This window comes from Camelus bactrianus, chromosome 13 (genome assembly GCF_048773025.1).
Source record: "Camelus bactrianus isolate YW-2024 breed Bactrian camel chromosome 13, ASM4877302v1, whole genome shotgun sequence".
NCBI classification, from domain to species: domain Eukaryota; kingdom Metazoa; phylum Chordata; class Mammalia; order Artiodactyla; family Camelidae; genus Camelus; species Camelus bactrianus.
The window spans coordinates 13,408,515-13,552,693 of record NC_133551.1 but is presented as its reverse complement, the minus strand read 5'-3'; the positions used below and the strand labels follow the sequence as shown (position 1 = coordinate 13,552,693).

At 40.3% G+C, this 144,179-nt stretch overlaps 3 long non-coding RNA genes across 4 annotated transcripts; all 3 read right to left on the bottom strand.

Moving 5' to 3' along the window:
* Window positions 1–51,980: 51,980 nt before the first annotated feature.
* On the bottom strand, window positions 51,981–95,504 carry LOC123619263 (uncharacterized). 2 transcript variants are annotated; one of them, XR_012511135.1, is made up of 8 exons: window positions 95,415–95,504; window positions 79,590–79,632; window positions 72,185–72,351; window positions 70,821–71,024; window positions 70,668–70,712; window positions 69,888–70,006; window positions 55,208–55,413; window positions 51,981–54,878 (listed from the first exon to the last, which is right to left on the bottom strand). It is a non-coding gene; the product is annotated as an uncharacterized LOC123619263 (long non-coding RNA). The 2 variants fall into 2 exon arrangements; XR_006727816.2 differs by having other exon boundaries at window positions 51,981–55,413.
* A 7,577-nt stretch (window positions 95,505–103,081) lies between these two features.
* On the bottom strand, window positions 103,082–119,760 carry LOC123619260 (uncharacterized). The gene is made up of 3 exons (XR_006727810.2): window positions 107,767–119,760; window positions 105,669–105,717; window positions 103,082–105,547 (listed from the first exon to the last, which is right to left on the bottom strand). It is a non-coding gene; the product is annotated as an uncharacterized LOC123619260 (long non-coding RNA).
* Window positions 119,761–119,846: 86 nt separating this feature from the next.
* LOC123619253 (uncharacterized) lies at window positions 119,847–131,482 on the bottom strand. Its single transcript, XR_012511548.1, has 3 exons — window positions 131,232–131,482; window positions 127,012–127,134; window positions 119,847–124,970 (listed from the first exon to the last, which is right to left on the bottom strand). It is a non-coding gene; the product is annotated as an uncharacterized LOC123619253 (long non-coding RNA).
* Between the last annotated feature and the right edge of the window lie 12,697 nt (window positions 131,483–144,179).

Below are 144,179 nucleotides of genomic sequence, written 5' to 3'. Positions count from 1 at the left end.
TGTTTCCACTCCCTGGTGCTGCAGCACAAGTCCCAGTAAAACCTTGTCTGAATTTCTCATCTGGCCTCTTATCAATGTCTATGATTAAAGGGCCCCAGAACCCGGGTCGGTAACACAACAGCTCTCAGTAGTCACCCCTCTTACATACTGTATAGGAATCGAATTGCTTACTTTTCTGAATCTCCTCTAGTGTCTTAAGTTTCACATGGGCAGGGCTATACTTTCCCCTTTACCACGATAGCCTTAACATTTGGTGAAAAAATAGTTCCTGGAAAAAAAGTAGATACAGAGTCAACGTTTTGCTGAATTAGGGATTCTTTTTTTTTTTTTTTTTTTTTTTTTCAGTGGTGTAGCTGCTCTTCGGCTTGGTGTCTTTGCCATTCCCAGTGCAGCTCTGTCCCACAGGACTGGCTGTGATGATGGACATGCTCTGTATCTGTGCTTGGTTAACACAGTAGCCTCTGGGCACGTGGGGCTGTGGAACACCGGGAATGCGGCTGGTGACACTGAAGAACAAAATCTTTACTTATTTTTAATTATGGACATTTAAATTTAAATAGCTTCACGTGGATAGCTGTATTGGACAGCACAGTTCTGGAAGAACTTTAATACACTCATATGCAGTCAAAATTTTTTCAGGGAACGGGTCAAAGCCTATCTTTCCCCATAGTAGCCACTGGCCACATGGGCCTATTTAAATTTAAGTTTGAGCTAGTTAAAATTAAATCAAAGTTAAATATTTAGTTTCTTAATCAGGCTGGCCACATTTCAAGTGCTCAAAAGCAAGTTACAGCTGATGGCTGCCCCACTGAATGTCACAGAAAATTTATGTTTTCACAGACAGTTCTAATGGACTGCACTGATTTGGAGAACGGCTCCCCTGACCAGAAGCAAAGATGCACATTCTCCCCAGTGGGGTGGCTTGTTACCACCATCCTCCTGTTTGGTCCTGATTGTTAGGAAGACTCAGCTGGGGAACTGGGGTCATAGTGCCGCTAGACGGCTTGCTCACCTATGTGAATAGGATACTGACTTCTAGATCCCAGGGTAACCACACATTAGGGACAGTGATGAGAACAAGGTAGCTGACCGCTACCAGGAAAGACCAAGTGGACTCCGGCCGGCGTTCCCGGGTGAGAGAGAGTCCGGGCCAATTTCAATGCCCCTGACTCAGGCTCCGTATTTATTCCCAGACACATGAGCCAACAGGGTTGTAGTGACCTCTTGGCCCGTAGCTGCTACCTGATCCCAGAAGGTCAGCTCTTCCCAGAGCATCTCTCTTTTTGCCGTATTTGCTTTCAGCTCTGAGACTGGCCGCCTCTCCCCGCCCACGATACAGTCATTGGCAGCTCCTCCCGGCTTTGTTGCCTCCAGAATGGAAAGCCACAGAGCGTCCCTGGAAGGACACCCAGAAGCTTCAGCTGGCTCAGCGTGGTGCTGTCCATCTGCCGAAGGGCACTGGGCATGCCGCGCCGGGAACACCTGTGCTCCCAGTTTGCCCTGGCTACCGCGTCACTTTGCGGTGACGTTCAAGGTGCAGCCCTGAATCCCCGCGTGTAAGAGTGTTCCTTTGGAGACTGCATCCTCCCCCTCCACACCACCACAACAGGGCGAGGCTGATCAGCCAAGAATGGTCCCATGCAGGGGGTTAAAGTCAGGGAATTTTCTGAGGAATTTGCTTCCCCTCCTGGCTTGACAAAGCCAACTTTTCTGTGTTCAGGGACACAGTGGAAAAGCCATCTGTTTAGTTAGGCTTCCGCCATGAAGGGTGGTCTTGGGGAATGGATATTTAAATAGTGATTTTCTGCTTTCCTTATGTACATTTGGAACTTTAAAAAACACATTAATAAGAAAGGATTAACTACCAGCCTTCAGTTTCTACCAGGAGTCCTTTTATTTTATTATTATTATTTTTTGAAGCTGATTTCTCATCAGCTTTGTGACTCTTTCCCCCCGGAAAAGTCGACCGTTCCTTCGCTCAGCATGTCTCCCCATCACAATCCTAATTCCTCAGCCTTCGACCACAAGAAGGACTTTGCTTTGGTTGTTTTACTTCTCCCGTGTACTTCCTCTCATGCCCACGCCATCCCAGTGTTTTAAAAACCACAACCATTAAAAAGTTCTCTTAGAAAACACTTAAATATTACCCACTCCTGCCCCACCCACTGCTAAAAATGTCTTGTCAGATTTCTTCCTCTTGTTTGCTTCAGAAAGTGGCGCTTTGATTGTCCATTAGAGAGTTGTTTACATTTCTCCAAAAGCTCCATTTAGTTTCCGTGACAAGGTGGAATGAGTGACTGGCTGTGATGGATAGAGGCACCTGTCCTAATGGCTGCTCACACTGTGCCCACCAGTGCAGGTTACATTGATAAATTGACAACAGTTGGGACATGCTCTGCTAGCAGCAAGAATGAGGCTACGAGGACAAACACAGGCGGTGAGACAGTCTGCTTTAATATTCCAGGGAAAGGTGTACAGCCTCCTAATCTAACACCCCAACAGCTGCGGCGAGAAATTAGTGCACCGGCAGAATTTCTTTGTTGCCTTGACACCACTTCTGCTAGTTAGTCTAGAATTATATGTGGTGTAAAAGAGTCCGCCCTTTGCCAGTTTATACACCTGCAATCTTTGACTTGGGGGCCCCCGGGAAAGCTGTCTTGTAAGATTTTGATTTTATGTGATTATCTATGTATTGGTTTTTGAATGCCTTCACTGAAGAAGTTTTCCTCCAATAGGAAAACTGACGTGGACAAAAAAATGCTGCCTATTAGCTCTGGGTTGATGATCAGAGACATAAAGCAGCCTGCTAAGGCAAAGGTGTTAATTATCTGGAGTAAGGGGCTCGGGAGGTTCCAAACTTTGAGTGATGAAGAGGTGAGTGTCTGTCACGGCACCCCACTCGCTGAGCGGTCTTGGGAGGCGTTCGGTTCCCCAGCCAGCTTACCCTTTCATTTCCTTCTTTCTGCGCTGTAGGTTTTGTGTTACCTTGAATGGGACGGGGCTCCAGCAGCGAGGTCCAGCCAAGGACTCTCCCCAGGCTGCCAAAGGGCCGATGCAGATGTGTGGCTCTGGGGGCAGATCCAGGACTTTGCAGCCTCCCTTTAGGACATCCTTCCCCTCTGATAAGTTGGGAGCATCGGGGCAAAGCGGTGGGTGGGTAGGTCTGCCGACACAGCTGGGTTCAGAGCAGCACTGGCAGTGGCAATCCCCACACAGCCCCTCGCTTCATCCATTACATGCGTATCTTAACTGAAGATTAACCTAAAGGAACAAATGACCACAGAGAAAATGCTCCAATTTAACACAAAGTCATAGAGAGAGAGAGAGGGAGGGGGAATCCGGGAGCAAAAGAAGCATGGACATCAGAATGCTTTCCTGAGTTTTGCTTTTAAATGACCTAGTTACCAATTTTATAAGACACAGTTTGCCTTTATGATTTGCATGGGTAATGAAGCAATTAGCAGCCACTAGTTCTTCATTAGACACCAAACAAAATGGCACAGCACAAGACGTATGGTGCGAAAGGCTCAAGTGACTTACTCTTTCGGTTTACTTTGCACGGAGTTTTGTTGGCAGCCTGGTCCCTGCACGCATCACATTAGAAGGCTAGACTGTGGTTAGTTTGATGTGAAATTGTGACTGGCTGGCAGTTGCCTCCACTCCCCACCCCCTAACTGCTACTAAATTTCATTTCAAGTTATAATTATTGACATTGGAAACAGCTACTCGGATCACAACAACAAAGCAACAATTATACAGGATCTGGTGTTTCTCATGCAAATTACAGCAGTAAAATACAGGAAAATGCGGCCCACTTACAGACCAGTCTTTGTCTTTGGAGAACACAGTCTGAACTATTTGGTTAACTAAATTAAAATGTAAATCTTGGCTGGCTTTTCTTCTTAGATAGTGATATGAAACAGTTTCTAAAAGACAGAAAAAGCTTAAGGGACCACATTTCAAACAACTTGTCACGAATATTTTTTTTAATGAATTAGGGCTGAAAAGCTTAACTGTCTATAACAATCAAGGAGTCGAAAACGCTGTTCACATAGGAAAAGTGTAAGGGGAGAGAGAGTCCTGTATCTTTACCCCTTATATGTTTGTTTATAAAGAACTCGGGAGCTTTGAAAGATGCAAAGTAAGAGAGTCCCTTGCATTTTCACAAGTAAAGCCGTACCTCTTTTATTCCCGGTTGGTGTAACATGTATAATGAAACATCCAACCCAGAGAAGACTAGTGAGCATTAAAACTGAGTTCTTCTACTTTATTAGAGTTGCTTTCCTTCCTTCCTTTTGTCTCTTCGTCCGTACAGAACCTGAGCCCTGTGACAGTGTCACAGCAAGGGAGGGCGGAATTAAAAAGTCCTCCAGTGGCATGAGCACCAGGGGCTGTGAATGCGGCCACTCCGGGCGACGTGGAGTCCTGCAAAGATTTCCAGAAACGGTGATTTGAATCTATGGGGAAATGGTATGGCTTCGGATCCACTATCATTACAGATTAAAAAAGAAAAAAACTAAACTAAACAAAGCACCCCTCAACCAGTGGGAGAAAAAAAAAAAGATTGGCTCCACAGGGTCACAATCAAAGAACAGAAGAAAAGCCACTGCTTGTGCCCCTGGCCAGGATTCAGCTAACAACACAGCTGCTCTGAAAGCCACACCCCTGAGTTTGACCACAAGGAAACTGACCCTTGTGAAGCCATGGCAGTAGAGGATACTGATATGTAATTTATGTATTTAATTTTTTTTATACAGAGAAAAGCAATTGTGTGATCACATCTCATTTATAACAAATCCGATCTTTAAAGGGCAATAATTTTACAAATGCACTTTTGCATTAAGAATACTGTTATCATAAGCATGGAGCAAACGCTGTGTGGGCAGTCACTCTGACTTATAGCAGCTCGGGACAGCCGCTACAAGATAACCAAGAGTAATGGGTTTTGATAATCAGGCCACACCATTAATATAACATGAACCACAAGTGCTTTTGTACTGCAGCCCTGGTTAAACTAGCAAATCTCATTGGAATATAAAGAAGGGGTGGGGAGTCGTGTTCTGTTTTCTGCTGCTTCTGCACTGAAAAATGTGCCTCGCGGTGCTGTCTTAGGTGTTTCATGTCTTTGGGAATGTGGAGCAGTGCTGAAGAATGTTTCCCTTTGAATCTTGGGTCCTTTCTGCCTCAGTTCGAGCTCAACGACTACCCGCTAGGTCAGAATTTAGGTCCATGAAATGTAGCAGATGGCTTTCAAATGGCAGTCCTGTTGGCTGGGTTAAAGCTGGTGGAACGTGCTGAGGTCCAGAGCATGCTGGGTTTATGCTGGGCTCTCGCTGGTCTGTGACTGTTGAAATATTGCTGGGTGTAATGGGGCTCATTTTGGCTGATGTGAGTAAAAGGGAATGCTGCCCCTTCATCGTAAATGTTAATGTGAAGGAAAATATGAGGGAAGCACTTCTGTTGGTAAGAGTTAGACAACATAATCATAACAAGTAAAACCAGGCTTAAGCATGTCACTCCAATGTTTATTCATATGGTGACATTTACTGTAACTTTCCTCTAAAAGGCAATGGTTTCCTCCAACTTTAACAAGCCAGAAACCATTATGAAGTTATCTTTGGATGCATGATGTGTGTCTCTGTCCTATGCCTCTCCATTTCCCAGGGCATGTGCACTGGGGGTGAATTTCATCTTCAAAATCAATGCTTGGATTATTTCTGTAAATTGGAGGAGGCATGTACTCAGTAAAGAGATGCATATTTCCTGAATCTCACGATGAGGAGACAGGGTTAAAGGAGGCTGATTAAAGAAGCTGAGACTCAGTGAGATTGAGCACCTCATTCAATGGTTTAAGAATCTCCTCCAGTGCCATGCTTTTCCTAAAATTTTCCCTAATAATGCAAATCAGGAGAGGTACTTCCGGACTTCATCAAACATTTAGTGAGCACCTACTATGTGCCAGCCAATGCACCAGGAACCGAGGGGAAGGATGAAATATGTCAGCTTCATGGAGATCAAGATCTGGAGGAAAGAATAGGTAGGTATATAATTAATTATAAAACTTGGTAGAATGTGATAAGGAGAAGTCCATTTAAGTTGCAGTGGGGAAGATTGCATTAAACAAGATGGAATTAATGAGGACTTTAATACATTTAATATGAGCCTTGAAGAATTTTCAGGCATTGCATACATGTTTTATCTTCACTACTATGTTGTAAAGTAGTTGAGATTAGTCACTATGTCTAATTTGTATTTATACATTTTACTATGTTGAGCAGAATGCTGGGTCTGTAAATGTATTACATAAATCAGTACCCAACTATAGGGCACTTACTATGTTTCAGGCATTGTTTTTTTCTATTTTTTTAATTTTTAATTTTTTGTATGTATACATTTTTATTGATGTATAGTCAGTTTACCATGGTGTGTCAATTTCTGGTATATAGCATAATGCTTCAGTCATACATGAATACAGACACACATATATTGATTTTCACACTATTTTCCACTGTAAGTTACTACAAGATATTGAATATAGTTCCCAGGCATTGTTATAAGCACACATTACCTTTTAAAATCCTTGTAACACCTTCTGAGGTAGGACCCAAATTGTCTCCATTTTAATGAAGAAACTGAGATACTGAGAGGTTAGCTAAACTGTCCAAAGTCACAACTATTCAGTGGAGAAGCTGGATGGGAGCTGGGCAGTCTGGTCTGACTGCAGAGACTCCATTCCCCACCTACACACTGTAACTGCTTGTGGTCCATAAACACTGTTTGAATGTTGAATAAGCTAGCAGGAGTTTGTCAGTAGTTATAATGCGATTTCATTTACCACTGCAGGATTTCTTTGGAACACTTAGCTCAGGAAATGAAACAAAAAATCATTAGGATGCATAAAAATCAGTTTATGATTAAATTATTAACCTCTGCAAGAAGTCAAGTGCTTGCCCACAATATATGTATTCTCTGGAAAGCTTTGAGGTTGTGGATCATCTAAGAAAGTGTTGACTTACACTGATATTTTTTGAAAACAGTTTATACTGTTTGATGAATCTATAACATCATTGCTCTTGGCATCAGGTCCAGCATTTATATGTTCATTGTCATCACACAACGTGCTGGTACTCGTAAACACAGGTTCCATGGACCTGAGTCTCAACACCCCTTGGTGTTCTATATCAAGTGCAGAACAAACTTTCCCTATCAGAGAAATATCATTGACATCTAGTTCAGAAGATGATTAATAGCTTGACCTTATCTGCACAGTGGCATAGATTGTAGGGTGCTGGTGGGCCAACTGGGCAGAGAGAAACAATGACACTGTTACCGAGTCCAAGCTGGTACTGCTCACTGAGCAACAGGCCACTAAATTGTTGGGGCAAGGAATAGTGACTTTATTTGGAAAGCCAATAGACTGAGAAGATGGTGAACTAGTGTTCCAAAGAAGCATCTTATCTGAGTTAGCATGCAGGCTTCTTTTATATTAAAAGAGGAAGGGCTGTGTTTGGTTGTTGCAAATCTGGTGCTGGAATCCTTTGTTCTTGCAGATGTCCACATAGGTCTGGTCCCAACTTTCCTGTAAAATCTCTAACAAGGCAAATGTTATGCTCTGTTCTGCAACTTTTTACCTCTCTATGATTGAAAAATGTATCTTTAAAGGTCAGAGCCTTGAGAATGGGCTATCCTGTATATTTCTTTTCATGATTAACTTGTAGCAAAACCAATGGAAGACAAAGGTTAAAGTAAAAGAAGCAGACCTAATATGGAGTCAGATTTGTTCTTCCCTGTTACAGCACCACATACGGAAGCAAGGGAGCCACAGACAGACACCCGTTCAGTTGGAGACATGAGGAATCCGGATGTGCCCAGATGGAGCAACTATCTGCATTTCACCAAGTTCAGTCCTTTCTTTACAATACAGCTAAACGTCTTTGTTTCAAAGAAGAAGTTGTGAAACACACTGCATATGAAACTAACAGATACATTTATTCTTCTAAAAATTGGCAAAGAGCAAAGAAAGCTATCATACCCAGTTTGTTGAGATTGCTAAAAAAATGGCTATTCTTGTACATCCCTGCCTGGAGTACAAAAAAAAATTGTCTTATTGGTAATTTGGAAACTTTTAGAGCTATAAAATGCTATGCCAAAAGTACACCTAATTCCATGACTAGTAATTCATCATATGAAAGTAATTAGCTGTGAACATAAAGATTTGTGGACTATGAGGCACATCTAAAATTATTTAAAAATTTAAAAAGTAGAAAGAGCCTAAATGTTCACCAATAGGGAAATGAATAAATAAATTTTAGTACATCTATAAAATAAAATACAAAAAAATGCAGAATATAAAACTGTGCTTACAATATTATCTTGACTTAGGATGAAAAAATGCATCTTAGAATAAACAGATACAATATTTGTGTGGTAAAATTACTCATACTTTTAATTTTCTTCTTTATACACTTTATTTTTCCAAATTTTATATCATTAACATGAATTATTACTGTATTTATGAGTAAAAAGTAAGTATGAAGTATTACTTAGAAGGCTATGGATATTCTGGAGGCCCATCCAGAAGGACTGTGGATGTTCTCTGTGAAGACACATCTTGCCCCTTTTGTTCTCAGTGTCTGCTCTCAATTGCTGAAATCAGCGATGCTTTTCCTCACACTCCATAGTAAATTCTAGGAGAGGTAGAACTTTCTGATGAGATACGAGAGAGCAGCCATTAGAAGGCCATGGGGGAAAAAACAATGAGTATTTGGAATATATTTCTAAGAGAAAAAATAAGCAAGTTGATTTAGAGAACTTGTTAGAAGACTTTGAAAATTGCCTTCCTGTTTCAGTCAAATAAGCCTAATTTTTCTCTGGGTGACTGGGTTTTTGGACTGTGGACATAGGCTTACAATATAGATTGCTTTTTATTTGTAAAAACTTTGTAAATGATAATGCCTAACTTTAACAAGTCAAACATTACAAGTAGATTTCAGCACGAAGTTTTCAAGATAAGAGGAAATGAGAAGGAGCAGTATTTTAAGCAGCATGAACATTCCTTGCCTTGGATTTCCCTAGATAAGTATTAATTTCTACATAGTTACAATGGAATAGTGCTGGCAGATACTAATTACCATACCACTGATTTTGTGATGACAAAAATGCTGGTCCATTCCAGAAGTTTCTTTTTAGTTTAATCATATGAATCAAATAACTCTGATTGTCCCAGACATTGCCAAGATGCAGAGGCATTTACTCTCAATCACATCTTTATTCAGATGATTCTATAAAATTTAATTTTTTCTTTCACTCTTGACACTCATTCATTTATTCAATATTCACTGAATTTTGACTACATAACAAGAAATAAGAAATTCTATTTTTTTCTTTAAATTTTATTTCCAACCTCTAAGGGATTGTTTTAATCTAATACTAGTCATTTTTCTCTTATTCTTCCATCCAACACCCAAAATGGTATGTGGTATGTATATTTTTGAAATTAAAGTGAACTAAAATACATTTTTGAGAATTTTATTACATCTCTTGAGATAATTGGAAACATAAAATAACATAAATAATATAAAGCTTGCCTTTATATCTTTTAGTGTACATGTTTAGTATTGGAAGTAACCATTACAGATAATCAGGTAGATAATACGTAATCAGAAAAGCAACCACAATTGTAATAGTCATTAAAAATGTTAAATGTAACTGAAAACATAATTTTCATATAATAATTTGGAGAAAAAATGAAATATTTTAGTTTGCTCAAATTTTAGATTTGAGTAGCAATAACAAACAATCATGTTAATGATACTTGTGGCTCTAATTGCATTAAAAATAATTTAATGAAATTAAATTCATTATTTAATTTAATATAATTAAATGGTAATTTAATTAAATGAAAATAAATTAATAATTTAAAATAATAAGGGATAGTATGATATAATGGCACAGTCTATTAGAGTAGTCCTGGCAAAGAAAAATGTCTTAGACTAAAATTGGAATCAACTTTCTGTAATCTTATCCTCTTATTTTAAAGATAAAGGGATATTGATACAGACAAGTTGAGAGACTTGTTCAATATCCCACAGCCAGCCAGTGGTGAGCCCAGCATGAAACACAGGTTTTCAGACTTCTTTTTTGGTCACCTTGTCTCAGCCTGCATGAGGCAAATTGCTCTGCTGAAATGCTAATTTGCTGTGTGAATTGTCTTTTTGCTAGCTTTTCTAATAGCAGACCAACATAACTTTAAGAAAGCTCAATTAAAAAAAAAAAAAAGGGAAAAGAAAGAAAGAAATCATTCACCAGTATTAAATAATATAGGTAAATAAAAGTTTATATTTACTGTGAAAAATATTAATACTATTGTCTTGTGTGGTATAAAATATATGTAGAATTAAAATGAATGAAAAATAACGTAAATTGTAGAAAAGACAAGGACAGTAAACATGTATGTAATAACAATTATCTGCGAAAGGAAAAAAACATTAATTTATATCAGACTATAATAAAACAAGAATGCATACTTTATCTCTAAGATAAACATTAAAATAATTATAAAATACCAACTAACTAATATAAAATGAGATGTTTAAAAATAATTAATTGGTTTAAATGAAAGCAAAAAAAAGAGAGAAAAACATGTATAAAGCAGAAGGAACAAACAGAAAACAAACAGGAATATTATAGCTACCCAACTATAAATATCAGTAATTACATTTAATATAAATGGCTCAAAAACTCCAATTCAAAGATAAAGATTGTTGGATTAGATGAAAAGCAAAAGCCAACTATATGTTGCTTACATGAGACACAACTTAAATATAACTACATAGAAAATTTGAAAGTAGAAGGATGGACAAAGGAATAATACAAATCCTAACCAAAAGAAAACTGATATATTTATAACAATGTCAGAGGAAGGAGTATTTTTATAGCTAAACTGTAACATTTCAAAATGATAAAAGGATGAAACTGCCAGATTTACATAATAATCTAAATTTGTAAGCTCTTAATAGCATAGTTTCAAAATATACAAGTTGAAACTGACAGAAACAAAAGTATAAATAGACATATCTATAATCATAGTAAAAGCATATAACACATCTCATTAATTGATAACACAGACAAAATTCAATAAAGACATAACATATCTGAATCTAAAATATATATTTAAGTGCTTGTGGAATATTTACCAAAATTGACCATATCCTGGATAATCAAGAATGTCTCAAATTTTACAAGACTCAGATCAGTTAGAGTATGTTCTTTGACCTCAGTGGAATTAAGCTAGAAATCAATAAAAAGTAATATTTTAAAAAAAATCCAAATGGTTGGAAGTCAAGCAACATATTTATAAATCATCTAGTAGAAAATAAGAAATTACTAGTAAAACTGAAAATATTTTGATCTAAAAGGTAATGAAAATATAGCATATCAAAATTTTTAGGAATTTGCTAAAGCTCCAAGCAGAGGGAAATGTATAGCCTTACATGGATATACTAGAAAAGAAGAAAAGCTGAAAATCAATAATGTGAGAATTTATTTCAGGAAATGTGAGAGAAGAACCCACAACAAATGAACACCAAAAAAAGTACAATAAATGAACTATTAACGATAAAAGCAGAAAATTGTGAAATAAAAAAAACCCTAAATTTGTAAGAGAGAAAAATCAACAAAGCCAAAAGTTTGTTCTTTGAAAGATTTTTAAATTGATAGGCTAGTCAAAAATAAGAGAGAAGATGTAAATTACCAATAGTAGAACTGGAAAATAGAATATCACTACACTTCTAGAGACATTAAAGGGATACTAAGAGAAAAATATGAAAACCTTTATGCCAATATACTTGAAAATTTAGATGAAATAGAAAAATTTCCAGATAAACACAACTTTTCAAAACTAATACAAAAATAAATAGAAAATTTGAATAATTCTTATATCCATTAAATAAATTGAATCCTTAATAAAAACTATTCCACAAAAGTCTAACTGCAGGTGGCTTGACCAGTGAGTTCTTTCAAACATTTAAGGAAAATTACACCAATCTTATACAGATTTTCCCAGAGAACAGAACTGAAAACACTTTTCAATTTATTTTAAATGCCCAAGATCACCTTAATATTAAAACCTGTCAAGGAATTTTAAAGAAAGGATAAGTACAGGCCAATTTCTCATACAAAGATCACTGTAATAATCTTAAGCAATATATCAGAAAATTGAATCTAGTAATACATTAAAATGTTAAATACATTATGACCAAGTCAAGTTTATCCCAAGAATGCAAGGTTGGTTTAACATTCAACAATTAGTCAATGAGTCACCCATGTTAATAGAATAAAAGAGAAAAAATAATATGATCACTTCAATGGATATAAAAATGGATAAAATTTAACATCTATTCATGACTGTAGAGAAGTTCTTCATAAACTGAGAGTAGAAGAGAATTTACTTAATCTCATACAGACTATTTAAAAAAAAAATCACTGACTGGATGACTTCAATGACTTCCAAGATATTTGTCTTCCTTTAAAAATACTGAACACACAGAAAATTTTCTGGGAAGTTAGAGATCATCAAGAATTATCAGATACGAGTTTTGAAACCGTGTAACAGTAGTCGAAGTAAGTTATTAATTCCTGGGAATTACTGTCGTCCTTCCCACATTAAAGTCTGTACTTCTCTACATTTTGCCTAGGAAACCTTTTGAATTACTTTAACGAATCTGCCTCTCTTCCTTCTTGTTCTGTAAAAATATCTGAACATTTATTTTGATCTAAATGATAATAAAAATATAATATATTAAAACTTCTAAGAATTTGCTAAACTTTTTCATCACTGATTAAAAAAATAAAACAAAACCACAAGCCCTCATGTAGAAAATAAAATTCAAAGTATGAAGGAAAGAAAAGACATGGTGACCTTCATGAAGGAATGAGTTCAGAGTACATAAATCACTTAAAAGCTTACAGTTTCTATTTTGAGAGGCAGAAATACACTTGAAGAAACTTACTGCTGAAAGAAATATTAAGAATGAGGAAAGTGTTAGAACAACAGAACTGTCCTTGGAAATCTGAAAGCTAAGTTCTAATCATAATTAGATAATAAAGAATTAGAATAAGGAAAGCAATGCTACAATACCCACCCAGGCTAATGTTTAACTTCACAGTGGGATATAGGACTTTTATTTTTATTAACTCCCTTGAAACCAAACCAAACCCTAAGTACGAAGTGGGCCATTCTCTGGAAGTATGGGCGTATTTTTTTCTTTGTAGTAAGTTACCAAACTTGACATGCGATAAGGAGGAACATTTTTTTTAGTTCAGGAGTGGATTGAACAATATGGTGTAATGTGGGAGTCAAATTAGTGAAACCAGATGTTAGTTTCTGTACTGCATGCAGGAAGGCTGGAGACACTTAGAAAAAGGCACATGAGGAGATTTCGCATGGAGCAGTTTTTAAAATAACGGTCAAATCTTGTTGAACATTTGCAAGTATGCAGAGCTTTCGTTTGGTGTTTGCTCTGTGTGAATGAGTTAATGCCAGTAGAGAGGATTGAACAAAATGATCTAGAACGATTATTTTAGGTCCCAGTTTCTGCCTGAGACAAAGGTAATGACAGGAACTATTAGCAGTTGGCTTCCCACAAGAGGTATGTCTGTCATATACGTGACCTACTCTAAGACTTACCCTGAAGGCTGTTTATGCTGCAGGATGGTCTGATGCTCCAGGGTAGAGGTGTCTGTCTCATGCAGTACTGTATTCCCAAAGCCCAGTACAGTGCCTGGCACATTGTGAGGGCTCAGTAACTATACTTGGAATAAATGACACCTGAGATCAGCAAATAGTGGGAATAATAGATCTCTTGACAGTTTTATCAATTAAAAATAAAACTTTCTGTAAAAGTATTGTTTTTTCCTCTGACAAACTTTTACCTTCATAGTTAATAAACTTCTGATAGTCTGATGCTAATTTATGCATGTATATGTTATATATATAATCTGTGAATAAATTTTACAGTGGTTTCTAGGAAAGCAACCAGCCACCATGTTCTGAAAACAGAGTTAATGAGGACCACAAGGGTCTTTATTGCCTATGTGTCCCCACTATGTTAAAGAAAATTAAGAGTGCTTCACTCTCTGAACTTTGTGGCATGGCCACAGTGGCCTTGTGGTCTCAAAAGGACCCGATCTCTCTGGGGAAAAGTCCATCTTCTTTAGCCTACAGGGTAAACTATGTCCATTTTTTTTAACACGTGTCAAAAAGGCTGATTTCCCTAATGGCTTAGAATTTGTCTGGAGGAGCAAGGAAAATAGTGTGTTACAAACACAGATTGCCCATTCATTCTTATGGCAGAGGAAAGTATAGGAAAAATAATGTCAATTTAGTATCCATATGGAAATCCACATTTACTTACACTATAATGACCGTAAAGGAGCTATTATATTCTGGGGGATAAAATTCACTCTCAGCAAATTGTTTCAAACAAAGATAATATACTACCTCAAGCTGGTCTTGAAAATTTTATTTTCTTCCTTAGAAGTCAATGACACCAAGGTCTTGAAAAATGTTAACACGCAAAGTGTATCTACAAAGATGTAAATAATCATGCGGGAGACTTACTGTCCACCAGTGAAAGGTAATTTTAACACATCCACGATGTCCTCTTGGGCTATTTTAAAAGGGAAATGAGACATAATTCAGACATGATTTCTCTACTCAAGGAACTTAGAGTCTGGTGGAGAAAGTATGAAGGAGAAACTCATGAAAAATCACTGAGCTATATCATTGATGTGTCTGGACTGTTGTAGCCTATCAACTTGCCAGAAGTCAAGAAAGCATTTCTGTCTTTGTTTTTCTTACCCTTCAAACATTTAGGCCACCATTAAGATGGCTTCCCTTGGGTTTTATGACTTTTCAGTTTGCCCATTTTGTGTCTTTATGTAGCTAATTCTTGTCTAGTTGGGTCCAACTGTGGTAACACTCTCAAGTAGGGGTAAGCCAACATTTACTAGCATGCCTTTTCCCACTGCTTTTCCACATAGTGTCTGCAGAGAACCTTTTGAATACATCTGTTTTCCGCCTGGGGACCTCTGCATGTTCTCTTTCCTCTCCTTGGAAATCTCCTTCCACGGTCTTTGCTTGAACAATTACTATTCATTTTTTAGGTCTCAGTTTAGATATAATTTCCTCCATTTGGCATGAATCTATAAGAGTCATTGGGTTCTTCTATTAGATTCTTTAATAGCTCCTTTTTCTTGGGCATGTTACAATTCAACACTGTATTTTACTTAGCTATTTACTTGAGCATCACTCCAACTAGACTGTAAGCTCACTGAGGGCAGAGGATAGGGTCTATATTTTGTTCCAGCTAATGTGCCATCTTTGTATTGATGTACCTTCTGCTGTATGTGTATGTATTCCAATATATCCATATAAAATATTATATTAAAAGACCATAGAGTAGAGTGTTTAAGGAGAGCCTGGACTTTATACCTACTATGTCTACGTTAGAATCTCAGCTCTGTCACCTGCTAACAATGTGATCTTTAATTTTTCCATGCCTCAGCTGCATCATGCATAAATCAGAGATGACAATAACATGATAGGATTGTTTTGTTAAATAATTTAGTAAATATTAAGGGCTTAGTATCTAGTAGATGCTATATAACTACTTGCTATTATTATAATAAATATTCAGTAAATAAATGAATTAATCATTAACCAAACAAACTATCATATTCACCCAATTTAAGTGCTAGCCATCCCTCCCACTAGTGGTACTATCTTTCCTTCCCAGCCTCATGTCCTTCCCCCGTTTAATCACTTTATAAAACCTCACACAAGAATTTTGCTGGATGTAATCACCTCTCCACTTCAATCCTGAATTAATCAGAGGTCAAGGGGAAATCCTGGCTGTAGGAGGATTTCAATCTCTCAGTGCTGGTGCAACTCTATTTGGATGTGGCAAGTGCCCTTGCCCGTACTCATCAGTCTGAAAAACCATGTTGTTGAAACAAGATAACTACTACTGGAGGCTGAGGTGTGTTTGTATTGGGTAGGGGGGATTAGTGCCATTGCCCTGTCACCCCTCCTCAAAGAAAAGGAGCTCTGAAGCTTGTCACAGACAAGAACAAAGTCCTTATCCATGCAAAGTGTCTCTGTTTTACTGGAGTGTGGTGCTTTTTATTGAGGAATGAATAAATTACAAAATGACTAAACACATTCCTGTCTTGGGTTCCTTCCCTTGTGTTCTCTTGTCACTGACTTTCCTCCCATGAGACTGTTACAGATCTAGCTCCAAAGATTTCTCTTGATCAAGGAACACTTCCATCTTTGGAAGACATAAGAGGTAGCAGGGTAGGTCCCAAGGGAAGTGAACACTGAGAGTTGCTTAGGTATCCTCCACTTCTGGGCTTACTAAGTGGGCAATGGCAGCCCTTGGCTCTCACACATGGGTTAAGAGAGATCAGTAGACAAGATGACCAGATGGGTTATAGGCTGCAGCCTTACATTGTCTCTGCCTACAGTATTTTTCATGATTATATTCCTCAGGAATCTGGTGGAAAGGTAGGGTAAGCAAGATTTAATCCTTAAAATATTCTGTTCCAGCGCATTACTTTTAGAACTAACCACTAAAATTCCATCAAACTAAGATACATTTAAAAATACGTATATAAAAGAATGAGAAATTTTCAAGAGCCAACAATTTATTTAGGGTTTAACGTGAATATTGCATATTATAGAACTTCTTTTGTGTTTACTGTAAAATTGACAAAACCCAAAATATCTTCTGCTACTGGTGATGTAGATAGATTTTAAAATTCAATTATTAAAGAGTCACTTAGGCAATTAAAAATTTATAGTTCAAGTTAAACATGTGGTGAACAGCGGAATTAATTTAGCAATCAAAATAAAACAAACTTTTAAAATTCCTTAGGTTGAACTTTTAAAATTTCTATTTTTAAGTAATGTGTCAAAAAGAAGTTATAATAGATGTTGGAAAATATTTAAAATTTAATAAAAATAAAAATACTGCATAAAATTTGTAGAGTGGTGTGAAAGTGATATATACAATACAAACTATAGTCTTAAATTCTTATAAGAAAGACTGAATGTTAGTGAATTATTACTTAATTCAAGAAGTTAGAAAAACACAAGAGTAAAGGGAGACAAAGAAGAAGAAAGGAAATATTAAAAATCAGAGCAAAAATTAATAAAATAAAAAAAGATGCAAGAGAAAGAACTTAAAAATTCTGATGACTAAATTATAGTCAAACCTGTGGCAAATTAGTTGAAAAGACATAAGATATAAGAGAAAAGAGGTAAATAAAAACATTAAGGACAAAAACTAAAGAATAACTATAAAAATTTAATAAGAAAATGGTGTGAGACATTATGTGAGTATATTTGAAAAGTTGGTTGGGATAGACAAATTTCTAGAAAACTGTAATTTACCACAATTGACTAAAAAAGTAATAGAAAATCTGAACAAGCCTGGGAACAATAAATACATGGTATAAATAGTTAAAATTCTACCACAATAAAAACATCAGATCCAAATGATTTTAAAGATCATCTCTACTAAACATTTGGGGAACAGAAAATCCTAATAAAAAATAAGCTGTTCTAGAAAGAAAAAATAGTGAAGAGTTCTTGCTTAATTTTATTAGGTATTGAAACCTTAAAACCTAAACCAGATAAGGTCATTGTGAGAAGAAAATATTATGAAACAATCTCATTTGTGAAATATAAATTAAAAATCATAAAACAAAAGAGATATGTGTACACCAAGCTCATAAGTGGCATTATTCACAATAACCAAAAAATGGAGGCAACCCATATCCACTGATAGATGAATGGATAAATAAGGTGTGGTACATATACAAATATAAAGGAATATTGTTCAGCCTTAAAATGTAAAGACATTTTGACACATGCTACAAAATGGATGAACCTTGAGGACATTATGCTAAATGAAAAAACACAGTCACAGAAAGACACATCTCAGTGACTCTACTTGTATGAGGTACATAGAGTAGTCAACTTCATAGAGACAGAAAGGAGAATAGTAATTGCTGAGGGCTAGCAGAGCAGGAAATGGAAATTTATTGTTTAACGGGTATAGCGTTTCCGTTTTGGAGGATGAAAAGTTCTGGAGATTGGTTGCACAACAATGTGAATATACTTAGTGATACTAAACTGTACACTTTAAAACTGTTAAGAGAGTAAATTTTATGTTATGTGTATTTTACTACTATTAAAATAAAACAAAATAAATTATAAATAAAATACCCAACAACGTATTAACATATTAAAATAAATACATCATGACAAATTAAATATATCTCAGGAATGCAAGATTGGATTAATATTAAGAAGTCTATGGAGGCAAGTCACTACATTAATAAATTAAAGGAGAAAAATCATATGAGATCACTTAAAAGATGCAGAAAAACTATTCGAAGAAATTTAACACTTCTTTGTGATATAAACTCATAACAACCTATAAATAGAAAATTCTTTAAAATGAAAAAAGAAAACCATTAAATCTACAGCAAACATCAAACTCAATGGTGAAATATGTTAAAAATTTCAGAGACAAGAAAGGTAGGACACCAACACCACTTGCGATTATTTTTGCGTAGGAGATTATGTATCTATTATACAAGATAAAGGAATTAAAAAATAAAAACTAGAAAGTAAAAGATTTATAATTTATTAATGGCTTTTTTTAAAGAAAATAAAGAGCATGTACCAACAAATGTTAATATTCCAAAGAGGCTTCCACAGGTTTTTGGATAAAAGATCAATATAAATGGCCAATATGAAAAATGCAGTGCATTCCTGTAAATTAGTGAACAACTTGATAACTATTTAGAAGAGAGATTCCAACAAAAATTTTGAGAAGTGGAAGCCTTCAAGGAGAAAGATTTAAACGTTTAAGGGATCTAAATATGTGAAGAGACCATATTCATGGATAGGAAGACATCATTTTAATGATACAATTTCTCCCCAAATTAATCTGTGAATGCTAATTAAAATTTAAATAGAACTTTTAAAATGTTATCTGCCAAATTATAAAAATAATATGGAAATTCAAAGGAATAAGATTTAGAAGGATGAGAATAAGATGGGGCATGTTTTATAGAGAGGGATAGGTAAAGAGCATTATCATTATAATTGTACTTACAGGAATTAATACTGTGTGATTAGGTCAGAAATGGACCCACTGGACCCGTGGAATGAAAGTAATTGGACCAGCTGTCTAGAAGAGATCCATGAACATACAGAACTACAATGTGTGACTGAGGTGATACTACAAATTCATATTCTGTCAGGTTAACATTCTTTAACCATATGGGGGAAAAACTGAACTCCTACTGTATACAAAACACACAAATCCATTCCTGGTGAACTAATGACCTAATGGTGAAAGCAAAACTTAAAAACATTTTGAAGAAATTAGAGAATATCTTTATGATATGAATGTAGGACAAGCCAATTCAATAATAAAGTTATGAGGAAAAAGTGGAAACATTTGGCACCACTAGAAACTTATGTCCAGTAAATGATACTATAAAGGACAAAGAAAAGCACATACTGGGTGAAGCTATTTGCAGTACATAACTGACAAGCATTATTAACCTGAACACATAAAAACTTCCAACAACAACAACAAAAAAAGAGAGAGAGAGAGAGAGAGAGACAAACATCCCAATTTAAAAGAGAACAAGTGGAAAAAGAATTGGGCAGGTGAAATAAACAGGCAAAATGGGAAACAGAGTGCCCAAGAGCCAACAACAAACTGCGCGAGTGAACAGCAAAGACGCTCAACGTCCTTAGTAACCATGAAACACCAGGTTTAATTTATACTAGTATAAAACTGCTCACCCTTCAGATGTGCAAAATCTGAAGTATGAAAATACCAAGTGCTGGTGAGGTGACGCTTAGCTCTCATGCATGTAATTGACGCAACGTGTTGGAGACCAGCCTGGTAACATCAGTGAAGCAGAAGACAAGCATATCCCGTGACCCAGCGCCTACGTCCTTGCGCACATCCTGGACCAGTTCTAGCCCAAGTATGTAGTAACGGGCACGTGCAAGGTTGCTCAGGTGTCTCTCCTGCAGGATGGAAGCTGATCAGGACAGGAGTTTGGTTTTGCTCATTGCTATAGCCCAGAGCCTAGAAGAGGGTCTGGCACTAGTAAAGAAATAACTGTTGCTTTAAAATGCTCGTAAAGCAAGCACAATTAAAGATGAGACAGGGATGGAAGTCAGATCTATGAACTTGAAGGCCAATTTGAGCATTTGGTTTAAGCACTCCGCTTTTCCGTCCCTTTCCGGCAGGCCAGCCTAGAGTCTTTTCCCCCCATGTGCTAACTACTCTCACATTTGTTCTCCTTTCTCACCCCAAGGGCTGTAGTTCTTACTGTCACAGGATGGCTTGGGGATAACCTATTACTTCAACCGCTCAGTCTAATGACTCATGGTTATTTATTTATTTTTACATTAATTTTTTATTAACTTTCATCTGAAAAAAAAAAGCCCTGAAAATGTCACATCTTTGAAATATGCCAGTGGCACCATGTAAGTAAGGTCCTTCTGCGTTCAGCCAAAGAGCTCTGATGCCTTAGAAGATAGGCCTGTCTCCAGTTTCTTCTGTCAGCAAAGAGCAGAGGGCACTTCTAGACACAAGGGCCAGAGGTTGACTGGAGGCATCAGAATAAGAAGTATTATGTAGATTAAATTGTATTATTTTCTTTACCATGAGATAAAAATGGGCCTGTGGACAAAAAATGTTTTCACTAATCATTTTGGAGATCAAAGATTTCATTTCCTAAGAGCTCAAACTTCACATCTTTCAGCAAGGACTTACTTTGAACCCTGTTTAATGATGCCGTGGAAGACTTCTTTTCTCTTGAACTACAGCTAAAAGACTTGTTAAAAAAAAATGTTGTTTCAACACTAAAGCACTTTAAATGACTGACCCTAACCACAATGTATAAAAAGTATAATTCAGGCTTGGCAGAGCGAACTAAATAAATAGTGCTGATAAGCGACCCACCTAACAATGTAGCCGGCGTGTCTTGTCATTAACACAATGATGTCGGCGCAGTCAATCAGCACATTGCCTTGACTTTAAAGCTGGGGAATGAATGCATGCTTTTAAAGTTGGAGGGGGCAGAGAGAGAGAAGAGCTATCACACTTAAGCCAGCAATGTGACTTCCCGATTATTCAGGGCTTTTTAAGAAAAGCAAGGTTATACATTTACAAAATGCTTTGTTGTTGCAGTCATGCTAAAATTATTCTTATGAGTTCAATACCATCTGTAATAACCCTCTGGCGATTCCAGACAAAAAGAGGGACTCGAGTCGCAGCATTCTTTTCACAGATGAGAAACTGATTTACTACCTGAAGTGATAATTAATGGGATTCCGTTCAGTTTCAAGTGGAGATGAATCGCACAAGAGGTGACTATGGAATCTCAGAATGGCAATATTCTTCTGAGAGCTCTCCCCAGCATTCTGGGCAGAAAAACCTCCGTGATCGTACATGGCAGGTGACAGCACCTGCCAGCTGAATATCACCCGTGAAAACAGGCAGAGACACTGGGCCACAGAAGAGGGAAGGACATATCTAGGGGTCTCGTGTGCTGTTTCTTTCTGTTTGGCTCTATGACGCTCACCCAGGCTACAACAATCTGTTTGTATCATTTGCTGGAGTGACTTCAATTTCATTCACCAACACAACTGACATGCCACAAAAGACATTTGCATTCACTTGAGTTTAAAATAGTCACTGCATTCTGGTGAAGAGGGCAACTGATCTAGCATTTACTGAGGAAATCTGACTATCTGAGTTTGAACAGTAAATACTACTTTGACAGTTAAAGGGGCGGGGCAGAACCTTGTGCTAGATCAGACTGACTGTTACCACACTGGATCTAGAAGGTGGGCTATTTCTACAAGAAAGAGCCATTTCGGAAAGCTATGTCAGAAAGCATTGCATAACAATCCCTAGAGGCCAGTCTTTGAAGGAGATATTGTATTAGCCCCATTTGACAGAAGGGACAATTGAGGTGCAGAGGATGGAGTGACTTAAACAACTCCCATGACCCATGTCAGAAACAGGATTCCAATGCACTTGTCTCACATGGAAGCCTGACACTGTGTTCTCTCCCAGGGTGTGTGTTAATTTAATTTAAATATTTGTGTCATTGTCAGCTGTGTTTTCACGTTTACCACTTTTGCTTCTACCCTTCATAATCAACCAAAAGTTCGTAAGAACTCTTGTCCACGCTCCCTTAGGCAGCCTGTTTCCAAAACCGTTGTAGCAGGTAGCGGGTGCTGATTCTCTGGTGTCCTGGTATAGACAGCAGCCCACCCCATCCTCCCTGGCACTTTGTGCTGTCCTGAGGCTGCTTGATTTTTCTCGGTGTTGTTTTTCACCATCTGACATATTACGGATTATGTACTATTTGTGTGTTTACTTGTTAATGTCTGCCTCCTCATCTAGAATACAAGTTCTTGAAAGCAGGGTTTTTAGTGTTGGATTCATTGCGGTATCCTCAGTGCTTAGAGCAGTGCCTCACGTGTCACGATTGCTCATGAGAGGATAAATGAACACTCTGGTTTTATAGGTGAGGTGATTAAGACTCAGAAGATCTTGCCCAAAGTCACACAGGACGTTAAGTGGAGGAACTGCCCTTTGAACCCAAGTCCAAGGGTGGCCCGGTCCTCTTTGCACCGAACCACACTGCCTTCAAAACAGAGATTATCTGTGCATCTAAGAACTGACAAGTATCAGCTTTATCAGTTCGAGGGTAGGTCAAAATCAGGGAAGAGAAATTTGGTGATATTTACTGGCTTCAGGAAATTGGTTTGAATGTTCTAGATAAGAAAAATGTCATCAAACTTGGGTAGGAAGTTAAATCATTTGGTTACTTCCTAATTTCTGTTCTTTTTTTTTTTAATTTCAGAAGGAAGTTTTTTTGTGTGTGTTTTGTTTTTTGGTTTTTGGTTTTTTTAGTTAAATTATGGTCAATTTAAAAATGTGTCGATTTCCAGTGTATACTTCAGTCATACATATGCATATATATGCCTTTTCATATTCTTTTTTATTTTCATTATAGGTTACTACAAGACATTGAATATAGTTTTCTGTGTTTTACAGTATGAACTTGTTTATCTATTATATATATTAGTTGGTATCTGCAAATCTCGAACTCCCAATTTGTCCCTTCCCTCTCCCTTTCCCCCCTGGTAACCATAATTTTGTTTTCTATGTCAATGAGTTTATCTCTGTTTCACAGATAAGTGTGATTTTTTTTTTCAGATTCTGCATATGTGTAATATCATATTGTATTTTTCTTTCTCTTTCTGGCTTACTTCACTTAGAATGATGATCTCCAAATCCACCCATCTTGTTGTAAATAACATTATTTTATTCTTTTTATGGCTGAGTAGTATTCCATTGTAGAAATATACCACAGCTTGTTTATCCAGCCATCTGGCAATGGACATTTAGGTGGTTTCCATGTCTTAGCTATTGTATATAGTGCTGCTATGAAAATTGGGGTCCATGTATTTTTTCGAATTTGAGTTCCCTCCAGATATATACCCAGGAGTGGGACTGCAGGATCATATGGTAAGTCTATTTTTAGTTTTTTGAGGAATCTCCATACTGTTTTCCATAATGGTTGCACCAAACTACATTCCCACCAGCAGTGTAGGAGGGTTCCCTTTTCTCCACACCCTCTCCAGCATCTGTCACTTGTAGACATCTCAGTGATGGCCATTCTGGCCGGTGTGAGGTGATATCTCATTGTAGTTTTGATTTACATTTCTCTGATAATTAGTAATGTTGAGAAAGCTGGACAGCCTCAGCTACATCAATGAAGTTAGAACATTCCCTCATACCATACACAAAAATTAAGTCAGAATGGTTTAAAGACTTAAATATTAAATATAAGACAATACACTATAAACCTTCTAGAAGAAAACATAAGCAAAACATTCTCTGATATAAATCTTAAATGTTCTCCTGGGCAGCTACCCAGGCAATAGAAATAAAAGCAAAAATAAACAAATGGGACCTAATTAAACTTACAAGCTTTTGCACGACAAAGGGAACCATAAAAGACAAAAAGACAACCTATGGAATGGGAGAAAATATTCGCAAATGATGCGACTGACAAAAGCTTAATTTCCAGAATATATAAACAGCTCATACAACTTAATAACAACAAAACAAACAACCCAATCCAAAAATGGACAGAAGACCTAAACAAGCAATTCTCCAAGGAAGACATGTAAATGGCCAATAGGCACATGAAAAAATGCCCAAACAATTTCTGAAAAACAATTCTGAGGCTTCAGAAATAAATTAATGACTGGTGTGATGTCATTGAATACAAATTTTAAATACTATGGCAACCTTTGCTGCTGGGAGCAAGGGTGGGGTGAGGACTACTTTCTCTGATGTTTAAAATAAAAGTATTAATTCCCCACTGTATTATTTTTCTCTTCTTCCTGGATGCTGAAGGGCAGCTTGTTTAAGTAAGACAAGGTAGAACTATGCTTGTTTAAGTCATAAAGTATTTTGGGTAGAAATTAGTGGGACATATTCCAAGGTATTTGGATCCTTAGCCTAAAGCCAGGGTTTTGATCTTTACTTTGGTTGTGCCTGAAAATCATTGACAATTTCATGGACAAAGGAGGTTTGTCCAGGAAGAAAAGAGAGCTGAGAATGTTTGCCAAGGACCTGAAAGAGAAATAACAAAACAGGAAGGGATCTACCTTCTACCGGCTCATGCCACATATTAGGAAGCTTGCTCAGCTGTCCCATGAAATGATTATCCTACTCATTTAATGGATGGAGACGAGGCTTCTAACAGCTAAAAAACTTGCTCAGGTTTGCACAGTTCATTAGAGGTAGACCCAGGATTCAAATCTAAAAACATTAACTTCCAATTAAAGTTTCTGAGAGCAATATGGTGGCCAAAGAGGTCTTGAAAATCCATTTTCTTTAGAGTCTGTTGCCTGGAGAGTGGACTAAATCTGAGACATGGTAGGAAGAGCTCTAGATTTTGCAGATAATTAGCTCTAATGTACTTACAAACAATGAGCCCAGTTTTTTCTTGTGTAATTTGTGGATAGTAATAACTAGGTTATAGATTTGGTATGAAGACGAAAAAGAAGATGATGGATGTGTGAGAACCACATGGTCCGTCAGTGATCAAAGCACTTCTAGGCAATCAGAATTCTCCTCTCTGTTTTCATCTGTAACATGCTTTCAACATTTTTTGGTATGGGTTGGGGAGGAGAAGAACCCTTATCAAATGAACCCTTATCAAATATATTTAATCATGAATCTCCAGCCAGAGATGATGTCAGTCAACAAAGATTTTAACTGAAAGGTGACAAGATCATCCTAGAATTTTCATATCAGGCAATTTTCTGAAAAGTGGGAGAAAGGGCAGAGACACCTGCCCTTGCTGATACGGAGACAGAGAGCACAATGAATTGGGGGCAATAAAACTCCCAAAGCCTGGAAAACATGTTCTGTCAACTGTTACAGTCTCAGAGAATGTCAGCTTTGGTAACTATGAAAAACAAAACAAAACAAAAAGATGCCCTAATAAAGATCCTGGATCCCAAAGTTTTCCCATATGTGTAACAATGACTAGCTCATTTGCTGAGCAATTGCTAAGTGACATTGTACTAAGTGATCCCATATATTTTCTGATAACAAAGTTACATATCATATGCATTTTACAGATAGGAAAACTGAAGCCCCATAGACTTAAGGATCTTGCCCAAAATTGTGCAGCAAAGGTAGATCCCAAATCTGGACTGTCTGTCTTTACAGCTGCTGCAGGTGCCCACAAAGCCATAAATCAAATTGAATTCTTCAGGTATAGGTTGTGATTTGATTGCTTATTACCAGCTCAGACAAGGGAGATCATTATAATTTGCAAAAGGAAACTTAAAAGTTTTCCCCCCGAGGAACAGGCAAAGCCGGGCCTCCTGCAGAGGGAGGAGGGTGGGGAACCGGTTTGCCTGCTCAACAGTGCTGCTGTGTGCAACACTGAGCTGCCTCCTGAGTTTCCCCTTTGCATGAGTATTTCTGTGTCAGAAAGAAGCGGGCAAGGCTGAGCTAGGGAAATGTTTGTGTAACAAACGGCCTGGAATACAGAGAAAGGTTAAGGATGTAAACTGGAAAGAGGGCTGACTGAGCAGCAATGAACAGAGATGCGTGGATGGGTTACAAACACTGGCAGCCTTCAGATATCAAGGGGAGAGATTTTCTAAAGGAGAGTAAGGAAAAAATGTAACAAAAGTAAGGTATAATGCTATAATCATTGCTCTGCAAATTGCATTGACTAAAATGAAGGAAAAATTATGTTAAATGTCAAGAAAATTTGCCCCACCCCTGCCAGAACTGCTATCAGCTGGAGTGTGGGGGGTGTCAGGTCATGCCTGGTTCTGGCTGCACAGCCCCGCTGTTGTAGCAAGACTGCGGCCGTGCTGTCCCCGCTGGGCTCCAGCCCCACCCCACCTGTCCGCAGAGGTTCAGGCCCAGTGCGGAGGTCCGTCTGCACCACATCAGGTCACCCTCTGCTGCATGGGCTCTTTAATGTACATGCCTCCATTTCTTACAATTGACCCTTTACCTATTCCTAGACCTCGTTCCCTCTTTTTCAGCCCTGTCCTGGTTACCAATTATCCATCTTTTTTCCTGTGTCTGCAACTCCTTTTTATTAAGCTACCCAGCTACCGCTCAGCATAAGGACTGTGGTTCTCTCTCTAACAGAATCCCCACATGTCAAGTAACCATCTGTGGACTCAAGTTAATTGACTGCTCTTGGATTCTCTGTCAAGTTTCATCTCCCTGTTAGGAAACCCGTGACTTCCATCTGACTTTCTCCAGATCCAATCTGAACTATCATCTGTGGTGTACTGACCTGTCCCAGAGATGCCATGTGGAATATTCTGGGGTCAGACTTCCTCCCAGCATCTTCACTGGGTATGGCCCCATCCCCAAACTGTTCCCAGACCGTGACATGGATCTACTTGCAAACCGTGGACTTTCCTGGCCCCTTTCCTTCCATGGTGATACAATTTGGGTACGTCTAGCCATGACTATAGAGATCGAATGGATGCCTTCTCAACTGGGTGACACTGGAGCTGAGTCTTAAAGAATGAGTTTTTCACCAGGTTGACAGTGGGATGGGAAGGAGCTGAGGGAAAGGGTTTCAGATCTAGGGAATAGCAAAGGTGTGGAAACAGGACATGGCAGCAAGCTGCAAGGGATTCAGTGTGGCTGCAGGGGGACCTGTGAGATGAGTGGCAGACAGTGAAGCTGAAGAACTAAGGGGAATGGACTTAGAATGAATTTATACACCATATTAAAGGGCATGGAGAAGACACTGAAAGATCGTAACTTGGATTAATTAATTTGATGTATTTGTATTTAAGGACCATGATTTAGCTAAATATAGTGGGAGACGGGGATTGATAGTGCAGACAGGGAACCAGCAAAGGCTATTGCAATGTTCCAGGAGAAGGCTGACGAAACAGTGAATTCAAGTAAATGACAGTGGGGGAGAAAGGTAAGAGTGGTATAAAGGAATAGGAGAACCCTTTTTGAGGTAGAATTGTTAAAACCTGGTGGCTTATTAGACAGAGAAGGTTAAGCAGAGGGAGAATCTAGAAAGGTTCCAATTTCTGGAGGAGACAAAAGGCTACATTCCTTTTGTAGACAAGGAGAAAGGAGGACACTGGGTTTCTCTAGGGACTGTGGGTTTGATAAGACCCAGAGATGCCCTGAGGGACTGCAGAGCACAGAGCAAAGGTGAAGCTGAGGGCCAGGCAGGCACTGAAACTGAAGCATCAATCTAGAGTCGCTAAGCAGAGAGAGAAGTCAGGTGCAAGGGTACTAGCCCGAAGATTCTCAATGGAAGGTACGAGTCAGCGAGAGTCTCTGAGCTACTCTGACACCTAGGCTCCGGGCCCGGGATGGCAGGTGATGAACTCAGTCTGGGGCACGCTGAGTGTGAAGTGTCCGTTGGCCACCCCGGTGGAGCTGTTCAGCAGACAGCTGGATTTGTAGGCTGGCACCAGGGAGCGAGATACCAGCTGTAGGCTTGATCTGGTCCTTGGGGATAATGAGGTTGCCCAGGACCAACGTAGCATTCTGGGGCTAGTCAGCCCTACTTACAGCCCCCTTCCTGATGTCCCCTGTGACATTCTCATTCTCTCTCGTCATTCCTCTGCCATTAGGAGCTCCTTTGACTTCGGCTTGTTACGCTGATCCACTCAGAGCTCCTCTGGAGCCCTCCAGTCCTCCCTGAGCCTCCCTTTGCTGTTCTGATCCTTTCAATGCCTCCCCGGTGAGCCTTCAATTAACTCTCAGCTTTTCTGAGCCCCTCAAATCCCTTAAATCTCAGCTGTGAGACGCACACTATTCTTAGTAGGCATGCCCCTTTGGAAGTCAATGGGAATTTACAAACAACAACAATAAAAAATAAACATGATCCATCTGCCATAAAACACTGATGCAATTTGAGAAAAAAAAAAAAACAGCTAGAAGTGGCAGTTTTTAAGCTACAGTATGTAATCTTTCCTTCTTTTGAAAGAGTAATGTCTAGTAAAATTTTTAGGTAATATTTTTCTCCAACCATTTCTACATTTTGTTTTTGATCTAGATCATTCTCTGTTAAAAAAGGGTCTCAAGTCAACCACTCAATATAATCTCAATATAATGTCAAAAATTGCACACCTGCCCACACACCCCAAATCAAATGCCATAGCTGGTAACTGGGGGTAAAGAGAATCAATTTCGGCGTGACTTTTGAGCCACAGAATTTCAGTCAGTATTATTTCAAATGATTGTAAAAGGTCACACCAAGTTAGGTTTGGAGTCATGTGGTTGACTAGTCCTTTAATGTGCTTTTATTAAAGATACTTGTAAAGTCACACGTCACATTTGAACACTCAGGTATCTGTCAATCACAACGTAAACTTGCTTTGTGCGCTGTGAGACAAAGAATTACCTCTGCACATGTTTATAGAAGACAGAGTGGTCTATGGGACAGGCTCGAGCTTTGAGGGCAGGGTGCTTGTCTCACACTTTCACTCCTGCTAAATTCTTTGGAGGCATTGTGTGCATGCATGTGTGCGTGTGTGTGTGTGAGTACTCTGGTGGGGGGGGGAAGAACTACCATTTCATGTCTTTAAGTCATATCCCAACCTGCATTACAGATATGATTTTTCATCCTTAAGCACTATAAAGTATTAATAGCCTCATTTTATAGACAAGAAAACTGAGGCTGAAAGGAGCTAAGTGTCTCACAGAGCTGCAAAGTAAATAGTAGCTCACGAATTCAAACTCAAGTTTCATTGCTCAGAAGACTGCAGTTTTTGCTTTACACGCCACTGCTTTTCTTATAAGTGGCTTCTCTTTCTCATCTGCTGTGTGAAAGCCTTCACTCTGCTAAGGCTCAGTAACCTGATCCTTAAAACGAGGATGATTACTCATATAATGGGACTTGTACACAGAATTGTTATGGGGATACAATGAGGAAATGTATAGTTAAATGCCTGGTGCATAGTAAGTACTCAAAAAAAAGGTGTGTTTTTTTTTGGTGGCTGAGAATCTTGCAAGTGCGTTTTTGTCAGTGAGATGTAATATAAGCAGGTGAGTCACAGAGATCTCTCATATTTCTCCTTGTGAAAAGGGGATTCTGCTCCTCAAAATAGTCAGTCTTGGTCTGCCTAGAGTTTTCTAGCTGATTCTAGACAAATCCTATCAAGTGTTCCTTTGCTCTGTAGTAAATAATGTTACTAAAGTTCTTTTTGTGCTCTCGTTTTAACTAGGGGTTCAAGAATATGTTTAGTTAACATGCATCCCTGTTTATCACTCTGCTGCATCAGCGAAAAATCAGTGAGGAACATTAATTATCAAATGTGCCAGCTTTGTGCCCACTAAGTACCTCATTAGATTCTGTTTTGGAAACTGCATTTATGAGCATCTTTATAGAAAAGAGCACAACATGATTGGCACTGCTTAACTACAGCACAATCTAAAGCAAAATCACTTGTTTAAATGTACCTCTTTTATTATTATTATTATACTGCAAAACAACAAAATGATAATTTCTCTTTGCAAGCATAATGAAAAAAAAATTACAACCTCAAACTCCAAACACAAAACTTGTTTAAGAGGAAAACTACAATCTTCACATACATATTAAAAAAACCCCCACAACTTGGTAGATTAAAAAAAAAAGTGTATCTTGAAGATCAACCTGTAATTTCTGCTTTGTATTTAAGTTCCCTGTTTGAACGGTGAAGCTTGTCTACACCTATAATCATCCTTTCTCATTGTGCCAACTTGGAATGTGGGCAAAACTGGTCTCTGCTGACAGGTTTTATATCATATCTTCCTTATAGGTACTGATTTTTTTTTTTAGTAGTGGTTAGCATGAAAATCTGACATGCTTCAACTGTGAAGGAAAAAAATAGAAAAGAGAAAAAAATAAATTAAATGTTTAAAATATATGGTGTAGCCTCACCTTTTCTCCATTAGGGAAACTTGAGCTGCAAAAAAGATTAAATACAAATTTGCTTTGCTTTTAAACCTACTTAAGAAGCACCTATCCTATCTGTCCATATAAATTCCAATGGAAAACACGATGACATGCAATTACTAACCTCAACGTACACACCGATGCCTCGGGGACTTGGTGGTTCATATTTTACTGTTCTGTAATCAAATACAAAACTAATGAGTAAAAATATGCTTCCCCCAATAAATTTCCAGCACCTGGACAAGTGTCTGACAGGGAAATGGAGGATGCGCACACAAAATTCATTCTGCAAAGCTATTAAAGTGTTACACTTGCCAACAAGTGTTCATTAAACAAGAATGAAGGATCTTTATGCCAGTTTCTTACCAAAGGCTTTTTAATATTTTAATGGAGAGTAAAGACTATTTATCTGAACTCTGATCAGTTAACGTTCAGATCTGTTATGAAGAAACAAGGAGTCCTTTATAATACCTTTCATAAAAATCCACTTTGCAATGCTTCAAATAAAGACTAAGGACTGTAAAAGATTATGCTGCATATAAACAAAATCAGTATCATTTTGAAATTATATGGTTATCCTTGGAGCTCTTAGTACATTAGAATCATGCTGTATTTTTATTTAAAAAGTGGTTAACAAAATCCAGTATACAAATGGAAAGTGGAATGAGAGGTGGCATCTCAGCCATGTGACTTTATCCAGGCCCCAGAAAGCAAGCAGCACACTTAATGGGGCAGACGAGGGGCGAGGACGGCTCGTCTGAGACTTAGACAAGACAAAACAAGACAAGGCAGGAGAGAGGGGCAACCACAGCATTCACGTGGAGTGATCCGAACGGCCCTGGCAACCAGAATTCGCATAGGTAGCTCTCTACCTAGGAGTCAAAGCAAGGAACCTACACAAAACAAACAAATTGTGAGTTATAGTTGGTCTCACGGGGGTTCTAATACAGTACCGACGAAAGAAAATTTTAGTACCTGGTTCCCGCGCACAATCATTTTCATCACAATTTTACCATATGAAATAGATACGCATGTACATTTACGCATACATGGATACACACAGACACGTATGTGTGCACACAAGCACGCACACACAAGAGTATATTTAAATCTGTGTGCTGGGGTAGACCATCAGCACGGAGGCAGGGATCTAGACCAACCTGGGATATCAGATATGGTAGCAGTTTTCAGGACTTGACGCCCTGCACCGGTCATTTGCACATGCTAGGCTCTCCCTTGCGCGTGCCTAGAGGGCAACCAAGCAGAGAAGACAGAGCAGGAGTCAGGCCTGCTCCTGGTCTAGCGTGTTCTTTATTTCAAAGAGAGAGATGAATAAGAATAGTAATAACAATGATAATGCTTAAGCTAGCCCGTATCAGACCCTTCCTGCGTGCCAAGTGCTGTTTTAAGAATTTTACATTTATTTTCCTGTTCAACCTGCAAAATAACTCAATGAGGGAGATACTGTTATTAACCTGACTTTACGATGAGAAAAGCGAGCCTCAGGTGATCATACTGCCAGTTCGGGGAGGAGGCGGGGCACAAATCCAGGCAGTCTGCCCTTTATAATAGGACATTTGACCAAAAGCGTCAGGAACGTTAGGAAGGGGAGTCAGAACAGACGACGCCTCATTTGTATTCCTTGTACCTGGATGACCCAAGTGGCTGGGAGCCCACCAGGGAGGGGCCGTGTTTTGTAGAAATGAATCCTGTAAAAGGCAGAGGTTGGGATCTCCAGGACCTTGCTCACATTATTTAAAGGCTGGGTTTATGCTTGTATAAATTAAGATAATAATGTGTATCTAAAAAAGAGCTGGGAGAAATAATGCCTGCATTTTGGATATTTTGAGCTCCTCAGGTAAAATCTGAAAACATCGATGAAAGATACTAAAGTTCTGCTAGTAAATTCCTGCCTGGACCCAAAGTGTCCATAGGAACAGTCAGGGGAAACCAGAGACATGTGTCAGAGGTTCCCCCACAGCGTGCTGGAATCGGCTCGCTGTGTACCTCTGCTAATCACATGTACGCAATGGGAACATAGTTCTGCCAAGCGGGAGAACAGTTTCACGGGTACTGACTGTCTCCTTTTGTTGGACCTGTTTTTAGAAAGTTTAATGAAGATTCTAAGATGCCCTTTAAGATCTCTCATTTGGAGGTTTGAGTCTCAAGTCAAGTCTTGCTGTGAGTTAGCAGAAAGTCAGCGTTGGGTAGAGTTACCTTTGGTCCTGGAAGTGAGTTCAGGGAGTTTTTTTTTAATAAGAAAAAAAAAGAGATCAGGATTTAGATGAATGAATTTGACATTCACGCCAGTGACCTGTTTAGGTCATGAGGAAAACACACTGAGAGACCTCGGTTTTCATTTCTAAAGAATTGTTCCCCCAGTAACCAATCCAGGGGGGCTGCCAAGCTCTGTGCTCACAAAACACTCAGCTGTTAATAGTCAGGCGCAGTAAGGCCCCAAGCCCCACATCTTCACCCAGACCATCTCCCGTAAGTCACAGGCAGATCGCTTGCAGGATGAAAACCCAGCAGGAATGTTAGCGCGGATGTCCATGAATAAACAGAAGGCCCTGATTTTTTTCCTTGTAACAAGAGGTATCTGAATTTTAAAAACCACAGGGAGGAATAATGACTAATGGTTTGGAAAACTCCACCAGTAAGAAAATACTGGTCATGAGGCCAACGTGTGATTTCTTTTTAGAGGGGGGTAAATGTATAGACAGACACCACAGAATAAGAAAAATAGGTTTTAATTTTATTTTTAACTTACTTAACAAACACAGAGCATGCTTGCTATGTGCCGGGCACCATTCTAAGCGCTCAACAAATACTAACTCGCTGAACCTTCTTTCTTGATGCAGTACCGGGCCTAAGAGATTCTTCTGTTCTGAAACCGGGAAGAGAGATAAGATTGCCTCTGTGCATTAAAATGTCCTGCCTTATAAGGAAGCGTCAGACTGCACTAGATCAAACTCATAAAAGCTAATGACGAGTCCTCCTTAATACACATTTCTTTTTTCCTGTTTGGACTTGAAGTGACAACATTACAGAAACACCCTGCAGGTTTTTATCTAAATAGTATCCTATAAAACAATGTCCTCTTGTCAGTCACCACTAATTCAGCACAGCCGAGCTGTAAATCTGTCCAAAGGCCAGCAAAGTGCTTAACTTGGCACATCACTAATAAAATTAGGAATGCGGGTTTATTACGTGAACCTTAAGTAGGTTTGGCCAAGATATTAAGATTTTTGCTTATGGCAACCATGGCTAATGTGGATTGGTATTTTCATTATAACACACCCCACAGCACTTCCCCGTAACGTCTCCGGTTTCCAAATTAGAGAAAAATCGTCCAGGTTCTCACACTCCCTGGGAGGAGCTGCGGCCGGAGCCCCCCTCTCCACAGCCTCCTGCACTTTGGGGTGCTCCAGAACGGTAAAGGCTTTTCCACAATGCTCATTCTGCTGAATAAAATTAGAGCAAATTAATTAATACTTCTATTAACGTAACCTGATTTCACTTTGTTCAAGAACAGAAGCACTTACAGGCTTTTAACGTGCGCTCAGAACTATCATTTCAGCTCAGGGCAATTTGGAGAAGTGATTTATAAGCAGTTGCAAATGCTCCTCAAATGGTAAGATTTGAGAAAGCTGTGTGTGTGTTAACCAAGTTGTCCGGAGGTCTTGAGTGGCTTGTTTTATTTTATTATTTTAAATTATGGGAGAACAGTAAATATCTGTTGTCTCCGGAGCCAACATTTATTGTGATGGCTTACATTTGCATAGCAGTTTTCGTTCGCAGAGTCGGCTCACGTGACGCTGTGTGTCTGATCTCCAGACGCCCTTACGAGGTGGATGGTGCAGGTACCGTGATCCTCGTTTTCCAGGTGAGGATGCATAGCAAGGACCAGAGCTGGAACCGGATGGACATCCGCTCACTACTTCTTACAGAGATTACCCCCCAATACAGCACCTCAAATGTGTGGCTATTTACAGTCTTACAGAATGTTATCCTAGCCGTTTGGTCCTTAAACCACCTAGAAGTGTTGTGCTTGAAAAAGTGTGCACTCACACTCAGACTTTATCTTTTTTGTCCTTGCACATCTATTTTTCCTGATCCCAGGGCTGTTTGGATCTTCCCTTCCCGCTTCCTCCCACCTTCTTTCCTTACCAGTCCTGTTGAGGTTGCCCATGTTGGCAACCTGCATTCTAGCAGCTGCGTTAAGAGATTTGAAATGCAAAGGTGCTGGGGCGGTGGGAGGCGGGGAGAGGGGAAGCTCTCTTTAGCAAGCCACAATCTCAAAAACCCGTAGATGGGCAAAGTCACGAAAGTTCACTTCATGAAAAATACAACACACCACGGAGAGCAAGTATGATTGATGCCCGCAGAGCAAACTGTTTATCAGACAAACACATTTTGCAAACTTTGACATAAATTGTTAACTTGCCTCATCACTCAGACAACGTTAAGGCTCGCATCTTTGTAGGAACTTCCCCAAAACTCTTTAATGACCTCTAAAAAGCTTTATCTTATCATGATCTGATTTGCTACTACAATAAATCATTTACAAACAGTTTAAGAGAAAACCTAGTATTAGAAATATGAAGTCATTTTCCAAATATAAGACGGTTTCAGCACTTACTGGCTACTGTGCAATTGTGAAGGCGTGAGAAGGCTCAACGTGCTCAACACTAAACAGGAATAAGAATACTGCAGCCCATGGGGATCTAATTGGAAGCTAATTACACATTTGGAAAATCACGCAGGCTCTTTCATTTTCCTTTCTCTTCCTTTCTGACTTTTACCATTTGGAGTAGGGGTGGAAGTATATAAAGGAAGTTAAATTGTTCAATTTCTAGCGTTTCTGATATTTGCAAATTAAAATGATTATCTGGAAGTGATGATACACAATTGGCATTCAGGATATGAAAGTTTAAATTGTGGCTCTGTCTTACAGAATCCAATTTGATTCAGTCACATCAGTTAAATTAACGTCTATTGAGCCCCTACTATGAGCCTGACATTGTGCTGGGTATTAGTGATATGACGTGACAAAGATTTTCCTGACCTTAAGGGATCTTAAATTCTGATAAATTGCAACAATTTAACACAGTGCCTTCTTCACCTCTAAATTAGCAGTGATGACGCAAGTCATGTTTACGTCTTTCTAATTTCTGTGTGGATGATGATGGAGATGGTTTTGCTGAATCTCGTCCACTTGCTCCTTCTCATGTGTCTGCCACTCTCCTCCACCCCACTCTCTGCCCTGTGAGAGTGACAACGGGCTCTTTCGTCCTCTGGCTTCTGCTGTGTCTAGTCAGTGGGAAGTCCCTGTGGTAGACCAGAGGGAGGGTGAAGAGAGATCAAAATATTTGTTCTTCTGGCTCATCGATTTGCATGGCTGACTTGGGCTGTCTGTGTCACTCTTTGGAAGGTCCCTGGTTTTCTCAAGGCGGCTCCCTCTCTGTGACTGTCTCCATCAGGGTCCTGGTAATGGAATTCTCCCAACCTCCTGGGCAAGGGCACCACTTGGCTCCGAGAGCACCACTCTTAGGAGAGCACTGCACTGGCCCTGTGGCTTCCTTACACCCTGCCCACTGCTTTCTAAATAGTTCCTTTGTAAATCGTCTTCAAATATACCTACTTGATTTTTGAAATCTTGAGAAGTCAATATAATGTAGACATTCTAAGGGGGAGGTAGAGGATATATTCACTCCTGTAATAGTTTAGCCATTTTCCATGACATGGGGAAGACATGATGGCATCTAATTTAATGGGACTGACAGGTGGACTATGATGAGACAATGGGGAGCCGTGGAGACTTGGCTAGGCTGAACTACATTTCCCAGGATGCCCTTCTCTGTTATGGGAGAAAGGGGCCATGGGAGACATTTTTGCATGACAGGTGGAGGATGGGAGTAAAGCCACAGTCATGTTGGTTTACAGTCTCAGAGGGTCAGGGCGGGGTCACCGGGCGGTTCCGCAGCAGGTGCACTTCGTCCCTTATGTGCTGGCTCACTCCATTGCTGTGGGCCAACAGCAGCTGTGTCTTCCTCTGGATTCTCCTTCCTCCTCTCCGATGCCTGGGCCGAGGGTTAAGCTCCATGGTGGGTGGAACTAACTTTTTCTGCAGGATGTGGCTCTCCTCAAGGTTGTGGGCACTGAGAACCAGCATGGGTCTGCGTGCGGAGAACGGACACACGGCTTCCAGGGTGCGTTGGTGACTCTAGCTTGTTCTTGCTCTCCTACACTTTCCATCCATTTTCTCTCCCTGATGCCCTGTCTCTAGGACTTCAAGCTCCAGCAGGAGACATAAAGAGATTAGCCTGGCAGAAACTAACTCAATCCCATAATTGTTTAAGGAGAAAGTCCTCGTAATGGATTTCTTTCTCTGCCTCATTGAGTTATATACATAACCTTGCAATATATACACACATTGTATGTACCTATGTCTATCTGTCTACCTATTTGTAAGTCCTAGTGGCTCGGCTTCTCTGACTGAATCCTGATGAAGCCTTTTTAGTAGCCTAAGCCACAGACATGTCCCTTTTCAGTTGGATCTGCTCTTTATATTACCAGCCAAGAACACATCAGCCAAAGCCAAACCTTGAATATCATGCCAAAGGCAAAGAGACACTTCTTAAAATAGCTCATTTGGCAAATGGACATACCAAAAATAAGATTTTTAAACTGGGAAATGATGTAGGAATGTCTGAGAGAGGCCAGTGAACACACCTGTTGGCTTGATACCCAACAATCCTACCTACTCTGGAGATACCACAGAAGGACAACAAAGAGGTTTGTAGATCTGAGGAAAAAACAAAACAAAACTGAGAAACCCCTGGGAGGCAAAAGTCTTTGGACGATGGGGGCTGTGTGTGGCAGGTAAGGAAGAGCTGCCCAGGGGGACAACAATCTGTGTAACGGTAGTGGGTCTGGGTCCAGGGTCTTAGATGTGTTGTTACCCCCCAGCACCAGCCGGCGTGTTGGGGTGACGTCAGGCTGGGCAGAGGCCTGGTGGGTTGGAGAGCGGAAGGCCACAGGTATAGCCATCATTCTCCTTCTGAACAGTAAGGAAGTGCTTGAGGGGTACAAGTGCTGTGAAAGACCGAACACTGAAACCTTATTTCTCACATATGAAGTACAATCAATGGGCCAAATATAATAAGAATTTAAAATAATTATAACCAGCCTTCTCAGATAGGCAAGTCGGGATAATGGTAACAGGAAACAATTCCTCTCTGTAGAGGAATCAATCCAAAATCTGGGGAGGATATAGCAGACAAGAGAAAGAACTCTATAAATATGTAAAATGGCAGCTATTTCTCAAGACTAAAGTAGTGAGTTGAAGAATCAGGTCAAGAGTTTCTCTCAGAAGACAAAGAGGAGGCAAAAAAGAAAACATAAAAGAAATGTTACATATTCGGAGGACGATAGAAGAAATATCAAGATACGTGTAATAGAAGGCCCAGAAGGAGGGGTAAAAGTAAATGGAAGCGGAAATAGTTGACGAAATAGCTGAGAATTTATAAGAACTAGAGATGAAACACATCTGATTGAAAAGACTCTTATGTTGCCAAACAAGAATATATTTTCTGGGGGAAAATCCCTACACCTGGACGTGTGATGCAATATTTAAGATTATCAGAGACAAAAAGTAAATTCCAAAAGCTGCCAGAGGAAAAGAACTCGATCAGTAAAAAGGAAGAAGAGTTTGATTGACTTCAGACTTCACCGGAGAGAGAAAAAATGGTCAGGAAAATAGGGGACCATAAAGACTGTTTGTGTTCTGTATCTAATGGACGTTGCCAAGTTCAAAGGAGTCATGAACGCTACACTTCACTCTCCTCTTCAGTGTGGCTGTGTGAGTGCAGGGGCCCTGTCTTCAGCTGGGGTCAAGGTTGCATACCAGCATCGTTCCCTATGCACCAGCGTCCCGACTCCACTCCTCTGATGGCCCTGAGTTCCTTTGTCAGAACCCCTTCATCTCCCAGCACCAAGGGTCTGCTTGAACAAAGCAAGCAGTCCAGTCAACGCTTCCTGAATTTGTGGTACTGGTCTAACAATGCATAATACTTCTTTTCTACTGAAAATCTGATTAAATTAACTCAACAAACTTACTCAATAAACTATGGAAATTGAATAAACCAAACATATTCCATCAATAAATATTTACTACATAAAGCACAAAGCACTATGTCTGATGAGAATGTCAAAATGGATCAAGCACAACCCCTAGAAAAAATGTGAGAGCCAAGAGGTTATATGCAAAAAGTTAAGGTATAAAGCATCTTATGTACCAGGTACAGGTGAGAGGAGGGGCTTAATTCAGGAATTCAGAGGAGCGAGGCATCACTCTCACTCAACATAAGGAAAGGCTTCAGGAAAAAAAATGGCATTTGGTTTGGGTTCTGGAGAAAGTATCAATGGGCAATGAACTGGTGCTCAGTTTCCAGGTCAACGAGATAGCAGAAGCACAGGAGAAAGTATTCTGAGAACTGCAAAAAGCCAAGTGAGGCTGGAAGTGAGAGTTCAGGGGGGACAGTGAGAGATAAAGCTGGAAAGACTGGCCAGGTCCAGACTGTGGGCGACTTCAAAGACTAAGGAGCTCGGCTGAACGTAGCGAAGTATGTAGACCACCGGAATTTTATGAGCCAGAAAAGAGCACGGTGAAAACCTGGTGATTAAATAAAGATTAATTTTGCACCAATAAAAAGTATATATTGGAGGAAAAAAATCCTGGAGTCAGAAATGTGACTGCACCAATCTGAATGGAGAAATAATTCGATCCTAAACTAGGAAGATAGTAATAGACAAAGGCCAAATGGGATGGTGACTACGTGGCAACTGGTTAGATAAGTGTTTGAAGAAAAAGAAAGATTCTGAGGGGGCTGATAAGAGTCTTGAGAAACATCTGCAACTCATGGGCTATAAGCTATCGATGCTAATCTTGGTTTCTATAGACGGAAGGCACATTATATATTTATAGATAACACACACACATGTGCATATAATGTACATTGTATATGTATATATTTTTCTCTATTCCAGAACCAAACCACAAAGTATTTTATGAAAACCTGTTCTTTGCAACTTTTTGACCAAAAAGGATTTTACCCAAAATATCCAGACATTTTGAATTTCTGCCTTTTCCTTCAGCTGCCAGATGAAGATTGTAAAAGCCAATCCAGTTTGATTATTTTGAGTTAATTACCTTTATAATACAGTCTAATTTAACATTTTCAAAGTATAAAAGCAACCAAAACTCGCCTTGAGTTTCCAAATCTTCTCAGGCATTTGGATTTGTGAAAACTGAAAAGACCAAGGTGGGAAAAAAAAATCTTGTTTTGCAAGTGAAAAATGCACAGTGAGCAATATAAAGTAAATTTACTTCAATTTAATATGGATAATCATATGCAGGTCTAGAGTCTTTATATTTTATAGCTCTCCTTAATTCCACATCTTCCTACTGCAGACAGTACAGACATAAAACATTTCATCACAGTGTTTAAGGATTTTTTTTTCCTTTAAAAAAGGAAAGGAAAGGGAAAAAAAACATTCTTCACTAATAACATGTACTCTCCAAATTCCCAGCTATGTTATTTACAATGATATTTGCTATGTCAGAGTTACAACACTGCATTGACGTGACCAACTGAGAGCAAATTGAAGAACGCACAGCAGAGAGAGTGGAGCGACACAGAGCTACATTTTTCTCATAGCCTTACTGTACAGATAGTGTTACTGATAAAATGAATATTTTACTACTAAATATTTGTCATGTTTTGTTTGCTATACTACATTTAAATCACATCAATTCCCAACTCTTCACTCTAAAAGAACAAACGTTATTACCCCCTTTGTATTTAATATGTGCCCTGCCTTCCATTAAGCATCACCATATTTAATGTACCCATGGTGGGGTGGGGCTCAAACACCTGCACACATATCCAACACAAAGAATCTACTGTATATTACTAACCACCCTGGTTATCCAAAGTTAATGGACTCTGAAATTGATACAGTTCCCATATTGCAGCTCATAAAAATCAGAGTGATATTGTATTTGTGACCTACATCATTCACATGTAAGAATCCGGAGGGAACTATGACGTTCTTCTGCATTTCACCAACATAACTGCTTCATTCATTACTTTGGGTGGTATCTTTTGTTAATTGTGATTGGATACACATGATATTTGCCATCTTAACCATTTTTAAGTACACAATTCAGTAGTGTTAAGTATATTCATATTTTTGTGGAACCAATCCCCAGAACTCTTTCCATCTGGCAAAACTGAAAATTTGTACGCATTAACCAACTACCTGTTCCCCTCTTCCCCCAACCCCTGGCAAAGGCCATTCTTCTCCCAGTCTCTATCAATCTGACTGGTGTAGGTACCACATATACATGGAAATACACATTGGCTTTTTGTGACTAGTTTGTTTCATTCAGCATAATGTCCTCAGAGCTCATCCATGTTTTAGTATAAATCAGAATTTCCCTCTTTTTTAAGGCTGAATAATATTCCATTATATGTATATACTCTATTTTGCTTATCCAGTTCATCTATTGATGGACACTTGAGTTGCTTTCACCTTTTGGCTATTGTGAATAATGCTGCCATGAATATGGTTGGACAAATACCTGTTTGAGTCTCTGCTTTTACTTCTATTGGGTTTATACTCAGAAGTGGAATGGCTGGATTAGATGATAATTCTATCTTTAACTTTTTGAGGAATTGACATACTGTTTTCCATAGAAGTTGCCCCATTTTAAATTTCTACTAACAGTGCACAAAGGTTTCAGTTTCTTCACATCCTTGCCAAGACAGGGTTTTTTTTGTTTTTTTGTCTTTTTCTTTCTTAATGGTAGACATCCTCATGGGTGTCATGTGGTACCTCACTGCAGCTTTGACTTGCATCTCCCTGATGACTAGTGATGCTGGGCATCTTTCCACGGGCTTGTTGGCCTGCGTAATGCTTCCTGCCTTACTGGCCAGAGCAAGTCTGAAAGCAGGGATAGAAAACAAACTTCTTAAATTTCCCAGGACTTAGAAGTGGCAATCAAAACACCATTATTAAAGTATATTCTTCTGATTCTCTGGGCTAGGGCGAGAGATTTTTGAAAAATAAATAAAATAGAGGAGTTGAAGAGGAGTCTGCCTGCGGGAATCTGGTGGAGAAGACAGACAGTGTACATCAAAGTTCAGTGACTCTACTAAGACCTCTGGTTCCTTGAGATGGAAGTCACTTTTGTAGCCCTACAACTTCTGGCACAGGAACACCTTATGCTGTGTTTTTCAAAGAAATATTTTTTAACAAATAAATAAACTCATTCTTTATATAGATGATCTTCAGAAAAATTTTTCCAGAGCAAATTTTTCATGCTCTTTCTAAGCGATGAGGCTCCACGTGGATCAACGTACACTAGATTCTTGTAAATCTTCCGCAAACAGTTGCTTTAGAAGAGGTGTGAATTTCCCTTACTTTCCCTAAAAGGGTGTTAACTTCAAAAGGCGACCTGGTGAGTGTCAAAAAATTAACACATTTAAAGTCAGTAGCCAAAACATCACCCCCAGATCTGTGAACCTGAAATTGAACTGGTAGGCCGAGCTCTGGTTTGGATGCTAAAGTCATCCCTCAACACTAATCTCAACCATTGAAAATGCGCTCTTCCCTTGGGTTGGGGAGAGATTAGGACTGGGAGGGTGGTGAGGCTTAGGAGGGCATAAAAGCAGAAGGCAGCTAGTTAGAAACTCACCTGGTCCCTTCTAACCCCTTAAACCTGCTTTAAAATCCACTTTACTGCAGAAAATGTATACTTTAGCTGGCCAGCACCAAAAGAAACCTCTTTTTATTAACAGTGGAATTGTTGATGCGGGAGAAAATTGACTGAAATATCTTTTCTGGGTCCTTCCCTCCTTCTCTCCCTGTTTCTCATCATCCAGGAAACAGACAGACGTTCTCTTTTTCCCCCAGTTCCTCATCACTGTGTGCAGCATCCACCAGTATGCTACCTGGGCCCTTCTTTTCTCCCTGCAGCCCTTGTTTAGAAATGATCTTAACTACTAAACTCTGGTCAACAACAGCGTAGTAAATGCAGAGGTACTGCTGTCAGGCTCCAGCTCAGGGACTTCTAACGCTGAAAGGAACTCTCTGGGGGCATCTGGGTCCACCCTTCTGGGCATGACTGCACTTAGCCAATATCATTACAAAGCCTTTTATGTCACACGGAGGCAGGACCTCACAGTATGGTTGTGAAATGCTATCAAACATCAGGAAAAGAGAAAGAAAACTGGTGTGTAATGGAAGTATTAAAATTCAAAAATAATAAAAATAGAGGTTTTGGAAAGAATTGGAGATCAAAAAGCTGTGACCGAGACTACAGGTTTGCTGAAGCTCTAAAGCAGCAGGTAGTGTATGTGTATGAGTGTTTCCAAGGGGAAAAAGCTCGTCTTTGAGTGGTCTTCTCCATCATCGCTATGGAATTGGGACAATCACGTGCTCTGATCCAAGCCTGGCCACCCAGTCCACTGCTCGCTTTACCTAGGAGATGCATTTTTAAAAGCACTCCGTACTCATTCACCAGGTCAGCCATTCTTTTATTCAACAGAGACTTATTAAGTCCTAACAACATGTCAGGTACTTTGCTGGGTATCAGGGATAGAGGGATGACTACGAGCTATTACCTGAATTAAAGGTCTCAGGCTGCTCGGGAAGGGCTCATTTGAACACGAATTACAACGCGGGGTGTTAAGTGTAGCAACAGCAGCGTGTTACAGACGGGAGCGAACAGAGGGAGAGAGACGCCGGCACCTCTCAGTCAGTGGAGAAGTGTCTGGAGCTCTTTCTTCATGTATTAGCTGTCTCCAGATGTCCGTAACTCACTGGCTATGGGCCACTTCGTTTTTCCACCTCCTCTACTATTCTGGGTTGGGACCCAAGAGAGAGACAACCAAGGGATATGAGGGGTACATGCTTTTTTAAAATTCAGTTTGTTGGTATGTATTAATATTTATTGAATTCTTACAGTGTGCCAGGCATTTTTCTAAGCACTATATGAGAATTATGCTATTGCAGTCTTTGCAGAAGTAGGTCCTATTTTCAATCACCATTTTACAGGTGAGGAAATTGATGCAGAAAGAGGTTACATAATTTCTAAAGCAGCAAACTAAGCAGCAGGGGAGCCAGGATTTGAAGCCAGGCATTTGGCTCTTGAGTTTGTGGGCTCGGGAGTGGGGAATGTAGTGGTCCCTCTAACGGGATGCCCTACAGGAAGCACATGCAGACAGAAGGGACGCAGGCAGTATGCGGCCCAGACAGAGATGGCAGCAAAGGGCGGGGCCTGGAAAGGCTGAGAAGATGATGGAGAGCTAGAGGACAGGGTGTCCTTCAAGCCCAGGAAGGACAGAGCTTCAGGAGGACCCAAACCCAGGCAGCTCTGCATTGTGAGAAGAGCGCTCCCTAAAGGGGCTGAGGGTAGGAGGCAGAAGACTTCCCCAAGTCCTAGCTGTCACATTCTGCCACGTGTGAGCTTGGCACGGTCACTTCGCCCTCCGAGCCCTGGTTTGCTTGTTTTACAGTCACGATAATCTGTATGTACAACAGCAGTGGCTATGAGGCTCTTGTCGGAATGATTTTTGTGACTATCTTGCATATAGTCTAAAACATTCATCACCTGAACAACGTGCTCATTATTATACCATTTCTCCTGGAACTGATTTAGTTTGAACACTAATAAAAATCGCCCTTAAGGCTCCTAATTTTTACCTTAAGTATATACATAATTGTGTACATTTTATCTTCCTTACAACTTCTGTGAGAAAAGCTAACATGATGCAATCAATCCATATTACTGTTAATACTTTAAATTATTAACTTATGCGTGCATTGGTTAAATAAGTTTTGAGTGCTGTTATAATAAGTTTTGAGTAAAGTTTAGAGTGACTGTATTCAAGTTAAGAATATGTTCAATTTATGATTTCTTCACAAAGGTGCTTATAATCTAGACAAGAAATCCTGTTGTAAGCCATTGATTATAGTGCAATGGTCCTCAGTGAGGGATGGCTTTGCCTTTTCCCCTCCCCCCAGGGGACACTTAGTAACGTCTGGAGAGATTTCTGGCTAATACAACTAGGCGGGCCAGGGGTGGAAACCGGCATTTAGTGGGGAGAGTTCAAAGATGCTGCGAAACATCCTGCAAGGCACAAGGCAGTGTCCCTCCTCCCACCAACGAACAATTATTCATCCCAAAATGTCGGTAGTACCAAGGCTGAGAGTGGCTGCTCTACCACAACGGAAGAGGAGCTGACGTAGAGGCTTGGAAAGATGGCACAAAGGGAGAGGTAATAACATTTCCTGGGACAATCAGGAAGCAGCTCTTGGCCTTAATAAACACGTTGGCATCACACACAATACACGCCAGAGGTAATTCCCGTTTCACTGAAGGTTTGTGGATCACCCTTGTACGTCTGAGCAGCTATGCAAACTATTCAAAGCATTCAGCACAACACTCTTGGTTGGGAAGTTTTCATGAAGTGCTTCTGAGCCAGGACTTAAGCTAAGTTATATATTAGTTCACTCGTAGCTAATGGTGTATATATCGTGCTAGTCAGGGATTAAGTCAAGAAACCCCAAACCACTGTAGGTGTTTTGAGAGAATTTAACACAAGGACTTGGTTATTCAGATGATAGAAGAGCTGAGAAGCCAGAAAAGGGGATAATGAGGCAGCACAGAGATTATCAACAGCGGGAAGCCACGCTCACCCTGAGAGCTGGAGGAAGCAAGAAAAGCTGATGTTCCGAGACCTAAGGCTGATGAGAACCAGTGGGGGCTGGAGCCACAGAGGGGCTGCCTGAGCAGGAGTGGAATCCAGGAGCAGGTCTGTCAGGTTGGAGCTAGAGCAACGGAGGAAATACAGCCAAGGCCAGAGATGCCACCTCAGAAGGCATCAGAGGGAGAAATACCCCAACTTCTCCCCCGCCTCCTCCTCCCACGCTCCACAGTTATTCCAGCGCCTCCCATTGGCTGAAACAACCTCATAACTAGCTGGCAAGAGAACCTGGGAAATGTAGTTCCCTGGGGTATGGATGAAAGAACAGGAGAAGGGTGGTGAATGAGCAGCAGGCAACATCTGGCACTCACATCGTTGCTAAGAGGATGAAGGGCTACCTGTCGACTGAAAGACAAAAAAGTGTCATTAACCTTAATTATATTTTAAACAAATACTCTCTACTCAAATATGCAATGAAAAATATGTCAACATTTTTAAATTGGTGGTGAATGGCAGAGAAGCTTTCTGAAGTTTACTCTGCAACATGGGGCATCTAAGACTCATTTTTCCTGTCATTCCAAAAAAGCACATATACAAGATATTTAGCCGTTAAACTAAATAATCACTCACTTGATTAAAGAGAACCCAGCCTTGTGAATATGTGTCAGAGTATAGTTAAGTGTTCAAGTAAAAGCAGATCAATGAGATGTGTGTGTCTGTAAATCTAATTAAGTACGGTTGCCATAATTACTGTATTATACTGGAGATCTTTGATATTCAAGTATGCATGCCAGAGTACTTGCAGTTATGAGATTGCAGAGGGAAGCAAAATTTGACATAATATGAAAATATTCTCTAATGTACCGAGCAGTTGCATTTAATTCTCATACAAATATCTTTGCCAAGCGTGATCCACGGTCTCTCCCTTCCAGACAAGACAGAGTTTCTACCGGTCAACATTTCAGTGACTTTTAAATGTTCCACATTAGGCAAACACAACAAATATATCATGGAGTGAAACAGAAACTCCTGAAAAAAATTAAGCGGCTGATGGTGATGTTGAAAAACTTTCTGAAAGACCAGCAAAACCAATGACAGAGAAGAATCTTGTAAAAATAAATCAGTTAGCAATTAAAGAAGACAAATGGAAGAAAATGTAAATGGAACCTCAAATAGGAATGATACTAGCAGTTAAGGATTAATAAAGGTGTCTAGGAAAACTGAAGGTTCCCAAATATTGCATAAAATGTTATTTTTTATGATCACTTAGAGGGTCAGTTTTGAAATAAAAGTTGTCTAATCAGGCTATCACAAAATTTGCTGGAAATATAATCATCTCAAGAGTTAACATTTGATTCATTCTTTGCTTGTTTTAAAAATTAAAGCTAGCTGGAAATATAATCAAAGCTGTGAGTATTTTTTTTATATTCTTTAATGTTGTTAAGCTGCACATTGATAAATCATGCACTTTGGTTTTATGTCGGCAACAGCATGAAACTTATTATAAGATAAAATACAGGGGGAGGGTACAGCTCAGTGGTAGACTGTGTGTTTAGCATGAATGTGGTCCCGGGTTCAATCCCCAGTACCTCCATTAAACAAATAAATAAATAAACTTAATTACCCCCTCCTCAAAAACAAGAAATTTAAAAAATAAGATAAAATAGTACACTTATTTTCATATATTTTAGATTCCTTTTCAATGTGAATTAGAATAAAATGTATTTTATATAAAACAGATAAACAACAAGTTTCTTCTGTATAGCACCGGGAAATATATTCAGTATCTGGTTGTAACCTATAATGAAAAAGAATATGAAAATGAATATACGTATGGATATGGATGACTGAAACATTATGCTGTACATCAGAAATCGACACAATATTGTAAACTGAGTATACGTCAATAAATAATTTTTTAAAAAGAATAAAATGTATTTTTTTATTATTGCCTATGAAAATTTGGTCTCCATTTAAAGTGGCTTCCCTTTAAGTGGCTTCCTCTTGTACAAATCCTCCTGGGATGGGAAAGCTGTGCTAGGCCTCTCATGGCACTAGAGCATCGTTGGTTAATGTTTGTCTTCCACTTGAGACATTGAGTCCCTGCAAGTGGTCATGGACAGCGACACAGGCAGTCACTTCAATATCGCTGCAAAGTATGGTCTATTGCTTTTGTAGTGCAGGGATTGGTTCAAAACCTTATTACTATAACTTTTAAAAAGCGATAGAAACAGGAACAGATAATAGAGGAAGCTGACTCATAAAATGTTATAGGTGCAAGGGACCTTAAAATCATCTAGTGTCCCTCTCCCTCATTTTATAGATGGGGAAACTGAAGCATCGCGTCTGGAGGTAATAACTTGCCTGGTGTCATGCCTCTAGTCAGTGACAGAGTCGTTACTCGAAACCAGGTTTCTAGGCTCCAGTCTAGAACCTCCTTTTAGACGGTAGGTCAGCACTCATGAACACCATGTGGCTGAAGCAGACGTTGTAGACTCTAGAGACCAGGTAGCAGGCGCCAGCTGCCGGGTCATTGGCTGAGCTCTCTGCAGTCTGCAGGTATAGAATCACGCTGAGGTCATGAACCAGGTCTCTGCAGCCAGACCACCTGGCTTTCAGTGAGACTCCACCACCGCCCAGCTGATGATCTTGCACAGCTACCTAATCTCTCTGCGCTTCAATGTCCTCAATATTTTCTGAGTGCTTGCTATGTGCCAGAAGATAATGATAACCCGTATTTCAGAGGGTCTTAATTTGGTTAATATTTTTATAAACTACTTTGGCTCACAGCAGCCTCTCAGCCCTTCCACTGTGAAGGAGTAAGGAGTCAGCAAGTCAGTGCTGTCAGGGACCAGAGGCTGAGCAGTGAGTTTTATTTAATTTTATTTTTTATTAATAGACTTTATTTTTTAGAGCAGTTTCAGGTTCACAGCAGAATTGAGCAGAAAATACAGAGAGTTCACACATAGCCCTCCCCACCCACACATATGTACTCCCCTACCCTCAGCATCCCTTGTCAGTGTGGCATATTTAGTACAATCGATGAACCTACATGGGCACATGATTGTCAACCAGAGTCCGTAGTTTACATTAGGGTTCACTCTTGATGTTGTACGTTCTATGGGTTTTGACAAATGCATAATGACATGTAGCCACCACGTGTAGAATAATTTCATTGCTCCAGAAATCCCTTGTGCTGAGCAGTGAGAATTGTGTAGCTAAACTGTCTGCATCAGCTGACGGGTTAACCAGATGACAGCCTGGGAGCTGTTTAGGTAATGCCAGAGGCACCTGGGAGCTACATACATTCTCTCCTACGGGATCTGTTCTATGTACTTAACTATTTAAGTAGAAGAGTTTGTAAATCTATAGCTTCTTCATGGTCTTTCTAACTCTGACCTCTTCATTTCCTCTTTAAAGCATTGAGTTAAAAATTAATTCAGATATTGTTAAGATGCCAGAATGGGGTCAACCCAATCACACTCACTAGTCTGGTTTTTTGGTAGGGAGAACTTATATTTGTCAGACCAGATTTTTTTTTTAAATAAGTTTTAAAGTATTGAATGTCTGACCAAGAGCAACCCTGTTTGTCCGACCCAGATAAACCACCACTTAAAATACATGCTGTACATGCGTGCATTTAGGCACACAAACCAACACAGCAGTTTGGATGATCGACTTTCCGAGCCCATGCGGTAGACAGATTTAATTCATGCATGCCAAATTCCTTCACAAATTTTCTCCATCGGTTACTGTCACAGAAAATATGTATCTAAGTCCAGTAGAATTAAGACTTTCTATTTTAATATAAACGTTTGTTAAATAAATCTAGCCTGATTTCTCTGAAGCCCAGATCCCATGCTAATTTGCAAAATTTATCAACCCTATTCTTCAGCTTTCCTGAGGAGTGGATTCTTCAACCTTGCTCACAATTCCCTTCACGTTTCTCACGTGAAATATCAAGCAACCAGCTAAATTACAAAATGAGAATTTGAAAATAAGTAGGCAATCTTGCAAATATGTTCCATTCCCTCTACCCTAGTGCATTCAATGAGATGGTGCTAATGCTGTTTTATTCTCCGTTAGCAAGACCAGTCCTCCATGGGAGGTGAGGGGTGGGCTCATTCCAGAGCCTCCTATAAGAGGACTTCTGAGGCTCGTGAAATGCTCCTTCTAAAAATTAGAAAACAGAGAAAACAAAAGGCTACAATAAGAGTATCCAATGCAAATGGAATTAAACTGTGTAAAGCTCTGGGGAACAAGGAAAATTCAGTTAAGCTTTTGTTTTTCTGTAAATATATCAATCATTCTTTCAATATGTATTGAAAGGCAATGAAGGGTGGGGTTAAAAGATTGGCTTTGGAGTCAGATATATATATGCGATCAAGTCATGGTTCCGCCACTTATTAACTGTGAGATATGGGGTAATTTGCAAGCTTCTCTGAACCTCCGTTTTATCAATTGTAAAGTGAGGATGCTACGGTACCTGCCTCACAGGGATGTGAAGATTAAACCAGATGATGCATACCGGATACTTAGCATTGTCATGACATCCTGTAGGAGTTCATTTGCTTGTGCATACTGAGGGGCTGTGTGCAGGCAAATAATGAACTCAAGTCCTTGGTACTTTCTGGTCAACGCAATAGGAAACTGACAAACTCACACACACACAAATATAGACCTTGTGTTCCCAAAGAAAATGAAAGCAATGTAGAGAGACAAAAAGAGATGGAGTTGGATGAGGCTGTGACTTTATAGGTAGAGTTCAGGGAAAGCATCTCCGATTACATGACATCTGACCTCATGTTTGGGACCTAAAGGAAGTGGGGAGTGAGACCTCCAGACATGTAGCAGTCAGGCAGAGGGTGCCCTGCAAAGGCCCAAAGCTGGAGGACACAGTGGAATTCTGGAAGAACCAGAAGGAGGCCAGTGTGGGCACAGCAGAGGGAGGTCCCAGGAGAGTGGGGGCAAGCACACAGTGGTCGCCACAGGTTGTTTGCGAAGAGCTGGAGTTTGATATTGAGTGAGGTAGATGTCACGAGACAGTTCTGAGTGAAAAGGGACATGAACCAACAGATTTTAAAAGGATTACTTGGTCTCTGAGTGAAGAATAACCTGTAGGAGGAAAGCAAGGATGCGGGGAGACCACGTCGGAGGATAGGATTTTGTAATCATTCAAGCAGAAGAAGATGAAGCTTGGGCTAGGGACGGGATGGAGGAGATGATGTGAAATGGTCAGAGTCCGGGTATATTTTGAAGGTAGATCTACAAGGATTTGCTGCTGAGTTTGACTTGTGAGTGATATAAGGGGAGGAGAGAAGTCAGTGATGATGACAAAGCTTTTAGTCTGAGCAGGAAAATCCAGAGCTCCTCACTTAAATGTGGAGCACACCTTGACAGTCAAGTGCTGCTGCAGATGATGCGCTTAGCTCAGTCAACACACTTTTAGTCCTTTCTCTCTTATTCCCTTTGGAGTAGAAACTGAAAAATGAAATACTCCAATTCCCAGCCTCTGTGTGAGAGAGCTCTGGCTAGGATGGGGTAGGTAGATGTGCTTGGCTAAACTCTCTGGAGAAAAAGAAGATACAACAAGACCTAGCCTCCTGAGAAGAAGGCTGTTGTCCTCTTTACTTTTTTATTTTTCCACCTTCTTCCTGGAATCCAGAAAGGATCCTTCAGCTGCAGCCTCTGTCTGTGATGACAAAGTCAAATATGCACTGTAAAGATGGTGGGATGATGAGAGAAGGACAGTAGGTTTTTGATGTCATCCAGGAGCACTAGCACCTGCCCTGGACTGGGTGACATAAATGCATCTGTCTATTTAAGCCCACACCCATCAAGCTTTCTATTACTCAGAGAAGAAAGCATTCTTAACTGATACAAATTTGTATTAAGCATCGAAGTGGGGATAATGTATAGGCAGGCTGACTTATAACCTAAAGATCAGAGGAGAGGTTAGGTCTGAAGATACGTACTAGGATACTGGCAGTGTGCAGATGGCGCTCAAGGCTGTGGGGCTGACCGGATGAGCTCCCAGTGGGAGTGAGTGTAGAAGGAAGGGATAAGCTCTGAGGGGTGAGCTTGTAGAACTATATGGTCAATGGTAAGAAAGAGAAGAGGATTAGAAAAGGAGGTGGAGAAGGCAGGGCCAGTGAGAGAGAAGCTCCATCCAATGGTGTCCTGGCAGCCACTTGAAGAATATCCTTCAAGGAGAGGGTACTCGACTATGTCAGATGTTAACGAGAGAGGAAGGAAAATGCATCAGTGGACTTGGAAACATGGAAGTCACTGGTGACCTTGAAAAGAACATTTTCAATTCAATGTGCCGTAACCACAATTCTTATTACGTACCTACTATGCCATGACTCTGATAGGATTTATGCTTATCAGAAACAGTCCTGTACACTGCCTGTCTTTTCACTAAGGTAAAAAGATAGAGAGCCAACCAACCAAACAAACAAAGGAACGAACAAATAAACAAAAGAACAGTTTTTATTGATTGAACTTCAATACATTAAGAAGGAGATGATTATCTTTTTCTCCAAGAAATGATAATATCTTCACAGTCTTCTTATCTTGTTATGAACATTGTAAGAGAGGCATGGGAGATGAGTGTTAGGAAAAGAATGGAATTCAGAGCAGGAAAACTGACTTCCAGTTCTTCCCCACCACTTCCACTGTGTCGTATCCCGAATGGGTCATAGACCCAACTTGGTCTCATTTCATTCATCTCCAGACTGGACTTAAATTCCCTTCCAATTTTAGTCTTCTATAATTCTAGACTAATTAATGGCTATTTTCAAGTCTGTAGTACCTTGTATGTTGTAGGCATTCAAGAAATGTGTGTTTGATGAAAAGGGAGTCTGTATATTAGGAGACACTGACACAGAGCTAGGTGACCTGCCCAGCTGACAAGCAGGGAAGCCAAGAGCTAGGCATTCCAACTCCAAGGTTAATGATCAATTTTGTCTGCATTCCAAGGTTTAAAATATCAAATCTCTCCATCTATAAAAACACTTCCCTCTTTTTGCACCTTTACAATTATGTGGAAACTAGCCAAATGAAATCGTCAAGTCTCCTTGATTAATTGGTCTGGACTTCAAAGACCAAGAAGTCTGGACACCTCACGTACACTGAGACAACAGATTCGGATGCCACAGCACTATTCTAAAAAGCTCAGAATGTTTCCTTCATTAAGGCAAGAAGTCTCTCAAAGAGTAGAGGAAATATTTGTATTTTTATTTTTGGAAAGTTTATTTGTTTGATTCCTCAAAGTAAAAAAAAAAAAGTCCCAAATTCCCACATAAGCAGAAACATAGTTAAGCTACATGGTCTGTCTTGAGTATGCAAATATCACAGCCCAGTCTTAGTCAGCTGGAAAGATAATGTCATGCAGAAAATTAAGACCATCTGATGAAATCACGTTATGAAATGTGGCTTGAGAGAGCAGCTTTTTGTGTGTTACGATTTGATTTATTTTCACACCAAAACGCAAATGAACAGGCAAGGAGCCTCACTCAATTAGTGGAAAATTTGGAAATTTCAGACAAATTTACAAGGTGTTTACTAAGGAGAAAAGGCGGAGGGCACCTTAAATACTGTCTCCTTGTAACAGCCTTGAGTTTATGTTCTGTGCCCAAGGAACCGAATGCCTCAGCTTTTCATTTAGAGTTTTGAATTTAATCTGATGGCAGTTTGAATATAATAAAGATGCATTTATTGTTAATTTCCTTAAAGCCTCACTATCTAACAATGTAGACCATTATCACCCCAAATGCCTTCTGTATTTGTAGGGATTTCCATATTCCTCCGTGCGCAGAAGCTGACTCCAAAGCAAGGCTTAAGAGGAATATGTGAGAAGCAAGAATATATTTCCTTAGTAACTAGTTGGTCTTTTTTTTTTTTTTCCTCCTCTCTGCAGACCTGTTTTCGAGAAGATGAGAAGGAGACTTGACAGGACTTTATTGGTTCATAAATTAACTTGGTAGATTTACAATCATTACTTGGAATGCCAGGAACTCTTTTTAGGAACTTATTTTCAAGAGGGAGAGAAAAAAAATGTCTGATTCAGAATATGAAATCAGCACTGCGACTGGCTAGAAGAAGGTGGGTTAGCTTGTTTTTCACCTATGGTCCTGATCCCATCAGCCACTGACACAGTTATTTTTGGCCAGAGGAAATATGTAAACAGGGATTCATGATTACGTTTTCTTTCCAGTGTAAGTGAATACACAATAAACCATCCTGAGCCACGTGGATGTTGAGGCGTCGGCCGTCAGACTCGCTGGCTTCTATAAGAGACTGTGATGAACTGGAGAAGGCTGAATGAGCACCAGGCGGGAGTCTAGGATGTCCGCCGCTTTCTGTTCACCTGCAAGTCTAACCCAGGACGGAAGAAAGACAGCCTAACGTCTGTGTGACCTTCTCTTCCCAGCTCCTGCCAAAGATGTAAATAAGCCAACTTTTGGAGATAAGGGGCCCCAGGCTGAGCAGGCCTCTGGGCTTGGAGCTTGTGGGAGACAGATCTTCCTAAGTGCCTAAGTGAAGGAGATGCTCTGTTGACGAGGGGGGAGAGAAATCCCTACCCATGTCTATGGGCTCCAAACTCCCTCTCTGTTTACCCTGTCTTATCCATGCCCAGAAAAGAGCTACCCACGGACCTTCAGCCCTCTCAGAAGAATGGACACAGAAAGATAGATATTTAAATTCAGGGCCTTACACTCCACAGAAAAACACAGGCTACTAACGAAGGGGCTGCCCATTTGGCCAAAGCAAACTTGAGCCCCACATTTTGCCGTGATCCAGGCAAGCAAATCAAAAAAGAAATTTTTTTTTTCAAGTAAGATGGGGCTAATTAGAGGAGGCCGAGAGTAGGGAAAAGAGCTCCTTGTTCAGAAGCATCCACATATTTTTCTGAGATGAAGAGCAAATATTTTGTTTAAATAGCAAGCAATTTTCTATAAAAGTGCTACTGCTTGGAAACGCTTTTTATGATTTATTGCTGCCTTTTAACCTGAAAAAATATTAATAACTGAGAAGCCTTTGTTGGTCTCTTTATTATGCTTAAACCCAAATAGCCATAATATTGTAACTGGTGTGGCCACATTCAATATTTTCCTTTCATGAATGCAGCCTAGGCTTATTAACAGAGACCAGAAAATAAAAATAGAGGCGACCTTCTAGGTGTTAGCTTTGCAGAGAGACACCGGGACAGTAACAAGGCGGAGAAGTTTCAGAAGAAGCTGGAGGGGAGGCCACGCCGAGCATCTCTGCATTTCCCCGCTTTCTCCCAGATAGAGCTCTTTCTTGGCGTATGGACTCATGTCATCCTTCAGCTGTTTCTTCTGGCAAAGCCAGAATCCAGAACAGAATCCCAGTGAAAAAGAAACCAATAAATTAGATCCTTGTGAGCAATTTGCCGTTAGTTCTAGTCTCCTTGCCTATTAAGATTCTTTATTTACTTCACCGAGAGATTTCTGCTGACAAGTCCATCCATTTACCACTAGCCTAGATAAAATGATAATAAACAAAATGTCAAAAATGTATTCATGGGACGGCCCCCATTCCCGCCCCCTCCCCTTCTCCTTTCTCATCAAGCTGGTCTATTAAAGAACCATTGGAGCTAAAAAATTTTAAAATGGACACACTGGGGAAGGCTTTCAGTTTAGCTAATTAGTTACATTTTACGATGATGTTTATATATTTTATATTTATAATGATGTATACATGCACAAACACACACACACACACACACACACACACACACACACAAAGATCAAACCAAAAGCTGGGACAGTCAGAAAGAGGGCAACTATCTTTCGTTCCCCACTGCTCACGTTCCTGATCTGGTTTGGCTAATAACCATGTCCCCAGGATGGGGAGGCTGAATGGAGTCATATTCGGGGGGGAAAGGAAATTCTCCATTTTATGCTTGTGGATGGTTCCCAGAGGAATCTTTTGTTTCAAAGTTATCTTTTGAGTCCTTTGGGTGAAAGGCAAGCGCTGAGCAGTTCCATCTTGCACATAACTCCACTGGAGACACCTAAAATACAAAACAGAGATCCCCTGAGGGCACCGTTATACATTTATTATAAAGCAAAGATTAAAACAATTTTATGGAAATTAAAGATAATATGGAACATTTGTCTCTCTCTCAGTCAAGGAGTAACACGAAGCAGTTCAACAAACAGCTCCAGGCAGTTCCACGCGGGATGATGGAAAGGCCGGGACCGAGGGGACACACAGGGCGGCTGCAGACAGAGCTGGGTGTGGGTGTGGGTTTTGTACCAGGGCATCTTGCTGGTGCTTGGCAACTGTGCGTGGGTGAAAAATGACATGCTTGCAACATCAGAACAATGGGCCGGTCCAAGGGTACTTGGGTGGTTTGCGCTCCTGAAATCTGTCTCCGCAGGACAGGATGCAGACAGCGGGGTGGGGACCAGGAGGGGTGCTCAAGAGAGCTTTTTATGTTTCATCTGTTTTGGGAGTGTGTGTGTGTGTGTGTGTGTGTGTGGTTGGTTCTGTTTCTACTTGATTCACATGCTCCCTGAAAAAAGAATGTACAAAAGCACTGAAAATTTGCCAAAACTCCAACCTGGTAGCATTTCCATTTTATATGCAATAGAATCCTCTTACCCCCCCACCCCCCAAAAAAAAGTAGTTGTCAAAGGAGAGAAAAACATCTGTGTCAAACAAGAGGTGCACTCTGCTTCGTCTGCACACGGGGGTCTGATCTGGCCTCCAGCACACTGAATTTACGGCAAGAGGAGGGCTTTTAAATTGACTTTGTTTTATTTTGATCCTCTGTCTGGGTATTTCTTTCATACCTCCCAGGCAGTGGCTCTCATGGGTAAGCTTCTATTTTTGTTAATAAAAAAATGCAATTGGTGCTAATCTAGGCTTCCATCACGATCGTTGAAGCTTTCCAATGTTAACAGCCACTCCCCAGAAAAGTCTCATCAGGAAGAGTTCAGACGGCGTGGTTGTGCCGGCAAGGCAGTGAGCTGTGTTCAGAAACATCTGCTTTCTTTTCCCTGGTCCATTGCTGGATAACTATGTGACATTTATAAGTTAATTGTTTTCTTTCAGTCTTGATTTCTTCAGCTGGAAAAGGCTCCCCTTTCGTTACTTATTTAACGTGGGTCTTGGGATGGCGATGATTTATAGAGTGAGCTGTTTTCAGATATCGGGCTCTCGATCTGACTGACCTGGACGGGACTCTCCTCATTACTCACCAGCTCTATGACTCAGGGGACGTCCCCAACCCTAACTCATGTGTATGTATATATTTTCGTTATTGGGAAGATTAACTGAGATAATATATGTAAAGGATGTTGAGACTGGCACATAGCACTCAATAAATGGCCAGATTTTATAAATAATAATAATAGCTAACGGTACTTAGGCCTCCACACAAATAATTAACTAAAGAGGAAGCATTATCATACAATTATTATTCATAAATAGTAACAGCAACATTTATATACAGATTTTTATGAGCTGCGCACAGCAATGAATTTTAATGCCCGATCACAAGCACCAGACTTCACCTTTCATTTTCAACTATATGACTTTTTCATATAGTGGCATAATATAGTACAGACACTCGAAACACCTCCAGTTTTAATTCCTTCCTCCCCCACCGCCTCCTGCTTTGTGCTCTCTAATGAAAAGGAAAGGCTAAGGGCAATCTGTTCGAGGCTGCAGCTTAGCCGACAGACCCGGCCAGCGGATGGCGCAGGGCTGAGAGACTGATGTGAACAGGAACGGAGACGCGGAGAAACTTATGAAATACACAGAAGGTGTCTGCACTTTCGTATTAAAAATACACTGGGGGGAAAAAACTCAGCACCAAAAATAGCAGAAAAAATATTTTCGAGCACTTTTGATTTAGCTTCCTTTTACCTTTCCAATAGGGAATATTTTTTCCACAAATGGATGGATGTGTTTAGTACAATAAATACAAAAGCCCTCTTGTTAGAATTCATTAGAAAAATAAATGTAAAAGAGAGCTCCTTTATAATCACAAAAAGACACGGAAACCAGGGGGTCCCTGGGTAATGACACACGTCAAGGGACGTTGAAGGGACAGGGCCTTCATTTTTACCTCTCAGCATCCACCCTGGAGGGGCATTGCTTAATTATAGTTTTTTTGAATGTTTGGGCAATAAAGGAATCAGAATTTATCTTCAAACACGTACTGATGTGCACCCCAGCAAGAGGGATGTTTCTCATCTCTTAATGAGGTGAAGACGCATGCCTTTCAAGGGATCACAAATAAATCCTTGGGTGTTTTTTTGCCTTTTAAATATTTTGAATATACGAATGCATCAGGATTTGGGGATTGGGCAACTGCTGTCTCCACACAGAAATCTGCAAAATTTTTCATTACTTTTTTATTAGTTGGCAGCAAATACTCTAACTGTGAACTTTTATGAAGCCATAAACATAAAGGACCTTCTGATACTGGTATGATGATAATTCTAAATTTCCTCTTTGCAGCTGTGCGTGATCCCTCTATTTGGTACAATCTATTTTTTTGTGACTTAACAGAAGAAAGTTGGCTCACTACCGCATTGCCTTCAAGCACTTTCTCGGGAAGCTCTTGAATTAAATCCACATGGAAACCCAATTCCCCTCTCCACCTTTCCCTGAAGGTGGTTATAAAATGCCAGTAGAGAGCAAAGCTGTTTGTTTTACTTAGGGTTGGATTCTGTTAGTAAATGAGTTTCTGGTGGGCTTATGTGCAAACCACATCTTTCAATCAGCTTCTTTACATCACTAAGTGTGTATTACATTGTGCCATAAATATTAATTTAAAATTCGGAAGCTCAGATTTCACCTAGATCCAAGTGACTGAGCAGAGAGACAAACTGTTGAACAAGTTCTAGATTCATCTTCTAGCCCCATGAGCAAAACATTGCCCAACTGTGGTGTGTGGATGGCCAGAAAGACAACCCTGCTGCCTCCCCAGGGGGCAGGTTCCCACATGGCAGAGATCGGCAGGCCACAACAGCTTGGAGATCTCTGTGAAGGGAATGTGGCAATCCTGGTAGGACAGACGGCTCTCCTCCTGGAATCTGGGAGATGGTATGTGCTTAGGCAGGCCTTGGCTGCCCAGCCATGTCTGATGCTTCAGGGGTTGGGATCGTTTTCAAAAATGATGGCAGAAGACAGTCACCTGGGAGACGCCAGAGAAAGAGGATATTGGGAGGCAGACAAATCTGAGATAAAGTGGTTTGTCTGTGCAAGGCACTAGGGGTTTCTCTTCTGAAACCAAGCTGTGTTTCCAGGGTCTAATAGGCAAGAGATGCCCACTGGACCCTCAGTCCCTGGGTCCGGCTCTCTCTAGCTCTGCCCTTTGAAGGGCATTGCCTAAGGCACCACAGACAGCAAGCAGCTGCTAAGAGAGCACGTGCTGGTAAAGCATGAAGACGACAACTTCGGTTGCACCTTCCTTTTCATGTGACTTGGTTTGATTCTGGGGCTCTCTTATCTTTCCCTTCACTAAATTCAAGGTAGCTGACGTAGCAGGGCAGTGGCATCAGCAGAAATTGCAGGATGAATGTTAAAAACCACCTACTCTCCTTCCTTGTTTTTCATTTTCCTACAGACCCGACCTAGTCCTCCTACACAAAGCTGTAGAGGTCTACCATTTGTTTCAGGGCTTTGAGGAATCAATGTGCACATTCTTTCACTAAAGAGAGATAGCATACCCTTTGATACCTGTATTTCTGTTCTGCATAAGTTTAAAACTTCTTGAGGCTAGAATATGGTGTTAAATGGTTTTCCATCTTTTCTTTTGGGAAAACCATTTAATTTTGTTACGAAGTCTCATGATTCTCCACATATGTGTTTTAAAATTTGTGTTATTAGTCCCAGTCGCCTTTCTAGACCTTTGAAGATACACTGAAACATAATAAATGTGTCTGTGTGAAATATACTACTACTTGAGATAACCTGTGGTTTCAGCATCCCTCACCTCTGCCATTAACTCTGCTGTCTCCCAGGGGCCCGGAGCCCACGTATTGGCAGCCACCGAACTCCCTGAAAGGAGGTAGCTGCCGGAAAGCATCTGTCTTTAGTACAACGATATTAACTGAATGGATCTTTTGGTATCTTCTGGGATCTACCCGCTAGCATCATCCTATTTCCTCGGTGCTTAAAAACAGAGCCTGCTAGTATTAGAAGATAAACCCCAGATGACAAAAAGAATGTGCAGCAGATAAGCGTGTCTCCCAACCGTGTGGATCACCCCACCATCTTTGTACCATTAGCTTGGAGATTCGTTTTCCACATTAATGCTATGCTTACACGCAGAGAAAAAAAAAAGGTGGGGGGGTTAAAAAAAGAAGAAAAAGGAGGACCAGGGTCAATATTCTGAGAAATAATGTGAAAAAGGTTACGCCTGGTGGTCAAATTCTATCTATGCCAAGGGCCAGGGTTTACGTTTAAATGATGTTGGATGAAGCATTTGACTCAAACCTGAAGAATCTATAAACGTAGTGGAAAAGGAGTAAAAGGTAGTGGTTAAGAGAATGGGCTTTGGAGTCATATCTGGGCTTAAGTAAATATTTCAGTACTTAACCAGCTATATGTGGGCAAGCAACTCAAACTCTCTCCAAATCTCGGTTTTATCAGCCCTAAAGGAACAATAATATTTATAGTTATAAGTCAGTGATTATTAAATAATAAAATTATGTAGAGACTTAGCACAACTGATGGTACATTACAGCACTTAAAATTTGTAGTAACAGTTGCAAGTACCTTGCGACATGCTAGAAGAAAGAGTTTTCAGGGAATAATATTTAGAGTTTAATCCCTTTTGGGTATTTCTTCTTAAAATCAGCTGGCTCCATCTTCACAGTGTAGGGTTTCCAGCACAGGTCAGGACTAAGTGCTCACATGTGCGTTGAGGACATAGGGACAAATAGGGGCACTGCAGGACTGTGACTGATTTGGCAAATGTGGCTGTAACCGAGGGAGCAGGGAGAGTGGTGGAAGATGGAAGGAAAAGGAAAAAAAAAAAGAGAGAGAGAGAGAAAATGAAAGCAAAAGAACATTGGCAAACAACTGAAAGATATTTAGGGAGCTAGGTGACTATTTCAAATCTCTCCAGCAGGCCATTAAGCTGAACAGACCCCTGCATCTGACAATCTGCAGCTGTGTTAAGATCAGCAGTGGCCCTTGTATCGATCTGTCATCCGGAGCTGGATTAGAGAGGGTGTGCCTTCACGTTTGGACTTCAGCTTTTATGGTCCTCAGATACTATCACTTACTAAAAATGATACCACTGCTAATGGAAATAATAATGAAAATTAGTATTGGGTTCTTGCCATGTGACAGGCTTGCAGACACGTATAAGTTCATTTAAGCTTCATGACACCTTTATGAAGCAGGTAATACTTTATTATTGCCATTTTACAGAGGAGAAGACTGGCTCAGGAAGGTTGTGTGATTTGTTCATGGTAATGCAGGGAGTAAATGGCAGAGCCTTGGCAAATCCAGATCTTCCTCACTCTTAAACCTGAATCTTTAATAGGGTTGCCATATATGGGTGCATAGGATGTGCACTGCACAATTCCTGGTGTTGGCTTTCATTCAGAATATGATGTGAATGCGGCAGCTCTGGCACTGGGCAATGCAGAGGCCCCGGTTCTTCATCTTTACTCTGTGACTCAAATTGAATGCCCCAACCTGTCCCCTAAATAGGAAAGTAAAGCCTTACATCTTAACTTAATGTCTTCAATCAGAAGAGTGTTCCTTGAGCTCTAACTTTGTCTGTGGAGATTTCACAAAACAGCCATTCCTGCCTGTAAATATGTTTCAAATGTGAGCAACAGTTAAAGAGGTCAAAATTCCTACCAGTGATCCCAGTCTAAGTAAATTCATATTAATCGAGTATCTTTACATGATTTCTAGACTTTGAGTCTAAATCAGAATCAATTCTGATGTCTGAACTCCTGTGTTAATTTAAGGGGGAGGGAAAAGATCTTTTTAAAACAACCCTTAACACTGAGGATCACCATCACTAAACTGACTGTATAATCTTTGTCCAAACTGCTGTGATCTGTGAAAACCAATAATAGCATTCAATGTTGGTCGTCCATCCAGGTAAATGAAACCTTGCTTTGGTCTTCTAAATCCTGAGAGTAGGATGGTTTGTTGCACATGGCATCCCAGGTTCAGATTTCAAGGGTCTGACTGAAGTCTAGAAACATCATTAAATATTTTTTAATTGTTATGCAGCCAAAGCTAAAGGCAAGTAGAAGCTAGAGGCTGCAATGGCAGAGTCACCGTACGGACAGTTGGACAGGAGAAATGAACCATCAGCTGTTTCCCTAGGAGACTGGAAGAATCGGGAAGAGAATCAACCTCCTAGCTGGCCGGCTCCATCCTCATCACGGCAACTACTCTGTTTAGGGTTATTGTCTGTATTTGCCTCGACAACAGTCACTTGCAGAAGCGACCCAAGCTTTTTTGGCTTATTACACCCTGCTAGCAGTAAGCTCTCTTCCCTGCATTGGCTTCTGCGATGGCTTCCTCTTCCTTCCTCTTATCCCGTGTTTGATTTGTCCTTTTCTCTGTTACGGCTCACATGTCCTTTCTTTACACATATGTGTCATCTGCTTCTCAAACTCCACAGTATTCCCTTCCTCCAAAAATTTTGGAGAGTATTATTTTCCCATTAGAGTAGAACACCAGGACTCTGAGAACGGGTTAGCATTCCAAGAGTCCATAAACAGCCCGAGTGATGGCTTAGTTTTAAATGACCTTCACACATCGTTTTAGCAAACGGAGATGCAATAAATGGTTCCAACAGGTGTATGATTATAAAAAGAATGTCACATTTTTGTGGAAATTAATACTGGAATATAAGTTCTACCATTACTGCTTAGCAGCAAATGGCTTTAAGTGGTATAACCATATAGCAAGCTCGGGGAGCCAATTAATCCATTAGAGGAAAATTCCATTTATTTAAAAAAAATACAGTGACTTTAGCTTTAAAGAGGAGCTGCAGACAACAATTTTAAATGGAGTTCTTCTGAGCAAGTTACATACTGTTTTGTGGATAATTTAAAACCCAGCTATGAAAGGCAAAGAAGGATATCAAGAAGATACAATTGCTATTTTTAACAAAAAGTGCTTTTCGGTGGGGGGAGGTATACTAAAACTTTATATCTCTGACACTAATTATTTTGGCATTTAATTGGCAGTCACAATTGGACAAAAAGTGGAAGTACGTAAGTATAAAACATATTCTTGGCTTCATTTCTTCATCCCTACAGTTTCAGGGTTTTATTTATGGCTAAATTAAAGCTGGATGTCAAATCTGGGCCCCTCAGAACAAAATCTTAATAATTAACTGGCAAAACTGAACATGATCGCTTCTGACACACCTACACTGGTAATTATTGCTTTGAGGCCATTTACTAATGAAATTAATGTATTCATTGCCCTAACAAATTAGCATAACTCATACATAATGCCCCACATTTCAAGACTCGCAGGAAAAACAACACTTAATACTGCAGGACGAAATGGCAAGGGCATTACGTAGAGACAGAAATCACTGAATTACTACATGTTAAAAACCACAATAGCTAAGCGTTCGTTACCATGCAAAGTGTAAACACAGTGTGGGTATTAGAGCCATTAATAGCGTAGTCAAGAGTGTACAATTGATGATTATCTTTGCACTTCAAATAAGCAGATATTACAATAGCAGTAACCATGGAATCTAATTAACTGGCTACTTTTAGAGCCACCAAGTATGAAAAGAATGCTCGGCAGACAGCCTCTCCTTCCCCGGCACGCTGATAAAGAATATTGTTCAGCTGTTGCCAATTCTCCACATTTCTTACTAAATGAACTTGATGGCACACTTATTAAATCCTGACCTCCCGCGCCAGCAGAAAGAGGGTTAAAAAACAGAAGGAAAACAGCTTCAGTATGCACATGTCATCCTTAAGTGGAGAAAATGTGAAAATCTTCGTGGTATAAACGCAATGCTTTAGTATAAGAGAGGGTCTGAGTCTCCTTCTCCACGTACTTTTCACTTCAAATTACAAAGAGAGAACTTAAATTCGGTGGGGTAGTTAGAAGAAAAAGGAAAAAAAGACACTGAACTGTTTCCTATTTTTTTCTTTTGACAATTTGTAACCTAAAGACATCTCCCCAAGTACAGTCATAGTGACAGGAGGTGGTGGAGGTTCATAACCCCTGCCCTAGAACCCCTTTAAGGGAATCGTACCCTGAAATGATCACATTCTCAGTTAGGATGTGCTGAACACAGGTGTGCCATGCACTCACACACACACACACACGGACTGAAAGCAGTCAGCAGTAGTTAGTGAAAAGTTGAGGTTTGGGTCTGACTCACACTTGATGTGACAACGATGTTCATTACAAAAAGAACTGCATTCACAGAACCCCTCAATTCACAAGAGTTAACCTCTATTCAAGACCTAGAAATACGTACATCATCAAAATTCAGGCCATAATAACTGAGAGAACACATAGAATTGATTACAATGGAAGGCTTAAATCTTCAAGGATGGAAGTAAACTTGGAGATCATGTAGCTCAACTCTCCGACTGTATATAGTGAGACAAACATTTCGAGTGTTTAAGCAACTTGTCCAAGGTCAGTAGGGATAGTCAGCTGAAGTTGGGGTTTTCTGACTTCAGTTCCAGAGCTCCTTTCATGACACTGATGAGAGAGTTAATGTATGAGTCCTCAGGAAAGAAATTGTAAGTATCCACTTGCTTTATTTAAAAGGAAAGAAATAACCAGTAAGTGTGTCTTAGAATCAGGGACTTGTAGAGTTTCATTAAAGCATCCTAGAAATATATTTTCAAATAACGTTAATCCTGAAAAGCCACAAATCCTGAAACATATGCGAGCATTTCAGCCATAGGGAATCCACTGCTTAAAAATCCACAGCCCAACCCTGACTTCTGTGCCTCCTCATGTCATTCCAGAGGGGCCTCAGTTCCTTCTTTTATCAAATACATGCAGAGCATTGATGTCAAAGCAAAACAGTTGAGAAAAGGGAAAATTCCTGTTTGGTCAACTGTTAACTACGTCTATCACAGTGCAAAAGAGGAATTTCAATTAAATTGACTTAAATAGAATCTGTGCATACACATGGACAAATACTCATATATAAGTATTTATCTTGGTTTTTGCATTGCAGAGACCAAGCCTTAAGGTTGCTGACAAACAGACTCACGTGAAAATGGAATCAAACAGGAATAGAATGACAGCTCAAGGATGGAGGGCACTGTATTTCCGTCAGATGTGCCACACGGCTGTCGTTTGGTCTGTGGACTGGTTTCCGTTTAATGTACACATGAGAGGTCTTGTGCTCTGACAATTTCCACAGCTCTCTCTGAGCCTGGTTCTGATTGAGCACAGTGTGTCTACGCCTACTGCCTTCACCTTGGATTCCTTTTTTCTTCCCTCCCTTCCTCCCTTTGTTTGAAATTATTTCCAGAACCTTCCATACCTCACTAAATGTTCTACACAAATGGCCAGATGGGTGGCCGATGGTGGTAAAAACTCCAGCTCCTTGCCCTGCACCCATGACCCCTTCTCTCCCTCATGTGTGGCACACATTGATGAGATGGAGATCGTGGGACGTTTGGAGATGGGCAATACGTAACTCTGTGTTCTCTCTGTCCCCTGCCGAGGCCAAGAGGAAAGAGAATTAATAAGGCAACACGACGGACACCGGTAGGCACACTTAGCTGTGCATCGAGGTTCCTGAGTGGTCAAGAGCATTTACGGGAGACAAGTGAGGATGGACATACAAACTGGAGTGAAACAAACACGCTTTTTTATGTATAGAAAATGGATTCAAATCAGATGTTGGCTAAAGCTCAGTTCTAAAAACATTTCGATACCCTAAGAATATTTTGAGTTCAATTTAGAAAACATAGATTTGATACTAGTTTTAACTTATAACCAATGCTACTATTAATTTAAAAAAAACAACAGTATGAAAGCTACCAGAGCATTGAGTGATATGTGCTGAGCAATGTGTGCTAAGAATTGTACACACAGCATCACACACAGTCTTCCATGGAACACTGCAAGGTGGGGTTCATTTTTAGTATGACAGGTACCCCCCTGATTGTGAAAGTTTGCTTTAAGCCACTTCACTTCTATGGAAGGCCTACATTGGTACCTGCTTTCACCAACTGATTCTGAAGAGGATTTTTGCTTTTATGAAAACAGGAGAAAAAAACGAAAATAGTGTTCAGCGTCGGGTTTGCGTCGAGCCGGGATACAGGCAGCACGCGCCCTGAGTAGCGGGAACGGCGCCCCAAGCTCCTCCCCCAGGAAGGACCCTCAGCGTCTCACCGTCAAGCCGCACGGCTCTGAGCTGCACCCATGAGCACCTGCGCTTTGCCTGCACTTGTTTTGTGTATCCTTTCGAGATGTGTCCTAAGGTAATCGCTTCTTCGCTTTACAGTATTTCAGTCTATGGAAGGTTTCCCAGGGACTCTGTGAAATACACTTCCAAATAGTGGGGAAACTGCAACCCTCTGAGGGTCAGAGAGATTTAGTAATTAATACTAATAACAATATAAGGAATAATAATAAGATGAGGAATACTTAACACTTATTACATGCTTTCTACATGACAAGTCCTACTCTACATGTTTACACTTAATCCTATGTAATCTTCACAACAACCCACTCAAGTAGGTACTATTGTCCCCATTTATAGAGAAGGAAATTGAAGAACAGAATGGCTAAGTAATGAGTTAAAGGATACACATCTGGTAAGTGGTGACGCCAAGTGAACCCTGTTAGGCTGACTCTAGTTCACACGCTATCCATAAAATTCACTTCCCCAAAACAGATTGCTCAGATAACACACAGCCAAGCCAAGACTTGCAGTCAGATCTGTCAGAATGCCCCGTCCCCTTCTTTGCTGTCTGTTTGCACACCGAGTCTGTTCCGCCTCAAAGCCTTAGCTCTTGGTTTTCCCTCTACCTAGAGCTCTGTTCCCCGAATCTCCCCAAGGCTGACCCCTCATTTTGCAGTCCTGCCCCTCCTCAGAGAGGCCTCCTTGGAACACCTGATCTCAGGATGTTGCCCAGACAGTCACGGTCTCACCAACTTGTCTCCTTGGTGGCATTTGTCATTGTACGTGTCTAAGTGCATGCATACGTAGACCTGGGTATGTCATTGCATTTTACTTGTTTGCTGATGATTTATTCTCTGACTCTGCAGTTCTAAGCTCGTGCAGGCAAGAACCGTGACCATTTTCTTTATCTGTGCACAGCAGGACCTCTCTTACAGCTTTGCAGAGAGCAGGTGCTCGAAAGCACTTGTTGAGTGAAAGAAGAATGGATACACCTAGCCTCAGTGTTACAACCACGACTCTCACTGCTTCCCTGTGGGACTGCTTGTAATATTTTAGATGATGGCATAGATGTAAAAAAAAAAAAAAGAAAAAAAAGCTCTCAAACTGTTTGCTTCCGTGTCGAGCAAGTTTTACTTTAACATCATGGTTTTTTTGGTTCAAGGTTCTGTTATCAAAAGCTTTATGGGGAGAAAGCTGCTAAAGACACAACATTGAACCCTACTCTTAAAAGCATTCTTGCTGATTTTTTTTTTCTTCTAAGTGGCTTTTCTGCCTACTGACACTTTCAAAAGTTTGCATTTTAATTGGGATTTTTATTTTGCCATAGGCTAATAGCACAATGGTGCCGGGGCCACAGCTGCAGTGTTGACCATCAGAAGGAGCAGCTGTCACTTAGAAAGTCATTAAAGAGAAATCTGAAGTTGGTCATCTTTTCCTTCATGTCCGTGACAATGAAATACTCTTTCATTAAAAATATATATGTCTCAGTGCTCTCTTCAGAGTTTATGTGTCTGTACCACATTGAGAGCAAAATAGCTTCAGCTTGCATGTGGGTCTGGATAGGTGTGGAGGTGAAAACCAAAGGAGAGTTTCTTTGGTGTGGTTCTAATTTGGAGCAGTAGCGGTGGGTGGAGGACGGGGTGGCAGGGGAGATGCCTATGGCTGGAAGTCTCTTCTTAAATCACATGTGAACTTAAACTGTCTGGTCTGCATAGATGGGCACAGGAAAGAAGAGGGGAAGTGGTGGTAAGTTAGCAAAGGTATTTTTGTTGTAAAAAAGAATAAAATAAATTAGACACCAACAAAAATATCATTATATAGGAAATAAAGTCTGGGAGCTTTTTTTTTTAATCTCAGGAATGGCCCTCCAAACCCTCACTATTACTTATTAAGTACTTACTGCATGCCAGCCACTACTAGGTATTATTAGACATAACTTGCTAAATCCTTAAGTCAAGTAATTCTTATGACCTGCATTTTTATTGATGAGGAAATTGAAGCATGAAGGATTAAGTAACTAACTTGCCCAGGGCCACCCCGTAATTAAATGCCAGATCCCGGATTTAAACTCCAGTCTGACTACTGCCAAAATCCTTGACTCCTCGGATCCCACGTTCTTTCTGGAAGAAATTTTCCCACAGGATCTCAGGCAGGGTGAGTTCTTTAATTAAGCAAGTTCTCCATTTTGAGAGCTGGGTGAAGGCTGGCAGAAGAATGAGCCGTGTCCTTTCAGTCAAACATGGTTATCCGCAGCCCAGATAGATTTGGACAAAGAGAGGTAGAGAGTGATTTGTGTGTGTGTGCGCGCGCGTCTAAAAATGGTCTATAAAATCACACTAAGAGGGAAACAGAGATTTGAAAGAGGAACATATTTTTATATGTTCCATAACATAGCACAGAAATTGAGGGGAGAAAAAGCCACTCCTAGTGAGCCAAGAATTGAGACGATGGAGTTAAGGAGGGAACCCAGTCAAGTTCCATAAACACAAGTTATTGCTGAATCTACTCTGGTTCAAATAATGACTTCGAAACATAACACCAAAGAGTTGCAGCCTCATGTGATACAATCACCCTACAATGTGGCGGTGGTCCTGTCCTAGGGCCCTATCCTGATAAAGGGCGAGGACTTCTGCCCATCAAGGCATAATGCGCGGACACACAGGCTCATCCACCACGCTCTCATGTCTCATCTCTTAGGACCACGTGATAACAAAGTCAAAAACTTGCTATGGTCAAGACTACGATCCAGGGTACGGAGTTCTGACCGCAAGGCTCTGGGAGGGCTGATCCCAGAGACGAATTCCCGGGTGGCCTCTGCGTCTTAGGTCCTTAAAACCCTGTCTGTGTAGGCGTGCCTGGTGAAGGAGGCTAAGAACGCAGGGAGGCACAATTCGGGAGCACCCTGAGCTCGTCCCCACTCTGCCGAACGGCGAGGCACGCTGGGCTTCGTGGGAATTCTCTAAGCCTCACGTGAGGCCAGGAGTGAGGCCGCCCCGCCTGTGTCCAGGGGGCGCTCTTGGACCTGTGGGTCTGAGATTCTTAGCACAGCAGCAACTAAAAATCCCGCCCTCTAAGGGACTCCATGGTCTGGTCATTTTTTTATTTTTAACTTTATACGGAGGTCCTGGGGACTGAACCCAGGACCTTGCGCACACTAAGCCTACACTCTACCACTGAGCGCTACCCCCAACCCCTCAAAGTATGCTCTTGTCGGCCGGAGCTTTAAGGAATGCCACATTGTGGGGGTCAAGTGCTAAGAACCCAGGGACTGGGAAAAAAAAAAAAAACCCGAGGTTGGTCAAACTGACGAGAAACCTTATTAAGAGGCAATCCATCTTCCTCTGGCGACGTGCCGGCAGGAGTCCAGGGCCGCGGCGCCCGGTCGCTCGGAGGGGTTAGGGCTGGGACCGCCAGCGCGGGCAGCCAGGCCACCTCCCCTCGCCGCTGAAGGGCGAGCCGCCTCTGCAGGAGGAACTCTGGGTGACCTCCAGGAGCGACGCATGCGGCCTGGCCTCGGACGCCCGTGAGAACGTTCTCTGTTATGTTTATAAACTTTACAGAGTTATGCTCGCAGTTACATAACCCCTGTGTGGTGCCACAGTTAATGAAGTGCTGGAAGTTAGAAAAATAGCCAAGATGTTGTTTCGCCCGCGCTCGGCTTTACAATGTAAGGGTTAAACTCGGTGCTAATTTGCTGATGTGACACAGGATGTGATCTCTCTAGCACCAGCCACGGGGTCGAGTCAATCTTCTATTTCAGGAAACTCACAGCAATCGAATTAATATACAACCATATTAAAGACATGGCAAAAGAGGAACGCTAATGAGTGCCTGAAATTTGCGGTTTAATCCCAACGTAGAACGAAATCGTCCCATAAAAATAGCCATAAGAAATAATTTGTTGATGCAATGGTTTAGCCTTGTCTTTATTTTTCAGGCGCCAATCTGAAAAACCAAATGCCCATTTTGAAAAATGCCACCATTCCTGTCCTCGCCTCCCGAAGCTGCGACACGCTTGCCTATTTAGAAAGAGCTCGGCAGCCTTTGCCCTTTGCTTTCTAATGCTCGTCTTTGTAATAATAATGAAAATCCATAAAACGCGAGGGCTTCGTCTTTCTATCCACCTCCCGGCTCACCGTCAGCATGCACACGGTGCCTCAGTGTTGCTTTGCACAGGAGAGGCGCTCCGTAACTGCTGGCTGAGTAAAACCCGTGAAGCAGCACACCACTTGCTGATAAAAGATCACTCTTTCACCTGCAGGAGAACCCGGAGGCTCAAGTCAATATTTAATTAAAGAACTAACAGTTGTGCTAAACCTAATGAATTGTTGTATCTACAAATGTCATAACGTTTCTCTCTTAAGAGATCACGAAGGGACTTTGATAGCCAAAGAAGTACTTGGATCAGTAAACTATTTGGAGAACTAGAAAAATCTTAGTGCTCAGTTGGATGAATAAAACATTATAGAAATAATAAGTGGCTGGAGCCATATCCTTTCACTAAAAATATTACATTTCATAAACACATTGGGAGGGAAACAATGTGATTGTGATATTCAAATATATTCAAGACGACAATATGTTCCTTTCTTTAGCTTTCTCAGAGGACAAAGTTGCACCAGAATCATTTGGGGGGGGTACTTAAAATACTGAAATAATGATATTTGAAATATTTACATTATTTGCTCACATTTTTCAGAGGTAGTATTTTAAGAATTCAGATCTTTTGATCAGGTTTTCTGCCTAAATACTTTAGCTCTAAGCAAATTCCTCAAAACAGAAAAAGTAACATAAACCTCTCTCTTTTTTTTTTATGAGACATACAAGACTGGTTACAAGATGAATAAAACTCATAAAAGAAAATAAAACAACCAAATATCCAATTGAACAAGATAAGAATTATGATGTTATCTCACCTTTTATCATCTGTGATATGAAAATTTAAAAATCCTCCAACTTTCCTTTGAAAGAAAAATAAGCATATAAAATGTCAACAAGGCTTCTCTTCAATTTTTAACAGACTCGTAAAAAAGTAAACTGCAAAAAAACTTGAGAAACATTTTGCATACGATTTCCATAAAGTTGTTTCACTTCCGGAAAGCTCAGAATAGCAGCGCACATGTTCTGGACAGCACAGTGTAGGGAAGAGTGCCAGTGAAGAACATTGCAGATTTCAGAGTTCTCTGATCAAAAATAATGCGTTTTATGTACTTATGATTGAGTATCTCCTTAGGGTTTCAAATCGTAAATGTTGTGGAAACCACCATCACATCCTGAAAGAGAATGTAGACTTTTCAGGAACATTTCATGTCCAGTTTCCTCTAAAGTTGTATCTGTGTGTGCTAACTTCTCTGGTGTTTGGGATGGTGGCTAACCCATTATTTTCCCATGTGAGGGGAAAGCAGGGCTGACACCAGAACAAATGACATTGTTTTATCCTGGTACGAATGCAATCAATTAATCAAAAGGAAACAGAATCCAGGTTTAAATCAAATGTAAGAGGCTGGGAGCACATAATGCTTTCCTATAAACTTGCAATAACTTGTTATTTTATTTAACCTGCTTCTCAAAACCTCTACAGGAAAAGCTATTTCCACTTTTCTGAGTAGGATGGTGGCTGAACAGAGGTGAGTTCCAAGTTTGAAAGCATAATCTGAAAAAAAAAAAAACCCAAAAAACCAAAACTCTTTTCGCCCCAGGAAACACTAAACCAACATCATTTCCTCCTCTGTCGGAATCAGCTTTAAATACATCTTTTCTTACAAATATTTTGGTTATATTGTGCCATGTATATGCAAATGACTACTATGGCCACCATATTTTTTGTAAATTTCATGAAATTCTCCATGGTTTTAATTAATATTAAATATGATTAATCTATCTATGAGGAAATACTTATGCTTGGGGATAATTGTTACAGTTATTTCTTCTGTGTCCCACATAGAGTGATTTCTTCTGCACAAGAAAACCAGGATTTTGCTGTGGAAAGATGGCTCCCCCCTCCTCCTTGCGCCACCACCCATTCAGACTATGTTGATCGTCTGTTATTAACCATAAGCTGTGGCTCCCAGATGCATCACAGTCTCTTGGTTGCCACAAGTGTTTGGGGATTTGGCGGCAGAGTTCCAATGGGAGCTGGTAAGAGAAATTAAACTCCTTACTCTCAGCTGTGGAAAACACCCAACTGAAAAAGCTTAAGAAAATAGTAAAGCCAAGAAACAAAATTATTTGGTAGAAATTATGGCTGTAGGAAAGAAACAGAGGTGAAGGATAGAAAAATCTTAAAATATATTCTTAGGTAAAACGGACAAGAGACAGAAGTGGCTGTGTGTGACTGCGACTGGCTTGTTCATAATGATGGCCCTGAGTATTATGACTGAAACAATGCACACAGACATCACACATTAGCTCTCCTGTACCTACAGCCAGTTACCTGCTCAGGGTACAGTGCCTTTCACATGTGAACTCCTGGATTATCAATCATTTGTTTTCCATTAATGGAGCTCATCTTTGAACACATCTTGGCTAGAAGAACAGCTCTCTTTCTCAGTTTAGTGATAATGATTCTCCATCTTGGTCTCTCTTCCTGAACAGAGAATCCTATTAGAAGAATTTGCTTTTAGCCAGAAGACGACTTTAAAAATTAGATGTACCAGAAAGATAAACATAAAACATATTAGCATCCATCCTACTCATCCCCATGCAAGAAGATGAAAATATCAGAGCTCAAAGGATAAGGAAAAATGTACATTGTATCATTTAAAAATCTGATTAAAATTTGATAATTGGTATCTTCTTTGCACATACATTTGCCATTTTATGGAAACAGGTTTTAAGAGTCTTCTCGCCACAGGGCATGAAAAGGTGACCCTTAGAAATTCCTTGCATGAGGAATTCATGGTGGCTCTCAGACTTGGGGTGCTCTTTGAAACTTCAGAATATTCAAGGTTCAAGGTGTTAGACTATCATCCTGAAAAGAAACCATTTGACATGCAGCATGGGTCGCTCTTTAAAGAAATAGCCATAACATGAGAGGCAAATTAGTGTGTTCCAGGAGCACGAACTCCAAAAATAAAGCCAAGCGTGCTTGGAGGAGGAGTATGTAGGAACTGACACTTCCTTCTAACTCTGCAATCTTACAATGAATTGGACTTTAAGACAAATTAAAATAAGGGAGCTCCCACCTGAGATAAAGACAGATAAAGGACATCTACCTCCAAAGTAAGCTACGGGTAGGAGACTTCAATGAGTGCAGGTCAGCTACAAACACTGGTAATGATAGGAGACTATGATTTTTCTTTTGGGAGAAATGTTTCCTTTACAGCTTAATGGAGAAGTTTGAATCATCACACAACTTTAAAAAGTATTTATAAAATCCAATGATTTTTTTCAGAAATTAAAAATGGTAGAGAGAGAAACTTTAATACTGTGAACCATAACATATCTTGTAAAGTACCTGTATTTCTTGGAGATACCTTAAAGTCACAATTACTCGTATGATTTATTTTTCTGATAATCTCTGAGATCATAAGAGCAGGATTTTTTGAATGACTATTACTACTAATTATTAATTATGGCTTTTAAATTGGCTAATTAAGAATTTTGAACAAAATAATCATATTTTACCTTTTAACACCTGTACATACATATATGCACACAAAAACAAATGACAAACAAGTTATTCTAGAATGTTGTAATTACCTTAGGGCCTTCTATAGCACCCCAATAGAAAAGCTCTCACCCTCCAGAAATTCTATAATATTAAGGATACGAGTTCTTATGGCTTTGAGCCCACAGTCCTCCATCAGTGTTATCTGTGTGCACGACTGCTTGTCACAGACAACCAGAAGCTCTCAGAAGGCCTCTTTCTGAAAAGCCTCTACAGTTTTTAGACCTAAGCCACAGAACAGCAATTAGTAATGAATGAATAAATAAATGTGGATAACTTTTTCTTCTTCTAAGAGACATCAGACAAGTCTCACAATTTCCTTAAGTGGCATTTCATTTCAGGCTTATAAACGAACAGTAGCCAAAAATAACTAGCTCAAAAAGAGAGGGCCAGTATGAGAAAGTCATCGTTCCCAACAGGATGCACTTCCCCTCTATAATATTCTCAACGCTAAATTATTTTTTACTTATGTTTCATTGAAAAAAATGGAACCTAAACGTCCAAAAACAATAGAATTAGGTGGATTAAGATGTGCTTATATAATTAAATATCACACCTAAAAATCCTGTTTTGAGGAGTTTTTAATGACTTGGAGAGAAGCTTATATTTGCTTTGTAGAGAAAAAATGCATAATGTAAAATTGATTTTTGTTTAAAAAGGAAGAAAAAGAAGGTCAAAGGGAAAAACAATTATAAATCTCTTTGTAGGGGCATTTGAAGTCAGTTTTACTCTTTACATATCTTTGTAGTTTCTAAAATTTCTATTATAAGCATATAATAGTTTTATAATTGAAAAGTTACAAAATTGTCGGGGGAGAGGTTTGAATGACAAAGAAGATTTTTTAAAACTACAACCCTCCCCCCCCCCAAAAAAAAACTCTTAAAAAATTCTGCTTTTCATTAAGGAAACTCCAAAAGAGCTAAGATAGCAAATGTCAACACTATAACAGTACAGATGTTACAGAGGACTGAAGATATTAAAACTTTTTAGTTCTCTCTCTCAAAATTATTACCAAACATCCTCTATCCACATTTATTTATTCTGAAATTGGAACAGCCTACTTTTTCTAAAAGCTGTTAATAAACCTCATAATACCCTCTTACAAGAGATAGTTTATGAATTTGTATTGCCAGCTACAATTCAAGTTCTCTCTTTACCCACCTGACCAGTCGCCCTCTTCCCTTCCTCCTTTCCTTTCTTCTTTCCTTCCTCCCTCCCTCCTTTGTTTCCTCCTTTCCTGCCTGCCTTCCTTCCTTCTTTGGAATATAATTGAATGCTCTGGGCTCAGGCAGGACAGACTACTTCCCTGGTCCACCATCTACTTACTATGTGGCCTTGGGCAAATTTTTAACACACAAAATCTCAGGTTTCCTCATCAGAATTGGTTTCACAAGGACTAGATGAACAAGTCTATATAAAATGCTTGGGCTCTGTTGGATGCTCAGTGCTCATGGTCCCCCTGTGATGGATTCATCTCCACCGTGTTTCCACAACCTCTGGTAAAATGTCTGCACATAACAAGTACTACTAAAGGCATGGTTACTAAGTGAGTGGAGATAATTCTTAACAGACTAAAGTCTTCCAAGTCAGGTATTTGTCCTTCATTAATTTTGGGCAAAAGTTGTTCTGATTTTGTTCAAAGATGGATCGATCCCATGATGCAGATATATCCCAGATCTGCAGATGGATGCAGGTCTCCCAAATCTATCTTTAGGAGTGAAAGATGTGTCTGTCCCACTGCTGTGAGTGCTGCCAGCACCGCCAGCAGACAGTCCTGCACTGCTGCCACCCTGCTCTGCAGAGAATCACCTCACCTCACCCCAGGCCAGGCTCCTTCCCAGGATCAGCCTGCATCTCATGGCTGGTCCCTCCAGAGGTAAAAGGGTGGTTCTCTCTTCCATCTCTGATATTTAGCCCAGTCCCAAAGCTCCCAGGAGCTTGGCCGAGGCCTCCTTTGAGGCTGCATTAAAGCCCAGCCCCCAGGCCTGCTTTCCTCCTTCCCCCTCTTCCAAAGTGGGGACCCCACATCAACTGTTCACTATCTGCATCTCAGGGTGAACTTCCTGGCAAACATATCTGTGGTACCCCTGAAGTCCGATCTTCAAAATCCACCTTTTCCTCTAGGAAAATGCCTTTCAAAAGCCTTACAGTGCCATCTGTATTTTTAAATGACTGGCTGTGTTTATTAAGCCTCCTGTAATGCAGAAACATGTCTATGAATGTTTCATGGAATGCTCCTGTGAAACTACAATTTTTCAGTGAATCCCTCTACTTCCCAGTTCCCCAGGGACAAATAAAACTTTCTGAGTCAGAGTTGGAGGTAAGCAGACTCCAAGGGAACGGTTCCCGCCTATATTTTAAAATAGTATAATTTATAATATGAAATTAAAAACAACATAAATTAGTAATTCAGTCTTGGCATTCCAATTTAATGAACTCGAAGTTTCACTGCATTATTGTTTTGTTCCACTGGACCATTCTTTTGGTGGATGAACATAAAGTTCTTCTTTATTAATAAATAAGTGTATAAAAAAATTAAAGGTGCCCTCTCTGCAATTACGTTGATGTCTCATAGGAGTGCAAGTTCAATAATTTAAAATATTATTTTTTAGCATATTCACAACCACAGTAGACAAGAAAGTGAATTTTGTGTCTTTTTAGTTTAAACTCCTTTTAAGTGCAGTGTAGCAAAGCAATTGCTCCCTAGTGGCACGTGAGAAGCACTTACTGGGAAAATTGTTATTGGATTACAGTTCTGGCAGCATTAAATGTGAAAAAAAGGACATTTCTGACATCCAAAAAGTGACCAATGATCAGAGATGTGTAACATCTACATAAGATTCAAGTTCAGTGTAAGACTTCTTGTCTACCTAAAACAAAAGTGACACACGGGATCTTAGTCCTGGTTCATTCATTACTGTTTCACAATACCTTATCTACTGTAATTTGGGATACACAGCAGATGCAAAAATCTTCTACAGATTTTTAAAAGCTCTGAAGATCTGGTAAAGTCATTTCCCTAAATGCTCATCCTTATCGAGACGTCACAGTCTCCTTAAGAGATCTTATTTGCCTCTGAAGAATGTAGGTCTGTTTGTGGAATGTCACTGCTGTGTGCAAGACTGCTATTCCCTAAATTATTTCCTTAAGTGTCTGTTACTTGAACAGCCACTGCCCTTGCTGTTTGTGCCTCTCCTGTTTGTTCCCCACCAGCTCTTGCTCATGCTTTGGCTTCTCTCCATTTTGACCCCTTTAGTTGTTGCATGCACCTTCAGCCTACTCTCAGACAGACAGTAAGCTCTGGGAGCACAAGGGTCCTGTCTGTCTTATTCCCAGCTTTACCCTCAGCACATTGCCCAGTTTCTGACATGGAGTGAGTACAGAATGCCCGTCTGCCCACTGGATGAGTATGTGGGTGAATATCTGGCTTCTACCTTCATTTCCCAGGCTAACTAGTGTCTCCCTCTTCTAACACTGTGTATATTACAACGTCAAACAGATTGTTTCTAGTCAAACAATTCATGGACTATCCCACATCTGCTCATCCCTTGGGTAGTTCTGTCATGAATTAGAACTAAAACTTAATGATTTGATGAACTCTGTATCTTTTTAATATCCAAACATAATTCTTTAAGAGTAGAATGAGAAAGAACTTCCAGATTTAGTACTATGAGAGGCAAGATATCTTAATTATCCTGCTATAAAAAATCTATATAAATATATACTAAATTCAAAAAATTTTCAACTGAGTAGGCAAGAAGGTAGAGAGAATCCCCAGGGACCAAATGTGAGTCAGAGCAAGAGTCTAGACTAGTAAGGCCTTTGAAGGTCCAAATAAAAGCACACGAAGCTGGAATAACTGAGTGGCAACTACTGTTCCCTTAGAACCAGAAGTTCAGTCTTGATGAATGTGACAAAGACAGGAGGCAAACCATAGAGGGCTCTTAACTTGGAGATTCTGATAGGACAACATCATGTAAGGCCAAGACCACAAGGGTCTTCACCCAGAGGATGGGAGAAGGAGAAGAAAGCTTGTCTTATAAGGAAATAACAGAGAAATTTATGTCTCAGTAGAGATGAAATTTTCTCCTGTTAATTCAGAAGCCAACCTTCACTCAAGTTTATCGCTCATACATATCCACACTACCTGTTTTAACCAAAAAAAAAAAAAAAAAAAATCCAGAAATTATTTTAAGAGATATTCTTGTTTGGAAGTTCCAAATTAGAAGTAACAAATATCTTTACAGAGGAAAGCCCCTCGAAACTAGATCTCAAGGCATTTCCCCAGATAAAGTTGATCAAACACAGAATTGAACAAAACAGTACAGAATGAAATAGAGATATTCATTCAAATATACTGATGGCTGCAATACATTGAAATGAACTAGGCACTCCAGTTAAATAAAAGACAAATATTGGATGATGAAGTTTTGTTTTCAAAATCCATACATATGTATTTCCAGTCTCCCCCTCCCAAAAAAAAGACCCCAAAATATAGGACTAAAAAATGCTTAAAATAAAAGGATAAAAAAGAAATACTGAACCAAAAAAAGGATTAGAATATTGTAATAATAAAATAATTTAAAGAATGAAAAGTAGATTTTAATATTAAAAGCATTACTGGATATTAAAATCATCATTAAGTAATTCAAACAGATTTACATCTGGAAGATATGAAGTTTTAAAGGTGTTCATTGCTATTAACACAGCTGAAAATATATATAAATCAAAAATAGGAAGAACTACATGAAGAAACTGATAATATGCTTTAATTGAGGGATATTTTAACACAACTTTTTTAGCAATTGCTAGATTGAGCAGACAAAAATGAATGAGAATATAGATTTGTAAAACACACATAGCAAACTTAATCTAAAATATCTATGTAAAACATAAGCACCTAGCAATTGAATTTGAAAATTGACCACCTACTAGACCATTACACAATTCTCAACAAAATCTGAAACACTTTTAAATAACTAATGAGTCAATGAATAAATCATTATGGAAATTAGAAAATAGTACAGAATAATAATAAAAATACTAAAAACTAGATATCAAAACTTAAGAAATGCAGCTAAAGTGGTCTTTAGAGGAAAAATTATAGCCTTAAAATGCTAATATTAGAAAAATACAGAGGTTTAAAATTAATAAGCTATATACATCTAAGTTTCAGAGTTTGGAAAAAGTACAAAACACACCCTAAGAAAATGGAATAATAAAAAAGATAAAAGCAGAAATTAATGAAATAGAAAACAAAAAATGAGTAAAACCTAAGATTTGTTGTTCAAAATGATTAATAAAATTTATAAAACTCAGACAAGATTGACCAGATAATTGTAAAAAATTTCAATATTTAAAAGGTGTCATTATAACAAAAGCTATTGAGTTTTAAAAGAATTTTTGAAAAAATAGCATGAATCACTCTCTGGCAATAAATTTGAGAACATCCATGAAAGAGATATAGTCCTAGGAAAATATAACCAAATCTGAGTCAAGGGAAAAAAAAAAAAAGAGAGAGAGAGAGAGTGAACATACATAGTCCTTTAGCTGTTAAAGAAATTAAAACAGAGGTTAAAAATTCCCCACCAAGAAAATTTTATATTTCAAGTAATTTTACAGAATGATTATAATGAACTTTCAAGGAACACATAATTTCTGTACAAAAAATCTGGCAGAGAATAGAAGAGGAAAGAATATGCCCCCAAGTCATCTTATGAAATTTTTAGTGTAAACTGAAAAGTAACACCAGACAAGTACTGTTTGAACAAGGCAAATCACCAGCCAATCTCACATGTGAGCGTAGATGCCAAAATCTCAACACAAAACTAACAAACAGAACTTCCTTATGTATAAAAAAGAAAATATATCAAATACATTGTATGCTTATTATAGAAATACAAATGTGAGTCAACATTAGAAATTCCATTAACACGTAACTTTATTATATTTAGCAGATTAAAAGGAAAAGAAACATAAAATCTTCTCAAGATGCAGAAGCTTTTGATGATATTCAAATTTTATTCATGAAAAAATCCCTAAACAATAGAAAGAGAGAAGGGATTTTCTTAAAATGATGCAGGACATCTGCAAAAAATTCTATTACAATCTACTACAATTATGATACTTAATGGTAAAACTTTAAAATGTTTTCTTTAAAATCAATTACCTGAAAAATGCCAGCCTTCAACACTTCAATTATAGTTAAGTCTCTTATCCATGCAGTAAGACCAAAAAAAAAAAAAAAAAAAAAAAAAAGACAAGGATTAGAAAAGAAAAACTATAAATATAATATACTGAAAATATAGCAATATACAAAGATCTAAAAGACTATTACCCAGAAATTGTTAGCATTAATAAAAACATTTACTAAAATGCCAGCTATGAAAAGAGCTAGTTACATTTCTCTATACTGGTAATAACTAAAAATACAAAGTTTTAAAAGAATATTATTTATATTAACAGCACAGAATATAAGGGACCCGGGGATCCAATCTAACAAATCACATGCAAGAACTTTGTGGAACAAAACCTTACATCTATTCAAGGGATATTAATGAAGACCCCTAAAGTTAGAGGTGTACCATATTCAAGGCTAGGGAGACCTAATTTCATAAAGACATCAACCCTCCCCAATTTGATCTGCAGATTCAGTGCAATGCTGACTAAATTTCCAAGGCTTTTTCCCTCATACGTAGAGGATGAGTAATGTGATTCTGAAATTCATATGGGAAAATAAGAGAACAAAAACTGTCCAAGGTGTTCCTGAAGAAGTCGGAGTGATCAGCATTATCTTATATCAAGACTTATTAGAACTAAAGTGATGAAGATATTATGGTATTGGTCAGAAACAGACAAATAGATGAGTGGATTCAATAGAGAACCCAGATACAGACCCCAAAGAATATGATATTTGATGTGTAAAAACCTGGCAATGCAATCCAATGGGGAAAGCATGGATAATTCAATAAATTAGTATGGGACTCATGGTTATAGATATGCAAAAATCCAGCCTCACAACATACACAATTTTTTGTGGCCTAATGGCTGAAATGTGAGGGGGTTAAAAAACCAAAATCTTTTGGAAGAAGTTTTGGAGAATATTTGTATGACCCTGGGATAGGATCAAAAGGACAGATCATAAAAGTAATGGCTGATAAATTTCTCTTAATTAAAATTTATAACCTTTCATCAAAAGTTAGCGTAAAGAGAAAAAAAAAGAAACCAAAAAATGGAAGCATATATTTGCAATATATATAGAAATAACAAAGGAATGAGATCCAGAATATAAAAAGAACAAATCAATAAAAAGATACATATTAAAATGATCAAAAGATTTGACTAGCATTGTATGTAGGAAGAAACATGCATAGCCCCAAGATAGTCAGCTCATTACTCATCAGATAATCAAAGTGAAACCCATCATATGATACCATTTCCTACCCAACAGATTTTAAAGGATATAAAAGCCTGACAGTATTAGATGTTTCCAGGGGCATGGGCAATTAGAACATACTGACGACAGAGTATAAATTGATGCGACCACTATTCAAACCAATTTGAGACGATTTTGGAAAGCAGTTCAACTCCTAGGCAGTGGTTCTCAAAGTGTGATCCGAGAGTTCTTCCAGGCTGTCTGCAAGTCCTCTCCTGTCCAACCACATACTTGTGCAAGACCAGATTTTTCTCAAAATCTTCAACCAAAACTACAACCCCAACAAATTGAATGAAGCACAGCTTCGAGAACTTAGTTGTTTTCCTTAAAGGCAGACATGAAAAGATTTTTTAAAATTTAGAATAATGTCACACTTTTCATTTATTTATCTTTGTTTTAAAAAAGTCATTCTTTGTAAAAATGTTATTAGTATTAACATGTAATGAGATTATTATTAGATTTAAATAAATTAATAAAATGTAAACATTGTTGAATTTTAATTTCTAATACGACAAAAATATACAGATATAATCTACATAAACAAGGCTCTTAGGTGTCCTCAACAATTTTCCAGAGTGAAAAGGGGTCGTGAGACCAGAAAGTTTGATCACTTCTGCACTTTTTTTTGCAAGTATAAATAAGAAGACATGCACAATAATGTAGTATAGAATACATGTAGTGAAAATACATGAGATTTATCTGTAGGCACTCACATGAATGGGCTTCAGAAACATGATGTTAGATGAGAAAAGCAAATTATATCTATAGTATAAATTACTGGATCTAAACAATACAATATATTGTTCAGGGAGAAATATGTGTGTAGCAACCTACAAAAAATAAATAGGGAAATACAGGACATAAAATTTAGGATCGTGATTAACTCCTGGGAGACAGGAGGAGTATCAAGGAACTTCAAAAATGTCCGTGTGTTCTATTCATGCAGCAGTGTGGTAGTTACATGGTGTTTATTTTTAGTTTCCAAACCATACTCATAGATTGCAAATATTCTTCTGTGCTTAGTATTTAATTAGAACATTTTTTATTTAAAAACAAGGCATTTGAATGAAGGAGGAGGGGGAGAAAAGGGAGAGAAAAGAAAGAGGAAGGAAGGACCAAGGCAGGCAGGCAGGCAGGCAGGCAGTATTTTTTCCTGACCTTTAATGAGGGCTAAATAAATCTATTAAATGCAGCTCCTCCAATGTTCACCAACTTTTCTGTGCGGAGGGGAGATAACCTTTTGGGGAGAGATACCACCTGCTCAGGCCTAGACTTCCTAAAATGCCGTTAAAACACCTATTTTAAAGCTCTTTCAGATAAAGAGACACATTTGTGATGGAAGAGACGCTGAGCAGATTTCCCACTAGGACTGCCCCAATCCCACATACAGTTTACAGAGCTGGACAGGTTATCGGGATCAGGGGACACGGTCTCCAAAAGGGGTGAGAGTTTTCATTTGAAACCCTGGCGTCCCTTCCCAGGACAACCGACCCCCTGGCTCCTGACCCTCACTCCAGACCTCAGGTGAGGGAAACACACCAGCCTACCAGGCTGAGCCCAGTGACCCTGCAGCGTCTCCCAGGAACAGTGCTGCCGGGGCGCGGCGCCCTCCAAAGGGGAAGCTGGGACAGAGGATAGTGGGAACCTGGGTGCAGGACTTTTCATTATTTCCTAATTGGAACAAGTGAGATTTTTTTTTTTTTTAACTACCCTTTCCATGGCTGCTTTGTGCTCTTTTAATTATATAATTAGCAACTTTGGCATGTATTTTGCCACTTTTTAATTGTGTTTCTAAGTATAATTGGGGAAACAAAGAAATATACCTAGGAAAAGGAAAATGGAAAATTAAGGGGGAAAATGTTTTTTTAAAATACTGCACTATTTAGACTTAACACTCGCGCCAGCAACTATTCCTAACGGTAGCTCCAGGGACTGGCGGGGATCTGGAGACACACTTCCTGTCGCAATATCATCGTTTTGTATACTAGGAATCAAAGACGTAGGGAAATGCTAGACCCCTTCTTGAGTTTGTGAAATACCAGCAGTGTCAGCTCACCCTCTAATCCACTTTTTCAAATACCCAGCATACTTGTAGCACAATGATTTATTGAGAAATTAATGTGGCAGAATAACCACACTGAAAATTAACTGTGCCTTACAGGCTTACTATGAACTGTTGGGAACCTATTTTTTTCCCCAATGCTTTTTAAAAGGGGGCAGCCAAGGCTGTAGAATTTGGTGGTTTTAGCCTCCCAGAGTTGAGAGGTCTTTGCCAAACTAAGACTCTGTGAGGGTTTGTTTGAAAACAGAAGAAAACGAGATTCTGTCCTGCTCAAGGTGTGAAGATTGAAGATGGGACAGGAACAGTAAGTACAGAGGCCTTGGAAGTCATGGGGGGTGGGTCTCCAGGCTGTGAGAATAGAAGAGGTGGACGTCATGGGCAAAGGATGTGGTAGTCTTGGACTGTCACGATTATTGTGCATTTCAGCAGTGATCACGATGCACTGAAAGCAAGAGGGTTAAAGACTCCTCCACCCTCCACAGTTTCTTAAGTTCTTGGTTGTGTAAACTCCGGGATTCTTACACAATCCTCAGACAGAGAGGGACCCCAGAAGATTAACTGAGATTGGATTTCCCAACAACTCTATTGAGTGGACAAGGAGATAGGGAGGAGGGGCGAGGTTAGGTTTAACCTGATTTAAGAAATCACCCTTCACAGAGCACATTTGCCCTACAGAGCCTGGGAGTCGGGGGGTTGAGCTCATTTCTTGTTGCACAGCACAGGACGTTAGAGCCAAATGGTCAAGACTGTGGTTTTGGAGGCAGACAGCTTGGTCCTTGCTCTGCCTCTTACCTCCTCAGTCTCTGAAAGCTAAGGTTTTCTCACCTATGAAAAGGGGAGTCTGCCAGCCTGGGTCTCGCCTCACAGAGAATTGGGAAGACCCCATCTAATAGCTTCACAGGGCTTCGCATATTAAAGATGTTCAGTGAGTACTAGGCACCATTTTAATTATGATGCCCCTCTTGACTAAGCGTCTAAAGCGGGCCGGACCTGTGCTAGTGTCTTTCACCCACATGCTCCCACCAAATCCTTCAGGCCTCCCTGAAGGGTGGATTACACAGATTAGGAAACTGAAGGCTCAAAAAAGTTAAGTGTCTGCCCATGTCCACAAGGAGTAGATGGTTAAGCCTGGCCTGAGACATGGTTACTCTTTTCTCTGATAATTTTAGAAGAATTATAATCTTAAATTCTTCCTTCCTGATTATGATGTTGTATTAACAATAGCTAGCAAATAACTGGGTAACTTCCACGTGCCTGGCTCTAGACTGGGAATTTAACTTCTAGTTCATCATTTTCATCTCACAATAAACCAATGTAATAGTTACTCTATCTCCATTTTATGGATGAAAAAACTTAAGGAGTCATGGAGAAGCACAGTGTCATGCAAGAATTGTACCTAAAATTGCAATCTGCCTGAATTCAAAGACTTCGCTCCCTCCCTCCCCCATTATAATTCACTAGCTCACATGGCCCAGGGTTTCCACTCCCAGGCATTTACCTAAGAGGAGTGAAAGTACACATCCACCCAGACTTGCACAATACTTACGATTTTAGCCACATTGCTCACAATATTCAAACTTGGGAAACAACCTAATTGTCCATCAACTGGTGACTGGATCAACCAAATGTGGTATGTTTATACAATGAAATACTACTTGGTGGTAAAAAGGAACACATTACTGTTGTATGCTCTGACAGGGACAAATCTCAAAAGAATTAGGCTTAGTGAAAGAAGCCAGCACTGGAAGACACATATATAATTCAATTTATGTCAAATGGCCAGAAAGAGAAAAATATACAGAGATAGAAAGTACATTATGGCTGCCTGGGGCAGGGGCTGAGATAAAAACGTGGCTGCTGCTTCTGCAGATAAAGTCTCAAAATGAGCTAGACCTTTCTTACACCACCCAAAGCAGCAGTGTGCCATGGGCATGCTGGCTCGTCTCTTCAGGTGGAAGGCATGGCGGTCCTGCCTTGGTTTCTTTTCCCTGAAGTATGTCAATCAGTCATTGCTCCATGGGAATAAAATTAAGGGAATGAGAGGACAAAATTTGACTTCCTTTTAAATAAAATACCATAGTTAGAAAACAAATTCTATACCTTTAGTAGATGTAAAAGAGCTAAAAGAATCTGATTTCAGCAACTGATTCGAATAAAGTCATGTTTCCTCTGGCTTCTTCTAGCAAGTTCCCTCCATTCTTTCTGTTATAGAAATTATAGAGAAAATGAAGTGTACCAAGGAAAAAAGAGATCTGTGTCTGTCTGGTGGGTGTGTGAGTATGTGTGTGCATTGGAAGGAGTGAAAGATTGCCCAGGCTGAAGAAAGCGTGTTGATATTCGTCCATAAAGAAGCCTAAATTAATTCCACACCAACTAAGACATTACATCCAGAGGCCCAACTGGGTAAAATTACAGCTAGAATTCAATAGATATTAAATAACAATAATAAAATAATTGGCAGCTTTAGATTTTAATGAGGGGTCATTAGTTGCTCTTCCTATCAATATAATGGGCCATAAAGATGAGCTCTTGCCCAGTTATAGTTATTAAAGACCACTATTTTTTTTTCTCCTAAAAATACAATGCCTGAAGATGCTGTATGGAGATTCCAATTTGGTTCATGACATCCTGACACCTTGGCTGAGAAAGCCAACAGGGACATTCTGCATTTTGTGCTTTCAGACCTGACCCTGGCATGGCCTTGCCACATGTCACATCTTGAAGATTCATCTCCTTATCACTTTTCCATAAGCCTCAAAGAAAGTTTACCTGGATAAGTGCCACTTCTTGGTCTTACACTTAACATCTAGTAAGGAGACCAAAAAAAAAAAAAAAAAAAAGATATGATTGGGAAAACAGAGAAAAGGCACGTTGAAGGTGAAGGGCCAAACTGACATTCTAGGTCAAAGGCCCATGCCTTGGGTGCTGGTTGAAACTCATCTGGAGAAGCACGCAGACGGCAGTCTTTCTGAGAGGGTAAGAACAATGGTTAGAAGCTCGGCAAACATCTTATAGGAAAAACAAAGTTAAAGCCCAGATCATGAACTCAAAAGCCTTCTAGGAGACTAGCATGAACTAAAGGTGAGCAGAGCAGGCCAGGGATGGTGAACAGTTTTCACTGCCTTGAGGAATTAGTCTTGCTGCAATTTTTCTTGCAAATGTTGACTTGGTTCTTCTTTCTCCACCCATCCTTTGACAGCAAAATGGGTTCAAGAAATATTAACTCTTTTCTTAAGAAAAATAAAAGTGTAAGCAGGATGCGGACTCACTGAGCGGGATTTGAGAGGAGGAGACTCCCTGCCCAGTGGAGCGTGGTTACTTGGACAGTGGGTAAAGCCCTTCAGAGAGCATCCTCATCCAGGGAAGATGGGGTTCTACCATTTTACACAAAAATCTCCCAACTTTTATTTTTTTTATTTTTTAAACATGTTTTATTGAGTTATAGTAATTTTACAATGTGTCAAGTTCCAGTGTAGAGCACAATTGTTCAGTTACACATGAGCATGCATATATTCATTGCCACATTTTTTCACTGTGAGCTACCACGAGATCTTGTATATATTTCCCTGTGCTATACAGTATAATCTAAAAATCCCCCAGCTTTTAAATATTAGCTATATTATAATTAAAAAGGAAAACACCTCTGTGAAGGTAAGTGACGTGAATCCCATCTGTGGGACACTTGGCCACAGGCATCCATGACAGATCTGAAAACGGACTATAAGAGAGAAAATTCAGAGCCATTCATGAAAGAGGGCCTGGTGAGGTGGAGTGGACTTGCTCTGGAGCCCTCCAGAAGAGAGAAGGGGCCCGATGAATGAAAGTCACTGCATGGAGTATCTCAGTGCCTCAAGAGGAAAACAGTCTTCAGAGAGAATTTCCAGGAGCAAAGTGGTTAATTCTGTGAGTCATCTTGACTGGGCTAAGGGACGCCCATATAGCAGGTAAAACATTATTTCTGGATGTGTCCGTGAGCGTGTGTCTGGAAGAGGCTGGCACTGAGTCAGTAGACTAAGGTCACACTCACCGAGACAGGGGAGAACCATCTAATGCTCTGAGGGGCTGAATAGAACAAAAAGACAGAGGAAGGTGAATTCCTTCTCTCTGCTTGAGGGGAGGCAACTGTCCTCTCCTGCCCTTGATATTGGCCTCCTGGTTCTGGAATTTTTCAGACTCAGAGCGGAATTTACATCACCAGCCCTGGATTCTCAGGCCTTCCAACTTGGGGCCCCATTACATCACTGGTTCCCCTGGTTCTCTAGCTGGCAGACAGCAAATTGTGGGACTTCTCAGCCTCCATAATCATGTAAGCCAATTCCTATAATAAATCTCTTCAAATAATATACAACTAGCCTGTTGGTTCTTTCCCTGGAGAACCCTGTGCAGCACACAGCCCACTGTTGGCCTCTAGCGGAGTGGTCCTCAGTCAGAGATGCGCTGAAGGACTGCTTCTTGGTTCCTCTCTGAGATCCCTAAGATCTCCTTTAACCAGGAAAGTCAGTGACTTTCACCCAGACTCTCAGCAGTTAAACAAAGGAAATCACATACCATGCATACACTAACTTCAGTTGCTTCATATTTACAACTTATTTCCTCAATGTTGATTCAATTTGAGTAATAATTATGTGTTTATCAGCTTTGAATTAAGACTGCCTGAATTTGAGTTGCAGCTTTATCTGTGTCAATTCTGTAACCTGATCAAGGTATTTAAGTCCTATGAGACTAAGCTCACCCACCTGCAAGGTGGGTTTGGTAGCAGTACCCCTCTCCCAGCACTACTGGGTAGATTATGCTAAGTGATGGATATAAAATGTTTCAAACAATGCCTATTACATAGTAATCGCTTGATCAGTCCGGAGAAGCACACAGATGGACTAAGTGTTTGTTTTTGAGAGGGTGAGAACAGTAGTGGAGGGTTTGGCAAACACGCGTCGTGAGAGAGGCCAGCACCAGCGGGAGCCACAGTGGCAGTCATGTGATGCTGCGGGGAGTGGCAGAAAAATGTTACAGGTATAGATACTGTAACATGACTGTGACCGTGTCTGACTTCGTCACTGTATTCCTAGTGCCAGCCCAGCAGGTTGTTGAAATCAGTTTCTAAACGAGGGGTGGGTCAGCAGAATCTCCTTACAAACCTAAGTCTGATGGGGAGAACGGGGGACGTAACCATGGTGTGCTTGGGCTTGTGTATAAACAGCTCGCGTTTGCCTGATTTCACCTGCAATTTACCAGATTCTTCACATTCCTGATAAACACATCTGAAAACGTCAAAAATTGTTATTTTTTGTGGACATCTATGAAACATATTCTTCTGTGAAGTCTATTTGAAAAAATATAAGTGCCAGCTTCAGACCTGATGAGAGTGAGCCGGCTGGGCCCGTTCACTCACAATGAGTGAGGCTCACAGGCACCTCTTCACTAAACCACAAGTCACCCGGGTGGCAACAAAAACTCATAAAGCCCAGTAAAGGCTCATCAACTGATCAGGACGAACACCCGGCCAATCAGAACGGACGTCCGTCATGAACAGCCAGGAGAGATAAACTGATGGATACTGGCTGAATATCAGCTCCATGAATTAGAGGCCTGACTCCTTGAGTCGTTCCTTTACAAAAAGCCATAATCTTCAGTGTCAGGTGCTCAAATGCCAAAGCGCTTTGCTTAATCATACATACTTAAGTGATTGTAGAGTGCCGCAGTAACACATCAAATACAATACCCCGTGAACACACTACCACCATTATATTTTTATCTGAGCAGGTTATTGGGCTGAACTGATGCCCTGGCCAAGCAACTGTCCCAAGATATGAAAATGCAGACTCTGTTTTGCTTGGGGGATGTTTGTAATCCCGACCTGGGGTTCTCCACGTCCAGTCCAAGAGACACTAGCTAAGAAGAGCAGAGCCTTCTGTTTGCCCTCAGTAGATCCGGAGTGTCCTGTACTTTTTAAAGTACTTTGTTAGGACTTAAATCAACGCTCTAATTGTAGACATGAGGAAAGAACATTGGAAACCAATGCCAAGACCAAATGGAGAGAGCTGCTTCTTCTCATGAGCTAAGAGAGTTATATAAACTGCTCAGATCTGCTGCCTTCAGTAATGTTGAGGTGCTTAAGGCAAATGCGAGCATCACTTTTCCCTCTGCTCCCCTCAACATCTGGGTTAGCAACACTTAAAAAAATTTTTGGAAAACCAACAGGATAGTTATGAGTAACACAGAGGAAGAGATCCATGGCATCAGGAGAGTTAAACTGGACAGTTCTTACCACGAATAGATGTTCAGTTGGGGCCATTAATATCAATTGAGATATTGTCAACATTGTTCTCTGTTTACCCAAACCTTCACTGACCAGGCTCAAGATCTATGTTGCAGACAGGACTAAATTACAGGGCACTTAACATTCTCTACTTGTATCTACTTTGAAAATAAACTTAGGTTTTAGAAAATTAAATCACTGCTAACCAGCATTTCATAAAATTTTGTCCTCAGACCACTGATGTCAGAATCCCCTGATTGTTAAAAAATGTCAATCCAAAAACCTCAACCAAAATCTGTTCATCAACGATGGACTTTATCTCAGCAATTTTTGTATTCCTGACTTCCTACATGTTACTTAGTCTATAGTAAGTGCTCAACAAGTTTGTTGAATAACATGATTTATTAATTAATGAGATCCTGGGATGGATAAATTTGTTGGGATTAAATTAACCAGGGATTTGCTTTTCTCTTTCTTCCCACTGATCTTCAGTTGGCAGAACTAAGATAGTTGGAAAAATACAAGTCAAAACATTTTCTACAGTTCCCTTTAGGCTTCCAACTTTCCATCAAGTCAGTAATCTTTAAGAGATGAAGTTAGTCTTGGAGCAGTTCTATGCTGGCTAAAACTCAAAAGAACCTAAATGGTCTAGAATTAAAGCTTAAATCACAGAAAAATAAGAAAATATTCAACATCTGATGAAGAATGGGGGAAGCAAGCTTTGGAGGAAATGCAGAAATGGAAGTACAAGGTGAAGAGGCAAGCAGTTGACAAATGTGTATGTCACAGGCATGTCCACAGCTGTCGTGGGGAAGTGGTGAGGGCTTCCCACTGAATGAGTAGATGATAACCAACGTGGTATGGTTTGGGTACCCCTCAGAAACTCCAAAAGCATCCCTTCCAGCAGCCTTTCTTACTCAAGCATGAAGAATCAGGTTATCAGAATACCTATTCAGCAATTCCCATCCTAGGTCCCACAAACCTTACTCAGTTTAATGTGACATGCTGGGTTAAATCAAGTTTCTGCTGAATGCCATCTTAGAATCCTCCTTACTCCAAAGGGCATAGTAACACACCTCCAAGAGCCAGCAAGTAAAACTCTGTGTGTGTGTGGAGATAAGAGGTTGGCTTGCTCAATTAAGAAACCCAAGAAGGGGTATGCCAAGAAGGTTGATAAGGCAGTAGAGTGGGGGAGCATCAGGCACCCCAAAGCACAAGTAAGCTGGTGGCTGCTATCATGAATGTCACTTACTGCATAATGTCACTGGTTTTAGAACAAGCACTTCTTGTGAATGTCATTGCTGATGCCCCTGGGAGGCAGTGCATAACACTGGTCCACATTCTTATTCTGAGCTTCCTAATTTCAGCAAAATATCCTGTATGTCCCCTCAAAAAAAAAAAAAAAAAAAAAGAAAGAAAAAGAAAAAGAAAAGGAGGCTTGCTAGCTCTTGGGAGTGTGTTGACAACAGCTCCCACTAAAGACAATAGTGGACTATGAAGAACCTGATCATGTATTATCTGGAAAAAGATTATTTAAGCATAGCTCCCTCTCCCTGTGGGGCGGCCTGTGCTGGTTTTTCTCTTCTTGTATTTCCTTTTCTCCCAGAGCTCCACAGTTTGACTCCTCCAGGTCATTAAACACATGAAGAGAGCCAAGAAAGTTGGACATTTGCTGTGGGTGATAATGTATTTGAAAGGATTGGAACACACCCTAGGTGGGTCCTCTCCCCCATGCATAGACAGGGGAGCATGCCAAGTGCAAGAAGACCCAAGGGCGGGCCATGTTCAGGAGCACTGACTTAAAAGCTCTTTAATATTTTGAAAAAGAAAAGCCAAAATTTGTCTATTTTAGCTCTGTGTCCCATCTCATCAAGGTCCAAGAACTTGAACTGGATCATAAAAGAAATGAAACTCACCAGTGTTGGAGGATGAGAGGATGAGAGAAACAGTGTCAGGAGACATGTGCACTGACGTGGCCAGCAAACCACCTTCCAGTCCTGAACCCTGGTCCTTCACTCCCTTCTCTGGGCGAGGCAGGGGAAGGCTGTCCCTCCATCCCAGAAGTCTTCCACACCACACAGGAGCGATTTTCCTTCCTCCCCAGTATTGCTCAGCCTTCCTCTGCTCTGACTTGACCTTGCTTTCAGTCTCAGCAAACCCATTATGCCTGCTCTTCTTCCTACCTTCACCCTGTACTATGTACATCTCTCCTGTGTGAGGAAAGGCTTATCGAGATGGTTCCAAGCTAGGTTTGATGAGGAAGAAGCAGGGTCATGTCTATAGGAATAGATGTTGTTGAGGTGGGAAACCACATGAAAAGACTTGCAGGACCCACAGGCAGGGTCACTACTTTCCTGCCAGTACCATCTGGTTCCCTGGCCCGGCAGCATTATCTTGCTTTTTGCCTCTATAAAACAGCTTGCTTCTAGGAAAGTGAAGCTTACCCCTAAGATTCTATTGGTTCCCTGAGCTCACTCCTGATTGGTCCATTTCAATCAATCCTGATTGGTCCATTTCTAAAAAGCTCATTCCTGATTAGTCAACTTTGTTACACCTTATTTGCATATGATGTTGCAAAGTCTAGACTGGCAGCCTATAAAAGCCTGTGTAAACCTACAGACAGGGTCCAGAGCTTGGAGTGTTAACTCCTCTAGGCCCATCAGCATAATAAACCTGAGTTCTCCAACTCTCCAAGTGCTGCTTGCTCTCTCGCCAGGATCCAGGTTGCTGTAACACTGGGCTGCAACACTGAGTTGTAACACACTTTGCTGCAACATTGTCATCATCCATAGTTATGGACACTCTTCTCTTAGTACAGCTCCTAACAATTTACTCCTCTCCTCAAGCCTTCTTTTTCTTTTAAGTATTTATCAAGCTGAACTGTTTTGACTACAGTCCATGTAATGTGCAGGCTGTGAAAAAGCTAGCTGTTTGCAAACTGCTTAAGCACATTAGAAAATCTAGAATTGAACCTCTGTTGATTTTTCCCTGAACGGGGCTAGCACCCTGACTTATGAAAAAAAATAGCATGAACTTTTATAAATTGAAGTTGTTTGCAACAAATCTCTGTCAAAGTAGGAATTATACAAGCAACTGAAAGTAACACGTATTGAGCATTTCCTACCTGCTGGACACTTACATACCTCATTGTTGTCTCTTCAATGAAACTCTCCCCGAGGTATTATCCTCTCTTTATGGACAGGAACACTGAGGCTTGGAGTGCATGGTGGATGGAATGAGGACTCAGACACACGCCTGTGTCACTCATACTGCCACGACATGGGTGGAGCGATTAAACAGGGTCTCTCTGATGCTATGGCTTGTGCTCTTACCCCCACCCTCTAACACCTTCTTATTTAAGCTCCCTCCCTGGATTCCCATCACACATGCGACGTGGTCCCTTTTCAGCTTGGCTTCCACCCGCCTCTCTACCCTCATGGTGCCCCAATCCAGACCCACACCCAGCTACGTGTAGTTTTCTGAATAGGAAATGCTGATTCATAGCCCTGTATCTTTGAGAGGCTATTCTTTCTACCAAGACAACTTTTCTCCAAACGTACCTGGAAAACTCCTCATCTTCAACAGTCAGTTCATGGGCTCCTTACCCTGTCCAACTCTATCTACCCTGACCTCCCCACCACCAGGGAACTAGGTCATTTCTTTATGGTGTCTCCATATTTACATATGTACTTCATTATTCATGAGATTATGACTCTTCTGGGTTATCATCCCAATAACATCATCCCCAGGGACTGGCACAGTCTGATGCACAGTAAGACTTCAGTAAGAATCTGTTGGATGAATACATGATTCTGTACCCTAGAGCCCAAAGAACTGACCTCTAGCAACCTTTCAAGTTCAAGTGGACAGTATATCATGCTTTGTAGCTGTTGATGGCTTGCTTAGTTTTCATTATTCCCTGCAACTCTGCTTTCTGTTTTCTCAGTTCTGTTATCAGCCGGCAGTCTCAGTTAGTGCTGACCTCATGGTTTTTGCTTCCGTGGCCTCAGTCCACTTCCTGACATGCTCCTAGCAGAGCGGGGCTCCCTTCTCAGCCTCCCTGATGTCGGCTGTTGCTATTCTGCTTCCTTACTTTCATGGCAGATGCAAACGCCCAGCACTGGTGTGGCAACAATTTAAATTCTCCCCCTAACTCTCCAGTTTTAACAATGCCAGGAAAACCAATCCAACAGAAAGAAAGAAAAAAAAAAAAAAAAAAAGAGAGAGAGAGAGAGACTGTTCATGCAGATGATTTGCAGCAAGAGATATAAGCAAGCCATTCCCAGCTGGAAACAAATGTTCCCAGCTTTGGGTCCATCACCTCCTGCCCCAGGTTAACAGGGACCCTCGTTGAGCAATCAGGTTCTCCATCCCAAAGTGCAGCCGAGCGTCATGGCCCAGCTCATCTCCTTCCCGGCAGATAAAACATTCTTTTGCCTCTAATTAAAAAGATTAATAAAGGAATAGGACACATCAGGCTCACATCAATCATTGCCCATGTGGTTCTTATTACTGTAATTAAAACTTATCTTTCCCAAATTTCGGGATGAAAGTGTCATGATCTACAATTGAAAACACATTGTAGGTTTTACATTTTCCAGCTTCATTTCATTTTCCCTCTTTACAAAAAGAGTGGCAAAGCAATCTTCTTATGGCTGATAGGTTTAGAGGTGTCCTTAATAGCAATCCATCAGCAAAATGCACTTTTTTATTTCTTGAAACACCCTGAAAGAGGTGCATTTCCTTTTTGTATTCCAAATGAATGATTGCTTATTTTAATAATTCCTATGCTTGCCTTTTCTTTTTGTTCAGCTATCAGTGCCCTTGAAAATTCTGATACGAAAGGCATTTTTAATGACAAGTTAAAATTTTGCTAAAGACTCCACTATCACACTTGGGCTAGAAGACAAACTTAAAGCTTAAAGAATTTATATCTCCCAGAATGCATGAGCTGCCCAAAATGGACACAAAACACCAACATGCCCTGGCCCCTGGGTTCACCTGGAAACGTGTGCGATTCTGGGGACACTGAATCCTTTTGTATAATCTGAAGGAGTGGAGTCAACCCTGGGTCAGTTTCTGGGGGATTAGCAACTCAATTTCAACGCAATCAAATTTTATTAAGAACCCACAGGTCAACCAGGCACCACGGGCTTACGCGTATATTAGGCTGCAGCCAGAGTGGAAACGGCTGGAGATGTTGTTGGCGGTTCAGAGAGTTCATAATTTACATTCTCTTTCTGCGTATGAAGCCTCCAACCAAAAATGATTCTCCTGGAAGGCCAGCGGATTCCCAAGGTTCCTGGTTTTCTCTGTGCCAGGATGCATCCTCTCCCTTCTCTGAAACTACAGTTCTTACTGGATTCTTCCTCTCCCCAACTCTCCCCGACCCTGGGCGCTGGAAGCCTCCATTGGTTGAAATGTAGGAGCACTGCCTTTTCTCCCTGCTCTCAGCCTTCTGACCCAGGGCTCTATCTTCTCTCTGTTTCTCTTATCTGTGTCAAAGCAGGGGGCTTGTAACATTCTTTGCACATCTCACATCTGCACAGTTCAAAGCAGGAGCCTGCAGCCTCAGTGTTTCTTCTTATCTATCAAGGCTTTCCTGTGTGAACGAGGGCCTGAGCAGCCTCATATACATGGCTCCCTCACAGCTCAGCTTAACACGCTTCGAGACAGGGCTGATCGCCTCTGTGTTCTTGTTTCTGACCTCCACAAGAAAGTGCATACGACTCCAACTGGCAGACAGTCTACTACTTAAAAATCTGATTGTTTTCAGCTTATTGAAATCTAGCCCCACCAGGGTCCACTGCATTGGACCCAGGTCCTTGCCCACCGGGACTTCATGGTCTGTTCCAAGACATTCACATCTGTGTAGAGCCCCATTCCCAGACCAAGGACTACTTCCTTCCCTAACATGGTGTGCCAGGCATTATTCCCACCATCGAAGTGGCACTGAACACAGTGTTCTTTGCATCTTAGCTCTTTTGATTCAATTCTTTCTCCTCTAGACTATGAGTCCCTAGAGGCTGAGAGATTTGTCTTTTCTCCTTTTGGTGCCCAGCACCTCTCATAACCTTCCCGCATTGCAAGTACTCAAAGAATGTTCATAAGGACGACGCCTTTCAGAGATTCCCACAACGGGTAGAGTCAGAGTGTCACAGGGTCGGGCTCAGCAGGGGGACAGCATGCACATGGAAATGCTTGTCATTATGGATAATTAATACCTTTCTGCCAAGCCTACCTGTATTAGAGGCTGTCATCTCGGCCCCCCTTGGATTTCTCAAAAGCCGGTCATCTGTGCTCAGAACCTCTCTCGCCTGTGCGAATGTACTCAGGCAACAGGGCAAGGCGCGCGGTGGAGCGGGGGGGCAGTGGTGCGTCAGTGTTACGGTGCGTCTTTGCCAAAGAAATAATCTTCATTTACTTAAACAGTGCTTAGAAAAGTGCAATGCAGACAGCAGGCAGCTGCACTTACAGGATGGAATCTTAAAGGATCAAATTAAAATGTTCATAAGGGCAGTCAACCTCTACAGCTTTCTGAAGAGCTCTCTGTGGGTGGAGTCTGTCCTGGATGCCCTCTGCTGAACACATAGGACATGGCCCGAACCCCGGGACAGAGCGCCAAACGCTGGAATGGCTCAGGATTAGGGCTGCCTAGTTTGGGTCCAGGGCTATAGGAAGGACTGATCTACATCCTGAAAGGAGAAGCATAGACCAATGTGCAGAAAGAGAGAAAAAACATAGAAGAGAATCTATAGCACCAAATAGCATAGACACCATAGTGTCAAATACTGAAAATGCTCGGAGTATATTCTTAAAAACACTCAATTTGTGTTAACTTATCACCCACCGACACCCCTAAAGTCCTTTAGTGAGGAACTTGCCTATATTGAAAGTTAAATTTTCCGAGGGAGAGCCATACATTTCAAATATTGTAGATCTACAAACATTTTCAATGAAATCCAGTGAAAACATATCATTTGAGACAACAGATATTTTCCACATTTTTCCTTTGTTCCTCTTGGATACTTTTCTAACTTGTGTTTGGTTTCATCATTTTTAGGACCAGAAACATTATCAATGGGACAGCTAGAGCACCAGCCCAACAGAACACTCCGAAACAAGCAACAGAAGCACACTGTTTGGGCTGCAGATCCTTTTTTTGCTTTTCCATATGTTGGTCTACATGGAGCTAGTGATAAGGCAGAGTGTCTGTCACCCCGACAGTTAGTCTGGAGGCTCTTGTAGGGAAAAAAAAAGCAACACAACACATTGGTTGGAAATGGAAATGGACGTTTGGATGAAATGTTTTGTAGGTAAGGGGCTTGCTTTCCAACTAGTCTGCAAAATCCTTGAGACAGAGCCATGTACCTATCATCCATAATGCATGGTTTATTTTTAGTATACATTTACATACAAAGTTGACGCTAAGTCCTCGATGAACACTTCTTTCCAAAAAAAGTTTACTGGCTCTTGCGGAGACACAATCTCCATTTAAACGGCATCCGTCATGCCTTGCCTTGGTGGCTGGCCATGCATGTTAAAGATAGCTTCTTCTACCCAGTGTGAAAAAGGAGTCCCACCCTCGAAAACCAAGGGCAACTTAACAACGCTTCATCCTGTATCATGTCTGGCCAAAGCTCCACTTCCTTTTATCCCTTTCGTTTTATGATCATCAGATAAATGATATCAACAGCTCCGTTTAATTTTCAATGTTATATATTAAAAGCAGATAAACATTGAAGACAGACACATTTTTGAGGACATGCTGTAATTTAAGATTCATAGAGGGTAACACGGATGGAAGAGGTAAAGGAAATGGGAACTTGAAAGGAAATCTGCAAGAAATCTGTCCTCCTGAAGTGATGGTAATAATTAACGAGGAGATGAGTTATCGTCGGTCTGTTGCCACGACCTGCTGAGTTCAGTTGTACAGTAGGTGTGGAGTAGGCTTAGAAATTCCATTCCCATTTGTAGAAGTCCTTTCTAGGCTTACCATGGACCAACACATAAGAGATCTAGAGGATCCTAGGACCACATCAGAAATTCAACACCAAAACTTCTCGTGGACAGGTCAGAGAATTCTGGGCCAGCCTGAGTACACACTGTCCCTCTCAGGGTGAGATCTTTACCTGGACGACATCCATGCCTGTTTTGATCTTGAGACTGATTTTCTGGAGCTGAGTCGGAACAAACCAGCCTCCAGGGTTTGAGCAAAATAGGGAGAAATGTTTCATATAATCATGCTTCATCTTGGCCATTTAAAATAACCTTTTGAGTTGTTGAGCCAATGTTTAGAGAAATGGATGGGATGGGCTACCTAAGGTTTAGTATTTGAAAAAAATGTTACAAAATCGATGCACTGAATACAGCTAAGTATTCAGATTTCTGGGGTGGCTTTTTAAAACTTTACAATAGCCCAGAATTTGGTCTTAAGTTAGAACAAGAAAGCCACCTAGGAACAGTATTTCTTTTAAATTACTGCACACTATGAGATTACTTGGGGGGCAGATGAAGGTGGAAATAATAGAGTTCAAAATATTGTATTTCAAGAACAAGAAATAGTGTTTAGCAGGCCTTTTGAACATTTTGAACATGTCTAAAAGCAAAAAAACAGAGCCTAGCCTAAATATTAAACATTAGGGGAAGATTATTTGCTCAGATCTCTGTTTTATGCTGCACAAAGAAATAATAAACAAGGGTGCTGGATTTGCTACACAGAGTGCATTCTGCTTTATGAAGCTAGATGCAAATATGGGGTGGTAATCATCAGTGTTTATCATTTTACAGTCATGATATGGTCTACAGCTTGGAGGCAAACTGCCTTAGAAAAATGGGCCTCTCCAGCTTCGGCAGTTGCCCCCGGAGGAAGCACAGGACCAGACCAGGCCTCCTCCTTGAGCTTTACAGTCAGAGCATCAATAACCAAGTGTCCAATAGTGGAAAGGCCCCCGGAGCAAGCTCATCATGGCTTGGGCAGTGTGAACCCTCATCATTTTGGTGATGCTGCTTTGAGCGAGACTTGCCACATGCTGCCAATGTTTCATTTCCAGCGGATCTGCTGTGACTCATTTGAACTGACCAGGGACAACAGTCAGCTCCTGAATGCAAGCATCTCAAAACAGTCATTGAAATGGGGCCCTCAAGGGCTAGAAATCCTTCTGGTTTCACCTCTTCCTGGCTGATGGTAGTGGTTGGATAGTGTGGAAGGTAAGATAACGCCGAGGAAACTGGGAGCTGGTTTAGTTAATACTGCTTTTTCCCTCTGCAATTCTGGAACAAAGCCTTTTCTTCTGGGCCAAACAAACCATAACTATAACAACTGCTGTTAATTGAGCACTCTACTAAATACTTTATCATGCAGCTTCCAATCTAAACATTACAGAGACCCTGTGTAGTAAGTATTTAACAAATAAACAGTGGCACAGAGAGGTTAAGTAATCTACCTGAGGTCACACAGCTAAAGAATAAAACCCAAGCCTTAATAAGTCAAAAGCTATTAACAACCACACTATAGATGGTTTTCATGAGCCATACTGATGTTAGCGCCCAAATTCTTGACTCTCAAATTTATCCTCTTATCCTACTTCTGCTTGTCTATCATCACAACCCTTCTTTCCTATACACAATTTTTATCTCATTATTCTGTTAAATGATCTTTTTAAATTAAATGTGTTTTGCTTTCAGGATTATTCTTGGTGTCTTGGTTAGACAATATCATCGACCTGGTCTATGGGAAACTGACAGAAGAGTGTTCAGCAGGCAGAGGCCAACGTCCTGTTCCCAGGAGCCCATCTACAATTATGCATTCTAATTTTGAATTTTTTTTTTCAAAATGACACCCCTAATTCTATCCCAGACCCCCAAAAACCCAGATCCATCTTCACTATGGAAAACAAGCTGTTTGAAAGTTGCAGACAGGCAGACCGTAGTGGGAGGAAAATAGAACCCAGTGCCTCAGAAGTTCAAAGCCAAACACAGAGGAAAAGAGTGCAGAAGACAAGACTGAAGTGGAAGTCAGAAAGCACTGCAAGTCTAAGAGTAAAAGAAGAGAAAACTAGCTAGGACAAAGAATAAGTGCAACAGAAATGGTCCATGTTGCAGATTAACGACTAATGAAAAGAATAAAGTGAGATTCATTCATTATACCTTCAACAAATACGCACTGAGGACCTGCTATCTTTCTAGAACTGCTTACAACAGTGAAAAAAGAAAAAAAAAAAGAGCAACCTGTTTGTCTTCTTTGTGAAGTGCACAGATTTTAGGGAGTAAGACAGATATGGACCCATAACTATAAAGTTTGAAGAGAGTTTTAAGGCTCTGCAAAGTGCTTTAGAATCTGAGAACTGAGGGCTACTAAATGTTGTCTAGCAAAGATTACAGGGATAAGTGATAAAAACACTGCATGGAAAATGCACCAAAGAAAAAGAAAGATCTTAATAATGCCCTTTCTCTCCTTGTGCTCAGACCAGCCTAGTTTATTCAGAAGTTTATTGAGTTTCCTCCATACTTGACTGTTCTGTTTTTATAACCATTTTCTGCCGACTACTCTGAGGTCTGTTTAGGGATCATATCCCATGATAATTCAGAAAGGAAGATGATAGTGTGTCTGTGTATTTTTTTTTTTTTTTGCCATTGAAATGTGACATATTTGGGTGCCCAATAAGCAAACACAGATGTGAATGAAGCTAAATAACGGAAGGAAGTAATGACGGAAAACTGAAAGTGAAAAGGCCAGGCAGCAGATTTCACAAATGATTTGAACCCCGAAGGTCAGAGCGTATCAACCCTATGGTTGGGCTCCCACACAAATATCATATTACAGGAAATTTATACCGGAGAAGAATTAAAAGTGCACTAAAGGGTAGCCACGATCAAAAAGTCTTGGTATGGAGCAGGCTTAGTAACTAAGCTCTATGGAAAGAGACCACTGCGTGGCATAAAGTGGTGTCCTGAGCCTCAGAAGAACTACAGTTACATGGCTGGAAAAAAGGAGAGATGTAAGACCAAAAACTCAATGAATGAACTATAGAAGCATTGGGACCAATCTGGTTCCATGTGGAGTAATTTGGGAAGTGATTACCAAAGTCAGCAGGAGATGCTGTACATGTGCGAACACTAGAGAACTGGGCTGATGCTGAGACTCCAAAGTGCATGGCTGTAGTGAGTACCAACGGTGAGAAAGGAAAGAGAGCGCTCCTCTGTCTCCACTGCTTCCAGAATGCCTTCTTCTATTTTGGATAGTGAAGAAGAGGCTGTATCCAGGGCTGTTAGCAACATGACCAACTCTTCAGGGCTAATGAAAAATGTCCCCGATTGACAAACAGCTATGAAAGCCAGAAAGTAAAAGGGGGGCACAGAACGTGAGCCAGAGCATCCCCTCTCATAAGATCAAGAAATTTACAATGAAATCAACAGAAATATCTGGCCACTTAGCAAACACTCCTTCTCCTAGGCTATGAAAGGAAGAATTTTTCTACGGTATAGTTAAGAGAATTGCATACAAGTCCTAGAAACCCCTGCTCATTTACTGACTGTTGCCATTACCCACCTCGGCTTCTGTCCCCTGTATAACTTGTCTGGCTACTTGGGTAATGGTCGGGGAGCCCTTCCCAGCAGCTGTCTGTCGGGGAATCCTCAGTATTCCCTCCCTGGACCACAGGAATGGGTGCTTCCGCACAACCACCCTGGGTGATTGGATGACGTTTCTCAGTGTGAAACTCTGTCTCACCACCCTTTCATTCATTCTCTCGCCAAATACGGTTGACACGCTGTCTGCATACCATGTACGTATTTAGAGATACACATAGTGAATGGTATTAAGGAGAAACTGTTGGTTGACACCAACTGAGGAGTTAGGCAGATCTGCAAAAGATGGCCTCTCCCCGCCGTCACCCCAGCACCAGGGGCTTTCTGATTATCTCGAGGACTGTTCAATGACTCTTCAAACAAAAACTTGTTTTCAGTTTTAAAATGTGCTCATACCTGACTGCCTTTTAAGGGCGGGTGTAGGTGAGGCCGTAAACGAATATTTCAGGGCTTTCCAAACTTGCACGTGGCTTAAGTGGAGGCCAATTCTCATCACGGTCTTAGTGGCTTTGTTTCTAACTGCGCCAGGCTGGCTGGTTACCATAACTCTGGTCCTGACAGGTGGATATGGGGTCAAACCCCAGGGCTGGAAGTTTGATTAGAGTACGGCCAAAGGAGTGTATAAAAAGAAGCAGCATCAATGTATGTCATAATAAAAAATATTATGTTGTGGTTTTTTAATCATTCTAAATAAACATTTACTTTCTAATTTTGTATTTGTACTTCTGTTTTGTTTTCAAAATACTTGCCCACCTTAATTGTGTCTGAACCTGGACCTGCCTCTGGCGGACGGACACAAATTCCTCTTTCTTGGTTCTGCTGCTCTCTAGCTATGAAAAGTCATCTATTTATTGCTGTTGTTATAATGATAATGATTATAATAATAATAATTTTACTTAATGTTTCCTTACAGCATGCATAAGAATATCTTCAAGGCATGGCAATAGTTATCTATTGAAAAGTACTTGGCATGTTAAAAATAGTATATTATTTAAGGCATGATTTAAAAAGCCACTAGCCCTCCTTACTTCAGTTTAGAACTGCACCTACTGCTTCAGCCTCAGAGGTTGCCTTTGGGACTTGTTGTTTGGCTCTGGAATTCTTGGTTATTTTTTAATGTATTTAAGCCCTGACTCACTACCTAATCCCAAATGCCTTCAAATGAATATTGAATTAATTACTTCCTTATAGATATCTTTAGACCTCACCAAAACACTGTATATAAGTGCTTAATAAATATTAGTGGAGTTGTTCAATTGGCTTGATTTCTAAGATTTTGCACCCTAATCAACCATTCACCCATCCATTCATCCATCCACCCATCCATCCATCCATCCATCCATCCATCAGCTGCTGTGGCTGAAGTAGGCTGGAGGACCCAGAGCCCAGTTTGTCTGGCTTCCTCTTGGCATCATTGGAGGCTTACAGCTCTGGATGGGAGTGGGTGATGTGTGCAGATGGCTATCCCCAGAACATCACTCTCCCAGGTGCCATGCCAGGTGCCTCTCCTCCAAAAGCTGTTGTGGGAAAGGCCAAGCAGCAAAGAGACAAATCATAATAACCTTGCCTGAAGGAGCTAAGGGAAGCTACGCAGAGGGGATCTCTTTTGAGGTAGGCCTTGAAGAACAAGGGGACATTCCAGCAGGCATAAAAAGTAAGGAGCACTCCTAGGACAGGCATCAGCACCCACAAAGGCACGGAGATAAGAAAGCATATGCCAGTGAAGAAGAGGGGGGTCCTCTGTGGCCCTGACACCGTCCACATGGAGACGGAGCGTAGGCAGCGGCACAGTGAGAGCGTTGACTCTGTCCTAAATTTTGTTCTTTATTCTAAACTCAACGAGCAGCCACTGAAGTTTTTAAACAGGGTGACGTGATCAGCCTTGCATCTCAAAAACAATATAGAAACACCCCATGGAGTCTGAGCTTCCAGAACTGGAATCTTATATCCAGATTCCTAAACGGTTTGTCACTTGGTGTATGATGACAATGGATTTCTTTGGGATGATTCACAGAAGCCACCATCACAGATTCAGCCCCTCTGATGGTAATGGACTGTAATCTGAAATGGGAAGCTTCTATAGTATCGTGGAAAGAGAAAGAAAGCATATTTGAAATACAACTCCCTTATCTTAAAAGTCTTCAAAAAAGTAAGAATTCTGGGACTATCATATTTGCTCTCTTTCTCTAACTGCATTTCTTCTAAACAATTTTCTGAGATTTCTCCACTGATTAAAGTTAGGATTTCACTGCGGGAATCCTTGAGTTTTAGCCAAACATAGATTACTCTTTGGATAATACTGTGCACAGTAAGATGGAATATGCCTACTTTTGTGTATCTAAAAATGATTAAGAAGTTCTGTCCTGAATGTGAAAACCAGAATGAAATGATACACATTGGGCACAAAGCGAAGAAGTAAAGTACCACCCGGAAGGCAAAAAATATGGGTTCCCCATAGGCATATCTGCAGTTCTATCAAAAATATGATAAGGCAAAAGAGCTGCTTGCATTAAGACCCACGTCTCTGAATTCTCCAGAATGCAGCCACCAGTCAAGTGTGGGGAGACCCAGCACTTTCTTGGGCAGATCCTCAGTTTAGAATGGCGTCCCCAAAGAGCAGAAATGTTAATTATTAACCTCGATGTGGAGCCCCACATTAAGAGTTCATATTTGTAAATGCTTTTCAATCCTCAGATAAGCTGTTTTCTCTACCAGCGCTCCCTCAGTAACTCCAAAACGTTTTTCTTTTTTCGTTTTTCTTTTCTTTTTTTTTTTTTTTCCAGTTGAGACCTGGGGTGGGAGTTGTGTTTGAGGAGGAAGAGAGTTAGAGAGGTCCTCTCTACCTGGGAAAATGCTAATTTCTGTTTTTTAAGAAAATAGGCTAAAAAAAGGCTCAAGGGAGTGTAGGACATCAAAGAACTCTTTTAAAACAACTTTTTCGATGATTTAAATGAAAATGAGGCAGACATATATGGATTAAATTTTCCCTTTAAAGCAGCCTGAGGTTTAAAGATTAAGGGGAAGAGAGACGGAGGTAAAATGTATTGGGGGTTTGTTATCAGAGTTTCAACTAACCTGAAACCAAGTGCATTAACCCGTGATGTGGCCGCGCGCGTCCCGACACGCACGGCCACGCTGCGGAAGCACGCATGCGCGCACACGGGCGCCACGTGCCCGCGAAGCGGTCCCTGCACAGCTGATTTATGCAGCTTGCCAGCAGAGAAGTAGGCCACGCCAGCCTTGAAAGCACCTTAGTTTGGTTGTTTTTACTCATGAAGGACATGTTGTCCTGTAATTATTCTGTCATTTCTTAAAAGGTGAAATGCTTAACAGGTTCGTGCTGTATGTGTTGCTGTGAGTGTCCTTGTCAGAGCACGTCTGTGCGAGCTGGAATCCCCTTTCCACAGCTCCTTTATGAGGAACAAAGAGGAACTGGACATTTTAAAATGTGTTGAAGAATCTAGAGAAAAGAATATTAGTTGGGGAGGACATAGATAAGATACAGAAAAATCGCAAACAACATTCCTGTTTCCTCTTTGGGCTCTCAAAACACCGACAAAATACTTTTCGTCGTTAGCTCTTTTCTTTTTCTTCCTCTCTCCGTCAACAAACAAGTATAATTCTGTATCTGTATGTGATAACAGAATAGGGTAGGGCAAAAATAGCTAATGTTTAACTCAGAGACAAAATGAAAAACATACAACTCCAACCAGTGTAAATGTTAGTTATGTTTTAATACTTAGGAAAGTCCAAAGGAGATGCTGGCATTGATCAGGTTAGTTATTTGTTCTCTTTATTACTGATAAAACTTCCCAGGTTAGTGAATCGAGAAAGAAAAGTCTTCGAGCCTCAAATAATCAGGAATTTTACCATTTCAAAGATCAAATGCAATAGGAATGCAGCTTTTTTTTTTTTTTTCCATATCAAAATTAATCTTTCAGTTTGAAAGATCTTACTGTGAAATGTTATAGGGCATTTCTGGGCCAAGTCAGGATGAACAGTTAGCAGGCTTATCATCAGCTTAAGAATGATGTTTTAATTTCATGAATTGTGAAATGACTTGCCTTCCCTAAGTCCACAGGAAAGTCCGATCAATAGGTGAGATGTCTGTGCAAGATACAGCTTTGTAGGAATATGAAAGCAGAAGTCTAACCTTTGTGCATGATATAGTCAGGTACTTTCTGGTGAATTCTCAAGAGTAAGCCTCTTCTAAAGGTTCTGAACCCACGGTCATTAAACACAGCTACTCATTCACTCAGACCAGCCCGCAGCAACACAAGCACTGGTGACCCTGTGAGCGGCCTGCCCTCTGCCAGGGCATTTGAGTAGTCAGGCTCCCCTTCTCAGCCTCTAACCTCTGTGCTATTGCTCAGAAATCCCTTTTAACTCGAGCTTTTGAAAATGTGACCTGAAACCATCGTGGAAGTCAAAGCTGAGACAGCTGGGGCGTGATGGCTCACAGCTACAGTGCTGTTTATGTTTGGAGTCCTTTCAGATTGTCCATGGCATCAACTTTGCTGGTTAGTGTTCTTGCCAAACCGATTGTTACCTGTTTTAGATATTACCCTTGAATGGATGCATAGTGACTGCTGTCTGGAAATCCCCACGTCAACGTCACTACCACTGCCACCGACTTGGTTCAGGCCTTTGTCGTATTTCACAAAGACTACGGCAGTAGGTCCTGAAATGGCATGAGATCAGTTGGGTTCACCGCAGGATACAGACACGCAGACCAGGCAGGCAAGGCTGCCCACTAGGGCTTTATTATGATGATAGGTTTAGAACCTTCAAGAAAAAAACAAAAATAGATTTAGTGAAGACAGATACAAAGAGGAGTTTGGGTTCAAGAAAGATAGGCCGATGTCAGAGGAAAGAGGGGATTCTGAAGACGAAAGCACGCACATACTTAGTGTCCTCCGGCCAGCCTCTTAGCCTTCTGTCTGAGTCCCAGGTGGCTGTAGAGAAAAAAACAAAAATTAATTTCATTTCAGTCTCGGCAGAGCATTGGAAGGATAGCATTTGGCAACATTGATTTTAGCATCTTCTGCAACCAAGGGAAGAGGAGACTTTGCAGAGACCTCAGCTCCATATGTAGTGTTGGTGGGGTGCCAGTGGGTGGCCACAGGAACAGCAGCCTTTGGCCCTTAACTGTGTATTAGCCACAACACAGCCCTTTGGACATTGACAGCCATGAGGTACATGACCTCAGAGAGCCAGTGTTCTCATACATCCATTCCCTGATTCCAACCAGTATTATAATCTAATGTTATTGTTCATGTTATCTAATATACTGTTATTATCTACTATATTACAAGAACTAGGGGTTCCGGATACAGCAGTTTAAAAAAAATCTACTTTTTCTGACCATTAAGTTCAGTGAGAGATATATTTTCCCATCCCAGTTGGGTATACACACATACACATGTACACACAGCTCCACGTGTACTGAAACACAGTGTCGTGAAACAGTGCGAATCCTTGCCATACAAGACACTCGGATGTTTTCCACACCCAACCAATATGTTCTATTAGATTGTATCCTATATTCTTTTATTTGAAAAATAGGATAGTTAGTCCTGCTAAATTGTTGTATGGACCACAAATGGATTCTGACCCACAGTATGAACAACACTTTTCTTATAGGAATTACAACTGTTAATATTTATTAAGCATTTACTGTGTGTTAGGTACTGTTCCAAGTACTTTACATATAGTGCTTTATTTAGCCCTCATAGCTTGACTGCATTCGCTCAGCTAGTAAGTGGGGGAGGCAGAATTCAGTCCCAGGCACTCTTCCTTCAGATTCTGCACACTTAAACGGGGAGGAAAGAAACAGTGAATGATACAGCATAACCGAAGGGACTGGACCTTGGAGGAGACGACTGTGAGGACTCTTAGATCTATTTAGGAAAAAAAAAATAGTGGGAGTGGTTTGTGAATAGTCAGAGAAATAATGCCTTGTGACTGTTACTGCAAAGCTATTTTTACTTTCAGGCTGTTACGGCCCAGAAAGTGCTGTCTCACTTCATCTCTGCTTCGGTTAGAGTTGAATGTTTTCAAAGCCAATCTGATGTTTTCATCCTCTGACTTCAGAACTTTGAGTGGAGTTCCGGAGACCACTTGATAAAATCCACCAGCCTTGGTATGAGGTGTGTGTCCCTTTCTGCTCTACCCCTGACTACCCAACGGGTAGTCAGCCTCAGTTCCTATCACCCCCACAATGATCGTGGACATGACAGACAGGACTTAGTTCTTGGCAGTCACCAAGCATATCATGGCCTTTCCCGCCTCCGTGCTTTTGTATACGCTCTTGGTTTCCACATATGCTTTCCCTCTTGCCTGGGATTCCCTTCTCATCATTTACTGTGAAGTCAGTTCCTTGATCAGAAGCAATGAGATATAGAATCCCATGACAGTGGATAAAGCATTCTGTTTAGCTACAGATGGTAGTTTTGGCAGAAGCCCTGTGTGCAGGGAAGGCAAATCCATACTCAGAATCAGTGTCCATTCCAGTAAGAGCAAAGCATTGCCTCTTCTGTAATAAAAAGTAGTCCAGTGAACTCAACCAGGTGGCTGGATGCTAACCCTAGAGAATGACATCATATCATGTCAGGGACTCTGTCTCTGATGCTGACATACTGGTCACTTAGCAATGGCTGAAGCCAGGTCAGTGTTGGTGAACAAAAGTCCGAGTTGCTGTGTCCAGATATAACTGCCATCCCTGCCTCCATAGCCACCTGGGTCATGAACCCCTTGGGCAATGATGGGGGTGACTGAGGGAGGAGACTTGCTTGTACCCACAAGATGAGTCATCCTATCCACTTGGTCAATAAAATTCTCTTCTACTGAAGTCACCCTTTGGTGAATATTCACAAGGGACAAAAGTCTACCTACATAGCTCTTCCTTAAATTTTCTTTTCAGCGATTTTCTAGTCATCCTTCTAAGTCTCCAGCCGTCCAACCAAACCACCGGCCACAGCTCGGAAATCTATATAGACTCTTACCTCTTGTCATGTCTCCTTCCAGTGTGTATCCAGGTGTCCTGCTCGAAGGCCTGCTCACTGGTAGGATTTTCCTTCTCCGCTGTCCTTCAAGGATGTCCCAGAAAGGGACTGTCATGCTGCACCGTCCACTTCTGGGTGGTGCCTGAATACTGTGCAGAAATATCTGTAAACTGGGTTAGAGCTTTTTCTTCCTCACCAACTGGTTGTAGGAAACATATACATGTATATATACATGTAATTCAACCTCACTCATAAATAAATTAATACAAGATAGAATAAAAATATCAGGTTTTGAACAGTTGAGCTGGATCTTATGAGGTAGCTGAAGTTGTACATAAATTAAACATTGTGTATCATTAAAACCTTTCCATTTCAAAAAGCACAGTAAATATAGTATCATTTCTCAGTAAGTTCAGCACAGCCAATTTTTCTCCTCTACCACTGGGCTGGATAGTTCCTTTAGTTAAGCATCAGATAATATAGTTATTATTAGACAAGTGGCTAGAAAGCATGCTATAAGAGGTACATACAATAACTTTAAACACCAGAGGAGCAACTTCAGAGGAAGATGCTAACCATGCGAGCAGCATGTGGTAACTGAGACCTTAAAACAGAAGAGCAAATTCACACTTTGATCTCATACTCCAAATAAATACATAAATATCCAAGCAAGCCAATCAGCCATTCCATCCAGGAGAGGAATTACTTTCAAAACCATTTATTAAACTCTATTTCAATGATAAAACCTGTTTATTGAACACCTATCTTCTTCCAGGAACACCCGAGGCTCTGGGGATAAATGGCTGGACAAGCCTTGTTACTGTTGGTATTTTACACCAAAGACAAAACACATATCTCTGCTCTTAAGGGGCTTGCATTCTGAAAGATATAAGGGATAATTATTGGCAGTGTTTACTGAAGCTCATATAAACTTAACTCCCTCTATATATCTATATATAAACATAAATAAATTATATACATCTTTATATATTAATGATAAAAGAGAAACATTACTTATAGCTGAGAATAATAGCATGGAATAACAGCATACAGTGTTTATTGTATGCCAAACAATGAGACACACTGTTTTTATACATATTAGCCACTTAATAGTTATAGAAAACTTATGATTATTATTATCGCCATTAAGCAAATGAGACCATTGAGACTTCAAGAGATCACTTAACCAATGTCCCCAAACTAGTTTAAGATAGAGATGGGATTTCTGTTTGAGTCTAAATCTCAAGTTCTTAGTCATCAAGCAAAGTTCTTACAAGTAGATAGCCAATGAATGCTTCAGTCTCTCCACAGTAAGAACTTTGAGTTGACCCTTTTACCATGGTTATCCATCCACAACTTGCACGGTGTAAACAGTAAAAAGTGCTAGGTTCAAGTACCCACTTCTTTATTGCCTGATTATGTGACCTTGGCAAAGTCTTTTAACCTTGCCCAACCTCAATAACTTATTTGCAAATGGATTACATAGTAAGTAGCTTCTATTATTGGCAACTCTTAGATGTTCAAGTGTTCTACAAATTGAAAAGTTGAATCCAAATGTAAAATGACTGCCATATGCCTTCTTTGCAATGTCACAAGAGGCTAAATGAAAGTTAAAAATAGTGCCAATTTTGGAAATTCTCTGTAGTACTATTTTACCCAAGAATTATTATCGTTCCCACTATAAAATATAAAATCAAAAGAAACCAACTCAAGAAAATCACTAATCCCTGAAAGAATTTTATGGGAGTGTTAGAAAGATCTTTATCTGAAAGGCAAGAGAGTGAGGACCTATACAGATCGGCAGAGTGGTGTCAGCCAAGTCATTCAATATCCTCAAGTCTCAGTTTCCTCCTTCATAAAACTGTGGGGTCAAGTCACCTCCAAGTGCCTTACAGGTTTGACATTCTATCAGTCAAACCTTCAGGATCCTCTGGCTGTGACCACTGCTTTTCACTTTACTCTGACCACACTGGAGAATCTTACAAAATCTTTCACCCAATTGATCTGAATGCATTTTAGCCTCAGAAACTCTAAAGACAGTGTGCGGTTTGCTTTGCTTTTCTGAATTGAATTGACCTCTCAAGCTTTGTGAATCGTATCTTTCACTGACTTCAGTACCTGACTGCTTAATCCCTGGAAATTAATTGAGGGAATTTGAGTTTGAATTTCCCTGGCATTACTGGTGTATGGAAAATCTTGTTACTTAAATCTCACTTTTGTGTGTTACATTGTAATTTTTAAGAGATCATCATAGCAGTCTCCTTTTTCTGTTAACAATCTCTGAAAATCCAAATGGGTTTATTTCTTAAATTGCTAACAACCTTACCCAGTCAGACAAATTATCAAGTATATGGACTACAGTTGAACACAAACTCATTTTATGTGATGAAGACAAGAAAAGTACAAAGATTTCCATTTTGAGAGTAAAACTGCCAGGGTGAATTACTTGAAATGCAGTTCAACATGATGAAATGCCATAAATTATACTGAAAATTGCTTTGTGTAGGTATTCAGCTCTGTATGTTTTTATTGATAAAGCAGCAATTTCCCTTCTATCCCCTCCTTTTTTTTTTTTTTTTTTTTTTCCCATGGGGACCAACAAGTACTTTACCCTGGAAAAGAATCTGACTTCTATTAGCTGACTACAGCATCTGTACAAAAAAACTCCTATTGTCTTACGCTAATTTTAGCAGAATAAAATATCCCCCTCCCCCCGGCCCACCCCCAGGAAGGTCTGCCTGGTACCCTCACCTGCCTTGCATCCTTTTGGTCTCTCCTGTAAGAGCCGCTCAAGAGAGCAAGTCACGCCCCTCAAGTTAAAAGCAGGGACCAAGGTGAAAGGAAAGGATTCTCAGATACAACGTAACAAATGTACTGCTTCATAAAGATGCTTTTCCAAACAAAAGTCTGGCAGAGCTCAGGCATCAGAACAGAAGGTAATACAGAGTTCTACCAGGCTGCGCTCAAAGCTCTCCATGCAGGCTGGATGACGCCCCACACGGTGCCCCCAACTGCGCATGCGTTCTGGCAGTCAGTCTCCTGCTTACGTTCTGCCATTTGATTTTCAGGAACTTGCTAGAGTACACAAAAGTATATATATATATGTATATATTTTAAAAAATCAGGGTTTTAAAGTTCCATATGCTTAGGCAGAGCCTTCGCTCACGAGTGGGCAGCCGCATTCCAAAGAGACCTGTTTGAAAGCTTGGGCAGAACTCTGCCGAGTCAGGGAGGAAAGGGCCTCGTTCCCTTTGCATTAGTCACTCGGTGAAAGATTAATCCTAATGAGCTCCTTTCCACAGGCAGGCACACCCAGGCTTTGCATTACATACCTACGATTTCTCAATATTTAGGCCAAAATGTGTACACTCAGATGCGGAGAGATATCGTGTTTCCAGAAACCATTAACTACGGTATTAACTGTAATAACTTAGTGAGGTTAAGGAATGAGGCCCAGCAGGGGGCTGTGCGGGGTTGCCGGGGAGGCCGTTGTTCAAAGCAGGGTAAAAGAACACGCTGATGGAACGGGGCTTTCAGAAAACAGAGCGAGAGGAAAAAGCCAGTCCCCCATCTTTTTGTCTTACCTGTTCTTCGCTGCCATTCCCTTCCTCGGTGTCTTCGCTCAGTCAGTTTTCAGCAGGCAGTGCTGCTGGCTTAATTGATTCATCAGTTAATGGTAGCCCCTGTGATGGGGTTTGATGTTTTTTACTCAAGAAGTCAGCATGGAGAGAGAACTTCCTGATACCTTTGTCAGACCCTGGGAGAACCATCACCCCAGGATGGCTGCATTTGACCCAAGCAGGTGCCACAGCGTCTGTGCACCACAACACACTTCCATGCCCACCTACCCACCCGCCCACTGCCGGGAGCTGGTGGAGAGGCCTGTTGTGGTGACTGATTTTCTAGGAGTTAAGAGTTTATGCCAAGCCATCCTTATTCTGCTGTGATTCTGAAGTTAAATCTCACTTATATTCTATGACTGCTTTGCCTTATGAAAAGGTTTCTTGAAATCTTATTTTTCTCACCTATCTCTTGGGACTTTCGTGACTATTGAGATTGAGAAGACACCAAGGTAAAGAAACTGGAAGAGACACAAAAATTGACATAAAGTAAAAAGGGCATGTGACGCAGAGAGAAAATAAATCCAGTCAGGGATAGGATTCAATGTGACTTTAAACTTAATGAATTTAAAAATGAATGTTCATTTGATTGAATGCTGTATACAGTCACATATATAGCACAATGCTGGTGGATGTCAACTTTACAAGCAGATCATGAGACATTCCCTTATTTTAAAAGGCTGACATTTTAGTGGGACAGACCAACAATATTTGTTACCATTACTTTTGTCATTTGTGCCAAACTTTGAGTGTAAACTCAAACAAGCTGTGTCACGTTAACCCTCCCTACGGAAGTGATTAAGTACTAGTAGAATTAAAAATTAAGTAACTCTGCCCAAGATCACATAACCACTAAAGAGAGACTCCAGGAATCTTCTAACCTCAGGAATCATGTTCTTTAGGATTATGATTTAGTGGCTGGCCAAGGAGACAATGAATAATAATTTCAGCAGATTGGGAGAAAAAAAGCTAAAAAGAGAGGTAGGAAAAAGTTCTTGGGGAGAACAAAATAAGGAATAATTTAAAAAATTTTTTTTTATTGAGGTATAGTCATTTTACAATGTTGTATCAAATTCCAGTGTAGAGCACAATTTTCCAGTTATACATGAACATACATATATTCATTGTCACATTTTTTTTTTTTTTTTTGCTCTGAGCTACCACAAGATCTTGAAAAGCATTTCAGTGGGAAGTTGCTTGCTGAGCTATGACTGTTTCACTGCCTTCAAGATGTTACCAAGAGTCTAGACTGTCAGCTGAAGTGTTTGGTTGTTGTTTTAGGAACCAAGGTGCCCTCTCACCTTTCTGACTCAGGGTAAAAGCCTCAGGCTCTGTGAACTTAATCCCCAGCATGCTTTGTTTTGCAGGAAGCAGCAGAGTGATAGATGTGTACTCACACCTGAGACGAACAGCCTGTACACTCCAAGAGATACTGAGACCAGGAGAACTTGCAGAAGCAGCAGAAACAGCCAGCTGTATGCACTTAGCCTTCTTTTCTCCATGAGAATGTAAATTTCCTGAGAACTGGATACTCTTTACCTTGTATGTGGGTACAACGCCAGCAACTCAAACAGTTCTCCGCAAATGCTATCAAATAAGTTAATGAGTGTAAACAACTTTAGGGGACTGGGAGAGAGCAGGCTGTTATCAGAGAGCAGAGAGTCTGCCAGGTAACATTAGCTTTTTTTTTTTTTTTTTGGCTTACCATTTGTTCATTTATCTCAGACCTTCCTTCTGCCCTTCTGCTGGATTTGAAGTATATCTTTCAGTCATTTCTACGCTAAGAGTCTACTTAAGATAAACTCAGTTTTTGTTTCATAAGAATATTTCACTTCACCTCCATTCTTCAATGACTGTTACGTAAGCATATGTCATTGTCTGGTTCTGTACTTGACAGTTGACTGTTGACCCCTCCCAGGCCCTACCGCTTGCTTCTTCCTGCTGCACGTCTGGAGAGCTAGTAAGAAAGCCTGCGTGCTCTCCCCTTTAGAGCCAACAGGAAGCTCAAATTGTGCAAATGTGGTCCACATGAGAGAACTTATATCAAATCCAGCCCATAATCACCATAAACCCCAAGCCACTTGCCTCTCCCTGCTCTCAAGCCATGTTTGGACCTGCTAGGGAGCTGGCCCTGCTCTCCCCAGAAAGCCTCACTATGTGAGTAATAAAGCTTTTCCATATCATCTTGGTGTCTGTGCGACATTATTAATTTCAACATCTGACCTAAATCTGGGGAGGCGGCGGATCCGTTCTGTCTTTGAGGAGTGACATGACAATCAGTGCAGCGAGCAGGGTATCCAGGCAGTGCCTTCCGCCACGGGGGTATTCCTTCTCGTGCTAAATGGCACTGCTGTCTGCTGACTAACACGGCCTTTAGTGTGCTGCTGCCTGCCGGCAAGCTTGCACTCTGAACCATGCTTCTTTGTGCTGTATTTGCTGAGTCCTCCTGAACTGAAGTTGAAAGTTTTGATAAGTGGCATCTAAGGACTGGTGTATGGGCTCAGGGTCCTCCGTAAAGTGACACCGGGTTGTGTGCTTAGCACAGATCAAACTGAACGTCTCAGATCGAATTGTCTGTCTTGATTCCAGCATAAGCCATGAGTGATGCTAGGATAAAGGGAAGGACTCTTACCTTGTGACTTTTGGGTTTGTGTCTCCACCTGGATTGGTTCACATCCTATACAGCTCTCAGGGGAAACACTGATGCTCTGTGCAATACACAGACCCACTGGGCGATCATTCACACGCGGGAAGAATACTCACCATGTGGCATGTTGAGGTCCACGCTCCCAAAAGCAGATGTCTCACCAGGTCACCAGGACCCTACAAAATGTCTTTGCCTCTGCTGTTATGTCTCAATCACACACACACACAAAAAAAGTCCCCATAATTAGGGTTACGGGGTAACACCTATGACAACCCTGTGGCACAGCCAACTGTGTAATTCCACTATTACCATGGAGGAGAACCTTAACCCTGATGGTACTAACATGAAAATTGTAAGTATGAGCGTGATGGATGGGACCACCCCAAAGAATAACTACTAACTGCAAAAACAAATAAATACATAAAAAAAGAGAAAACCTGGATATAAAGTAGGTAAGGAAACAAAAAACTGACCCAAAGGTCCATTCATCGACCCAATTGGAAATCCAAATTTACTAAAAGAAATTATACAACAAAAAGCCAAAAGGATGTAATTGTTTTTTGTGTCTCTATAGTACAGGTTCTGAATTTATCTTATAATGTTGACTTTCAGGGCCTTAATCAATATTGGGGCTTGAATTACAGTTCTACCTGGATATTCCACTAAATTTCAACACAACACCACCTGTAGTCTTAGGGGATTTACTGAACATAAAATAAAACGCTACGTGGTATGACGCATCTTCACCACCGGAACTACTGCTTTGCTTAAATCTCCCATGGTTATATCACTCATTGGCCTAAAATTCTCTATAATAGGCACAAATACTCTGACCCAATGATAATAAACTAAAATTAAGTCTTTGGCACTTACAATTGGCTTCATGAAAAGACCTGAGGGACATCCTTACCTCTCTGCCCCTGACTAAAATAGTTAAAATGCTCAATATGAATTAAAATACAGCTTTCAAGGATTGAAATCTATTATGCAAGCCCTGTTTCTAGACAGAGCGATTATCACCATTGTTTTTCTATTTTAAAAAATCCAATTTGGTCTGTTTTTAACCTGGAAAGAATGAATAACACCTTATGATGGATGATTGCAGCTGTAATGCTGTGATCCAAACATTCAATATTATTGGAATTACTGACTCCATATGATCAGTAACTGATAAGCCCTTTTCAGTCATAGCTAAGTCTATTCTGTGCCTATTTCAACAGCCTCTCAGGCAGTTTGCCTTCATCTTCAAAGAGACACAATACACCTTTACCTGGCTAACTAGGCACCCTCCTTTGGTGGTGGCAGAAAGTTCAAACCATGTAAACCTGGGATTGTGCAAGGAAACCCCACACCTCAGCCTCTAACTACACAACCATCGTAAGTCAGTCACCTTTCCCTCCATTCTCAAGCCATTTTCAGAATGGCTCAGGAGTCTGCTTTCTTCATAAAGCCTCATTCTATGATTAATCAAAAATGTTCATACTCTTTTTAATGTGTGTCAGTCATGCTATCTGGGCTAAATTATGTGGGGAGAGCCCATCCATCTCTGCAGGGTAAGTAGAGCAACATGCATTTCTAGCTGATGGCTGTTTGGTTTCAGCATACTGAAAGCATTACTTCACCGCCTTTTGAGTTTCAGTGCTGCTATTGATAATTCTGTTATTATTATAAGTTTATTCTTTCAGCATTTTCCCTTCTCTTTAGCTATTTTCAGAAGCTTTTTAAAAATTGGGTGTTCTGAAATTTCACTGTGGGGTGTCTAAGCGTAGACTGAATTATGTTTATCATAACTACTGGTACTTCCTGAATCTGATAATGCACATTCACATCAATTTTGGAAGAATTTCTCAATTATTATTTCACATTCCATTTCATCATATTGTCTTCTCCATTCCCTCCGTTCTCTTTTCCTGGACCCTTTGGAATACATGTTTGACTTTTTTATTTGATCCTCTGTTTCTTAAACTCTCCTCCATATTATCCTTTTATCTTTCTGTGCTACATTATAAGGATAATTTCCAGAGGTATATATTCCTGTTTCTTAATTCTCTCTTTAGCTAAATCTAATCTTTTGTTTGAATAGATTATAAGTTTTATATTTTCAATGATTATATTTAAAAATGTTTATATGTTCTATTTCCTTCCTTTCAACAGCTGATGTATCATTTTATTATTTTATCATGTTCTCACTGCCTTTTAAAATACTTATTTTAAACACAGTTATTTTACAGTATCTAGATTTCTTATGTGAAGGTAGAATGTCTAATCATATTTCCTCTACGTGATCACGATTGTTTATGATGAATATTTTCCAATGTGGAATTCTTTGTAAATTCTAAATTGTGAGCTCAGTTTGAATAGAAATTTATCTATGAGAATCATATTCAGCATGTTGCAGGCCTATCTGTCCATAAATGTTTTGTGTTTGCTTATACGTAGCATCCCAGCTCTGGTCTATGACGTGTAAATTTATTATTGCGTGGGGTTCTTGCTCATACTAGTAGAATAAATTTGAAAGCACCCCTGCCTAAAGAAAAGCATGAAGTTACAAAGTCTAAGTATGTAATTTTTTTCCTCATTAAAGGTTACATTTATACAGAAAAGCATAAGTGTCATTTTCCTATGCAAGTGGGCAGGATTTTAAAATTTATGCTGTATGGTCATAGATTTATAAATGGGCTCTGAGTTATGATTCTCTCTTACTAGAGTTTCTAGGTGCTGCTGTTCATTTCCTCCACTCCTGGTTGCTGAAGCTGGGACCCCTCCCCCTAGCATCGAAGTGATGCTCCAGCTCACTGCACTGCTGGTCAATTTCCTATCTATTTTTGAACCATGGGTTTTCCCCTGACTTCCTTATGATCTGACCTAGGCATTAAAAAAATGTGTGGTATTCTTTTTTATCTAAAATGTTCTAGATGTTTCATTGCTGTGAGACTTTTCAAGCTATCTAGTCTGTTTAGAAATGGAAGTCCTCAAAAAGCATATCTTCCCTTTGTTCTGTAATATGTGTCCAGTGTGCTTTGAAAATGGACAGCACTGGAACGTCAAACTGCACAGGTGTCGGGGTGCATTTGGAGTAAATAAGGGCGTGGGATTTCTACACATTAGCTTATGCTCTTTATGCCACTAATTTCTCTGACGCAAGATGGAGAGCATCTGTGTTGTGTTGGTATGCATACATTCTTACCCATAAATGCATATTTATTTTTGTACATAAATGTATACATATATAGATGTGGATATTTCACCTTGGAAACCACTGCTTGTCAGCCTCTGATTCTCTTATCCAGCTGTGTTTCTTAATTACTTCTCCTGAGGGTAACACTCACCGTAGTTCCCAAATCAGTCTGGATTCAGAGTAGACAATGCTTATTTTCTCCACAGCCCCAGTGCAATGGCATCGGATCACCCCAGCCCTAACCTCCATGCCCCATGTTTTGTGTGCTGCTAATTAGACTAAGGACTCAATGCTCCTATAACAACTACTGAGCTGCTGAGTTAATGCTTTTCCTCATGTGCTTAAGTTCTTCGGCTGAGTTCTTTATTAGTTTTCTGCACACTGTCTTGAAAATTCCTATTCTGAGATGGCTTAGTTCTGAATCTGAATCTGCTCTGTTTTATTCTGGCCAATATCTTGCCCTGGGCACAGAACACCTGCCCCAGTTGCAGGAATGATGATAGAGGTGCTACAACCATCATCAAACTTCCTGAAGACCTCTCAAGTATAGAGCATCCTGGACTCTTTACCTACATGATTTGCCCATTGACCTGGGGTCCTGGGTCTTCTCTTGGGAAAATGGTATGTTATGTTTTCTAAGTTTTCTATTCCAGCAATGTTCTTTAGACATCACACCTTGCATAGCTCTTCCCTGTTCATGAGAGGTATCATAAATACTTACAACAAGTTTTCAGAAAAGTCATTATCAACTACTTGTAGTGGTTATATATATATATATATATATATATATATATATACATACACACACACACACATATGTATATATTCTCTTCAGTTTATAAACAAAACACATAAATAGAAGATAACTGCCCAAATATTCCTCTGGGCTAATAATTTTGGTATTTATTTGCAAGTTAGCCTTAGCTATTAGTCCTCAAAATAGAGATAAGACCTCCTTTGGCTCTGAATTTTAATTTTTATAACAATATAATAGATCATACTTTCCATGATTGTCCTTATTATGAGCTTTCAATGCCTATTCTTTCACTAATAAACTTAAAGGACCCTGCAAACTCTACAATGAAAATTGGACACGTGAAACCTACAACCTCAAGCACAGATATTCCCAGTATTTTAGTGATAGAACGGAACCTTCACTTCAGTCCTCTAAGAGTGTGGTACAAGGTGAGAAGAAAAGGACGGGTAAGATTAGTGGGCGAGGGACTAGGACCAATTAGAGGAGGAAGATGGTGCCAGCAAGATTTTAAAGAGAATGAGGGGCGAGTGGTGAGAGAGCTGGGAGATGAGGACAAAACTGGGAGGACATGCAGGAGGAGCTATTCAAAGAAAGGGAAGACAGGTCTGCAAAGGAAGGCCTAGAGGGAGAGGGAAACATTTTCAGTTACCGAGACAAAGGAACTGGGCAAGCGCGTCTTAAATGGCAGAAAAAAGCAAAGACCCTGCTGAGAACGGCGGCCCTCTTTGGCGGGGGCACGGTAGGGGGTTGGTCTTTGGAGTTTGAATTTGGTGGAGTCTTCTGGCAAACTTTGATTCAACTGAATCTTGTAAAATTTATTTCTGGAATTTAGAATTGGAAAGTTGGATGTAACAGAATATTTAAGTAAAGAAAAAAAATATGTAAAATATACCAATAGCAAAAATACGAAGACAAGTCTTATATAACTTTTAAAACATTAATCTTATTTTTTCCTCAGGAAATGATTATAATTCCATCCATAACCCTATGACAGATTAATTTGAAATTTAAAAAACCTTCACATGCTCAAATTATTCTTAATAATCTGGAGATAGAATGTGTTTTGCGGGAGTCAGAGATGAAAATATAGAAAAGTATGCCACCAAGTAGAAAACCAGCTGAGGCCTATTTTTTTTTTTGTCTTAATATCTACTGAGCTGCCCACATAAAAGAAACATGTATCTTAACATATTTGTCCTATTCAAACATATTAGTCATAGTCAATGCTTTTTAAAATATCCCCGTAGATACACTTCATAAATGTAATTTAGAAAAACTTTGCTAATTTCCACTTCCCTAATCTGCAAACGCCCAGTTCTCACAAAGAACCCCACAGCCTCACTTCCTTTCTCAGCAGAGATTTAATAGCTGAGAGCTCTATCATGTTCTCATATTACTAAGACTTCATTATTTTCACATGCCACCCTACAGGACACTTACTAATATACTATTAAGTATTATCATAAATAATTAAAATGCAACCACACTCGACAAAATGAAAGAACAAAGTGTATTCTGTGTTGCAGTCAACTTGTGTGTATGTTGGCGAGAGCCAACTGCAGCACATATTTTAAAAATAGAAAATCAATTACCAAGAGCAACCTCCGTGGGACTGCAATGGGCCTCCCTCTCATTAGTGTGAGTTAGTGAGGGCTTTTTCTGGCTCCTACCTGCCAATTAAACCATACAGTCATTATATCATTATCACCGTTACACTGAAAAAAATAATTTGAGCACCAATAAAGCCTTCTTTCTGTGCCAGCCTTTTCCACATAGCCATGCTTTCCATTCTTAGTTGATTTGGCCCTAGCACTTTTGCCCACTCCCGCCCTTGCCCCCCCCACACCAAGGTAAGGATTTACTGTCCCATTAATTGGTCAACATGTATTTAGAAGCACATAACATGTGGTCAGCACTATGTAGACAACGTTCAGGATATATAAGGGTAAGTGATGGGCTTTACCTTCAAGGAGCTCACAGTATAATTTGGGAAATAAGATTACCTTGGGAAAAAATAAAAGAGTGGCCAGTATCAGAACACATATCATTAAGTTTTAAACTGTGTGGTCTTCTCTCCTAAAGCTGCATGTAAATACGATGCTGAATCCAGAAAAACCTCCCAGATTCCAGGAGCCTGGATTACGTGCCGGGCATATGTGCTCTGCTGGCACCCTGCGTTTACTCTGTAAAAAGTTGCCCGATCACCTAGTAATAATGGAATCCATGTATTGTAGCCTAGCTTCTCTCACCAGACCACATGCAGCTTAAGGACAGGGGCTGGGACTTGGTCACAGCACTGTGTCCCCTCCTGCGGAGTGCCAGGCAGGGAGCGTGATCAGGAGCCCAGGGCCAGGTGAGGCTGGGGACTTCGGGGCTGAAGCCCCCAGGGCCTTGAACGTGGCCATGTTTCAGTTTGGCCTTCAACCTCGGAACAATGGAAAGCCAGTGAAGGCTTGAAGCAGGCAAAACGGCGCAAGCAGTTTCAAGTTTTGAAAAGAGCCCTCCCTCCAAATTGAAAAACGGAGAAAATGGATGCAGGGAGCTCAGATAATTTGAAATAAACATTTCGTTAAGTTGGGAGGGGCAGCCAAAATTAACATGTGCTTTGTGGTGTGATTTACCCAAATTTGGGAAATAGCCAGGTTTTCTTGGCCAGTAATATGGAAGTGTGGTTACTGCTCTGTTGTTACAGATTAGCTCATTATTTCTGAAAGTAAACAATTTAAATTACATTACTATCACTTTTGATGATTGTTGATAGTCTAGCGTATATACTGTGTTAGAAGTTGGGGATGGCTGTTAAAGCAAATTAAAAGTAATACAGAAATACATTGAAACAGTTTTACCTATTGTCTTAGCAGGTGGCTCTGCTGAGATATTCCAAATGGAACATTTTGCTTTCTAAATCTATTATTAGTTGCTAACCTTGCTAGGTGTGCAGCCCAAATTGCTACATTTTTAAATAGCGATTTGTCATCCCCTTTGTCAGGGAATATGAAGTTGTCCAATCCATGTGCAAGAAAATGAAATTAGATGGAGATGTTAGGATTCCCATGGTAGACTGGGATTATCTGGGGTTCCTAGGAGATGTGGCTCTGGGCTGGGTGTGGAGCAAGGGACTAGCATGAAGGTTTCAGGGTTTGCAGCTAATTCTACCTGCTCTTAGCAGGAACAATGGTGTTCTCTTCATGTTACTCTCTCTGCTTGAAACCTTTCAACGGCTCTCCGTTGCTCTTTGGATCACTTCCAAAGCTTTAATAGGGTCTGCCAAGCCCCCGCATGGACTGGCTGCCTCCTACCAACCACTCCAGCTGCATTTCACACCTTTCTCTCCAGGTGTTCAGGTAAGTTCCTTAAGTGTGCCCTTCTTCCTTTGACAAAGGATGTGTGACCTCTTTCCACACTCCGCTTGGATTGCTCCCTACCCCATTCCCATCCCTGGCTCCAACTCTAGCTGTTTAATTGATTCCTACAGTTTCTTTAAATCTAAGTTCAATAATTACTTTTTCAAGCAAGCCTTCTCTGAGACCCTCTCATCACTACCTCCACCCCAGACGAGGTGAAACTGGTTCATTTTATGCCCACAGAGCACTCAGAATTATCCTTCACAGCAGTTACACTTGCCCCTTTAATTAATTTATTTACATCATTATTTGATCGATGCCTTTCTGTCATCAAACTGAGAGCTCTGTGGGATGGTAAGCATGTCTATTTTTGTGCAACATTACATCCCTAGGGTGATGTAAACCCGACACGTAGTAGGTGCTCAAGAAATAGTTTGAATAAATAACTGGAAGAATGCATAACTTGAATAATAATGTGTTCCTTAATTCTCTTCCCTCTCTGTGATAGCCATTTGCTGGAACTGTGTTTTTCTCTGTATTTCACTTGGGGTCACCTACTCTCTTAAGTGCAGTTGAGATGCTCTCGACTCCCTATGTAGACTAGCAGGTGATAGGATGGTACCCACCATGGCAGAGGCTTAATTCCAGGAAGCCCCATATAAGCCCACAAGGGGAAATACTTCAGCTTCCCACTGTGCTTTCTTGCAGTTGAGAAGAGACAATAAAACAAAAATGCAAAAAGGCCAAGAGGCCCTAAAGAGATCTCGGGCGCACTAGACCTCTTAGCTCATTCTCTGCCATTTAAAAGGGCTACTCTGGACATTATGAGCCTATATTTTATTTTTCTAGATAAAAAGGTGAGGTTTAAAGGGAGCTGGCCTCGAATGAAAAATAGTGTCTGTACTAAAAACCATGGACAATAAGACCCTCATAAATTCACTTAAAGGTTCATCTGTCAGGCTTTTTCCAGTGGGATTTCTAGAAACATAAATAGCACGGGTGTTCTCTACATTGATGGAGAAGAAAGATTTGTTTTCTTCCTTTCCCGTAGTGCGTATGTGAGACTCCTCACACCCTCGTAAAGAGAAATGATGGAAGGGTGAATCTAACCTTTGCCTAATTTTGTATTCCTGTTAAATTCACTCTCACTGTCCTCTGCATGGACGTGGCCAGTGTGTCAGTGGGAACAGAAAGATTGGGGGCAGAGGGTCCCTTGGGGATGGAGAAAGGCAACAGGTAATTGAGAAGCAGGGATGATTCAATGATGACCCGCTCCACTGATGGGTCTGGGGGCCAGAGTTCCTGCAAGGCCACTGGCTTCTGGTTGTCACAGACACAGTCCTGGAAGCCATGACCGCGTGGTCACAGCGAGGGCAAAGAGGGACTGACTCCAGCAGCATCAGCTGTAGGAAAGCAAATGTGCTCTCAGGAGGCGAAGTGGCAGCGCCGGCCGGGGGTCTCCTGGGGCACTTGCTCCACGTCTCCTCTTTAAAGTTGCAGTAAAATGGCAGAAAGTAGTTTTGAAGCCTCCTCTGAACAATTTTATTGTCTGTCCCCTTGGCCGCAGAAGGGTACAGTTGATAAACGGCGAAATAATCAACTTTTGTATATTTCATTTGAAAACTTTAAAATTTTAAATACTCACTTTATAGCCCTGATAAAGCATGCTGGGGGCCCGGCGCTGGCCTCGCGGCTCTCCTCTGGTGGGTGGGTTTGAGATGCCTGGTTTCATAGCACGCTCAGGGACCGTCCCTGGCCTGGATTCCACCCTCGGCCCATGACTCACTGATTGGAGACAGTTACTGCTCCTGGGAAGCAGCAGTTCCACTTATTTCCAGGGAAGAGGCTGGGCCCAGGATAGAGGTGGAATCTAGACTTTCAGTGTCAATGGGAGGAGTAAATCATGCTTGTCGGCAAAGAACCACACAGATGCAAGCGGATCCCAAACTGGGGATGGGAGGAACCCAACAATGTAATTATTTAACACTCTGGAATACTCATGTATATTTCTGAAGATAGTGATCAGGTCTTATTCGTCTTTGTTTTCCCGATGTTTTGTGCAGTGTTTGGCACATAGCAGGGCTCAATAAATATTTATTTGATGAATAAGTAATTGAATGAAAAAGCAAAGTGGGCAAACCTTGAATGGGGCTGCCCTCCAGTCTCCTGGAATTCATGTCAGGGAGCCTCACCAACAAGACTTAAGCAACAGAAATGTCTTGTCTCAGTTCTGGAAGCTGTAAATCTGAGATTGAAGTGTCAGCGGATTCGTGCTTCCTCTGAAGGCACTGGGGAAGGATCTGGCTCAGGCTTCCCTCTCGGCTTCTGGTAGTCCCTTGGTTATTGACAGTGTAACCCCAGTTTTTACGTGGCATTCTCCCTGTGAGTGTAGATGTCAGATTCCAAATTTCTTCTCTCTACGAGGACACCAGCCATATTGGATTTGGGGCCCACCCTACGCCAGCACAACCTCATCTTAATTTAACAAATTACATCCACGGTGACTCTGCCTCTAAATGAGGTCACCTTCTAAGGCACTGGAGGTCAGGGCTTCAACATATGAATTGGGGTGGGGGGGCACAATTCAATGTATAATGCCTTCTTCCCTGTATACTTCGAAGTGGAATTTTATTATAAAAATATTCCAAAAGCACACATTTGATAGGTACTTTCTTAGATGTCAAGAGATATGGGTTCTGGACTCAGCTCAGCCATTAACCCCTGTGTGAACATAACCAGGAATTTCATTCAGGTTAATGAGGAGGCTGGGATGTTTGATCCTGAAGGTGCTTTGTAGCTCAAAGTTTGTATTATTTTCTTGGCCCGTCATTTGAAACACACCTCTTATATGGCCTTTCCTAGTGCTCGCTGCTTGCTGCTCCACATTTAGATTAGGCATTCAGAATTCTATAGTAATTGAGTCCAGCAATGTTTCTTTAAAGAATTCAAGACCTCGTCTTCCTGCTTCAGAGGCCAATGTCCTGAACTCATAAAGTCAGGGACCATGTCTGCTTCTCTTACGGCTGAGTTTCAAAAGCTAACATAGTGCCAGGCACTCACTGCTCAGTAATAGTAAACACTCAATAAATATGTGTTGAATAAATACTGAATGAATGAATGTACTTATTTCAAAATTATTTCCATAAATTTGTCAGCTATGTTCAACTCCATGTATGTTTAAATCTTTCTTCCCCACTCTTCACATTTCCCTGTAACTACCAATTCCAATGTAACTTAGAGCTCAAAAATCTCATGTTTAATGTCCGTAAATCAGTGGTTGTCTATAGATAAGATAATTTCAAGGTATCTAAGGGATTTTAGGGAATATTTGGGGCATTGTGAAGAAATCAAGACATAGGAAGCATAGCCATTGTATAAAAACTGCCAAGAAATGAAGTTTATAAATATCCTTCAGTGCAATCTGGTGGAGGAAATTAGCACCTCTCCATGGGCTTTTCTTAATAAATCTCACAGTCTCTATTTCTGTATATATTTTAGATTATTTGTAATAGGAGAGCCATACATATAAGAAATAAAGAGCACAGTTGAAGGTTGAGAATAAAGGAAGTATTAATTTCTGTGTTACCTGGATGTCTGGGCACAATGGATCATGGTTGGTCCTCATGGGATGTGCATGTACAGGGTCAAGAACAGTGCTCTGTGAATAGTAAAATTTACAAACATTTTGTTATTATTATTATTTAAGGTCCCAAAGACAGTTGGTCTGTTATATCATTTTCGGGGCTATTTCTTTATTTTCAGAGCTTGAGGTTTAAACTCATCCTAGCAAAAATGGAGAAAGAGATGTTTTGGGATTTTGTTTGTTTGTTTGTTTTGGGTTTTTCTGTTTTTTGTTTTGTTTTGGGGGGTAATTAAGTTTATTAATTTATTTATTTGTTAATAAAAATTTATTTATTTTTCTGTTAGAGGTGCTGGGGATTGAACTCAGGACCTCATGCACGCTAGGCATGTGTTCTACCACTGAGCCATACCCCACCCCGGCGTGCTAATTTTGCAGCTACTGTGTCACATGTGTCGAAGTCAAGAGGCCTCAGTACTGTCTCACCAAGCCCACCACCAACAATGGAGACTTTCAGAGGGGGATGTAACCTGCTAAGAGCAATAACAAGCAAAATTTATAAAGAAACCTAATTCTGAAAGCATTTTAATTATTGGAGGGAGATTTTTAAGTTGGGGAGTAGAACCCAAGGAGTATTTCATTCCTCTTTCTGTTTCCACCTCAGCTAAGTAGCGCCTTGCTGGTCAAACTGCAGGAAGCCATTAACCTGGGATGGGGGAACTGCTTGAAAAACTCTACAGGGTACAGAGATGCCTTCATCTTCCCGAAAGTAAATGGAACAGGATGCTGCCAATGACAACGTTAGAAAATTATATCTAGTTTAATTTTTCTCCTACACCCTGGTTTCATTTATGAGCCGGTTCAGTTCTCCGGGGCTGCAGTCAAAATCGGGCAAGCCTCTCTGCCAAAGAAGAAAAGGTTTCCATTTGACAGAAATACTGTTCAGAGTGATTGATCTAAAAGTGCTGAACTCATATTCGGAGTCTGAGATCCAGGAACCGCCGGCTGGGCTGGGATTCAAAATTACAAGGATGGAGTGAGTTTCCGAGTTGTGATGCATTAAGCAGTGGGGGCAATTGCTTTTCTCACCTATCTCACAAGGGATGGAGGAAGGGAAACGTTTAAGAATTAAGAAAAGAAATCTTAGGGCTGTTGAGTTACTGCATCTTGCTCGGCTAGAGACAGGATCACAGTCTGCATTTAGTAGGGAAAGTTTGGGGAGGAGCTTAATATGTCTTTTGGTAACTATGAATTGTTCGAGAGGAGAGTTGGAGAAGACAAAATAAATAATAGAGGAAGAAAACCATACAGACCAGGCACTTTACTACGGCCGGACCTACTAAAAATGTGGGTGCTGAGCATAATGGGCCTATTTAAAACAAACAAAGCATTTCCAGGGTGTGAACTAAAAGGAGCTGGTCTACTGGAAAAAATACCTTTTGAATATTCTACAAGAAATAATAAGCGGGAGCAATGGTCCTAGGAGATTAAGACATATAATGTTAACTTACTCTTCATTTGTGTACTGTGGTTTTCAACAGATGGATTTATCAGGGGTTTGTGGTCGCTTTTGTTTTTTTTTCCCCTTACGGATGCCGAGCTATTTCCTTGCGTGCCATTTTAAATAAAAATATTTTTAAAGGGGACACAATGTTAAGGGAGATGTATAAATGAGACAAGTGCTAATTACAGTGTCTAAAAAGAATGTCTTTATCCTGTAAATCGCAGCACAACTGCTTACGCAGGGAATGAGCGAACTCCACACTGGAGCTGCAACTCTCCATCAAGTCACGGAGTGTAAATCTGGGCAATAAATGATCAGAAGGTACTGTCCTGTGTAACTTGTACAATGTTCATAAACTAAACTGATGAACAAATAAATATTCTCCGATGGATGAGCAGGCAAAAATATAATCTCACCAAAATGCCTTCCCCTTCGGTTGGGGAGAATGGCAAGGAAGTGACATCTCTTTGAACAGCGTGCTTGGTCTCAAGGAGAGTAATACTTGGAAAGTAATCTTAGTGCTTAATCTGAGAGCCTTGACATCGGCCAAAACCCTGTGGCTGTCAGTGGGGGATCTTTCTATAGCAAAGACGCAGGATCAAGCTAGTCTCTCACCTTCTGGTCCCAAAGCTGCCAACCCACTTGAAATTCTCAGAGACCTAAGTATTGATTTGTATCCACAGACAGAGGTGCGTGGGCCTTCATTCTGAGTAGAAGTAACCCCACAAGCTCAAAAATCTGTAAAGAGAGAGATGACTTTCCTTAAAGAAGTGCTCGAAGAATAAAAATGCCAGCTGCCCATCCTCTAAGTTTGGGTGGGAGAGCATACAGGTGCTCTGAGCCAACTTTGTTGAGCTGGCTTCACAATGGACACCCCTCCCAGGATGCCCCTTTCTTGGGTGGGCACATGGATGGATCCGTAGTCTGCGACATGAAGTCTCAATTCAGTGGTGTGGCCTTCAAGGTCCTGATTAATGTGACTGTGTTTCTCATTCATGATTGTGTCCCAGCAATTCCAAAGGGAAGTGTGTCTACTTTTCTCTTGCTGTCTGTGCCGTCTCTGGCTCTTGGGACTCTTGCTCTCGTTTTCCTCCCCGAAGTTGTGTGCATGCAGCTTCTCCCTTGGCCTGACCTTCAGCATCCTCTGCAAGAACACATCCCCAGTCCCTCCTACAGGGCACACATGGAGCCCCCATTTCTTGGTGAAGCTTTCCCAATTTTTCCATCTCAGGATGATTTCTCCATTCTTTAAATTTTTTTTTGGTTTTTAGAACTTGACAGCACTGAATACATTCTCTTGTAAGTGTTTGATTTCTGCTCATATTACCTTCCAAAGTCCTTCTAAGCTTTTTGAGGTCCTCTATAAGGCCATTGCATTTCTTGTGATATTTAAAGTAGGCAGTTTGAGATAGTGCAACTTAAAATATTAATAACTCTTTGCTTTATGCACAAAATTTGAACTAATGATTTAAAAATTAATTTATAATTTGAAAAAGTCATCAAGACTCTTACAACTCCAAAGTTGTAGTCTCATAAAAACATCTCTTTAGCTGCTAAACTGGAATACTCTCCTGCTCTTGTCAGTATCACCTGAGCCGTGCTCCTGTTTATCTGAAATACTTTTTATAAGTCACTTGGTAACTATTTTATGGTTATTTTAATTTCAATATAATTATCATTTTAAAGTTACAATCTGTTAAAAGTGAATTGAATCATTTGTCAGCATTAATGCCGATAATTAGCACTAAAGAAATGAGCCCCAAATAAATACCTTTGAATTGGAAGTTAGATTTGATAAAGATATCAAGAAAGCCAAACAACCCTCATGATATACTGTGAATCATTCCAGACAAAGTTCTCTGTGGAATTTTGGAGACAGTATTGTGAACGACAACAAACATTAAAATAAATACATTTTAGATTTCTCAAAAACTACAATAATCTGGTCAAGAATGATTTTAAAATGAAAAAATAAATAAATCAAACCCCATCTGGTGGTGTGACTGTAATATCAATACCCTTAACCTGTCCCAAAGCTACAAAAATCAGAGACTGAATGAATTCTGGCTTCCCATCCCCCTACTTTGTCTTTTTTGCATTAATTATTTGAATTTTGAGTTCTAAGAATCAAATACACCTTTCCTTTGTTATGTTGTTCCTTATAGCATAAGATTGCCAGTCAAAATATAGGATGCCCAGTTAAATTTAAATTTCAGATAAACAATGAAGAAATAGTTGGTATCAGTTTTCCCTAAAAATTGCATGAGACCTACTTATACTTCGATTTTAACTGGGTGTCCTCTATTTTAGAAACTAGTTGGATGTTTCATAATAATTAAAACACAGTTGCATGTGTGTGTGTACAAAAACCCAATTTGAAAGATACTTAATTATGAGTCATCCGATGCAGTCTTTCACCACCACTAACCTGGGCGTTTAGTAGACACACATCTTCTTCCCAAAGCCCTTCATGAATCTTCCAGCTAGAGTCACTCTCTCTCTCATCTGTGGTCCAAATACATTTTGTGCTTCTTCCTGGGCACTAATTCATACTGTCAACAAATATTTATCGAGTACCTCCTAAGAGCTGGCCACTGTTCTAGGCTTGGGAGACTAGTAATGAACAAAAGAGACAAAGACCCTGCTTTCATGGAGCTTACATTCAAGGGGCAGAAGCAGAGAAATGGCCTAAACATTACATAGTTTATCTGGAGGTGATAAATAATCTAAAGACAAATAGAGCAGGACAAAGAAGATGAAGGGTGGCAGGAGGGGAGTGGTGCTCTCCTGCAGAAGGAGGTCAGGGAAGGCCACTCGGACAGTCACATTTTAACAGACACTTGAGAAGGTGGGAGTGTGAGTCACATAGATAACTGGGGTAAGAGCAGACAAGCAAAGGGATGCTCAGAGATAGCAGAGCACAGAGCACGTTGGTTGTGCTCTGTGAGTGGCGAGAAAGCCACTGTGCCCAGGATGGAGAGAGCAAGTGGGGAGGAAGGGAGAAGGGAGCACAGAGCCAGCCTGGGGCTGTGTGCAAGGGACCTCTGGGCAGATCATACCTGGAATGCAAGACAACAAACCCCTTTAGGACAAGAACCGTGAACAGGGGAATGTGGGCAATGTCATTTGTATGTGAGAGGGCTGTGGCCAGGACATGTCTCTCTCTGTGGATTTGGCAGGAGAAAGGGCTGGGAGCTTCCTCTCTCTCACTGCTCCACTTGGTTTCCTCCTGAAGATGAAAGCTGGGATGATGAGTAGGCTCCCAGCATCTAGGAGAGATGCCCATCAGTGGAAGCCTGCTCAGCCGGCACATTTCTGTCTAGAAGAGCCGGGGGGATTCCTGCTCCACTGTCACTGGTAGACCTTATGTCTTTAACGGCACCCAGAGCTCTGCCTACAACATAATAAGCTAGAAATAAATGTTTGCTAAACTGAGTTCCTGAGCCACTCAATCCATCCTTTTACCTCCATCCATTGGGATGAGGCAATTTGGTAACTGCAAAAGCCTCATCAATTCAGTGGGGATGGAAGTCCCCTAATGTGCCCCCTTTCACGTGGTATCATTTGTTGACCTGCTCTTCTCCCAGATGCGACATGTTCCCCAAAGATTCTTCCAGGTTTTTAATTCACATTGCATCAAGAGGTCATCATGGATGGCCACTAGTAATGTTTTCTTTCAACCAGTTCCTTTCTTCCCGCAGTGTCATCATCACTACAGGCGATGCTACTGTTAATAGACAACCCCACATCGTGTTCATTTGTTCTGGTACCAACAGGCACATTCTGAACACAGAAACAAATAGTAACATTTGGGCCCCATCTGGTATTTATTCTGTGCATGGCTGTAAAAGCCAAGTCTTGAAAGCCCTTAGCAAGGTAACTGTCCTTGACCCATTGGTGATCTTTCTTTTTTTTCCCTCTGTCTTTTAAGACACATTCAGCCTTCAAGTTCTTTTGTGCAAATTCCAATCTCCTAACCTTTGAGCTGGATGATCTTTAGAGTAATTCTATAACTTTCCCCTGTTGACCCATTCACTCTGAAACTGAAACTTTTTTCAATTTCTCCCTTCCCTAGGATTCTCTTTGCTCTGTATAATGTGGGAGCCCAGTAAATATGGATTCCCTGACTAGTCTGCATGCGTCACATCGCCGGACTTCGTTTACTTAAAATTTCCTCCAGCACCATCTTCTTGCAGACACCAATTCTGAAGGTCTACCTCTCTAAAGCCGCCATCATGAACACACTTATACACATTTGGCAAATATGCTCAAGTTACAAACAAGGAGATGAGGTGGAGTAGAGTGATGACAGGGTCAGTCATCAGAAAATGCTCTATTAAGTGAGGCCAGGCCATGTCCCATTCAACTTTGAATTCTCACCATGAGTCACAAAATCTCGCCTTCCTAAAGGGCTCCTAGTCTCTCCCACATGAGAGATATTTAGCAGATACACTTTTAAAAAGCCACCATGTCTATAATCCACAAAGCCCTTTCTTTTTCGGTAACATTAGGAAAAGAAAAACACATTTATTCCCCTTGCTAAGTTCAAAACAACACGCAAAGCCCGCCCTGCCCTGCCTCTCTTTCTCTTCCAGCCAGATTACAGTCTTACTGTGACTCTGAAACAAAATTACTATGAACAGACAGTCACCTTCAAGTACAAATGGAGAGGGCCAGGCTGGGGTCTGGGGGAGCTCCCAACTGTTCCCCAGAGACCAATCTTTTCACTTCTGGAAACACAGTCTTCAGATGTACTTGCTTTTCTGTCCCACGTGGATGCTCCCCCAAACCACTCTGTGGCTCTCCTCCCTACTGTGTTTCTTCCCAAATCCTACCATGGCAATCTGGGCACGCATCCAACAGCAGTAAACGGAAACCTCTTCACAGGGCTCAGCCTCAGCACCGCACAACAGCAGCTAAACACTGCCTTCGCCGCCTCTCCTCCCAGCGTCAGCACATACAATATCAGTACGCTGTTTCTTTCATCTTCCCAACGCTGGGGAGGTGTTTATATTTGCGGGGGACTTTTAAACAATTCCAGCCAGTGGGCTTTGCCATCGGGCTAGGCCCCAGGCGGGGAGCAGCCTCAGGCTGGAACCGGGAACTGAAAGTGTTCTTGGTCAAGTTCTGTGTCTGCCCAAGTCGAGCTGTCTAACCCAGTGCCTGACCTTCTCTAAAGAGGTCGTCCTCAGAATCACGGGGCACTTTGATAAGCTGGAATATACTAATTTATTGGCCATTTAAAAAAGAGGAAATTTTATTATGGATTACTCTGCTTTCTCGAAAACTTTTTTTTTTTATAATTAAAAACATCTGGAAGGCATTTTAATATATCATAAACAAGAGGAAATCCAAAGCACGTGACTTCTAAGAAAATGATGCAAATAGCATCTCTCGCCAAAATTTACTGTGATCTAGCTTTTCTTTTTTTCCGGGGTGGGGGTTTGGAGGTGGGGGAATTCAAAAAAGGAGGGCAAATGAGAACAGCATCGAGAATTCTGCAGAGAAAACAGTTATTTCAAAATTAGTCTACTGCTATTTTTGGCCGGTGTTAGAAGACATTACACATTGGCAGAGTCTCTGAAATATATTTGGTTTCTTCTTAAAAATTAGTCATTTTACTGGTAAATTTCTTTCTGAAATAGACAAATAATTACATAAACACAAGCTAAATTAGGAGGTGGTAGTAAGAAGTCAAACCAGAAAGGAGACATCTTCCAGAGTGAATTTAGGGAACGAACAAGCTGTTTTTAGTATTTGATGCTTCCCCTCCGTATCCGTCTTTTATTTGGATAATAGCATAATAGGGTTACATGCATTTCTAACAGATAGCACCCAAAACTGATGCCTGTATACAACATTGCAAGTGTTTCTCAATTTGTCTTTCATCAAACAGGGCATAAGCTAGCTTACTTTATAAATGATGTATCTGGAGAACTTTCTTCTTCATTTAAGCATGGAGATAAATGGAAAATAATCATCAACCTCAAGAATTGAGCCCTCTTAATATTGTGGGAAGCATGTGTGTACACACTCACACACACACACACACACACCCCTCCATGAAACAAACCCATCAGTAACAATGTGGCCAGTGGTTACCATATCTGGATTCCAATTCTTGGGCGTAAACTTGATAATTTTAGCAAAATAACTTTGGTGTAGAGTATGTTTGTAAGTATTTAAATAGTTTACAAAAATTCATCCAACTGCTGTAAATGTGTAATTACAAAAAGTATGTGAAGAATAACTGGTATTTTAAAAGATGCAGGGAACTCTTATTTTCCTGGAGAAATTCCACATTCGGTATTTTGGAAAAGCATGTGGACTAAAGGAAGACAAACCTCTGTTCAAATTGTAGCTTTGCTCTTTGTAGCAGTGGCTTCTCTGAATTTCAAGCTCTTCTCCTCTAAAAGAGAAAAAATATTATCCATATTGTCTAAGAGTTAAATGAGATAATATGTATGTAACAGCATCTGAGCCAGCCTCTGCAGTATAATAGAATGCCGAGTGATAGTCATTGTTGTTATTATTGCTATTAATTGTATTATTATGCAAATATCTCCATTAGAATACAGCCAGTGGTGAGGCGTTTTGTTTATTTACCATTCTCATTCTTTTTGAGGGAAGAGCACTGTTCTGTTTCACTTCTTTCTGCTTGAGAAGTTGATCAACTAATTGAACGTTAACTCATCCCTTCATCACATCTTGCAAGGTGGGCGCGGGCTCTGCCCCCACCCCTGCAGGCACCGAGGCAGACAGCTTGGAAGGCTTGGGTCCTAACAATGAAAGAGCTCTAGGTCTGTGTAAAAAGCTTCCATGCATCTAGAGCCAGACCTTTTGTGAGAGATGCTGAAGATAAGAAATGAGAAGATAAGCTTCCTGCTCCGCCAAATGTTCCCACAGTTGCCTTTGTCCTTTCAAGCTTAGGTAGAGGTAACGACTGGCTAACTGAGCAGGTCATCAGTGCTGACTGTGGGAGTTGGGGGGGGGTGGCTCAGAAGTCAATGTATACTGTAATGCAGTGTGGAAGATTGGGAAAAAATCCATAAAAATCAGTATTTAGGGTTCTATTTACAAATATCTGTAAGAAAAAGACTTGCCCACAGAAAAACGTTATGAATTAATTAAGTCCTTCAGGGAGCACGTAAGCTCTGTTAGGAAGTTTACATTTTTCCAAATATCTGGGGCTAGCTCTGCTGGGCTTGGCAGTAGGGGGCAAGATGTTCAAAGAAGCTGGGCGCTGAAACCAGAGCGATGTGGTTCTGTATTCCAACTCTAATTTTCCAACATGAGGTATTGAGCCAGTTACATAACCTTCCTCAGTTTTGATTTCCTCACCTGCAAGATAGCAATGATGTGTCTTCAGAGCTGCTGTAAGGATTAGTGTTAATTTATATTAAGAGCTTAGCATACAAGTAGTAATCAATAAATGATGTCTATTATCACTGGCCATTGTTAATATCATCATTAAGAAGTTCAAAGGACTGGTTTAATTTACAGTCGCTTTCTCTGCATTGAAAACATAATTCATATCATTTATAAATTTATCCAGGTTTCTTCTGTATTGGTGTGAACATTAGCTAGTGTTTGGCCATTGGCCGTGATTGTGTTGGAAGTTCTGATTATTTACTATTTTCCAAAAAAAATTTATTTTGAAAAGGTAGAGTGCAGCTTTTTCAAGATGATAGCCAGTGTTCTGTAAAATTTATGTTAAGCTAATGTGAAAAAAATCATTTAAAACCCGTATCTAAAGTAGATGATGGTGGATTGTATTTATTGCTCTTCTGACTCCTATGTCCTTAACAGGAGCACAAAGCAACAACCTGAATAACACTCAACTACAGATTAGGTGAGAAAGAACAGATTTTTATTACAAAGGAAATTACAAGGTGAATTTGCATTGACTAGTTTAAACCACAGTCTACCAACACCACCAATCTGAGAAAATATTACACAGAGGCAGAAATGGAAGGGACTGGGCTAAGACAATGCTTTTTCTTTTTACATTTGTATTTCAGGATCATGATATCTTAAAATAGGTTGTCAGATGGGTTCGTGGTCCTTACTACTTCATTTTAACACTAAATAGTGGGAAAAAAAGAAGTTTATGGAATCTACACTTTGAAACAGGCTTTCATAAGCCCAGATGCAATCCTTGTTAGTCACACAAGAGGCATGAAGAACGTTAAAAAAAAAAAAAAAAAAAAGCCTTCCATGAGAGAAGTATGTTTAATAGGACCAGGGATTTTATCACAAATATTGCTATGAGGAGTATGGTATAAAAAAATTAAAACAATCAACTGCAGATAACATACTATTATTACAAAAACGTATGTTGTATTGAGATAAGGATATAGAGAAACAAAGTAATATGCACTGGTGTACATAGTGAGCACACTGATAGCCAGGGCACCAATTTTGTTTGTGTCTGACACGTTATGTATTACCTGCATAGGATTCAGAAATGTCTTTTTCTCATTTTGGATCTTGGCCTATGGTGATATTCTGCACGTCGCAGTATCTACTCATATGGTTTACCAATTTGTATTGTCAACCAGTCCATGTACATACATTTTGAAGACATATTTAGCTTTTGCTAGTGGAGCCATTTCTAGATCAGAGAGTGAAACAAAAGGGAAAATCTCTCAGTTTACTGTCAAGAAATAAACAAACAAAACAAAACCAAAAATGAACAAAGAACTCCCCAGAATTAGAACAAAGTAAATATATTTAGAACAAGATAAAGGGCACAATCATCATTAACTCTAACCTTATGCACTTAAGGGTGTCGGCTATCATCCAACAGCTAAAAAGGGCAAAAAAATATTCAGAGACATTCCTCGCACTGCCCACATTAAAGTGTTACTGCGTAAGAGGTCATCAGTAAATTTTAAAGCAGTGGCCGATCACTCTTGTCTGTGCTGTTACTGATGCTGTCTGCCCAGCTATCGTCAAACTCTGTAAATAAATAAGCCACTAACGGCCTTGGAGAGAAGTCCATAATCTATAACACAGTGGTTCTAGCTTGGGGGAAAAAACAAAAAGCAAAAACTTCAGAAAATAAACTTTTGCCCACTAATATTAGGAACTATATTCATCCTTCTCCTTATGGTGTCAAAAAAATACAGGGAGAGTGATTTATTAATTTAGCAGAATAATGTTGACCCAGACTGGGTACTATTGTTACTCTGGAGAATAAAACGGACTAGGCCTCTATCCTCATAGGGCTTATAGTCCAGTATATTAACCTTTAATATCCCTAATGTTCTTTTTCTTTTTATATCCAGGGAAAATGGATAGTAACCAAACAATCAATCATCCAACCATATGAACTCTGCCTAGAATGTAAAGAGTGAAGGTGTGCGTGGTAGGAGATAATGTTGGACAGGTAGGAAGTTTGAAGTCTTGGAGATAAACCTCATTTCATTAGTTGTCCTCTATTTCCCAATGAGTAATATTACAAATGAGATAAAATTTCTGATTTCTTCCTGCACTATAACATGTTATGAAAAATGAGAAAATACTAGATGATCTTTGAGAGAAAACGTGCCCTATAAATCCTGGGCATTCTCATCTGTATCACTTTACTCAGCACATTGTGGTTGTATGTCCGTTAGACTCAAGAAGAAACGCATCACGGTCCTGCTCACTTAAGAAACAGAATACAGTACATTCACTAGAAAGAGTAATAAAAGGCAGAGGATGATAGTGATAATGTGACTGTAGAAGTAAAATGCTCTGAGCCTGGGCTCTCAGAGGATGGAAAAAATCTTTTGACTGGAGAAGTAGTCACTGGGGTGGACCTTGATATGTAGATAAGATTCAGGTGTGTGGAAATGGCAAAGGGGGACTCCAGGAGGAAGAAGTAGGCACTGAATCAAAAAGGGCCCTGCATTTGGTCAGTTAGACAAGCCATTCTCCAGATCTCCCCAGGTACTGATGATCCAGGCCTAAGCCGGGAGACAGGGATCCTGAGGTGTGACAGGAGCACCAAGGGAGGATGGGCTCGAGTCAGATTTGGGGTCAGATTACGGCTGATAGTGACTGAAAATTAATGACTCCTAACTTTGCTAAGTAAAGACAATCGTTGAACTTTTGACTAGGACCATAACCATTCCTCAGGAAGACTAATTCGGCTGCATTTTGCCAAGTTGGGTAGAGATAAGGAAAGGCCTAGCAAGAAACTGGCCAGGAGCAGCGGAGACGGCAATGTCTGGAGTGATCTAAGCATTCGAGGACTTGGCAGCCGAATGGACTTAGGAGACAAGGAAAAGAGAATGGTGCAAAATGGCTCCCAGGTTTCAAGCTCCAGTTCCTAGGAGAGTGGTATGACAGTAATCAGTGGTATGCCACTGGGAGGAGTGCCACAGTCAGCTTGGGGGGGGCGGGGGGTAAGGGAGAGAGAGACGAAGAGACAGAGACAAAGAGGAAAGAAGGAAGGAAGAAGATGGAGAAGAAGGAGAAGGAGGAGAAAAGAAGGAAGCCCTGATTTGTAGCATCTTTCCATATTCTGTTGTGTAACCACCCCCACAGTGGCTGACCTCGGAGTCGAGCGCAGAGTTTGGAGTTGGGAGAGCCGCGTACAGTGAGCCCCCGTGAGCCGGGAGAGGCAGCCCTCGCACGGCCCTGCCCGTGAAGCGGACACGGAGCAGGGACGACGAGGAGATCTGAGAAGGGAGCTGGGACACTTCAGCTTGGGACACGTTGAGTCTGAAGGGATTCGTGGGAGTCTCTGAGTGGCAATATTCAGCAAACAGCTGGAAATGCTGAGCTGTAGATAAGAAGTGGAGAAACCAGTACATATACACAAATTTAGGGGTCCTGTGCACAGAAATGATATTAAAGGTAAATAAGATTACCTGGGGGTAAAGAATTCAGCGAGAGAAAAAAAGAGAAATAATGACATAAACTTAGGAATTATCTGTATTTGAGGAGCAAGAGGAAGCAGGAGAAGAGTGGTCTGGACAGTCTGGACAGGTAGGCGGCAAGGCGTAAGCGTTCCATTCTAGAAGCCAAGGAAGCACATTTTAAGAGGGCTTGGCTGAAGTGCCACGGGTGGCGTGGAGGTCAAGGATAATTAAATAGAAAGAACTGCCTTTGAGATGGGTCTCTTTAGGGCACAGGGACCCTGGAGGATGCAGTTTCCGCAGGGTTGTGGGTTGAGAGAAGGAGAGAGTTTCAGCAGTGTCTGCCTTCTCACTGTCTTAACATATTTGGGAGTGAAAGGAACAAGAAAAAAACGAAAGGGCAGCATCTTTCTTTTTCTTTTTTGAGCTATTATTATTTCAGTGGAAATTTAGCTGCAACATTAGGAAAAAACCAAGCTCTCATAAACCTCCCTAGTAGCAAACATGGCTTTAGTCCAAAGTTAAAAGCTTGTAAGCCCCGTCGGGGCTGACCCCTGGGCTGCTCCTTGTGTGCTCTGAGCCTCCCTTAGTCAGACCACTTGGGAGAAGAGAGGCTCTCACGGACAGCTGTGACCAGGCAAACAGAAGCAGTGGAAGGAGCCAACATCAGTCCCATGAAGAGGGAGAAAACGACAAAGCATTTGCTTCAGGAAAAATATGGGGGTGGGGGGAATTAGCGAAGTGATGCCAAGAACAGATATCTGAAAAAACACATTTTTCTAGAATGACTTGTGTTATTCAGCCAATTTAGAGCTTAGCATAACAAAACTGTTTTCTGAGCCCACAATTGTTATTCCCCAAGTTGTTCCCCATGTTGTTTCCTTCTTGCCTGAAATAGATGAATTTCTCATAACCACATTTCCAGATTCTACCCAAAATGTGAAGTCTAGCCCATCTTACTTCCTCCTTAATGTCTTTGCTAACTCACAAGTTTCAAGTTGCTCAGATAAACTACGCTGTGTTGTCTATACAATGCATAATAAAGAAAAATAAATATATATTAAGTACCTATTATAAACAGTGCATATGTGTTGATGCAATTATTCCAAGTCTGCATTGTACAGTATTCTGACTATTTGGTCTGATCACTTGCATTTGAAAAGTTAGGATATTGTATTTTCTTTTTTAAAATTCTATTTCCTATATAGGGCACAGTTACAGGCTGATTATAAACTATTCACTCATGCTTGTTGAATTGGGTTAAAATTTTTAAAAAGACAAAAAAACTTTTATGGAAAACTTTATGTGTAATACAACATGGAAACTCTTGTGTAGCTGAAGATAAACTACAGTGTACCTTTGTTTAAAAACACAACACTTGGAAACAACTGGAAGATAAAAGTAATGTATCAGTACCATCAATTTCAACTGTAAAAGGGATAAGAAGTTTTGAATCGAATTAATCGACGCTTCCCCTATTCAGCCAGAGGCATCCAGGTAGGATTTGGATTATTAAAGCAGGAGTACAAAGGAGAAGAAAAAAATAGTGTTCTAAGCAGGCTGTTGTTTTTATTTATCACTGTGTAGTGAGACAAAAGTTTATGAATCAGAATTTGTGACAAAAGAAAGGCGTTTCTAAATTCCACGAGCCACTTCCCTATACAAATTAAGCCATGGAGGTATGAAAGTATGCTTCAGTATAGGCAGGAAAAAACCTTCATGTAGGGATAGTTCAATTTCAACAAAAGAAAGCAAAAGGCATCGTCTTGACAGTGATTCTGAGAGAATTCAAGGGAAGGAGGCAAGAATCCCAATTAAGTATCCTGGATTTCCCCTCAGTAAAATGCAAGAGATAAGAAGACAAGTGTGAAAAAATTCTCAGTACGGATGTTTCAGAGGTAGCTCAGGAAAGTTACAGAAAAAATGCCTCAGGTCAGAATGACGACAGCCCTGCGATGCCACCTGAGATGTTTCTAGGATGCCCTTTTGGAAGCTGCTGACCTAGAAGTATTTAATCAGAGGGAAGTCCTGAGAAGAGCCTCCACAGGGCGGCTCAAATCAGCATCGAAGTGATGGCTACAGAGACGAGAGGGCTGCATGACACCCTGGGGCAGAGAGGAGGGGTCACAGGGACGGGCTCTGCAAGTCCCCTTGTGAATGCAGGAGGCACAAGAAGGTAGTTGAATTGAGAAGCAACAGGCCGTCGATGAGATGGCCATAGTGAGACTGAGAGCAGCTGAAAGCAAGCTGACCAAAGAGCCTGCAGAATCAGTAAGAGAGGAGGTAAGGCTGAAGGGCCAGTGGAAGCCGAGCTGGATGTGTCTTTGAAGTTTACCAGCCATAAATGTCAGCTCTGGCATTATGCCCATTTCCCCTCCAGCCCCCACCAAAAAGAAAAAATGCAGTATTACCAATAATTCAGTGGGCACTAGTGCCAGATGCCTCGTGACTAAAGAGATCAGACTGGCTTTGTCACATCTTAGACCAGCAAAGGGGGTACACAGACCCCCTTCCTCTCTGAAAAGAGGGTACAGAAGCTTTTCCAATGAACCTAGATGTCATCTTGAGAAAAAGGACAGAAAGAATAGAAATATCACTGGCAAGAAGCTAGTCTTGAAATACCTGAATATTTACCCAAAGACTTTATTAAAAGACATGAGACTGGGATTCTTTTAATTATCAAGTTTAATTTGTATTCACTAATACCCAACAGGATGGAGGGCTTGAACACTTAGATTAGTCATGGCAAAAGAGTAGCAACGTTTCCTTTTGCACACTTTGAACCAGCAGACTACACATTTTGATACACAAACTAATAGGAAAGTAACAAAAATCTTGGAAAACATGGTTTTGTGAAAACCAATTGCTAAGTTGCCGTGATATTTTGATGCCATTTTTAATCTTACAGTGAAAAGTAGAGAAAGAAGATAATTGAAGGGAAGACAAATTTTTCTTTGTATGAGAAAGTAAGGAGACTTGGGAGTGAGATCCGAATAGCGATGGTAAAGCAAGGCGCAGTCTCATATCACAGGATTCAAGCTATTAAGACCAGTGCTACTGCTACAAACCGAGCACAATCGACATTTTCAACATTTGAACATCACAAACGAAAGGGAAAAGATTGTTTTCAAAACAAAGTAGGATTAAATGAAGTAGACTGGGGTGAAGTTTATTGATAAAGGAACAGTATCTAGAAAGCTGTGTTCATTTAAATCTTGCTCTAAAATTGTGTCCTTTTAATGGACTGTGGACATGTTAAAATGTAGCAATGGACTTATTCATTTTTTAACAAATGTTTTATTTTAAAGGAAAAAGCTTAATTGAGAGAAAGAAAACATATACTATATGTAATTCATAAATACTATACAGTGCCTTGTAGAATGGACTTATATTCATAAGCCAGACATCACCAGTAACCTGTTGACTGCTACCCAGACAGGAGATGACATTTCAGAGAAGAGTCCCAAAGCTGTTAGGTGACAACAGATGTCACATTAGTGAAGACACAATTTGATAAGTAATCTGTACAGGATATTTTGATTATCATAGAAGTTGAAGAAACCTTGTTAATTTGAGATTTTTTTTTTAATATAAAAATAAAGCTGCCTGGAACTATTTCTTTCTGGCTGAAAAATTTCAGTTTATTAAAGGCAAAATTTTGGTATAGTTACTTGGAAAACATATATTTATTATTGCATAGTGTCTTTCAATGCTCTTGAAAAGTCATTCGTATTTATTGTCATATTATTTTCCTGAAGAAAAGAGTTACTATTTCATACCTCTGCAAATACCACATGCCACAAATGTTTTTGAATTTTTACTATACAAATATCAAAATAACTTGATAATTGTATCCTCTTCTTTAAAATATTATCTCGCTCAATCCATGTCTCCCTCTCCCCCCTCAAAAAAACACTAAGAAGAACTTTGAAGATTAAATTTCCCACAGTTGTGCCTTAGGTGAAGAAATGTTACAAAAGTGAAACTGGGAACATTAAAAGAAGTTACAAATGTGTAATATGGATATGCAAACACATTTAGCTTAACTAGTAATCAAGGGAGAAGTAAAAACAAGATTTCGAATTATTGCCCATTAAATTTGGCAGAAAGTTTTCTGTTTGGTTCTTGTTATTAATACTCATGTTTACCACTGCACAGTAAGAAACTCTCATCCACAGCTGGTGGAACCATAATTTGGTGCAATCTTTCTGTAAAGCACTTTGAAGATGTATATAAAATTTCTGCAAATGTTCATAAAGTTCGAACCACCATCTCCGTACCTGAGAATCTAACTTAAAGATAGGGAGGCACATCAGTGAACCACGTGCAAACACTTTCACTGAATATTTATTATAAGAGAAAACTGAATTCCGTTCTCCATTGGTCAGCATCAAACAAGACTTGAGGGCCATTTCACTCCAGCATTACTCCCCTTGCTAAACTACCACTCATTCAATATCCATCATTTACTGTGTCGGGCACCATGCCAGGTGCTGAGGACACAAGGATGAAGTACATGTGGACTCTGTAGGCACGGAGCTCATTGCCAGGCACCACATTTTGTGGTCTGCCCAGCTGACAGTGCTTGACCTTTCCTGGTATCAGGATTTGATAGTATCAATTGGAAAGTTCCTATCATCAGAACAGATTCTAGGATTTTTTTTTTTTTTTCTGAGAATTGTGCCCTGGCGATCTAGAATCAATCCTTGCCCCTTTATTTTAGAAATTAATCCCAGTTAGGTTTTCTTTTTAAACTGAGGCGAAATTCACATAACATAAAATTAGCCATTTTAAAGTGAACAGCTCAGTGACATTTAGTACATTCATAGTGTTGTACAGCCACCCCCTCCATCTAGTTCTAAAATGTCTTTGTAACCCCAAAAGGGAACCTCATAACCATTAAGCAGTTTCTCCTTGTACTTTGTGAATATTTTTGATAGTTTATTTCCTGCTTAATTTTTTATACCTCTTTACTTCCTGCCCAGGTGAGGCTTTTAAATGCTAAAAGATTATCTGGTTCCATCTGCATTTATTCTATTTAATGTTCTATATGGTAGGCAGCTGATATCATCTCATTTTTTAATTTCTATAAGGAACGCTTACATTCCAGACTGTCTGATGCAATAAATCATTTTTGTGCTAGCTATGGTATAAATCATTTTAACTATAAAAATAAAGTATAAAAACTGTGAACATTTAAATAATATGTAAATAAAGTTAAAAGTAAGAGTCTTTCTTAAGTCCCCCTACATTTACCGAGTGACTACTGTGTGGCATTCCAAATAATTTTTTGATTCATTTAAATGCATATATACCTTTCCAAAATTATATCATGTCAGTCATATTATTGTATCAGTAATTAGAGTTTTACCACTTGTTCATTAATTTTATGTTTTATCTATTTATTCATTCTTTAAGCTAATATTTATTGGATGTTTATTAGAGGCCAAGAATTCTTCCAGGAGATAAGGACACAGGGGTGAATAAATAGCCATGTCAGCATCTGTCAGGTCATTATCTGAAATAAGTATATGTTATTCCATCGTAGAAATGTTCCATCGTTTAACATGACTCATTTAACCATCCTTCTTTTAATAGACAGCAAAAGTTCTTCTAACCAACATTTATTGACTAGCTACCAGATACCACAGGCATGACACGGAGATGAGGAGCACATTTGTTTTTTGTTTTTATAATTGAAATATGATGTAAGTAGTGTTCAGCTTCGTGTGTAGTCTTCAGTTAGCCTTTCTTTTGTATTTGAAATGAAGGTAGGTTTTTGAGGAAGCTCTGGATAAGGCAGACTCAATCATTCCAACTGTGTGCCCAGGAGTACAGGGAATATATTAACCCCACCCTCAAAGATTGTACCGCATAAGAAATAATCAGAGTAATTAAAATCTTCCAAGCAAAGGTATCAACCATTCAAATGGACACCTGACCAATGAGAACAGATTTAAGAAATAAAAACTGGATGCCTATCAGCTTAGGTACACACCTTGATGGGCCCTGGAGGAATACCCAATCCTGCATTTGACTGAGTCCTTTCTGCACTTTTTTTATGGCTTGCTCACTTGTATTGTTTTGTGGAAAATGGGCAATATTTGTGCTTTTTCATTTACATATTTGGCTATGTGGAAACCCCAGGGAATGAATCATTCTGGATAGCTGAAAATTTTAATCATTTTTGATGGAAATCTTTCTAAAATGGATTTCACACTTCCCTGCCTTCTTAAACAGAGTGGATGGAATGTAATTAATCTTTTTTTTTTTTTTTTGATGACTTGGTTTTATCATTATGAACATTAATGACTGTGCCGTGCTATCCAGAGATGACATCCTAGACACTGACTGTGGTGTGCAGGAAGGCCTGTGGTCCTGTTAGTCTTTATGAACATCTGTGTCTGGGTTATATTCTTCTTTTACCAGCAGACCCCCAGTTGCCATCCTCACTGCTGGCAGTGGAGCAGCACAGGTAGGTACAGAGAGGTGGGCTCAGGAGGCAGAGAAAGCCATGTTCAGATTCAAGCTCTTGATTTAGGGGCCAGTTACTCTTAACCAGGTTCTCCATTTATAAAGTGACCACAGTAACTCACCTAATAGAGATGTAATAAGGATTAAGTAATGGGTTTACGTACAGTGAACAATAAACCGATGCTAATTTCTGATCTCTGTCAAAGTACTTAATAAAAAAGCATTTTGCAGTTGCTGTTCTGCTGTGGGACTGGAAACTGGGTGATAGAGTTGAAAGGTTTGCAAGCAAATTCAGATTAATGTGATTTTTTTTTTTAGGAGTAAGACACCGATTTATTCCATATAGACATCAGTGTGATTCCAGATGGATATTGTGACATTGACATTGTATGCTTAGATATATTACATAGTTACCTCCTAGCTCCTAAATATGTAAGAACATTGTTGCCTTCAGATGAT